The 138948-nt window shown below is 40.0% G+C and overlaps 6 protein-coding genes across 11 annotated transcripts in view; 3 read left to right on the forward strand and 3 right to left on the reverse strand.

The window, feature by feature from the left end:
• LOC146703353 (uncharacterized) overlaps position 1 on the forward strand; it is a 4649-nt gene extending 4648 nt beyond the window's left edge. The window contains exon 5 of the transcript XR_014921988.1: position 1. This exon is cut by the window's left edge and continues 517 nt beyond it. The gene's annotated coding sequence lies outside the window, so the exon portion shown is untranslated.
• Positions 2-6621: 6620 nt separating this feature from the next.
• On the forward strand, positions 6622-29037 carry entpd1 (ectonucleoside triphosphate diphosphohydrolase 1). 3 transcript variants are annotated; one of them, XM_085466553.1, is made up of 10 exons: positions 6622-6815; positions 17537-17664; positions 18054-18171; positions 21455-21605; positions 21940-22099; positions 22219-22422; positions 22586-22843; positions 24619-24732; positions 24871-25008; positions 27534-29037. In XM_085466553.1, exons 1-10 carry the CDS (start codon positions 6800-6802, stop codon positions 27741-27743), a joined length of 1497 nt encoding a protein of 498 aa, XP_085322679.1. In that variant the 5' UTR covers positions 6622-6799; the 3' UTR covers positions 27744-29037. The 3 variants fall into 3 exon arrangements, with proteins under 3 accessions (XP_085322679.1, XP_085322681.1, XP_085322680.1); XM_085466555.1 differs by lacking the exon at positions 6622-6815 and adding an exon at positions 11855-12296; XM_085466554.1 differs by lacking the exon at positions 6622-6815 and adding an exon at positions 16217-16489.
• LOC146703355 (potassium channel subfamily K member 1-like) lies at positions 28823-35332 on the reverse strand. The gene is made up of 3 exons (XM_085466556.1): positions 34820-35332; positions 32579-32983; positions 28823-30822 (listed from the first exon to the last, which is right to left on the reverse strand). The coding sequence occupies exons 1-3, from the start codon at positions 35169-35171 to the stop codon at positions 30518-30520; spliced, it is 1062 nt and encodes a 353-aa protein (XP_085322682.1). The 5' UTR covers positions 35172-35332; the 3' UTR covers positions 28823-30517.
• A 537-nt stretch (positions 35333-35869) lies between these two features.
• Positions 35870-50592, reverse strand: LOC146703356 (thrombospondin-2-like). Of its 4 annotated transcripts, XM_085466561.1 has the most exons (22): positions 50172-50590; positions 49802-49994; positions 49602-49667; positions 49357-49493; positions 48307-48822; positions 47601-47694; positions 47324-47488; positions 46907-47083; positions 46648-46821; positions 46208-46338; positions 45380-45514; positions 45079-45297; positions 44865-44972; positions 44611-44770; positions 44227-44345; positions 43029-43263; positions 42281-42508; positions 42062-42192; positions 41809-41949; positions 41530-41627; positions 38656-38795; positions 35870-36236 (listed from the first exon to the last, which is right to left on the reverse strand). In XM_085466561.1, the coding sequence occupies exons 3-22, from the start codon at positions 49663-49665 to the stop codon at positions 36229-36231; spliced, it is 3180 nt and encodes a 1059-aa protein (XP_085322687.1). In that variant the 5' UTR covers positions 49666-49667; positions 49802-49994; positions 50172-50590; the 3' UTR covers positions 35870-36228. The 4 variants fall into 4 exon arrangements, with proteins under 4 accessions (XP_085322687.1, XP_085322684.1, XP_085322686.1 ...); XM_085466558.1 differs by lacking the exon at positions 35870-36236 and having other exon boundaries at positions 38639-38795; positions 50172-50591; XM_085466560.1 differs by lacking the exons at positions 35870-36236; positions 50172-50590 and having other exon boundaries at positions 38639-38795; positions 49802-50075.
• Positions 50593-52199: 1607 nt separating this feature from the next.
• Positions 52200-102978, forward strand: LOC146703357 (proteasome activator complex subunit 4B-like). The gene is made up of 47 exons (XM_085466557.1): positions 52200-52435; positions 52973-53113; positions 55215-55331; positions 57828-57872; positions 58068-58217; positions 58867-58930; positions 59468-59542; positions 59663-59785; positions 59882-59974; positions 60187-60365; positions 61941-62027; positions 62918-63104; positions 63491-63580; positions 65596-65660; positions 65842-65992; positions 67633-67731; positions 68036-68105; positions 70019-70086; positions 70593-70796; positions 79996-80153; positions 80425-80520; positions 80687-80742; positions 80877-80933; positions 81015-81070; positions 81173-81271; positions 81364-81426; positions 81706-81801; positions 82233-82364; positions 84241-84450; positions 84545-84681; positions 85311-85364; positions 86159-86288; positions 88862-88943; positions 89226-89379; positions 89853-89919; positions 90012-90137; positions 90385-90537; positions 90699-90803; positions 91731-91822; positions 91994-92125; positions 92321-92523; positions 94310-94395; positions 94568-94696; positions 97866-98021; positions 98952-99090; positions 99247-99380; positions 102191-102978. Exons 1-47 carry the CDS (start codon positions 52230-52232, stop codon positions 102323-102325), a joined length of 5451 nt encoding a protein of 1816 aa, XP_085322683.1. The 5' UTR covers positions 52200-52229; the 3' UTR covers positions 102326-102978.
• Positions 102979-105291: 2313 nt separating this feature from the next.
• Positions 105292-110994, reverse strand: chac2 (ChaC, cation transport regulator homolog 2 (E. coli)). The gene is made up of 3 exons (XM_085466563.1): positions 110630-110994; positions 109304-109339; positions 105292-107176 (listed from the first exon to the last, which is right to left on the reverse strand). Exons 1-3 carry the CDS (start codon positions 110762-110764, stop codon positions 106778-106780), a joined length of 570 nt encoding a protein of 189 aa, XP_085322689.1. The 5' UTR covers positions 110765-110994; the 3' UTR covers positions 105292-106777.
• Between the last annotated feature and the right edge of the window lie 27954 nt (positions 110995-138948).

Consider the following 138948-nt stretch of genomic DNA (forward strand, 5'->3'; position numbering starts at 1 on the left):
AATTATCCATTGGTACTTTATGTAACTCCACGTAAGTGCTACATATTGCTATTTCTAATGTGTTTTATCACTTTCTGATGTTTTATTAATTAAACAATACATGTATTGTTGTGTTATCTGTAGCTATAGTATTTATATTTATTTATAGTATAGCAAATATATTTAATTATTACTGTTTAAAACACTAATATGTGACATGTATTAGTAGTGATGTTGTGCTGAGGGTTAAAATGCCTTTTTGTCTTTTGGTAACTACAAAATGACAAACCATTAATATATGTCTATGCTGTGCTCGTATTTATTTTACCCTGCTCAAATTCAATTTATGATGCATTTTATTTTGAAAGATTTAAAATGGTTTTTTAAAGAACCACTCAAAAAAGGTTCTTTAAAGAACCATTTTTAAAAAGGTCCTTTGAAAAACCATTAAAGGTGCCCCAAAGAACCATTTCTTGTTGGTTCTTTGGGGCACCTTTAATGGTTCTTCAATGAACCACTGAAAGAAATGGTTCTTCAATGAACCACTGAAAGAAATGGTTCTTCAAAGAACCATTGTTTGAAAGGTTCTTCAAAGAACCATTGTTTGAAAGGTTCTTCAAAGAACCATTGTTTGAAAGGTTCTTTGTGGCACCAAAAAAGGTTCCTCTATGGCAGGGGTGTCAAACTCAAATACACAGTGGGCCAAAATTCAAAACTGGAACAAAGTCGCGGGCTAACGTTAATATTTATTAAAAAAAAAAAAATCTTCCTCCAGATATAAGAATGAATCTTTTCTTATGGACTCAAACAAGTTTTGCTGAAAAACTGAATATGGAACAAGCAAAGCTTAATACTAAACAATATATATATTAGCTGTATAATACCAGTAGGCCAGCTCTAATAATAATTTGGTATGGCTTCGCGGCCAAATATAATTAGGCTGCGGGCCAAATTTGGCCCGCGGGCCAGAGTTTGACACCTGTGCTCTATGGCATCAGTCTAAAGAACCACTTTTGGTTCCAGTTGGCACCTTTATTTTTCTCAGTGTAGCTGGGCCTCCTGATACTGCCCTTGTGTGGGCGTGGTGTTTTTCTTCGCCTCTTCTCTTGCTCCACCCCTCTGTCTCTCTCTTGCTCTTTTCTCTCCCCAGGGCACAGCTGCTGCTCATCAGCCTCATTTACCACCTGGGCCCAGTCAGCAATCACCTCTCTGAGGTTATATAAGCTGGGGATGGGCTGGATGTGGGAGGGTGGTGTTCTCTGGTGTTGCTGTGTTGAGTGCCAGGTGTGTGAGTGGCCTGCCTACAGTGTGGAGTGGTAGGAGCAGTGGGGAGAGGTTTCTGGTGGTTTTCCTCTGTGCTGGTCAGTGTGTGATACTGGTCTAGGTGTGGAAAAGGCCTGCTGCGTGTGACCAGTCCCACCATGTGTGGCTCTTTGTGAGTAGCTCTTAACTGAGCAGTGGTTTTCCCTAAGTGTCTGTGGCCTCCATTATTTTGTTTGGCCTGCCTAGTTATTGCTAATAGCGGCGTTGCTGTCTTTTTCTGTTGAAGCCTTATATTTTTCTTTGTTGAAGTGGTCACCATCTCTTTGGGTTGGCCTGTCTGATTTATCATTAAAGCAGCATTGCTGTCTCTTTTTGTTGTTACTGTTTATATGAATATTGAGTTAATTGATTATAATAAAAATATATTTTGTGTTAAATACCTCTTCCTGGCGTTCTTTTCATTTCAACCTGGATCAAACTGTTACTGTCCCCCACCCTCTTCGCCTAGCTTTCATGTGGGGATGTAACACTATGTTAAATTACTTTCTACACCCAGTGTCAGAGGACATAAAGGAGTGGACTTACTGGCATTCCCAGAGAGTGCTTATATCTGGGTTCAATTTAACACATAATGAGGAATAGGTGTGACACTCTGAAATCAGAGGACCTTGATATTAAGATGTGTCAAAGGGAGGGCACGATGTTTTATGGGAAATTCATTCCAGCTCTTGCCTCACTGAAGTAAAATGACTTAGAATAACCAAGTTAAGACCTTTAACTGCTACAGATGTCCTTTTAAAATAAGTATGATCAAGTATGTTGAATCTGATGCTAAGAAACCACAACTGTTTTATATCAGTGAATTTAGACTGCCACTGTAATAAAAAATGCAAACCAGCCACAAAGAGAATAGCTCATTTCCTGTTGTATTATAATATTGACTGCAGTTTTGTTGTATCAAACAGGACAGACGATATATCTTGACTTAAAGCTGACATCACTAGAAGTGCTAGGAGTCATCTTTGATGGTTTTATTGAAGTGGGGCACTTTAACCATTTTTTTTAAAAAACTTTTTTGTAAACAAAAATGGTTAATGTGCCCCATTAACCTCCAAAATCCCCAACAAAATGATTCATGAACTAAAACATTACAGACTCCTATTGTGTGTAGAACATTAACTGCAGACAAGGACAGCTTGGTTCAACTTCCCCCACAGTAAAATACTGAAGCCAAAATTGTAATTTTAACTGTTTTTGCTGGTAGTTTTAAAATAAGGACTTGTTTAAAACCAGGTAATTACAACCAGGATGCTATATTTATAAAGTCATTCAATTAAACTCAAATTGTTTCTTCAATCTGAGAGTCTTGACTTTGATTTAGTACAGTTTCAAAAATGCACAGTACTGTTACCAAAAACTTCCAAAACAAAACTTCTACTCGGTGTCCTTTGTTTCCCGGACAGCAGCACTTCCTACCTCACATTTTCAACCAGTGTCTATACTCCATAAAGCAGATGGCAGGATGAGGTAGAAAGAATTTTACTCAGTGTGGAACGGGGGTCAGTCTTACTGCTAGCAACGGATGAGGTGGAGGAAGGTCAGACATCAGAGCAGAAAGTAAAAGGTCAGAGGAAGACACTGCAGCTTTTGAGGAGCCTAAGCAGGCACCTGCCATCCAGAGTAGAAAGAACTGAAACACACACACGGAGAGAGAGAGAAACATTCTTTAGCAAATCACAGATCCTTACTGGTTTCCTAGTTGGAGCCAGTTCAGTAGGTTTAGACAGATTCAAGATTAGGCAGTTCATTAAAGTAACAAATGACCTAGAGTTCTCTGATAAGGGGGGAAAAGAATAAAGTGAGAACTTAAACGGAATGAAACCAAATGAGATAACAAATCCCACAACTTCAGACCTAGGTTATTCAATAAATTTTGTCCACAACAGACATTGGGTGTCATTAACTTGCCCCTGCTCGGGCTATTTAATAGCTGGCATTTCCTCCTTGTGACCTTTAACCTTCAGGCTCTAACGTCTGGCCCCCGTCTACCTGATCTCCTGACTCCTGACTTGGCATGACTCCACTTCCACAGTTTTGAGTAAACTATCTTTTGGCCTCACTCAGCCAGTAGAGAAAATCAGAAACTGAATTTTTTTGGGGCATAACAGACAGAACAGACCAGACTTCACTTTAGCTTTTTAGACCAAACTAATTATAGGAGCTGCTCTTAGATTGGGACCCTCATTACATGTCAACTCTTAATGAATGCAATATATTCTGTTTTATTACTGTGCTGCTTCATTGACGGAAAAATTACAAAAGTGGGAGTCTATTTATTGATTGTCATGTTTCGGTGACTGCTAAACTAATGTGTGGACTAACAAATATTTTAAGCTCCTATTTCCCATCTCATCCTGTGGTCTGTCTCTGAATTATTGTTCTAAACTTTCAAGCAATTTGTAAAATTGGTAAACAATGTATTGTGAAAGACCTTACTACTTTGCGTGTACGGGTCAACAAGTTGACAGTATCTCAGGAAACGTATTCCCTTTTCTTTTAGTTTTCATGCTGTTGAAGATTATGGAATATGAGATAAAAAATATATATTTATTGCTCCCACGTTGAATGGAATACTTCAAACAGCAGTGATCATTCACTTCCAGCTGGTTTCACTTTAAGCAGGGAAGCTACACATTCTCAAACCATGAGACTCCTGAAATTAGAAGGTGAACATGAAGGTGTGGTCATTCTGATACAAGTCAATGTGTGTACTCTGCACAAGCTTGACGTACATGTTGGAATCAAATCATTACAGAGCACAGCTGCAAGTGGTCAGAGAAAACATTTTGGGAGGAATCTAAACAAAATAAAGACTGGACACAGTGCAGCTCTGCCAAAGCTATGCTACTCAAATTTAAACCTGGTGTGGTTTTGCCGATGTTTTCAATATAACTTTTCATTATGTTAAGATAACTAGCTGGTGGCTGGTGTTGAAATTCAACCATAATTTGACATACAGCCATTAATGAAATGTGGAATATTGTAGTATTTGAACTGTAATAACTTATAGAATTTTTGAATTCTCGCCAAAAAGATCAGCAGTCCAACACAATTGCACTAAACAGACATGTAGCTGGACTGAGCAGAGGACAAACAAGTGGGGTACACAATCAGTCAGTCAGTGAATCTGGGTCCTGTGACACAAATTCAACACACATAGAATATCGTTTCTTCCCTAACCTAAATACATCCTCAAAGTCACAGTAGTACTGCAGCCAAAGGAGCAGTGTGTGATAGGAAAATGCTTATCGTGCCAGGCAGTAAGACTGTAAAAGCCTTATATACATAAATGCCTTGAAACCAGGAGGGAAAGCCAATAAAAATGCAGCCTGTGCAAGTTAATATACCTATCAATCACTATCACAGCTCTAACATTAAGAAACAAGATGGTCTGATCCTTTTGCTGCAGATCTTAAAAACTAAGCTAGCTAAGACAGCTTATTTTCTTAGAGGGTCAGCATATAAATGTATTTGCCCAGTTGCATCCCATTGCTTGCAGTCAACATGAAAGAAGCTAGGAATTAACTTAATTATGTCCTTCTTAAAATCTGGATTTCTTCTAGGTAAAAGTTCAGTCCTGTTACCCATGCATGAAGACCATGGGGTTCTCTTTTTTGGAGAACTGCTCAGTAGCATATTCATTTGTGCACATATTCTCCAACACAACATGCCCTGGAGGAGCTTAGATAAGTTACTATAGCAAGGTACCCTGGTGAGTTTTGAACCACCAGCTGTAAAAAATGCAGGATGAAGTCGTAAGTTACCTTCCTAAATCCCCAGTCCTGGTACATGGTAAATGCCTCAGTTTCATCTGCTGGTCTATATTAGCTGAAAGATTTGAAATAGCATTCTGGCAAACACGGTCCTTGTTTTGCTATAAACTTGAATGATTACATGAATGCAATCAGAGCATGTTCAAATTTAACTGGCAAATGGAACTACAAAAACTACAAATGGAAACCATAAAGTACCAAAAATCTTGTCCTTTGCTTAAAGATTTCGTGTTTTTTTTTTTTCTTATCCAGAATCTGTTTATAGACATTAGTCTTGGGCTGAGGCACTTGGAGCATAAGTACAAACAGTTACCCCCTGCTCTCTCTCACTGCGCACATCACTGGATAGATAGATACTTACTGTTAATGATGATTTTCATATTTAGTGACAGACTGATGGAGCGTTCACAAATTCAAGCTGAACAATAGGACCATACCGCCATCTTGAAGGAAATGTTCAGCTTGTCATTTAGGATACAATTAAGTGAGAATTACTATTGCTGTAATAATGCATGTTTTTCTTTGATCACTGCACAAAATACTGGAAGAGCTCGAAGCAAAATAATACGTCTGCGGTTCCACCATAAAGAAAACAAACCATTTCCTCATTGCCACTTGTACTGATTGCACAAAGCATACATTAGTATGCATGCATATTACACTCATACATTTTCCGTTTTCTGTTGATGGGAGCAGGTTTTTTCTCACACAAGCAGCAGCACTGTGGTGTTGAACTGCTGCACTTAAAGTGTACCCTGGTGTGCAAATAGCTGGGACACAAAATCACCCAAGTGTTTGTTTTGTAACCTTGTTAAAAGTGTGGAAAAAGCAAACACAGCTTGCAGGCAGTGGTGTCCATGTCAAGACCCTGGGAGTTTAATCATCATCCTGTGCTGGATGACCAAGCCGCTTTATCTTTAAAAGGGTCTGTATCTGAGATTTCAGTAGAAGTATTAAGATGCTTTTTTTTTTTTTGGTTTGCTTTTTTTCCCCCAAGTCCCAAGTTAAGATTGCATCTTTAAAAAAGAAAAAGGAAAGAAAAGGGAGGGGGTTGCTGGTATCAACGATTAAAGCAGGAAATTGACTTTTTTCCTGCTTTTCCGCACTTCTCTCGAACATCCCTCCAGGTTTGGTTCCAGCTCTGGTTCCAACTCAAGATCTAACATTGCTTTCATGTTTGACCCACTTCTACAAGACAGAGACAATGACAAAGAATTAGAGGGAGAAGGAAAATGATTTAAAAAAGGCACAAGGGTAAGAGAGCAAGAGCGCTAGAGAAGTGGAAGAGATTAAAAAAGAGAGGCAGAATATAAGTAACCACACACACACACACACACACTGAGGGAAAATGACAAAGACAATAACATCGATGGAGAGGAAGACAGTAAAAGAAAGGGGACAAACAGAAGGCAAGCTGAAGGCGCCTGTGAAGGAGGGGAGTGGGTTAAGAGGGAGGAGAGAAGCTCTGCTTCTCCTAATAAAGCGAGTGTATGTGAAAGGAGGTGCTGAAAACAGACTGAGCTGAGAGCTGAGAGCTGTGCTACCACAGAGAGAGAGAGAGAGAGAGAGAGCGAGTGAGTGAGAGAGAGAGAGAGAGAGAGAGGGGGAAACAGTGTGTGGAAGACAGAGGGTTAGAGAGAAAGAGTGAGAGGAAGGGGGAGACAGAGAGGAAAGAGAGGGGCAAAGAATAGAAAGAGCATTGTGTGGCTGCTGAGAAAGAACCCATGTCTGCACAAAGAGGTAGGTGTACTGCTTTGACTGGTACACACACACAAATGCACGCACAAAAGTAGGAAATCCTTGCCAGTGTATCCAGCAGTAGGATGTTGCAGCAGTCTTTTCAATAGACGTTAAACGTCAAGTGAGTGCATGTTGTCTTCCAACTGTGTGACTTGTCTTACTAAATGTAGCAGCTGTGTAGCAGTGCATGGAGGCAGGTCGATCACTTTTCCACAGCATGTGTTAGACCGTGCGTACAGACGGCATAACCAGATGTCTCATGTGCGTTCAACATATGTGAGTCAGTGGGATACTGATGGGCCATGTGTAGCTGATGACAAACACAGTGGCACACGTACACAGAGTTACTCCCATGATTAAGAAAGGTTAATCACAGTTTATCAGACAAAGTCCTTTTTTATTAGCCCTATTTTTTATCATATTAACTGAATCCAGCTAATCATATCTAATCAGTTTGACTGTTAAACTATTATGGGTATTTGTACTGATATCTGCCTGATTATTCTATCACTGTGAAGGAGGGTAAGGGTACAGCTGAGTCAAAAGTAATCAATGAGTTTAGTTTAAGCTGTCTCTGAATTAGAGAACATTTTTCAGCTTATCTTCCGGTTTCTATTCTCCTTATTCTTTAGTCATTTAGAGATCATTTTCAATGATGTGAGCACTGCAAATTTAAAGAAGTACAACTACATTTGTGGTGGTGAGTTTTTCATTTTTAGTATTTGGGATAGCCTAGTCCTCTTTAAAAAAAAAAAAAAAAAAGTTACTATTGCAATAATTGAATTTTAAAATGTTTGAAAAATCCAGTTAAGTCAGTGTTGGTGTCAAATGCCTTCCACCTTCCTCAGATTCTCAGGAAATTGGTTCATGCACTGTCAGTGTTTCTGAATACTACAAATGAGTCACTTTTATATGCAGTTAAAAATAAAAACAATCTGAAAAGCTTAATATTACTAGATGTAAGGAAGAAAATTAGTTTATTCCTAATTTGGACGACTTGTCTCTTCAAAGTCCTTACAGCGTACCAGGGTTAGTGTCGGGCTGCTTGTGCATCAGGAATGTGTAGTCATTACCACAAATGTGTACAAATGTCACATATGTGCATGTTTGGTGACACGTAGCTTATCTTAAAGTGTAAAGACAAAGCAACAGAGCAATCATGAAAACACCATTGTGTTACTGGTTACTCATTGGGTTGTTTTGGACTGAAACAGCAATAGTTATTTTTACTGCTTAAGTTCATGTTGGTCCAGTTGAGCTCGAGGTCAGCACCAGTCTGTCCTGCAAGGTCAGACTGGACTAAGCACTAAGGACAGATCACTTCCCCATGGCAAGCAGGGATGGTTCCTCACATTTCTCATCATATGATGTTGCCAGAGGTTCCCCTTTACAGGAAGCAGCTGTTTCACAATTCACAAGTCTAAAATATATTTATAGATATGCCAAGTAGGCGATGTTGCCTCCCTCTTAACATAAACAACAAATGAGGACACAACATGTAGAAACAAAAATTCATAGAATAAGTCAAGGATGTTGTTTGGCAAGGCGTAGCTCACAGGTGTCGAACTCCAGGCCTCGAGGGCCGGTATCCTGCAGGTTTTAGATGTGTCCTTGATCCAACACAGCTGATTTAAATGGCTAAATTACCTCCTCAACATGTCTTGAAGTTCTCCAGAAGCCTGGCAATGAACTAATCATTTCATTTGGGTGTGTTGACCCACGGTGATATCTAAAACCTGCAGGACACCGGCCCTCGAGGCCTGGAGTTCGACACCCCTGGCGTAGCTGCTTGTGATGCGCGTGAGAAACTCTTCGCCATGTGCCTGTCCGTGAGGAGGAGAGGCACTCTATTGAAATCAATTTAATTTTATTTATATAGTGCAAATTCACAACAGTTGCCTCAAGGTGCTTTATTTTGTAAAGATCATGCAATAACAGAGAGAACCCCATGGTGACAGTGGGAAGGAAGAAAGAAATCTTAGGGAAGGCAGCCATCTGTTGTAGCTGGTTGGGAGTGAGGGGAGAGAGAAGAAGACAGAGCGAGGACAAAAACAAACTATGGGAAAAAGAACCTGGATTTAATAATTACCACTGATTAAATACAGTAGTGGTGTATGACCAAACAGGGAGTGCAAATACATGAATTTGTAGTTGACAAGATCTCACTGGGCCAAATAACAGGCCTGGGCAAATTCCCACAGTGGTTTCAACCTTAACCTCCACTGACTGTAATGACTAATGCCTTTTCTCATTAACAATCAATAATGTGTCAACCTCATTACCACCTGCAAAAAGAGGACAACCTCCACCCAAACTGTGTTTTTTAGAAGTGAAGAAGCCTCTTAAATGACAGCGGAAATATCTTCAAAAACGTAATTTTTTCCATTACCCCAACCTAGACGACTGAGAATCTATACAAGTTCTGTTTGCTCCTGTACAACATTAACATAATCCATTATTCTAAAAGTTTAATATTAAAAAACATTGTTTTCATCAGGTTGCAAGGATCAGGTTGCACTTACAAGCAGCTCGGTACAATTTACTGGTACTGAACTGGTTTAAATGGTTTTAAATGCTTCCTCCACAACACCTGAAAACAAAACATTCCAGCTGTTCCACTGCAGATATCTAGTATCATGAACCTGTAGTAATCTTTAGTTTGAATTATTCCATCTGACAGTTAGTGTTTATATACACCTTCCTCATTTGATGACTTCCTTTTATGGCTGTTCTTTTTAAACTGACCATGCTAATTCAAATTTTCAGACATTTTAAACTGGACGACTTTCCCACCACAGATCTATTTATTTATTTTTTGTTAAATAGAGGATACAAACACTTAGATTACTATGCTCTAAGGCATGTTCTGCTGAGTCTGTCTTTATGCAACACACACAGATGTACGTTCAGACAGTCTGCGTGTGTCCACATATGTTTATGAGTAATTAAAGCCAAACCACCAGAGCAGCACAACAATTTTAAGACCTGCCTCGAAGGCAGGTTGTTGTCTCGTCTTCCCGTCATTATAAAACCACATGAGCAAATCTCTAGCTGTGTCACCCATTGACTCATCACTAAATGTAAAGCAACAGCCCTCTCAGCATCTGCTGATGCAAAACAACCTCAATCATGTGCCTCTATCGTTCTTTCTCTTCCTCTCCATATCTTTATGACAGGTGTTTCATGAGTCCAAATTTTCCCATCAGCAGGGGTGGAGACTTTTTTTGTGTCACGCCATTCAGAAAACAAACAAACCTCAGTGCTCTTTAACATACTGACAGTAAAGAGGTATTTCAGTGGGGTTTTTTTTGCTTTTTTTGTGAATTTAAGTCAAATCTGTATCTGTTTTTTGTATGATGTTTAAATTCTTAAAGTCTTACACAAGTACATTTAGGACTACATAAAGTGCAGGGAGTGATCACTATGAGACAGAAAGATGAGTGTACGGATGGATTTGTGTTGTTAATGTTATTCTATGTGCCTCAGTTACTGAACATTGTTTCTATAGATAAAAGCTCCACATGTTGTCTATGTGAACAGCACTCATGCATACTTTAGGCAGCAGGGGTTCCTGTAAATGTTATTTTAAACCCTGTTCTTTCAACTGCCTGCATCCTGAAAGGTGAAAGTTCAAGCAAATTCAGGGCATGATAAAAAAAAAAAAAAAGGCTTTAATGTTAACAAAAAATAAATAAATTCTGCATATCAACTAAATGATAGCAGATGCTATGCTTTTCCAGTGGCCCCTTGTGGCATCTTTTTCCCACCACTCTGTCATGACTTCGAGGTTCGAACAATCCACCTCAGCAATACAATTGTGCTTACAAGGGATCGGAAATGAAAACACTGGCGGCGTGTGGGAAATGCTTGCCAAATCTGTATGCTTGGGAACAGGAGACTGTGTGTGTGTGTGTGTGTGTGTGTATCTGGCAGACAGTTGTGTGTAATGAGGGGAGTTTTGTTTGTTCACAGGAATGTTTGGAAATAATATTTGGTTTTAGACTAAGGATTAGACTATGCTTATATTTCTAATGATTCGAGAAGGCACAGTGCCATTATGTTGCAAGAGAATTCCTCTGATGTCATTTGCCAAATTTTCTGCTCAGGTAAACCCCCATTTTCTGTCTCAGCATGTTTCGGTATCCTTTTAGCCGACAGCTATATCATTCTTACGTGGTTACATATAAAGTCGCAGTCTTCCCCCACTTTAATCTCAAAGCAAATGAAAGGAGGACTTTGAGACAAATTGCTCCAAGCTGCTGCACACTCAGACTTGACAGTAACTTTAAGACAGGGTAAGGTTCAGTTCTGTCTGCCACCTTTATAACTCTTTGGTTACACGTCACTTCTAGACTTCGATATTGTACGATAATAAGTAGGAGTCTCTTGTAATTAACGGAGTGAGTCACTGATGCCAAGTTTTGTTCTTTTATTTATGTCACAGTCAGAATAGTTAAAGCAGTTGTTGGAGACTGCAGCAAAAGCACAGTTATTGTGACATTTGGAATGAAATTATGATCCATTTGCCTTTCAAGTGGTTGCTGTGAAAATGGGAACTGGGTCAGTCTGTCTGCTTATTATTTGCATACATTCAATAATCTGTCAACAGTATGTCTGAATTGGACCACTGTTACTTGGACAGAGGTTTGCTACAAGTTGACCTGTGCGATCGCCTTGTGATCGAAAGTGGTTACCCAGAGGTAAAAGACATTACACACTCAGTCGGGAAGTCAGTCAGCTCTTACTGGTTACAAAATGCCAGACAATTCAGAGAAATACCCAGGCAACCACCAATTTTTCCCATCACTGCAAGGAGGATGAGACCCTATATTTACTAGAGATGAACAAGATCCAATTCTAAAAATGTTTACTACATCAACATGTGGCTTCATTCTTGCACCTCTGCAGCTGCATGCCCTCAAGAAAAAGTTTGATTAAGTCCATATTTCTTCTGAAGCAAGTGAATAGCCTCAAATGATGTAGTTCAGACAGGAATGCTGAGTTAGTGGCATTATATAAGCTTTTGATGAGCTTAACTAATGTGGAAACTTCAGTATCGATGCTGTCTTTTTTTCCTTCTTCAGTGTGAAAATTTTAAGAAGGGTTCTGCCATATCATCTACAATAATACAGGTCAAAACTTTCGTATGATATAAAAGTGTCATATCCTTTCTAGCATACACAAACAAGACAAGGCCCAACATGTCCAACAGTGAGAACCGTGTCATGGAGCAATTTTGGGAACCCGTGGCAAAGCACACTGCTTTAAATACGCAGAAAAATGAAAACCAAAATGAACTACCCCCGATAAAGGTGGAAATAAATTTGTTTCATGATTTAAGGCAAAACACGCGCCATCAAGGCTACAAAGGCGGAGATACTAGCAGTTGATGATTCCACTGAAAACTGCTGGAGTTCCCACTAACTCCAAATGAGAGGAAGCACAATGGTGAATGGAAAGCATCTGGTGGCAACATCCCAGGTAGAAAATATTTTTTCAATTTCAGTTTTATTACGAGAGAATATAGTGCAGGTTCTCTAAAGAGGAACAAAGATATGTTACTTTATTTATTTTTAAACTAAGACATTAAGCAGTTATGCTATACATTTACTTACAATTTTAAAGGAGAACTCTACCTAGGCTATTTTTGTACTTACGTCTGACTTATGCTGTGTTACTAGATATTTTCCCATAAATAAAATGCAAAAATTCCAATTTCAGTTCTGGGTTAATTTCAGGCACTTTATCTCGCACCTACTTCAAAAGTCCGTAATTTTTCTATGTCAGATTTGGTCATCAGTTGCAACACTTGTCATTTTGACCCATTTCAGTTTGAGGGTCAGTCATGCATTTACCTCTGTGAGCAAATCACTTCTTGGTGTGTTCCCTTTCATTGAGCGTACTGTTATCAATTCTTTTGTAATCTCAAATTCTTTCATTTTCCCATGTGCAATAACTGGGAATGATTGAATAACTTGACTCACAAATGTCACAGCTGTTGTCCAGTGCCAAGAAGAAAAAGTCGAAATGTTTGCTTTGTTTTTCAACCAAAGCTCCAGATTCTTTGGAGTGTCTTCAATCCATCTTGTTGAGGGTCGCTTGATGGTGGCACGTTGTCAAATTCTTTTTTATTTTTACCCCTCAAGGCACATTAGCACGGCAGAGTCCACCAAGCACTTGTTCATAAAAATCCTGAAAAGATCATGGCTCACTGTTTTTTGCGATTTTGTGGGAAATCCAAAGCTGGTCTTGACTACTCGATCCCTGTGTAAAGCTTGGTAAAAAAATAAAAAAATTAAAAAAAAAGATCGTTGTTGCTTTTGCAGCTTTGCTGCCAAAGGTTCAGATGTCTGTTGCAGCTCTGCATCAGTCAACATCTTGAATTTCATGTGCATATGCTTGCACACACGTAAGTAAATAAAAGAAAAAAAATTCTGGGGCTATTTTAGCAGTCCTACAAAAAACACACACACACGAAAAACAAAAACAGTAAGCTGTTCTCTGATAGGTAATTTATTAAAGAGTGTCTGGTGACCAAAATGGGCAAAACTGTATAATGTTTAGGATTCAAATGTAAGTAGTTTATTTAAACCAAATGGCCAGACATGGTTTGCTGCCCATAAAATGCTATGAACCGCTGTATACATTGCTGTGTCGCTATTATTTCACTATAACCAGTGTTGGGAAAGTTACTTTTACTACAGATTACAGAATACATGTCCCAAAATGTAGTTTGTAATGTATTCTGTTAAGTTACTCAATGTTAGTAACATATTCTGAATACTTTGGATTACTTAATATATTGTCATGCTTTTTACAACTACATGAATGTAGCAATCACATCCTGCAAATTCTTGTTTTTCTCCACCAATTGGCTGTTAAGCCCAAATCTCCCTGAATAGACAATATATTTACTGTAGAGGAGCATCCTAATGGGTCCATTGTGTAACTGACGCCACCAATGCTTACATTAGAGCCTCTTATTGCGTGTTTTGTTTGGGTTTCTGGCAATGCATTTAATTACCAAAATTAGGGAGGGGATAGCCTAACATATGAAACAGGAAATGACTGCCTTGTAATCCATTTATTTCAACAAAATAACTATATTCTAATTATAACTTCATCACATCATTTAAATGGTAATTGTAATGAAATAAAGTTACTCATATTTTGTATTTTAAATACGTATATATGCCGTTATTCCCCAACACTGACTATAACACTGTTGTTGGTGGGACCTTGTAGCAACAGATAATAAACATTTTATTGTTTCATATTAAAAATAGTCACCTACATCTAATTCAAAATGAATGCTGAATATTCTGAAGTTTTTTTTCTGGATTATCCTCACACTGATCAAGGAAGACTCCTCGGGATACAAAGGAATGTCTGATTCCCTAGTTCTCACTTGATTCATTGGCTCAGTAAACATTTTCCTTATTAGTTTATGGTTACGACCACTAGCCATAACTCTTCTTTACTACAGGATGTTATACATTTTGTAAATCATGGTCCCCCGTTAGTGTCAAACAGACAATAAAGCTTGGTTTGCTTTATGGGATGACTTTTGATAGACAAGTCCCTAACATATGAGCTAGCAGTGTCCTCAGTTTCTGATTCAGATATACCCTTTGTTAATCACAAACTCACAAACTTCCTTAAAAGCAAGAGTTCAAAACTAAATTGAGATGTATATATTAAAATCCACATCGAAAGGAGCCAGCTGAGGTGGTTCGGGCATCTGACAAGGATGCCCCCTGGGCGCCTCCTGGGTGAGGTGTTCCAGGCATGTCCCACCGGGAGGAGGCCCCGGGGCAGACCCAGGACACGCTGGTCATTATATATTATATCTCTCAGCTGGCCTGGGAACGCCTTGGTATTCCCCCGGACAAGCTGGAGGAGGTGGCTGGGGAGAGGGAGGTCTGGGCCTCTTTGCTTAGGCTGCTGCCCCCGCGACCCGACCCCGGACAAAGCGGATGACGATGGATGGATGGATGGATGGATGGATGGATATTAAAATAGTGTAATTATGTGGAACTTTTTTAAAAGTACAGGCTTAAAAAAGTTCTTGCTCTTCCGACTCCTACCATGTAGCCTTTGTTAGAGAGGAAATATCCATCAAGCTGTATTAAAAGCTATAGGAAATAGGCTTTAAAACAATACTTATGCATTCATCTGTACACTTCCACTTCTCCAAATTCAGGCTCCTAGAGCCTATCCCAGCTGACCTTTCGTCAGTCTGTTGTGGTAATGTGTTATCACTGTTTTAACATAATGTACTTTTACAAGTCTACAGCTACTGTCATGTGCTGGGTTGTACTATGTACAGAGCTGAGAGTGAAAATACAAGGAACTTGCAAGCTTTGAAATATCTCCATTTGGACATTTATTTTTCAAGCATCTAAGTTGCTTATTTTAATTTAGTGGGCGTTTAATTTGTTTTATTGTTACCATTATTCCAGAGCAAGGATGCTTCAAGTTTTGACAATCAAGCGATGATTTAGGGAGCCAGCATATTTGGGAGACCCACAGGACAAATGTATTTTTATACTCTGTTACAGTATTTAAGTAACTCTAAAAGTTGGATTTCTTAAAATCACCTGTGTCAAATGTTAGAAAAGGATAGTCTGCTTCAATGGGTGTACAGGCAATGCTTTTAAACGCCATTTCTTGGAAGTGATGTTGAACCAATTGCAGGATATTTATTACAGGAGTGTGTACGTAATGTATTATTGTGGGAAGGCTTGAATTATACAGCTCTCTGAAGTTAGGAAGGTTGGCAATCATTCTCTAGTGTATGTTTGATTATGTATGTGCATGTGTGTTGCAAGAGAGGAAAACAAATGACAGAAACCATCTGTGAATGGATCAACAAATCTGCAGGCAGGTCATGTTCAGGGGCACACACACACACACACACACACACACACACACACACACACACACACACACACACACACACACACACACACACACAAACTTTTCAACAACCTCCATTCTTCTACACACACCCCACACGTAGACACACACACACACACACACACACACACACACACACACACACACACACACACACACACACACACACACACACACACACACAGCCTTACAGAAAAGAAGGGAATTCCGATCCGTCACTGAGATGACATCACAGTCTCCAATAATAAGAAACAGTCGAACAAGGGAGTCCCCACTTCCCTCCTCCCTCATACACATCCCACAGAATGAACAGAGGGTAGAAAGAGTAGTGCTGGGCAGAGTGACTCTCATTAGCTCCCAGAGAGAGAGTCCCTTTTAAGGGATTCACATGCACACACGGGAACGCGCCGACATACGCACAAACACGCTTTAGTTGCATCTCCATAGCGACCAGCTCTGCTGTCCCAGCTTGGGGAGGAAACTGAGTGCTTTAAAGCTGCTACAACGCAAACACACACACACGCACACACATACAGCTCTGTTCTAATCCGTGTCCGGCCACGACGGAAAAACCTCTCCTCATCTTATCACCCGGCTACCTCCCTCTGTCACTTCTCTCCTCTCCCCGTCCAGCCCATATTTTCTTTTTCTTCAACTTCCACCCTCTCTCCCTCTCTCACATACCCTCCCCCTCTCTTTTTTCTCCCTTTCACTATCTGTCTCTATCCCTTCCCCGTCTGAAGTACACAACAGAGGTAAGTGCTCTCGCTCGCTGTGCGCCTCTGGGTTTAATGTGCTTTAACTTTCAGTCTTTCAGTGCGTTTTCTCACAGTAGACTGAGGTGAGCTTAACTATCGGTGCTGCAGGTACTGTTAGTGAAGTAGGCAGAAAAACTGTTTTGTCCTGTACTCTGCCGGTAGGTCAGTTTCTGCTTTGCCAGCTGTCGTGCGCGCCTCGACAGTATCTGTCAGTTCGTTTGCCCTGGCAATAATCAAACAACCATGCGTGTGCTTGTATATGTGGGCTTGCTTTCATACTGGTATCTTATTCATCGATTTTCCATCACAGTAGCTTTGTGACTACAGACAGCCTTTTATACCCTTTTTTTTGTCTGTTTTTGAAACTGTGCACTTAAAAGTGCATATTATCTGCTATAGCATCTTGACTTTATCCCATTAGAGCAATTGTGATAGCTCTATACTTCAGAGTACTTCAAGAGGAATGAGAACCCAAAAAGTAATATTTGATATCAAAATAATAACTAGCACATGTTGAAATCTTTAATCACTGTTTTCATACACTCTTGTGGGAGTATAGCTATTGAATTAATAGGTCAGCCTTTCTTTGGTAGAGTTGTCTTTTTGATTATATCCAATTGTCCTCCTGTGTTGTATAAACAGTTCAAGTATTTCCACAATAATAGTTCTCTTTAAGTGCTTTTCATAGTGGATATCTGATCTTTCAGCCCATGTTAAATACACCAGTGAGATACCCTCTCTAATGTGCTGTGGCTGAAATAACAACTCCCCCTAAAATCAATGAACAGTCTGGCAACAATTTACACACCCCAAATCAGAAAGCCCTTGGTTACAAAACACAACAAAACAATTAAACGCTCTTTCCAACACAGTTTCTCTCCAACATCCAAGCACACACATTCTGTGACATATGCCACATCTGGAACCAAGAGTGGCTAAACACATACCTATTTAAAAGTGTGTCTCCATCTTCCCCTTTTTACCCTCTCGCCTCGCCTCTCCTCTCCTTCCTGTCTCTGTCTGTCTCTCCACCCACGCTCTCAGAGATGAAAGAGAAGAACCCCTGGCCTACGCCTGTGACCATCATCATCATTGTGATTGGTGTCATAGCGATTGTTGCCCTGGTGACGGTGGCGGTTTTGCAGAACAAACCTGTTCCCCAAAAGTACAAGGTAAAGTACTCAAATGTTGTGACCTGTTCCCTGTGTGGGAGTCAAATGTGTTACACAGGAATCTCAAGCCAAAGTCCACAAACCAAATAAGGCATCTTGTCAGTATATGACCTCAGCTTGTACAACCGGCTTTACAAATCCACCACCGAATATGGCCAGCGGATATCAACAATAACATTAAATCATCTCTTTAGTTACAGTTGCAGATCCAGGTTTGAGTCTCACAGCTGAAAGCATGGTCTAGTTTTTATAAAGTACTGTACTCCTAATTCACATGGATTGGTGCCACAGTTTTGGCAACATGTAGTTTATACAATCATTACCCTGATGTTAAATGTTTGCATGTAACTAATTAACTAGAATTTGTTATTTTTCTGCTCCTCCTCCAGTATGGGATTGTGCTGGATGCTGGATCTTCCCACACAGCTCTTTATATTTATCAGTGGCCAGCAGAGAAGGATAACAACACTGGCAGAGTTGAACAGACACACTCCTGCAAAGTCAAAGGTACAGTATATGTTGCACAAATACTCTCATATGACAGTGCAAACTTACATATATGCATTAATATGTAGGAAATTGCATATGAATCTGCATATTTACTGATATAGCTATTAGTGTTTGTGTATGTGCGTGTTTAAATTTGGTCATAAATGATACATTCCTGTTTAACAATGATTCCTTCTAAAAAGCTACAATTAAGTATAATTGTATTATACTATTTTCCTTAAGTCCAAGGTGATTCATTTTCTCTTCATTCAGTTTGAAATCTTATGCTCTTTTAAAGCGAACTGCAGGGCATCTGAAGCCAAAGACTGATCAAAATTTACATCTAGAGACTTGGTGGATTAGCATAGCCACTTACTAATTATTCATTAGCATTATTGGGTACACATCTGATGGTTCGTTAAAAAGCCTCCACATTAAATTTCATATTAAATGACAAATGGCACTGGGGAACACCTTACCGAGTCAGCCATTGTTTCAAATGTTGTGTTAAGTCTATATAATCGAATTTCCCAGAGGAACCCACCCGAGGGATTAATAAAGTTCTATCTTATCTTATCTTAAATGGATTTTGTTCAACTTCCCAGGACCACTATAGAAAAAAAAATGACAACAGATAACACACTAATCAATTCAGACACTGCCTGAAAATGAGAAGCTGGAGTGTAGGTGGGTTGCAAAGTGGCTTGGAGATACACACCAATTGTAGGCAGATTAAGCAACCTGAATGGCACACCGTTTATGATTTATGATTTGTCACATACAGTGGCTTGCAAAAGTATTCGGCCCCCTTGAACTTTCCCACATTTTGTCACAAATAAATAACTGCAAAGTGGGGTGTGCGTAATTATTCAGCCCCCTGAGTCAATACTTTGTAAAACCACCTTTTGCTGCAATTACAGCTGCCAGTCTTTTAGGGTTTGTCTCTACCAGCTTTGCACATCTAGAGACTGAAATCCTTGCCCATTCTTCTTTGCAAAACAGCTCCAGCTCAGTCAGATTAGATGGACAGCGTTTGTGAACAGCAGTTTTCAGATCTTGCCACAGATTCTCGATTGGATTTAGATCTGGACTTTCACTGGGCCATTCTAACACATGGATATGTTTTGTTTTAAATCATTCCATTGTTGCCCTGGCTTTATGTTTAGGGTCGTTGTCCTGCTGGAAGGTGAACCTCCGCCCCAGTCTCAGGTCTTTTGCAGACTCCAAGAGGTTTTCTTCAAAGATTGCCCTGTATTTGGCTCCATCCGTCTTCCCATCAACTCTGACCAGCTTCCCTGTCCCTGCTGAAGAGAAGCACCCCCAGAGCATGATGCTGCCACCACCATATTTGACAGTGGGGATGGTGTGTCCAGAGTGACGTGCAGTGTTAGTTTCCTGCCACACATACCGTTTTGCATTTTGGCCAAAAAGTTCCATTTTGGTCTCATCTGACCAGACCACCTTCTTCCACATGTTTGCTGTGTCCCCCACATGGCTTGTGGCAAACTGCAAACAGGACTTCTTGTGATTTTCTGTTAACAATGGCTTTCTTCTGGCCACTCTTCCGTAAAGGCCAACTTTGTGCAGTGCACGACTAATAGTTGTCCTATGGACAGATTCCCCCACCTGAGCTGTAGATCTCTGCAGCTTGTCCAGAGTCACCATGGGCCTCTTGGCTGCATTTCCGATCAGCGCTCCCCTTGTTGAGCCTTTAGGTGGACGGCCTTGTCTTGGTAGGTTTACAGTTATCCCATACTCCTTCCATTTCTGAATGATTGCTTGAACAGTGCCCCGTGGGATGTTCAAGGCTTGGGAAATCTTTTTGTAGCCTAAGCCTGCTTTAAATTTCTCAATAACTTTATTCCTGACCTGTCTGGTGTGTTCTTTGGACTTCATGGTGTTGTTGCTCCCAATATTCTCTTAGACAACCTCTGAGGCCATCACAGAGCTGCTGTATTTGTACTGACATTAGATTACACACAGGTGCACTCTATTTAGTCATTAGCGCTCATCAGGCAATGTTTATGGGCAACTGACTGCACTCAGACCAAAGGGGGCTGAATAATTAAGCACACCCCACTTTGCAGTTATTTATTTGTAAAAAATGTTTGGAATCATGTATGATTTTCGTTCCACTTCTCACGTTTACACCACTTTGTATTGGTCTTTCACGTGGAATTCCAATAAAATTGATTCATGGTTGTTGCTGTAATGTGACAAAATGTGGGAAAGTTCAAGGGGGCCGAATACTTTTGCAAGCCACTGTAGCTGTGTAGGAGGGTATTAGTTGAAGTGGGTTGGCATGAAGATCAGTTGAACTTAACTTTGGTGCCTGTCTGAACTAATGCTATGCCTGTTTTGTGAAAGCTTAAAATAGCCAGTTATGCGAGAGCAAAATAATATACTACTATACACAGAGCTAGATGTGTTTTTGGCTTAATGTTTTGTTGTATGTTGATAATATTGTGGTAGCTATGTATTCAGTAAGCCAATTAATCATTTTAACAGAATAAAAACAATTACACATGTATTCCAAATCCCTTCACATCCGATTAGTAACTGTACTCTCTGTTTTCTGAAAAATCTTTATCTGTGTTTTTGTTTTGGTTCCAGAGAATCTAGACGTGGTTATTTTGTAAAAGCAATGACAGACAAATGAAAAACAATAGCTTATTACCAACACAATCTCATGGTGATGACAAGACTGTAGGAATTCAATGCACAGGCAAAAAAGGCATGTCTGGCACCTGCAAAACTGCAGAATGGCATTTTTGTTTTTATGTGGACTAAACAAAGGAGCTATTGTATGTTTATTGGTAAGCCTTAAAAGTGCATTTAGAGACAGCCAAACTGGGTGTTTCCCTACAGCTTCCCGACTTTAAGTCAAATATAGATACTGTATCGTACCAAATAAACACAGAATAATTAAAAATTTAAGCATGGTATATATAATTTAATTAAACTGTTGTCATTTACAAAAAAGTCATTTATTACCAATAACGCTATTAATTACATACATGATATACATGTAAATACCCATAACTGTGTTATATTTTGAACTGAAACTAGTAAGGCACTCCTGGCTGCATCTTTGCCTAGTATTAGGCAATTTATTCTATAAGTTCATTTAACCTCAATAACATCTTTACCTGGCCCATCCCTTCTGAAATACAGAACAGTTCCTGAAATTTTACAGATGAGTGAATTTTTAAGAAGGGTCGCTGTAAAGACAAGGCTGTCACTGTGCTTTATTGTTACTAAATTTCTGCCCAGTAATCCTCCTGACTTTTTGTTTTAACAGGTAAAGGTATTTCCAGCTATGCGTCTGAACCATGGAAAGCAGGAGAGTCTCTGAAAGAGTGCATGGGGGAGGCTGAGGAGACTGTCCCCAAAGAAAGAGCTCACGAGACCCCACTCTATCTGGGAGCCACAGCAGGAATGAGGCTGCTGGAGTATGTTGCACAAGCTTAGACATTTTCATGATAAAACCTAGAAAAGAATGTTTTTTAAAAACACCCACAGTGAACAGCTTTTCATGCTGACACTGTTTAGCTTATCTCCTGTCTAAAAGCTGAAACTGTGTTTGCATTGGCAGTGCAAATATTGCTATTTTTTTGTAACCGTTCGTATTTGCACATTTATCTCCACAAGAACTGCCAGGACAGTGAATAGGTTACTGTCAAAGCCATTATGCACAATACAATGTATATATTATTTATGGGCTGCTGTATTGATCTGACTTGTGGACGTGACTCACACATACATTTGTGCCATGTGTGCCTGCAGTATTGTGAATAGCTCAGCATCAAAGAACGTATTTCAGGCTGTGGAGAACGCCTTGCGGAACTCCCCCTTCTCCTATCAGGGAGCAAGAATCCTCAGTGGGCAGGAAGAGGGTGCCTTCGGGTGGGTCACAGTCAACTACTTGGATGATCGTCTCAAACAGGTCAGTTTGTGCACATCAACATACAGGTCCGTGCACATTTGTCCACACTGAGACGTACTTTGTGTGTGCCAGTACTCCTGGTTCTGCACTGACCGAGTGTTATTTTACCTCTTCTGCAGGGCTTGAAAACAACAGGCGCTCTTGACCTTGGCGGGGCGTCTACTCAAATTAGCTTTATATCCGATGATTTTGACGGCTCAGAGTCACCCATCAACTCTGTCAACTTCCGACTCTATGGAAATGATTATAACCTGTATACTCACAGCTTCCTGTGCTACGGAAAAGACCAAGCGTTAAAAATGGTGGTGGCAAATCACACTCAGGTAAACTTCTGACCTTGGTTCCTGTGTTTTGTGAATGAACTGTTCAAACTAATCAAATATGGGATCTTATCTGAGAGAGCCATAATGTTCTTAAATGTGCAAAAGTACTTAGGCTTCATTGTTCTCCATCTGTTGCACCTCACTATCTCACTCTCTCTCCTAGTCAGGTGCAACAACAGTATTGGATCCTTGTTTCCACTCAGGCTACAATGAGACAAAGAACTACTCCGTCCTTTATGACAGCCCCTGTGTGTCAGGCAGGAAACCTCAGGAAGTTCCAGAAAAATTTGATCACATTGGGAAAGGAAACTTCCAAGAATGCCAAGAAGTTGTCAAAAGTGTATTTAACTTTACTTCCTGCAAATACAGCCGATGCTCTTTCAATGGGGTCTTCCAGCCTCTTTTGCAGGGGCCATTCGGGGTAAGTGAGTGTTTCTCCATGTGTAGATTTAACCTGGTTTATAAACAGTCATCCAAGTATATCTGGTGACTCATTTTAGCATTTAGCATTCATGCATTTATTCATTCATTTTTTGCCACATCTGTGAGAATGACCCCATTCAAGTTTAATTTACTGCCCGACTATCCTCACTTTTATTGACCCAAAAGGAGCGACTGAGGACATAAACTCATCAAGAGAGTATTTATTTAAGTCAAGACAGAAAGAATCCTACGGTGCCTAAAGTCTATTGCCTTCAGACAGAATAGAGCTTTAGGGCACTTTTTCATTTGCTTAATTTTTCGGTCCGAGAAGTTATGTCCATCTTTTATACTGCTCATGTCTGCTCTGAAGATCCCCTGTGAGCTCTAACCACTCTAACCACAACTCGCAGATTACAAGGCTGCACAACAAAACAGACTACTATCAGCAGATGCAGGCTATGATCATGGGGTTGGAGTTCATCCATAGTATGAGACTTGTTCGTGAACAGCCACATGTATGCACACAAGTGCACACATTTTGGGCACTCATTTTGCATCCAATATGGAAGAAATTTCATACAAAAATAATGCAGTTATATCATGTGGACTATCTATAACTGTACATGGCTTCCTAATTTGCTTTTATTCACTGTGTGTGCAAATTTTATAGAAAACAAAACAGAAGACCAGTAAGAAAACAAATGGAAATATTTCAGTAATGTTATAAAGCCTGAATGAAAATTAATCAGAAAAATTATGACCTGAATACACCCAACAGATGCTGATTCGAAGTTCCCTCTTTATGCTGTTTTCTACCCCACCCCTTGAGCAACCCCATCTGATTCCGATTCTGTGAGAAGTGTGCACTCGCTGTATCACAAAGTAGAGGATCAACTGGAATTATTGAGTCAGAATCTATCTGTGGGAAGCACAGAGCACTCGTGCCGTTTGGGCGTGCACAGGGGTTACAGAACATACAGTATAATCAATTCTGCAATCCTCGAAGTACCAGTTTATTGAGTTACTTCTGTTTTTAACATGACTGACATTAATTGTGGAACGCCTCAGCAAAAAGCGCTTGTGTTTCCTCATCTTCCTGATCTGAATAAGAAAATAAACCTTTGTAACATTAACTGATACAATAATCAGTCTGAAGAGACAGTATACTTAGGTTGTAGTGATAGAATAGAAAACGTGCATGTTTCCCTTCTAAAAACCCCCCGAAAAAATTAACTAAATCATTGCAATACTACTGAATATTGTATCTACCACAGACTATTTCTTTTAATTAGCAAAGACTAATTTGACGGTTGTTGCCACCTTAATCACACAGCTAGCCATATTTCTTATAGTATAACTGCAACAGACCCCAGCAACATGGTTAAGATGCCCAGACAGTGCAGTACATGTGGTAAACCTGCCATGTTGAAACCTGGCACACAGCTATTGGCTACTGCCACCGGTGTTAGGATCCACCTCTCAGTAATAAGCCACACCCCCAACAATCAAAACAACAAAATTGTAATTTATTTAAAAAAAAAATCATCCCCTTGCAGTTGTAATGAAGGGGGTACTTAGCCGATACCTTATTCTAAAATATTTAGGGGGAAAACGTTTTAGTGGTTTAAGTGGCAATTGTTATGATTATGATATAATGATTTCAATAAATGTCCGATAAATTTCCGTAGTATTTATAAATTGATTACTTCACTTTCTAGAGATATCCTGATTTCCTCCTGTCTCATCGCTTTCTCTTTTCATCTTTCATTTTAGGCGTTCTCTGCTTACTACTTTGTGATGAACTTCCTCAATTTGACGGATACATCCATGCCCCTTGAAACTGTGAAGGAAAAGCTAAGCCAGTACTGTGCTACCTCTTGGGATAAGGTCAGAGAAAATGTATACATTGGTTATATACATAAAAAATGTTCTGTCATAGTCACCCCCTTCTGTGTCTTATCTATGTCCTTCAGCCTGCCTGTAATGTACACTGATTGCATCCTTGCGTTTGAACTTCCTGCACAGATAAAGATTCAGCATCCTACAGTAAACGTAAAGTATCTGGCTGAATACTGCTTCTCGGGCACCTACATCCTCACCCTGTTGACAGAAGGATATGATTTCACTGCAGTGACTTACTCAAACATAAAATTCATCAAGAAGGTCAGTAGATCACTGTCCAGCTTTTTCCTGTCTCTTAAAGAGAGACATCCACACCTGATAGGTCATACTGACCTGACCTTGTACTTGTGTGTGTGAGTGCATATATAAACAAATACCTACTGTAACATCCATCTTTCTGGACACATTTAAGTCTCTGTTGGAAAGTGACAGGTGTGGAAAAACCTCAACTGTGTAAAAGGTGGTTTAAAAATTTAGGATTACATTTAACTTGGACTAACTGTAATCCTCTCTGCCAGTTTGGGCATTCAGCTGTCCTTTAGGAGGCCAGCTTTAACAAGCATTGGTATAAATACCGGGCACAAGTTTTATGCAAAGAGCTAACTAAGCTCTGAGTTATTTAAGAATTTCATAGCACCCTTATCAGACAACACTAATCTATTCCAGCTACATCTAATATGCTTGCAGTTTGCAGAAACAAAAAGCTAAGCACAGAGGACATAAAACCCCTCAAAACAACAGAACCACTCTCTACCACCACCTTAAAAGTGATTCAAAAAGTAGGTAGCAACAGCCCGTGAATTATACAGCAGCAAAGCTCTTCTCATCTGAGGTAAAGTGCAAAGTCAGCCTTCAGTTTAGGTTTCAGATTAAAACGAGACTCTCGCTTTTATCTCCTCACAGAACACACAAGGGAAATAGACTACGCAGAATATTGCACGTAACCTAATCAAGCAGCCAGAAAATAGATTGCAATTCCTTTTTCATATGAAACACGGCAAAGATTTTACACTTCAGAGGAATATTCAGCAACCACCTCCTCAGCCAGCTGCACACACACATGCTGTCATCAAGAAAGCCATACAAACAATGATCAGGATCAGGGATCAGGATTTCACGCCATGTTAAAAGATGCTGTAATATAGTATACAATCTAGAGGACTAAACTTTGCATTAATTCACACCTACTTCTTCTACCGCGCAGTGCTGTGAAAAAGCAGGCAGTAAACAACAACTTCTTGTTTTTGTTTTTTTGCATATTTGTCACAGTTAGGAAATGCTTGATTACAGTTTTTGCTGCAAAGGGCAGCAAAACCAGTTCTTACAGCAGGTTTAAGGGGCAATTACTTTTTTGGGGGGTTTGCAAGGATAGGTTTAGATGGCTTTTTTTCCATAAATAAATGAAATCATGATTTATTTAGTCAGGTATGTTGCTAATGGGTGTAGATCTAGATGTAAGCCACTCACCCTCCTTCTCTCACAGCCAAGTTGGTAAGATTTTAACATTATCAGTGGTTACATCCTCTGAGTAAAATGGTAAATGGCCTGTATTTGTATAGTGCTTTACTAGTCCCTAAGGCGCTTTACACATTCAGTCATCCACCCATTCACACACACCAGTGTGTATGTGAATGGGTGGGGCGCACTGACAGAGGCAAGGCTGCCGGACACTGGCGCCACCGGGCCCTCTGACCACCACCAGTAGGCAACGGGTGAAATGTCTTGCCCAAGGACACAACGACCGAGACTGTCCGAGCCAGGGCTCGAACAGCAACCTTCCGATTACAAGACTAACTCCCAACTCTTAAACCACAATTGCCCCTTTAAAAGTTAAATTATATTACACACAAGAATGTTTAACTCTTTCCAAGAAGCCTTGATTAGAAAAAAGCAGTGAGCAGATAAGGAATTCATTGCTCTGTTCTAGTGACTTAAAATGCAGTGATAAAAGGGACATAAATCACACCATAACAAGAAAAACTCAAACCAGTTCAACCTACATGCAATACAACAGGATTAGTTTGGGTGTTACTTCGTATTACTCCAGAAAGACTAGGTGGCAAAAAACAAAAAAACAAGAAAGCAGCCAGTCTGCTTCCTTGTTGTAAACTCTGACAATTATTACTCTGCTATAATTATACACAGACATGCACACAAATTGGATTCTGTGTAATCAAATATCATAATCATTTATTTAAAAAATGAATAAATAACACGGCTGAGTACTTGAAAAACAAAGGATTAACATCAAACGTTGATTCACAATAATGCTGATTGGAACTGCTGGTGTTCTTTGAACCCCTCAATGTGGGGCCTATTACAGGTACTGGATGATACTGTAGCTAGATGGGGGACCCAGTTAGCGAAGGGTAGACCAGCAGCTGTTTCAGACTGTGCAGTCACAGTTCTAATTAACATCTCGTGTAAGAATTTCAATGTTTACTTTTTGAATTTCTTTTTTTACAATTAGCAAGCATATGCTGTGCGAGTGAAATTACCCATAATACCCTAAGGAAGGCATTTCACTATAAGCCGCTACATCAGGTTAACCTCACTATACTGACTGGTGACAAATTAAAGGAAAAACCTGAACTCTTGATCCCTACTTGTGTGGGTTGAACACTTAAAGGAGAGTTTGGACTGGCACATTAATCAGTGCTTTGGCATACTGAAGATCTTCTAGTAGTAGCAAGGCTTTTTAAGACAACTGAATTTAAACGCTTTTTATTTGAATTTGTCAACAGTTTATGTTTATGGCGATCGCTTCCCTTCTTCTTTGTTTCCAGATAAAAGGCAGTGATGCAGGCTGGACTCTGGGTTACATGTTGAATCTCACCAACATGATCCCAGCTGAGGCTCCTGACTCACCCCCTCTCCCCCACGCTGGCTACGTCTCCATAGTAACCATCATGACAATACTACTCATTGGCCTCCTCTTACTTCTCGCCCTCCGCATATTCTGGCCCCGTTGCTCCAAGAAAACACAAATTGTATAAACACTCTGAAGCGTATGTATGCATGTACAGTTATGTGCAAAAATCTCGAGTCACTCCTCATCTATTTATATTTTCCTTTCAAGGAGCCACATGTACTTGTAGTCTAAGCAGCGAGAGGTGAACCGTCTTCAAGAAACTTAAAGGAGTCCAGGCTCTTGTCTTTCCAAGTTCCATAGACAACCATAACCTTGATGACTGAGAACCTACACAAACTATTATTTTTAACCTCTCTTGAGCAATAGTTCTCTAGACTTCCTGAAGGTCTTTCACAATTCTTCTTTAGACATTGGCTGCTTTTTCGCTTATTTTCAGTTCAGTCTTTGTACCTCGCCATTTAAGAGGATTTTTTTTTCTTAAGCCACTTAACGCTGACCTATGAGTCATTCAAGTATAAAAGAAGACACCTAGCTCAAGGGATGAACTAGTGTTCTGTCAGCACAAAACAGACAACTTAGCAATGAACTCATTTTAAATAGTATCTTTAAGCACTCTGTTATTAACAGCTGTTGCAAAAATGTATCATGTGTTCACATTTCTTTCATTGAATTCGTGAAAAATGCCAACGATAACACAGTTTAACAGACACAAAATGTATTTTTCACCAACAAAGAGCTATTATTTTTTAAACTTAATATCTCAGCATCATGTGCAATGTGTCCTTAAATAAATTGAGGAAACTGGACAAGGAAGAACTGGCAGGCCTGAAAAACTATCTACAGGAGATGAAAGGTATCTTTAAGTGATTTCCTTAAGCAATAGGAAAGAATCCAGCAAAGACTTGACAGATAATTGGAGAAATGCATCTGGCTCTGATTCTGTCAGAATTTTATCCACCATGCAACATCGTCTGGAACAAACTTTTAGCGTGATAATGATCCAAAACATACTGCTTACAGTAAAAGCATACCTGGATGGAAAAATACACAATGGAACACTATCAGTCATGGATTCACCTCCCCAGAGCCCAGATTTCAACATTACTGAAGCAGTGTGAGATCATCTTGTAAGAGAACAGGACAAAAGGCAGCCAACAGCCAAAGAAGAGCTTTGAATGTCCTTCAAGAAGTTTTGACAACTACTTTCTACTCAAAAATTACAAGAAATCTTGCCCAAGAGAGAAAAGGCTGGGTTAAAGAATAAAAGTAGTTCAACCTTCTGATTTGTTGCATTTGTAAAAACCGTTTTTTTGCTTGTGTTTTATTGTGTTTCCATGTATATTTGTATGTTTTATTAAATCACTACCCCATCCCCCATTTTCCAAGCAAGAAATAAAGACATGAAGGGTGGCTTAAGACTTTTGCACTGCACTGTGAGTATGTGTGAGTGGCAAATGAGATAGAGGACATTTGCAAATGTTTGTGTTTGTGTTGACTGTTTTACTAGGTAGTGGGGAGGTTAAAGGTCATACGGATTGAAGGATAACAGTGTCTCCCACAAAGGAGTAAGTTGTGCATCCCTGCTTGAAGGACATTTGCTGTATAAGAGTGTATGTGTGTGTGTGTGTGTGTGTGTGTGTGCATGTCTGAGTTTGAATGTGTGACACCTGAAAGTGTGCTTGTACCCATGTCAGTCTGCATGTAAGTGTCTTAAATAATGAACATGTGAATGTGAAGATACTACTGTATAAATAAAATAATTAAAGTTTATAAAAAAAAATCAGATTGGCACTTTTACACTTGTTAAAAACATAATCACTCATTCTCTTTAATGTTTCATGATGCATTTACATTTTATCCCAAAAAACAAATGATTTTTGATTAAAAACAACAACAAACCAACAATTTCAAAGTCCTGCTTTTCATTGAATCCCTTAACAAAAACCCTCCAAAAAACAATTCTTTCTGATTGTCAAGATTTGAGTCTGTTTTAAAGCTGCTTTGTGAGTAAAACAGAAATAACTGCAGGCATAAAACATCCAGTATTAATTGTATATTTGTTTTATTGCTACTAAAACGTCTTTCGGCATATTCCTTCATCTCCCACAGTGTTAAAAATGACATATTTTTGCACCTTGGTTACACTTTTAAAGAAATACATCCCTAAACAGCATGAGATAGCAATTTCAAGTAAAAGCTTCATGGAAATCCAACTGTAATATGAAAGTGCTGCCCTCTAGTGTCAAGAAGCGACACATTGCAGGGTTTTTACCACTTGATTTTCTACATTCCACCAAGAACTGAAGGCTAATCATAACTTGTAAGGAACCATGAACAAAAACATTTGTATTCTTTGCTATCACCTGATCTTCTTGTAATTCCTGTATATAATGTACACAGGGCTCACTGACGACACGCCTGATTCTTCTGGTACTGCTTTACTGTTTTCAAGAAGGCAAATTTCCTATGCAAATACCACCATAGATTATGAAACGTGCCAAGAGTGGATGTTAAATCCTCTGGAGCAGACTTAGCTGCTTTGGAATTTCAACATCAAAACTTGGCAGAAAATGGAAACTTGTGGGGGTTTCCCTCTGTTTGGGGGGCCCAGCCCTTCCTCTGTGCCAAGATCTCTATCGGCAGGGAATTGCACAGTAAGGGTGGAAACAATGCCATGCTGATAAACACTTCATTCTTGGCAATGGAAAAGAGCAATCGCTTTTTTAAATAACTTTGCTTAGATGGTGATATATATATAAATTTGTTCAGACTCCTTATAAACTCTAGACATAGAAAGAGGTCAAAGCCGGTACGTCCTGTGCAGCCATGCATGGAGAATATTACACAGCCCCTTAAGAACAGTTTGTACTAAAATACCCTGGAAGCCAACACAATCTGTCATCTCGGTTTTCCGTTAAGAGCACTTCCTGATGCCAGGGTGTAAGGCGCTGACTTCCCGTTCTGTCGTATGGATGCAGCCTGTTCTGACACAGAAGAGATGGTTGCTGGGTGATCTATCACATGATCTGCAGTATCGGCCAGCTGGTCGCTCAATTGATCACGGTCGATGATGTTGGTGGTCTCTGAGTCCAGTTCCCGAAGGTTTTCTTCATAAAATCGATGTCTAAGGCGTTTCATTTGGGGAAGCTCCCAACATGTCTCCAGCACAACCAGGACACACACCAAGCCCAGCAGCAAGTAGACTGGAAGAGCAATTTTATTGGTCAGTAAATAAAAGGTGCAGATAAAATAACAGGGACTGCTTTGTTTGATGAATTTGTAACATTACTACTGTTACAGGAACACCTAGAATTTTTTATACCAACAAACAAAACTGAAAAAAAAGGTGTCACGGTGAAAGGAGCCGCTGCAACATGGAGCCGACGGAAAATTATAACCTGACTCTGAAGAACCCCTTGGCTTAACGAGATTAATAGCATGTTTCGCCTCAGTAATTATCTGTCAGGCCCTCAACGCAAACAGTTCCCTTTGTTCATTCTTGGACGCAGCAGGCAATCATTTTCAGCCTACAAGCTTTAAAACACATCCCCAAAATGAACACCCACAGCAAAGTCATTATGCACTTATTGCCTTCAGAGTTGATAACAGAACTAACGAGCTGATGCTGGATCTACATTTGCCAGATGCTCAAAAATACAACTGCCCATCCCTCCATATAAGTTATGGAGGGATGCAAACATACTATCCCACACTGGCAAGCAAAGTAAATATCACACCTGGTGAACACTGGCATGTTAGTATTGTCAGTGTGATTATGTTAGCATGCTGACATTAGCATTAAACCTCATGAAAATCTTTAAAATCCAATGCACATGATGAAGAAAATATGAAGCATTCACCTTTATGGATTTGATTAAGTCATTCTCTTTTAAAACTCATCAGAGTATTTTTGTTATAAGAAATGAAGGCTGTTCTTTAAAGAAAATTGCCAAAAAGCTAAAGGTTTATTAAAACACTACGTATTACTAACTAAAGCATCTGGCTCTTACAGTTATCATTTAGGGAGCTTCCTAACTCTAGAAACAGAAACTGTGATGTTCTTGTTTACTTGCTTAGTTGCGCACTCCACCCCCCTTTGTACTCCTGTTAAAGCCACTTTGCACTGTTGTATGAAGAAAGTAGTGCACACCTGTGTATAAGTTGTTCAGGTTCTCTACAATGTCCAAACAGAGAGAAATGGCTGGTGGGAATTGGGAGTGAAAGCACTGCTACCCCATGCTAAAAAGACCCGGATGAGATGGTTCAGGCATTTTCTTACAATGCCTACTAGGTGTTTGGAGATTTTCTGGGCAGGTCCCATTGGGAGAAGACCCTGGGATAGACTCAAACACACTATATATCTCATCTGGCATGGGAAATCCTCGTAATCTGGCAGGAGGAACTGGGGAGAAGGATGTCTAGAATATCCTGCCTAGCCTGTTGACTGACTTTAGCAAAGGGGAAGATCATGAATGGGTGGCTCAATTCTTAGAAAAACTCTGATGAATATCAGAAGACGTTTACCTTATTTTCAGAGTCACTGAGCCTGATTCTCCATGTGTTTATTGACTTTTTAAATCAATAGAACAGCTTTTAGTTGTGAAAACATAATTATATTTGAATTGCTTCTTTTTATTTTCTAATGATCCAATAACCTTGTAGCATGATAGATGGCATTTTACACATTGTGTCTTTGGAACAAAGGGTGTATTTATATAGATATTTTATTAAAAGTCAGGAATTTCTAGGTGTCGGTTTAGCTCAGAGGTTGAGCAGGAGACACGAAGGCCTTTACTGTGCGTCTTCTCTGTTTTCACTAAAAACTATCTTATAGGCAAGAGAAAGCCCAAAAAATATTCCAGATTTTGATATTTAATTGTTTCTTTTTACAACATAAATGATCTATTTCATGATATATTAGATTAAAAAAATGTGACTGCCTTTTTAAATTCTACTCACCTGTAATGGCCAGCCGGTAGAGGTGTGGGTGTGGATTTACGTCTTTACTGGGAGTTTCTCCTGGTACATAATCTCCAAGGCCAATAGTTGTCAGAGAGATGAAGCAGAAATACAGAGCCTCTAGGAAGTTCCAGTCTTCCTCGAGAGCGACAAAGATCCATGCAGGGATAATTACAAAGATAAGGGTCGTGATGAAGGCAAGGAAGGCAGCATGGATGACTCCCAGGTGTGCCTTAGACATAGCCCATCGTCGATGGAAGTAGGACAGTGGACGACGTGTGACCACGGACATGATCCATTGAACCGCAGCAGAGAGGAAGAAGAGGGTAACAGGGATGCCAAGGAGGGAGTAGAAGATACAGAAAGCCTTCCCCCCATCAGAGAGAGGAACAGTGTGGCCATAACCTGAAGACACAACAAAACATGCAGCACTATGTAAATTACAGAGTTACAGTAATAAAAGGAGGAATTCTCCTCCAGGATTCACCCGGGATTTGTGAAAACTAACTGTAGTTAGCGTCAAACAAGACTCGTCAAGTCTTAAAATGAAGCAGGCTATAGAAATAAAGAAATAATTTATTTATTTTTAACATTTTTTAGGATATCCTCTGTAAACTTTGCATGATTTCATGCTGCCTATTAGTTTCCTTTTGGTTAATATAAGCTACCACTTGTGCCATGTCGTATGTGATGCAACAACTACTCTGTTAAAATGCTAATATAGCCATTATAAACTTATATCTCAAAGGTCCTCCTAGACCTCCAGAAAACTGAAAAATAAATAAATTCATGCATTCATATAAACATAAAAGTCTCACCCTCAAGAAGTGTTGGCGACAAATGCTGAAGGTTTGCACAAAAACTTATCGTTTTTTTTATTTATCTTAAAAAAACAAATGAGTTGAGATAAGGATTTATTCTTCTAGAGACGCATTTACTGATATGTCTGATAAAAATACTACTTTCCTGAGTGTATTACTTATACAAAGGCCCTGAAAGGCAGGACAAATACTGCTTTCATGGATTATTTATAGAATCTGGACCAAAATTCATACAATACAATAACAATACATGTAATAGAGACACCTTGAAACACACACTATTTATAAAAGGACATTTAAGCTAGACCTTGATCAATAAAATTAGGCAGAGGGATTTTTCTCATCTTGGTTAATCTTGACTTAAATACACAAAACATTATTACATGATATATTGAATTTCTCCATCATTTAACACGGCTTGCTTACTGTTAGTTCACTTACCGTACATGTCCAAATGACCAAGGGAGCTATTTTTATGTCATTTCTCTTTGCTCACATTAAACTGAGGTAACAGAAAAGTATATCAGTAACAAAGTAACAAATTCATTACTGTCTTTAGTAAACATTTCCAGCATCTGTGCTTTATTTGATTATTCATTTTTACTTTTATGAGTACTTTCTTCTCGTTGCAGTTTTAAAACAGGTTTGTTACTTTAGGCTTAACACGTTTGAGGGAAGTTTTTGTTTCACTTCACTGCGTGCCTTAAAACATCAAATCGATTTGAGGATAAATGGAGGGAACGGTAAAACAGAAAAGATATTCCTATTTGTGTATCCATCACTAGAGCGAACAGAAAGGAAGTATCCTTTGTAAGTGGCAGGTCATTTCAAATGCAATGTTTCTGTAAGTTCAACAAAGATCAGTAAAAACACAAACTGCTTGTGTGCAGTTTGTCACACAGTGTCTGCTAGCAAAAGGTACGGCTGCTGTATTTCCCAGGGAGAGAAAAGAGTTTGAGATAACTTCACTGAGAGATGGAGAATGATGTAAGAAACACAGGACAGGAGAGGAAGGAGACAGGTTATATTTAAAGGTAAGGACTGCTCAGTGACATGCGATAAACTGGATAAACTGAAATTTAAAGCTAGTCTATTGTAATTCTACATACTTGTCTGAACTTGAAGGTTATTTAAAGTCCAATGCAGTTAATAATTCATTCCCTTAACTACTATATTTTTTCTCCTTTGGAAAGAAAAAAATGAACATCCTAAACATTTATTATTCAAACCACATTATTTTCCAATGTGTTAAAAGTGGCTACAGGGGATCTTTAACCATAGACTTATTAGTTACAGCGAGGAAACCTGTTTATATAGCGTGCCACAAATTTACATTTATTCAGCTAAATGGGCCACTCACATTTTCGACTCTCGAAGCAAAGGCTTTTAAAGTCTGAACACCTGTATCCGTTGGACTCACCTGTTGTGGTCAGCACGGTGCTGGTGAAGAACAGGGAGGACACAAAGTCCCAGCTACGCTGGGTGTCGTTACCCAGGATGGACACTCCATAGTTACTGGCCTCGAGAGCGCGGGCCAGGAGCTCCTCTAGGCGAGCGTCAGACACACAGGAGTTGTTCCTCAGGAAGTCCCGTAGATCCGCTTTGAGCTTCTGCCGGAGCGCGTCTTCGTACGGCAGCTCGATGGCGGAGAAGATCCCGGCGCCGACGATGAGGTAAAGGATGTAAGCGACAACCAGCAGGCCGAAATTCAACGCTGACTGGTGTCTGTCTATAAACCGACGGCACGCGCCTCTTGTGCACCCGCGTACCATCCCACTTGCTTAAAGTTTGTTTATTAAAAAAAAAAAAAAGTACTCAGTTTAATTTAAATAAATAGAAATCCTGGAATCTTTTGGTAGAGACTTCTATGCTGTACTCGGTGGATGGACTCGTCTTCCTCATTCTTCATTCCTCAGTGGTAGGGCAGTGGTGACGTCACTTATTCACCTTACCAGGTGGAGTGCGTCTTTAACTGCACTTCCCTCTCAAGCCGGTCGAACGGGTTTTCTGTTTTGAGTCAATGGAAATTAATTAATAAATCATGAGCAAGGTCAGCTTTCTTCGGTGACCCAGATTTACTGCGACCAAACATACATTTTGCATTATTAAAACAGCAGAACATCATTTTAAACCAAAAGACCATCTTTTATAGGGGTTAGGATACACCCTATACTTTCCAAGCCCATTTTCTTCTTTATTATTCTAAAAAAAAAAAATTCAAACACTGTTTTTGAATAAACTTATGTGTTATCTAAACTTTGTGTGCTTCCATTTTCTTACACTTTTACTCCTCCATATCCCCGTGGACAGTTTTATCAGAGCGTTGAAAATCCTCGTTGTTTGTAATTAACACCTTTACCACTAGAAGACGCTAGAGACCATGTTTCTACAGTCGTGTGTGTGCGAGTGTGTGTGTGTGCATACTGTGAGCTACTGGCGTCATCAGAAAAGAAAAAAGGAACAGTTGATTAAAAAAAACATTTTATTGATAAGTAACCGCCAGACATGTGCTCCACTTACTCCATCATCAATTTATCTTTGCATCTTTCCCTCTCATGTCTGGCATCTAGCAATAAATAATTATTTACAGCCATTAGGGAAGCACAAAATGAAAAGCAACAAGAAGTTACAGTCATTAGAGATGCTGTCAGAGCAGTAATATACAGTGAATGAGACAGCCTGAAATCAATACTGCTGCATACAAAGCTGACAGATAGAGGATGGTCATTAATTGATAGTCTTGGCTGGATTAACGCCTGAGTCTGGTGTATCCTCTCTCTCTCTCTGGTGGATATTTGTGGAATTCCCAAATTATCCCGAGACAATAATTCAGTTATCTAAGAATCAAAAAGAAAAATAGCCACTTTTAGGAACTGCTGTGTGGAGACATGATCTGAAGCAGTGATAGTAGGTAAGGTAAGTTCAACACAGAAAACATTGCACTTTTTGACAGTTGTACAGTTGCTGATATGACAATACATTTCAGATGGTTCCACTATAAAAAAAAGTAGATAAATTAATTTAATAAAGTGTTTAAAGCACAAAAGGTACAATTATTTCGAAAAGTGTAAAAAAAAATGGCCACAGATTTGTGCTGCTGGACTCCGCCCCCCTTTTCTCTCCTATACTAATCTTGTGATCTTTAAGAGGTGCCTGATCGTCAGATAGGAAACTACTCTAGGTTTTACCTTAAAGGTGGTGTATTGTACCACCTTTAAGGTGTACAATACACCTTACAAGTTTTATACATCACCCACAGCAGCAGAGGGCAAAATTAACTGACTCAAAAGCTTGCTTAGTTACTAAAGAATGAGTGAGGAATGCTTCAGGAATGACCTTATAGCTAATGAAAAATTCATCAGTACCTACCTAATAACTCCTGGTCTAGGACTTTATAGTAAATAAAGAACAAGCTAGGATGTATTATATTAATAAGTTATTAAGTAATAATTACTTCATACACTCACTGCTTTGTTAGACACACCTGGTCAATTGCTTGCTAATGCAAATAGCTAATCAGCCAATTTCATGGCAGCAACTGAATGGATTCAGGCATGTAGATATGGTCACGAGGACACGCTGAAGTTCAAACCGAGCATCAGAATGGAGAAGAAAGGTGATTTAAGCGCATTTGAATGTGGCATGGCTGTTAGTGCCAGATGGGCTAGTCTGAGTATTTCAGAAACGACTGATCTACTGGGATTTTCCACACAACCATCTGTAGGGTTTACAGAGAATGGTCCAAAAAAGGAGAAAATATCCAGTTAGCAGCAGTTCTCTTGGAGAAAAATGGCTTGTCGATGCCAGAGGTCACAGGAGAATGGCAGACTGCTCTGAGCTGATAAAAAGGCAACAGTAAATCAAATAACCACTCGTTAAAACCGAGGTATCTAGAGGAGCAACACATAGAACCTTGAAGCAGATGGGCTACGGCAGCAGAAGACCACACTTGGTGTCCCTCCTGTGGTAACTGAGGCTACAGTTTGCATGGGCTCACCGCAATTAAACAACGTAAGATGAAATGTGTCCCAATTTCTGCTCTGACACTTGGATGGTATAATAAGAATTTGGTGTGAACAACATGAGAACATGAATCCATCATGCCTTACAATTACAGTTCACGTTGTTGTTGGTGTGATGGCGTAGGCGATATTTTCTTGGCAAACTTCGGGCCTCTTAGTACCAACTGAGTATCATTTAATCATCACATCTGACCTGAGTATTGTTGCTGACCATGTCCATTCCTTTATGACCACAGTGTTTCCCGAACACGAGTTCACTGTACTTAAATGACCTCCACAGACACAGGGTCTCTATCCAATAGACCATGTTTGTGAAGTGATGGAACGGGAGATTCACGTTGTAGATGTACAGTGAATAAAACTGCAGCAACTGCGTCTCATGTTCATGTCAAAATCTCTTAGGAATGTTTCCAGCGCATTGTTGAATCTGTGGCATGAAGAATTAGGGCAATTCTGAAGAGAAAAGATGGTCCAAACCAGTACAAGCAAATTGTACCTAATGAACTGACCAGTTAGTGCAGTTATCTGTATACGTACTGCTGCAAAACCTCATACAAAGTAGTTACTTAGTAGTTACAGATTTTTTCAGCATGACTCCTCCATTGCCTGTAGTCCATAATTACTTAATAAATTTTAAAAAGAGCAGGGTCCTCAAAAAGTATCTCAGTATTCAACATTCAAACGCACTTATATGAATAACTTAATTCTTTGTAACATAATAAAGGCAAACACCATAAAAATGTAATGTAGAAACTACTAGAGGAACAACTTATTTACGTTTCTTACACTAAAATTTGCCTTCACCATGCCAGTCATATAATAACATGTTAATAATCTGTGCATAATCACAGGAGGCAGGGGGTAATTAATGGTAAGGTAAACCTGAAATAATGAGAAACCACTGAAGTATGCTTTGGTCCTTGATGCCACATAAAAAGAGCAACAAGTAATCAGTGTAAGTAATTACTGTATTGAGTTATGAGGACAGTGGCAAGCTGTTAAGGCAAGGATAATTATGAACTCACCGGTACCTAATGATTCACTAACACAGGATCTCCCAGTTGATTCTTTAGTAAATAATATTTTTCACATGGAATGCCAAGAGCTGGATTTATTAGGGAACTATCAATGAGCGTTTACTATCAGGCCATTGCTGATCCATTCCTCACTTGCACTTTACTAAAAAGGCACATTTTTGTTTCACTTAATATAAAGTGTTAGCAGGATGTCTTACCTCTACACTCATATCTGAGGTCTGAGAAGATAACATGTTCCTGAGAGAACACAAACAGTCCCAGTCTGCCTCCAGCCAGGGTGTGGTCATACACGGCCCCCGAGTCGGACAAAATGTCCCTGCCCTCGTACACCACCACCCTGCAAAGGAAGCACAGTATAGCCAACCCAGTGCAAATCAGCCGTAGTACAACACTACCATGTTCACATTAAATTTAAGTTAAAATCATAAGTAAAATGCAAGATAACCTGCAGAAAGTAACTAAAGGCATTTCAATTTCAAATAGTATCATCAAGGACATTTTTGAGGTATCTTTTCTATTCTTCTTCTTTTTCTGCTTGTCCTTCGCAAAGTTACTATAAATTCACACTTTACGTTTTTCTTGACGTTGCATACTTAACTTTTTTTTCACGGACATCACAGAGGACGTGATGTCAGTTGGAGATATATTCATAGCAGTTACAATGGAGCTTTGGAGCAAGTATCCAAAATATCAATACATGTCCGTCCTTCACAGTCAAAGAGCAGGAGCTTCTTTTCAGCCTCACATTCACTTAGTGTACAGTTGTACATTCATTCTCCAGTACAGTCATTCAGTAACAGGAATGCAGCACTGCCACAGCATGTATCAAAAAAGAGTATTTTTTCAAATCTGTCACATAACAGCTTTTTTCTCTGACTTCTGTTTTTTCCAGATTGGAAATCTCACTATGGCAATGCTGTTGTTTTCCCCATCTGCACATAAACAGCACAGAGCACAGAGAACTCGTAGCCTGGGGTTGTTTTTATTTTGTTGTTGTTTTTTTTTTTTTTATCCAGGCTATTAGTGAGAAATACAACTAAACAGAAGTAGATGTGGCAGGTTGAGGAGAAGTGGGTTGGACTTGGAAAGTGAATTACACTGTTATCATAAAATAACTCTTAGAGATTGATGATGTCCTCGAGTGTAAGAACATTTCAGGCTGACACAAATGTGATTTCCACAGATTGAAGAAGTCATTCTGCAGATTGTTGTTGCACTAAAACCTACATGACCTGAACTGGGCCACAAAAATTTTATTTCAAAGAACATGCCCAGATTTTTCTATTTTTTACCTATAATAACATTAATTTTAATAGTTTGCCATACATGCAAATATACACAGGCATGTTCAGCGCTATCACAAATGTCTAAAATTCCTGCCTGCAAGTTGGATTTTGACTTAAAATTAAGAAGTTTCTTTGGAAATAATAGGCAATAATGTATTCCGTGGGTAGTAATTGGGTTAAAAAATACTGGTATGGTCCTATAAAAGCCAAGCCAATAATACCTGAATGTTCAGCTGTAAATGTTCAGTTGTTTCCACTAGAAAAGAGCTCGAGTTCTCCTGAGGAAACCTGCCAATCTAATTCTAAAAGTTTGGTGGATTCCAAGATCATAATCCAGCTGTGACAGCTGTTTATGACAGCTCAACCCCAAAAATATAAATTAAATCCAGGTTCCAAATACAAAAAACCAGCCGAGCGACAAATGTTTCATCTCAGTATATCTGGGGTTTTTTTTAAACTTAGGTTATTGTGTAAGTGTATCTAATGAAAGCATGTAAAAAATTTGCCTTAATACTATGAAAAAACCCATTACAGGCAATCAAAAGTCATGCAGTCATGATAAAACTTGAAAACTTTGCCATGAGTCCTGTGACAAACTAAGTACACCCTTAATGCTTCCATAGGACTTAAGTAATGCAAAAGACTTTACCTCAACCTAGCTGTCAAGCACAGTAGTGGAGGTGTGATGATTTGTATATGTTTTGCGGCCACAAGACCTGGGCACCGCACAGCCACTGAGTTAGCCATGAGCTTCCCTGTATACCAAAGTATTCTAGAGTCAAACTTGACACCATCTATATGACACCTACAGCTTGGCTAGCAAATCTATAGGAGAATGGCTGAAAAAGAAAAGAATCAAGGTGATGCAATGGCCCAATAAAAGTCCAGACGTCAACCTGATTGATATGCTGTGGCGAGACCTTAAGAGAGCTGTGCATAAACAAATGCTCGGAGACGTCAATGAGCCGATTCACCACTGTAAAGAAGATCGGGCCATAATCCTCCACAAGGACGTGAGAGACTGATCACGTCAAACAGAAAATGATAACATCAAGTTATTGTTGCTAAAGAAGGAATGCAAAGAGTCCTGTGAAAAACGTTCTTTTTCACATGACTGTCGGAGATAAGGACGCACTTTTTAATCATATTATTTTGCTCTAGCATATCTAAACCCTCATGACTTCCTGACTAGCCACAAGAAATTTTCAGGCCTGACATCTAAGCTCTGTTAAAAACAACAGCAAAATTCATTTTACACCCACTCCATGTGTCACAAGCTAAAGCCCAAATCTCATTTTTTGTCAGCATGATTTTCTCTGTAACCAACTTTGAGCATCAATCTCATGGGATATATCATAGTTTCAAAGCAACATTGGCCCAATTAAATGTTGATGATGTAGAGTAAGAGAAACATGTGTCAGAGAAAACTTCAAAAAATGCATTTGGGATAAACTTTTAATACTTAAATCATCATGTGGGATAGGTTGCTGGTCAAAACAAGTTACGGGATAACATATGAAAAGTCTCTTTTTCCTACATTTTGATACGAGGCTAATCTTCTAGCTGTATTTAATCATATTTTAAGTTGATTCTGAGTGGGTCAGGTGGGAGGATTCACTGATCTTTCATGGAAAAACCCAGAAGTATAACTACTTCACAGAGCAATATCTTCTGTCAGAAATGAATATATGCTGCATATTCTGGGGTCACTGCTTCTTTCAAGAATCAATAATCCATAATAAATCAAACCACAGTTGTGGTGACACTTTACATTATGGTTTGTACCTGATAAACCCAGTCTTGGGTCGGTGGATAAGGTGCATGCGGTAGGGTGTGTAGTCCTTCCAGGCAATTTTATTGGGGTCGTGCCACAAAGTTCTGACCTGAAACATATTCAGGCGCCACGGAGGACAATCATATTTACCAGAGTATCTAATGTTTACTGCGCCAAACAATTTAATATTCAGAAAGTGTTATCTTTTAAGATAAGATTTTCTTTGTATTTTTTATGATACTGAAAGCACAATAAAAAGGTGGCAGATTTATGAGTTTACTCATTCTAACCTGGTGTCTAGTGTTTCCTGTGTGCCACAGAGCATTGCGCAGATACTCCCCTGGTCCTGTGTTTGAGTTGACCAGTTTGATTGAGACTCCAGCAGTGCCGAAAGCTTTGGTTGGCTTTTTCTCCCAGTAGGCCTGAGACACCTGCGCTTACAGAAAAAAAATCAATGTGGTGGAGAGAAATGGTTACATGTTCTCTATTATGTATTTTAAGTTTATTGCTTGTGAGAATTAAGAGTCAGCGTTCAGCTCGCACCTGTTTCCACATGACAACGTAGAAGCGTTGACTGGACTGATAGGCAAACACAATCCCTGCGTAGTCGTCATCTCGGTTAGTATTTACATAAAATGTGACACTGAAGTCCACGGCGCTGAACTTGTCGTATCCTGTTCAGACACAGGAATATTATTCATGTTGACTAATCACTTTCATTATATGTCTTATATGTTTAGTGTTTTTTATGGTTAATCTCACCTAAAGCGATCCCGGGGTCAGAGTTGGCAATCTGCAGCAGCTCTGTACCCTGGCTGCGGATGACCCAGAGGGGGTCAGACTGCGTGGTGCCTTTAGGGTCCAACAAAACAACCTGAAACTTCCGGAAATCTGTAGACCCAATATCCTGGTTCAGGGGACAGGGATCCAACGCATCTGGAATACTGTCATTGTCAAAGTCATCAAAGCATGCGTCTCCACTGCCATCACCTGAAAGAATAAAGAAAAAAGAGAACAAGTGTAACTTGACTTTTCCTTATTATTTTTTGCCAAGATGGGGGAAAAGAACTGGACAAGATAACATGAAAATGTACTAAGAAAACCATGTATGATGGTGGATAGATCAACCTTTTAAGTATTATTAATTACACTACAGAGAGCCATTAAGTGTTTATGTTGATGTCCAAGATCAATATGACCTAAAGCAATGGAAACTGGACTGATAGTCACAAACTTTTATTTCATGACTGCAAAATCCATTAATCATAAATTGTACAAGTTATTTTCCCTGTGTGACAGCAAACTATTTGTTCATGTCTGTATTTTGATATTAGCTATGTAAAGCCTGACACACCTATGACTGGCTAGAATGGGAATCAGGTCTTATTTTATTTTTAAATGAAATCAAATTGCTCACTTTTTTTTATTGATTTGAAACATCCCTGTTTACTTTCTATTTTGCCTCCTTGGGTAGACTAGGATAGGATAGCTCAGCTGTAACAACACTGACCATCAGAGTCTACCTGGTCCCTGTTGGGTACCAGTCTGCAGTTGTCACGGTCATCAGGGATACCGTCATTGTCGTCGTCATGGTCACAAGCATCTCCCTTTCCATCTTTGTCGTGGTCAGCCTGATTGCTGTTGGCAATATAGGGGCAGTTGTCTAGAGTGTTTTGGTGGCCGTCCTCATCGATGTCCTCATTGTCGTCGCACATGTCTCCCACCAGGTCACTGTCAGAGTCAAGCTGCCAACACATGTGGATGTAGTGTATAATATGTTTTGGGTCACTACAAACAGCATTATTTATTTAGTGCAGGGAATACTTCTGTATTAGCCTGGGGGCTCGGATTAGATGAGAAATTAGCTAAAATATATAAATAAATAAAAAAGAGGTCACAATTAAATGAAATTAAATCTTACGGTTTCTCTTAAGGTCCTACCTCAGCATTTCAATCAAGTTGAGTTTTGGGACTATAGCACTACCTAGATACTTTCTTTTTCTGTTGTAGATTTACTGCTGTGCTTGGGATCATTATACTGTTGCATGGCCCAGTTCCAGCCAGGCTTTAACTGTTGGAGAGATAGGCTTACATTTGATAGAATACTTTGTTATGTTATGCATATTTGTTCATGGTTGACTCAATAAAGTGACCAGACCCTATGATTTGGGCAAAACAAGCCCAAATCATCATCATCCATCCAACCAAAAGCTGGAAATGATAAGCTAAAAATATGGCGACCAGTTACAAGCGTTAGCTAATTGTATGAATTATCAGTTAAAATTATTAATTAAACATAATAAGTAAATATTTCTCTAAAATCAAAAGTTGGAAATAATTAACTAAAACATGTCTCACAGTTGGAACTGCTAGCTCAAAGCATCAATAAACAAAATAGCTTTCTAAACATTGGCTAACCTGTGGCAGCAGCATTTAATGAAGAGTTTTTAAATATAATAGTGACTAAAAGTAGTTGATTAATGGGTGACGGAGTTTTCTTACTGTAACTAATGAATTGTAAGCAACATATAATCACAAAGAGTTTAAAATAAACTGGAGGCAGTCCGAATCTAACTTTAAAATGAGCTCAAATGCACTTATTTAAATATAAAAGGTATGTTCATAAACAGATTAGTAGATTCATCTGACAGGGTTTTGGGGGTAAGTCAGAAGAAAAAAATGTTTGAAAACTTGATTTTTTCAAGAACCTGGTCTGGGTTATGTAGAAGTGGACAGTTGTCACACTGGTCTCCGACACCATCCAGGTCTGTGTCCCTCTGGTCGGTGTTGTAGACTAGAGGACAGTTGTCCCGGTCATTCAGAACCTCTGAAAGAATAGACAGAAACACACACACATACACAGCCTTTAGACTGATTTTTAAAAAAAAAATTTTTTTGTGAACATAACCAGACAAATAATATACATCAAGGCTATGTTTCGGTAAATTCAATTTCATCTATATTTTCAAGTTCATATCTACTTTTTTTGAGTTATTATATTGCCAGCACTGTCACTTTATTACCACCAATTGATCCTGATTCCAAGCAGACTAGCTGCACATTCAAGGCCTGGTACAATGAGTTGTTCTTACCGTCTCCATCTATGTCGATGCTGCAGGCGTCTCCCTCTCCATTGTTATCAGTGTCTGTCTGCATAGGGTTGCTTTCAAATGGACAGTTGTCGCAGCTGTCCCCAACCCCGTCCCTGTCAGAATCAAACTGCCGAGGGTTGTACATCAGCGGGCAATTGTCCTGTGTCAAAAAAACACACATTCACATGGATGTTTGCATACGGCAAGACACGCCTGTTTTCAATCATGGCGACTTTAAAGTGGTTTTGTCTCACCCTTTCATCTGTGATGCCATCATTGTCATCATCAGGGTCACAGGCATCGCCCTGTCCGTCCGCATCCAGGTCTTCCTGTCCAGAGTTTGGCAGCATGGGGCAATTATCCTGCAGCCAGTCACAACAAAGATTAATGGTATCCAACCAGAATGCAGCTCGGGTATCTCTCAACAAGTCTGAATGATTTTAGCTCACGCTGAAGTAGATATCTTACCTTTTCACAGTGATAGGTGGCATTCTGCTTGCAGGGTAATCTATTATTGGGCCAGCCATCCAGATCAGAGTCCTCACCACACAGGGAGCCATCGCCAGCAAACCCCACCGCACACACACACTTGTACAAGACCTCAGACGCCAGGCCAAGGTATATACACTCAGCATACTTGTGGCAAGTGTGTGTGTTGTCTTTGCAAGGGTTATACGGTTCACACACCTACAAACAGAGCAGCTCTTTGAGAATCCAAAAGTCTCTACGGTTAATGACTGCAGGTCAAAGCAAAGAGAAAAACACCTGCCTGCCTGGTTTTCAGGGCTTCATCCAGACCGAGGCCATACGGTTGAGTGCCTTTATGGCGCGGCGGACAGGGCAGGCAGTAGAATCCAGGGTCTGTGTTTATGCACAGTGTAACACACACTCCCTCCACTTCACACTGAAGAGATGGAGGTTGAGAGATTATCCATGTTCAGCATATCAAACATGAACTGTACAAAGGTGTTACGCGTGTTGAAAGAAAATCTCTTTGTCAGGATCAGACTACAGAATATTTCAATGGTTACTAAGTCAGAGAAGTTAAAAATGAGTCCACTGACTTCTGGAAATGTCATTAGCGCTTCAGATAAGTATCGGAAAAATTAAAGTTTTGACAAAACGATTCCATCAGGCAAAAAGTTAATGACTGATGAAAGTTCTTAATCTCTGGAGGAATATGAATATCTGTACCAAAATTCTTGGTAGTTCATCTAGCTGTCTTGTCACTTAAATCAAAACCATAAATGTGATATTAGAGGAAAAATCTGGGTCACCAATGTTATTCGGATGCATCATCTGGGAGCCATAAGGTCTAAAAAATTCCCAATAATTAATTCCATAGTTATAGAGACACTTTAACATATGCAACCAACTGACAGGCAGGCATTATCATCACTGGAAACGGCCCTGCTGACCTTGTCAAGTTGGGCCACAATTCACTGCAAGGAAATAAAGATAACTCCCTAAAAATCAATGAAATGCAGCATTATGCTAAGGAATTTTGAGGAGGACCTTTCCTACGCCATGCATCAGCGAAGTTAGGCCATTGTTGCGCTCATATTGTGTAGTGTGATCCTGTGTCTAATCTCATTACCTCATTCTCATCTTCACAATGAGTGCCGTTACCACTGAAACCCAACGGGCAGCGTCCACATTCCCATGATCCATCGCGATGCGTTGTGCATTTAACCCCAGGAAAACAAGGATTAGAAAGCAAGCACATATCTGAAATGCATAAAAATTTACACATAAAAGTCTTTTACACTTAGTCACAAAGCAAATTGTTCAAGTGTGGGTCAATTGCACCATAATGATTCTGAAGGAATTCATATTCGAATCATTTCTCTTTTCTATCCTAAGCCTCTGTAATTGAATAAAGCAGAGCAAACAGTGAAGGATATTATTTCTTAATCCTCAATTGTTTGAAAACATGTTCTCTCCAATAAAATGGGATTAAGGTTCTCTATGTATGTGAGGCTTAGCCTGCATGTAGAATGACATTAGTTGGTACAGCTGCACAAGGTTAAGGTTTACCTAAAGGACATAGTTGTTTGTTACATCCTTCATAGTCCACAGCATCTCCAGCACAAGGCTTCCCGCCGTTCTGAGGGGCGGGGTTCACACACTCTCGCTGGCGACTCATGAGGCCCCCGTTACATGTCTCTGAACAGACTGACCATTCAGTCCAGGCCGTCCAGCCTCCAGCAACTACACCGAAATGCATCATTTACCTTTGAGCCACTTTTAATGCGTATGAGTGCTTTCAAATGTGCAGCTGTGCGCTCCTACTTACTCGGGCAGAGCGTGTTGTTGCAAGGTTGTGTCTCCATGGCGCTACCTGTGCACCCCTTGCCCCCCTTCTGTGGTGGAGGATTGTTGCACAGACGGACCCGTGTAATGTTTCCTTCTCCACATGTGGTTGTGCACGCAGACCAAGGAGACCAAAGGCCCCAGTTCCCGTCAGCACGCACTAGACAAATAAAGACAAAAGAAAGTCAGACCACCGCTACAGCTCAGCAGCGTACAGAGAACAAAACATGTTTCCAATTACGATTAGAATCTCTACGATCTCCATTTGTCTGAGGTTTCATATTTTCGCCGTCTGGGAATTGCCAGTTCACTGTTTTGAATAGGACTTGGCTCAGTCAGTCACTAAAAGAGCATTAAGCTGAAACAGGTGACAGATCCGATGTGCAGAGTGATGCCTTACCCTTGCGGTCACACTTCATCATCATGCAGCTGCGGGTTTGGACTGACGGGCCAGAGCAGGACGGCATGATGCCATTGCAGGATCGACCCCTTTGCTGCCCTCCACGTCCACAGGTGGCGGAGCAGTGGGTCCACTCAGACCATGGGGACCAGCCGTCTTCATCATCTTTATTACATACAGACAACAGACGTGTTGTTGTTGTTGTGTTTTTATTATATTTATTAATCTTGGCATCCATGTAAAGACAAAATCCCAGCTGCAGAAAAATGATACTCACTAAGACAGACAGGACAGCAACTTCCATCGACAAAAGACGGATTGATGCAGGACACAGGAGCACATGACACCTGTTGACAAACCACCTTTCCATCCTGGCAAGACAGTCCAGTGTTGATACATTTAGATTTTCTAACAATATCACATTATTGAATCCAGATGTTTTGCTGAATGCCAGTTCTTGCAAGGAATGGTATGTTTTCATGAGTCATAACAAGTCAGGCTAATCCTTCATCCCATCCTCAATAAAAATAATGGTTCTTATAAAAAGAAACAGACGTAGGGATGAGGATGAAGCATGCATAAAATATAGAACTTCTGGTAATAAATGAAACCACATTGCATACAAGTGAAACTTCCCCAATTGGTAAACATCGTTTAAAGGAACAGTTGGACATTTTTAAAATGCTGCATATTTGCTTTTTATTAAGTATTAGAGTGAAGCGAAGCAATAATAAGTTGCAGCAGTCAAGTCGTCAACCAAAGTCCTTGTGTATAAAAACATTGGTAAGCTACCTTGAAGATTAATTTAATGCTAAAGGTTGTCACTTATAATTTTCCATTTTACTTTGCTGGTGTAGATGATGATATTAATATCTGCTCTCTATCTCTTATATATCCTTAATTCAGTTAAATGCTTGCATGGTATTTCCCCAGGAAATTCTGCCAGTGTGTTATTGTAGTTAATAGATTTGTTCAGCACAAACCTGGCAAGTACAGGAGGTGCAGCTGTCAACCTCCCAGTCCTCCCCCTGCTCGTACACTCGTCCATCCTGCACGCACCATGCCTCACTGTCTCTGTCAAGATCATTGTCACTGCTGTCACCATCACCACCTCTGCGGCTGCTTCTGATGCTGCTGCTGATGCCACTGCCGTTGCCATTACCATTGCCACTGCCGCTGCTGTTGCCACTGCCATTGCTGCGGTCACGGCCGTGGCTGTTGCTGCTGCTGTTGCCGTTCCTGTTGCTGTTGCCATATCCTCTGCCACTACCGTTGCTGTGGCCACGGCCGTGGCTGCTGCTGCTGCTGCCGTTGCCGTTCCCATTGTCATTGCCCCTGCCATTGCCGTTGCTGTGGCCATGGCCGTGGCTGCTGCTGCTGCTGCTGTTGCCGTTCCCATTGCCTCTCCCATGGCCTTTCCCTTTGCCACTGCTGGTACCACTGCCATGTCTGTTACTGAGTTCATCCAAAGATATCCGTATCTCTTCATTTTCTTTGGACTGAAAATACTAAAATTAGCTAAATACATTTTTCAAATAAGAAAGTATTATTGTGTATTTATATTGAATGAGACCAGCCAAACTACTGTGGGCCATATCTGTGGGGAGATTTCCTCTTGGTTTTTTTTTTTTTTCCCCCAGAGGCATTTGCCACAGACCACAGTACTTCCTGACAGAAAATCCTTTATTTGTGCCATTTGCACTGGAAAAAGAATTACTCTCAGAATTTAAATTCAGTCAACTTTTCTGTGATGACACAGAATAAAAAGTGTATTACAACCTTGGTAAACACATAGTTATTGAAAATGGACTATTACTGGTTTAAATAATCTAAAAAGAATCTAAAAAAAAAGATTTAAAAATGTTCATGTTTAAAGTTACTTTTACCTTAAAAATGACACAACATTTTAACCTGTTTGCTAAAAAATATTTAAATTCTTGCTCATGCTGCTATAAAATAATGTACCATCAGGCAATAAGAAACACAATTTTAACAAATACCATGATAAATGTGCATGCTTTTATGCATCTTACTACTCTATCCAAGTCTTCGAGCAGGTTGTTGGTCACAACACGTAGGCCATGGATCTCAGTGAGCAAGCCAAACAGGTCCTCACACGGATGAAGACAGATTTGCGATGACAAGTTGCTGACCTTTGCGCCATCCACACCTGTGGAGGAGGCACGAGTATGTGTGGGCTTTTCAAGATTTAGATATGATTCTGCTTTAATGATAAAGAAACAGGCGGAGCAACTGTACTGATGCATATGTGTGGTACCTGCACACACTCCTGCTGCATAGAGGAATATCAAAAGCTGAAGGAGACCCCTCAGATAACCCATTCCTGCTTACACATAAATAACACATGCAGTCACCTTGAAATATAGAAAGTAACCTCCTATATAGAATCCAAGCAGATCTCAGGCATAGGAAATAAAAGAAAAAGAAGGACAAAAAGAGAGAAATAACCATGCATACCTGCGTTCTCCTTGCTCCTCTGCCTTTCCTGACTAGAAATCACAGCCAGTAGGCTCGTCCCTGCTGCAGCTCCGCAGGGGCTGTAGTGGAATGTCTCCTTTTCCTCTTCCTTGATTGCTTCCCTCCTTTATTATCTTCTCACCTTGGTATCCAGAGTGAAGATCACCAGCACAGTTCACTCAGTAATTTTTCACTGAATCATCCAAAGAAAAGAAAAAAGGGATGGGTTTGGTAAGAGAGTAATCTGAGTAAGAAACATGCAGACAGCTTTGTTAGTTCGGGAGAAATCTCAAACAGTGTTATTTGTTTGAGAGTGTGTGTGTCTGTGTATGTGTGTGTATGTGTGGCAGGAGCAGGGGCCATATTTTACCCGTGTGTCTGGCGATGAACTAGGCTGCATATCTCCCAGCGAGGAACCCAGCTGGATGGAAGGAACTGTGTCTGTGTGTGTGTTGACGTCTCGATGCAGGTTTCCCAGACACATCATTTACACTCTTCACTCTCCAAAATGAGACTTGCATGCACGAATGCACACACTCACACACCGAAACAGGCACACAGGCACAAACACACACTGTTACTGGCTGCACAAATTTTCCAATATTTTAGCAGCGAGAAAACTGGCATTACCATAAATCCTTTGCAAAAATTAGAGGCTCGATGCGTGTGTGTTTGCATGTGTGTGCTTTTGGAAGTGCTGTGTGCAGAAGATTGTGAGCTACGAGAAAACTGATGGAATACAAAAACATCTACTTCGGCTGGGATCTCTCTCTGTTTGGTCTTCTCCCTGCTGAGTCAAAAAGGCATCATCATCCCGAATCACATTTTCCATCTGTACACTCCACTTGTGGACTAATGAATCTCACAGATGTGTGTGCACACATGCATGCGCCTGTGCCCATACAAACACACTCACACAAAATCCCAACAAATTTTCTATTTCCAGATACCTAGAAACATCACAGCGGAGAACAAATAAGAACAGAGACCATGTTTCTTCCTGGAAGTGGTTCAGTGACGGAGACAGTGAAAGCAGGTGCTGTCACTGCTCTGGGAGTCAGAAAAAGCCCAAAAGTAATAAGATCTGAGGGGATAGAAAAAGGTAGAGTTGGGTGAGATTACTTGGCAGAGTCTAGCGTGACACGCTTGGAGTGATATGCTGTGCGGAAGGCACACTCTGTTCTGGGATCTGTCTCAAAGTCCTGACTCTGTTAGTCTTACACTGTGTTTATGGGGAGAAAATAGTTTTAAAGAGGGCATCCACTATGGTCTCAAAAAAACTGATTGAAGGCTACAGGGGCTATCGCCAGAAGGTAGTACTGAAAGCAACAAGAAGACCTTTAATAAGATTGAGGCAGGATGAGAAACAGGGCACTTTATGCAATCAGGCAGCTTAACAAAAGCGAGGTGGTGTTGCAGCAATTGCCCCATTTCTCCAACAGTAACTAGACCAGAGAACTGAAAGGGCTTCTGCATTATAGTCTAAGTCCTTGCTGTGAGCAGAAACTTCAGTGCCAGGCAAGCCAGACAATGACCTGCAATTGCCGCCCCACTCTAAGCATAGTGGTCAGAGAATTACATGGGCTTAAAGGAAAAGGATTTACATGGACGAGTGCACAGTGAAGCAAGAATGGAAAAGGTTGGGGATAAAGGTGTCATAAGACAGAAAAGGTAGGCATGAATGATATGATGAGACTTGTAAAAGACTGTCCTTTATTAATATATGATCTAAGCTCATTTCTGCTTAGTTAAATAAGTGTGTAGCATGCAGATAGATAGGTGCTGATTCATCTGACAGAGTGCAACCCTTTGTTTATCTCAGTAACAATCACTGCGAGGTCAGTAGCTCTACAGGTCAGTAAAACAGGACAGCATTAATCCATTTATCAGATATTCTGCAGATTAGCCTGCAACGCACACGCTTCTGGGATCTGTAGTCCAGAGTGACGATTTTCTGAATGAATCCGAGTAATTTACACAGTGCATGAAGGTCTTCATATATCAAAGGCCTCTGTTATTAGACTCGGTGGTGCTGAAATCAAAGCTTGACCTCAGAGTAATGCGCAATTGCTATCAACCGGTAGCACCTCATTTCTCTCAAACCCCTGCCGTGCGTCACGCTCAGCGCACGTACCCTACTGCTCCCCCACCCATGTGCCCAAGGCGACCGGGCAACCATGAGGTGTGAAGTGAGAGTTGACAAAGCGCCCGGCACTGCAAGCCTGAGCGAAACCGGCCCCCTCTGCGCTCAGGGCTTAGCCCGGCTCAATTAGCGTGACATACTTTCCTCTGTGATCGCCTGCCTTCCGCCCGGCTTCTGGACACAGCGGATTATGCCCACTAACTTTGGCTGCGCACTTCCCAGGAGGCACAACAAAAAGGTTTTCTTTACCATTTTACACACAGTTTCAACAGAAAAGTGACTTGTATGACAGCGGAAATGACTGTGGGCAGGGATATGGCTGAGTTTATTCCTCAGAAGGAGATTGTGTATAATGGCTTGCTGCCTTACTCTGACCGGTTGGACCAGGAGGCCACGGAACTGTTGGCGGAGATCAAAGCGAACCTGTGCAGAGCTGTCCTCCTCAGAGAGCTGTGGCCCGGGGTCGCTTTCTGGTCCAGGAAACTTTTCTCGTAAGTACTGAAGCAAGGTTGGCGTATGATTTAAGACTACCCAAAGGTAACTTAACCCATAGCCAAAGATTCATAACAGTGGGCTTAACAATTGCCTGCATCTTAAAATAAAATTGTGACAGAGTTAAGCAAAGTTCATCAGATAGTACATTTGATTGCTACATTTGAAATAGACTGCAATCTGTCTGTGGTTATAGGTGGAAAAACTTTAAAAGTGTCCTTTGCTGTATTCTTAAGTCTGGAGTTCCAGGAATATTAGTGCACAAAAGCATTTAAAGAAGCAGCTACTTGGTGTTATTGACCTGTCTGCCTTAAGAGGACATCAGGGCATAGTGTTCTGCCTTATAACTTTAATTAAAGGCCGAACCTTAATTCACTGTGTGACTTGGCATAAACTCAAGTTCAATAGATTAGGTTTAGTGTTGAGACAGTCGTACACTGTAGCTGTGTAAGCCTATTCACTGTTTCAGAATATAGGTTAAGTGTAGGAAGTAGGAAGTGATCACCTGTTCGCTCAGTGTCCTCTCTCACCCTTAGGTTTCTGAAGCTGTACGGCCGCAGGTTCAGTAAAGATGACCACATCCTCTTCATCAAGCTGCTGTATGAGTTGGTCACGCTCCCAAACCTGGAGCCACACATGATGCAGAGCTATGCCAGGCTGCTCATTCAGCTTCTCAAGTGGGTGTGAATGCAAATGTACACGAATTTAAACAGGGATGTTGGGGTGAGGGGGTCATGGTAAATCATAAAATCCTCTCAGAAAAAATACCAAACAGAACGAGCTGGATATTGGTTCGAAATTAAACGAGTTATGATAAATTTAACTGTCGACAGACCTTTTGCCTTCATGAACACGTATTAGGAGGGAACTCATGTGTGATGGCAATTACAAATTGCATCTCAGAAAAAAGATCATTTTTCAAAACTTAAAAATTAGTTATTTATTATTTAATTCATTTATATTTAACACTTTCTTGGAAAAACCTAAAGCCTGAATTATCCATGATGCAATGCATGGGAAGACGAATTTCAGGGCCTAGATGGAAAGAAGAATAGACGCAATGCTGCACAGTAAAATAAGTGATAAATAAAATAATAAATAAACCAGAAATACATATATAAGTATTGTACAGCATTTTTATGGCGATGAAAGCCACCATCACGCTGAGGAGAAAGCTTAACTCCTCTGCATGATCCTCTCTTTTCCTTCCTACTTGTATGCTATTTGTAACACAGTCATTTGATGAGTCAAATCATTTGCAGACCCGGGGGGAATCAAACCAAATCATTTTCAAAAATGCTGCATCTGTGTCTGAGCCTGAACCCGAATCACAAATCATTTATTTAAAAAAATAAATAATAATAAATAAGCTAAAAAATTTCACCCATTGGGTATAAAATCACACATTTAAACTGAAAATATAGAAGTTAAATCTGCCCTTTGTCAACAAATGGTATGAAACAAAACAAAGGATCTCTGCAAAATATCTCCTATGCTCTTATGTGTTTCCCAGATGCCAATAAATGCCAGATCATCCTCTGAAATGTCAAGTGGAAGTTTAAAGTAGCGTAAAATATTGATACTTGGTTGGTATATTGTGTTAATATCTTACAACCATAGAGCGGAAGTTTAAATTTCCTTACACGCACAAATGCACTCAAAGACACTCTGAAAGTAAGTACAAGGGACAATAAAGCATGCTGGCTTAACATTTATTACTCTTTAAGCGATGCTTTTGTCTCTCAGATCAAATTTGTCACTTCTCCAGCGACAGTAGGGTTTTCTCCAAGACGGTCACATTAATCACTTCCCATTTGTCACCAGTTGTTTTCAGGATTTTCACATCCATCACAAAACAACCTCTTAATGTAGACGTCATTTGTCTGAGTGTTTTCCATTAGATGAAAAGAGAAAGATCTGGGCTAAGCGTATATGAAGTGCCAGGTTTCAAAGCTGAGAGATGAGCATCAGGTCTCAAAAGGCTGCTTTTTTTTCTCATCTTTTGGATTTCGCCGTCATTTTCTCTTCTTTCCTTCATTTTTCACATCTCCCAACTGAGAGTTTGTTCCATCGTTGTTAGATGAATAAGTGGGGAGGATTTAGAGGTTGTGGAAATCATGCATATTCTCAACTGCACAGACTCTCAACCTATTTCTGAGGTTCAATCCCTTAAAAACTGTGATTTTACAAAGAGCAAAGTAATACAAAAGCACAAAGAGAGCAAAGTGGAAGTTCTCAGGAGGATTAAAAAAACTGCTCCTTTTTAAGCTTAGAGTTCTCGTAAGGGGCACACCATTACTGTGCAATCTAAAAGCTTAACAAGGTGTTTAAAAGAAAACAACAAAAAGTAAAGTCGATGCATGGTTAGCCTGCAGAAACCCAATTATGCCCACTGCTAGATCTTAAACATGTCTAATTTTTTTTTTCACAGTGGAGTGTTATGAATGTTGGATCATGACTATTTTATACCAAGTGAATCTACGTCTGCAAATTACTAATGCCTGCTGCTGTCAGTCCACTTATGCATTATTGAATACAAAGAATCACAGCGTTGTGTTTGCATACATGCCAATAAGATGGCAGTCATCATGCTGAGTGCAGCCTGTGAGGCAGTGACTCATTTTCTCCACGATTACAGACTCTTTCAGACGCCCTGTGGTCTTTCACTTCAATATGACATTATTATTAGAGGCTTAAATATCTAATAACCTACCAGGACCCTTGTAAAAGCATTATAAATAGGCCAGACAGCTGATAACGGACTTCTTTTTCAAACAGGAAGAAAGAACTTCTATCACGGGATGACCTCCAGCTGCCGTGGCGGCCGCTCTATGATCTCTACGAGAGGGTTTTCTACTCTAAAACCGAGCACCTTGGGCTCATCTGGTTCCCTAAGTATGAAGCTTTATATTTAATTGTAGCTGTTGTGACATATGGTAAAGTGCAGTATCAAGATATGTGTTTTGAATTAAAGAAGAATGCGTACACAGTAGGAAACCTGCTTTCTTTCCTGCCAAAAATGACATGAGAAGATTGATGCTACTTTCATGTCTGTGTGTTAAATATGAAGCTACTTACAACAGTAAACACAAAACCAGCAAACCGGCAAACTCAAAGGCTCAGTTTCTGAGACATGGATTATGCCTAATCCTAGAATAAATCCTTTTTTTCAAATGAGATCTTCATTGTATTTCTCCTTTAGTCTAGGACTAGGCCTAATCCATGACTGGGAAAAAGGGTGAGGGAGTAGAAACAATGAGAAACAGCTTGCTGGGCTCTCTGAACCGAAGGTATCAAACTCATTTTAGGCAACTGGCTTCTTCCAGCCCAAGATTATCCCACATTGGCCAGGCTCCTAAAACCTTTTCATAATCACCTATTAAAAAATATTTTTTCCCTTTCTAAAGAACTGCAAGTACACACTGAACAGTTTGTTGTAGTTACAAACAAAGACTACTGTAAGTTAAACCACTTGATTTAACCAGTGTAGTGTTGTAGGCAATGTGTAATTATTTATTTTTTTGGTAGTAAGCCTATAAAAGTCAACACACTTCGACCCTCCAGCTTTGACATTAACACTCCAGAGAACTATTCTCAAGATAAACATCCATACAGTGACAATTCTAAAATGATGTCTTCCATCTCTGTACTTTTTACTCTCTGCAAAGTCATCCAGTGGGCCAGATTAGACTCTTTGTGGTTTCTGGCCTACAGGTATATATTCTACATTAATAGACTACACTGATCATAACTACAGTACCTACCAGCATCACAGTTGTTTTACTGAGGTATTGTGCTGGACCAGTAACATCCTTGTGTAGTTGACATGAAGAAACTTTTCCTAAAGAACATAGACTGTAGCCACGGCTTTTCACTCCATTTGCACCAGTTACTAACCGGCCACTTTGATAGATACACATCTTCAACTGCTCTTTAACACCAATTATCTAATCAGGTAATCCAATGGCAGCAGCTCGATCTATTTAGGCATGTAGATATGACCAATACAGTCTGCTGAGGTTCAAACCAAGCATCAGAATGGGGAAGAAAGGTGATAAAAGTGACTTAGAAACTGGCATGGTTGGTGTTGCCAGATGGCCTGGTCTAAGTATTTCAGAAACTGCTGATCTACTGGGATTCTCCCACAAAATCATCTCTGAGCAACTCAAATTTACTCATCGCAAAGAAAGTACTGTATGCACAAGAGAATCTCAGAAGGCACACTGCATCAAACCGAAGCTATAGCAACAGAAGACCACACCCAATGCCACTCCTCTCAGCTCAGAACAGGAAAACTGAGGCTACATTTGCACAGGCTCACCAAAATTGGACAAGAGAAGATTGGGAAAACGTTGCCTAATCTGACGAGTAGCAGTTTCTGATGCAACATTCAGGTGGCATAAAAGCATGAATGCATGGATCCATTCTGCCCTGTGTCATATAGAGGGCAGAATGGTGATATAATGCTGTGGAGGATGTTTTCTTGGCACACTTTGGGCCCCTTAGTACCGACTGGGGATCGATGAGACACCACAGCCTGTTTGAGTATTGTTGCTGACCATGTTCTTCCCTTTGTGACCATAGTGTAGCCCATCTTGGCTGCTTCCAGCAGGACAACATGCCATACCACAAAGCTCAAATCCTCTTAAACTGGCTTCTTGAACGTGACAGTGAGATCATTGTACTCAAATGGCCTCCACAGTCCCTGAACTCAATCCAATAGAGCACCTTTGGGATGTGGAGCAAGAGATTCACATCACGGATGTGCAGTCGACAAATCCGCAGCGGCTGTGTGATTCTATCATGTTAATATGGACCAAAATCTCTGAAGAATGTTTCCAGCACCTTGTTAAATCTTTACCACAAAGAATTAAGTGTCTCAGGAGTGGATATTGCATTCCATTAAAAAGCAGTATCACTCCTTATAATTCACCCAGTGGCCGCACTGGAAACTTACAGCTGTGTGAATCTGTGTAATCACCATCAAAGGTCTTCCTGCTTTACTGTTTTAAATATTTTATATTTAGATTTGGGTTCTGTTTTAATGCTTTGAAAAAGTACTGACTTGTAATCAGACCGCACTATGACCACACCCATCACCAAAGCGAGGCTTTGTTCGGATGTTATGTACATACCTGTTATGTTTTGTTACCGTGTATTGCTTGGTTGCGATGCTGTTGTGTGTGTGACATAATCTGTTGCCAGACACACACAGTCACACACAAACTCATAAAGAGAAAACAATACCAGCCTTGCAGTCACAGCTGGTACAAATCTGAGTTGTGGTCTGAATGTTGAAGGTTTGTTTATTCCTGATGAGGACATGTGAATCTCACAGCATAGCTGAGACACACGCACACACTCACACCTCCTCTCTGTGCTTATTTGCAGCTCCGTGGACCACATTTTGAAAGCTTTGATCAAAAGCTGCAGACTGTAAGTCTCATCCTCTGTGATCATATAATTTGGGCAGCAGATAATGTGCTGCTTTGATCTTCAGTTGAGCTATGTACTGTAGATCATTGTGTCTATTTGCACCTTTAGCCATCTTTGCTTGTCTGCATCTATTGGTGCTCACGTCTATCTTTGTTATATGTGTGTTTCTGCGTATCTTTTAATGATTTTTCTTAGGTATTTCCCTGCATCATCCACCAAAGAGATGCTGGATGAGTGGCGCCCCCTGCTGTGTGTGTTTGATGTGGTTATGCAGAAGGCCATCAGCAACATGGAGCTGTTCCTGCCTACCATCATGCCCCCGGAGGGACACAGCCAGGGCTTCCAGTAAGTGGGCCAACTTGAATGGCTCTGGTTTGAAACAGTGTTATCCTCCAAGTACAGCTTGTCAGAGCCAGAGCTGACACAAAGGGTACACAAAGAGGTACAATATGTTTAACTTGTTAGTAAATCTCAGCATTTAAGGGATTTGGCTTTTTCTTGTAATGTTCAAAATGCATAGCCACATTTTCAGGCTCTGTAAGCATTTACACCTTTGCTCCTGGGAGCTTTAATGAATAGCGTTCCTCTTGCATCAGCAGTGCTTCCTTGCTCTCTTTGTTTTGCTAATATTTTGCTTTTTTTGGAAAATCTTTGCCCCTCTTTCTCTGCACTCTTCATGGCCATGTTCCAGCTACCAAGCCTCTTCAAAGCCTTCAGTGCATTCTTTAGTTCATTCACTCCTTTGCAAACTATTTGTCTGGATTTATTCTTGGATTCATAAGTACTTTCTGCACAGTTTCCACAATACATCATCTTTAATACTCTATTTTTCCACTTCAGTTTTTTTTTTCCTTTCTCATCCAGAATATACAGGGGAGGGAATGAGATCATATTTTGGGGAACTTGAGATTGATGAGGGGGATAAAGCCTCAGGTGTGTGTGTCATTGGGTGTGAATGTAATGGTCTGTTTTCTGCATGTGTGTGTGTTTTCAGGTTGTGGTTTGATGAATTAATGCATCTTTGGATGTCATTGCAAAATCAGCCAAGCTGGGAAGGGGTAAGACACAAACACACACACACACACACGTGCGTTCAATACTTCAGGCACTTTTTGCTCTTTCTGAAATCATTTGACACTTAGTTTTAAAAACTGTTCACTGGCTTGAAAGTGGAATTCTTTGAGCCACAGTGAAGTCAAAATTAATGAAAATTCCACCTCTCAAAATTCTTCTTAAATCTGTCACACCAAGCAGCAGATTTTTTAAAAAGTTTTAATTTATTGTGTGATGGATCATGCAGCTTTCCATTTTTCTAAAAGTGCAGAGTAATTTCAAATGACACAGATTTCTACATTTCCCGATGGCAATGATTGAAATGTTGTTAAAGGATTGTCAGTTTCCACTCAGCGCAGATAAGATTTTCCACTTTGGTTTCCATTCAGCCTCATGGGCCACAGTGGCCTGGCTTTGCACATTTCCTCCTCTCTTCTTCAGCATCTCGTCTCCTTTTTTCCCATTTTTTTTGGATGACACACTTCACTTGTGGAAACATCCTTTGTCCTCACAGTGAATGTTTGCCTAATGTTCTCTTACAGCACTTAGTGAACCTGTTTGCTCGCCTTGCCAATGATAACATAGGCTACGTGGACTGGACCCCTTATATTCCCACAGTGAGTCATTAGCAGAATTATGTTTGTATACAAGTGTTCCCGTAAATGTGGTTTACTGGGAACTCATGGGCTGTGTGAGAGCAGTGGAACTATTGTTTGTATATGTGCATGTCTGGATAGATCTTCACCAGGATCCTACGAAGTCTGAACCTTCCAGTTGGGGTCAGTCAGATGGTGTCACCTCGGTATCTTACCAACTCCTATGACATTGGATACATAGTGTTGTGGGTGACAGCACTTCTGGTACGCAGTCTTTAGATTTTTCTGGCGAAATGTGTAAGAAAAAACATTTACATTTCATTGCAACTGATTACTTTGCTCTTTTATATACCCCTGCAGGGTGGACCAGGAAACCCTGCACAGAAAGAGCTGACCTGCCTCTTCAACAGCATCGCGTCCTTCTACCATCCATCCAATCACGGTCGCTGGCAGGTAAGCCTCTTACTCTCACTCACATGCAAACATGCACACACTATGTGAAACTCCATCTTCGGTTCCTCATTTGATTTATCGCCTGTCATTCGGGACTTGGCTGGCTCTCTTTACGCAGCAGATTAATAACAGAAGGAAATCTCAGATCTGCTCACAGCAGACTGTGAATGTGGCTCTGGGTGATAATTCTTATGTCTAATGTGTGTCTGCAGTCTCGACTGATGAGGCTGCTTCAGCGTCTTCCAGCGAGCGTTGTGCGCCGTGTGCACCGGGAACGTCACGCTTCCCCTTGCTGGATCACACTGGTCCCTGAGCATCAACAGTTAACAGATGCGGATCTGCAGGAGTTCACCCGCAGCCTCACTGGAGCCTCCCTTCTGGCTATGTTCAGGTACTGCACTCTGATGGCTGTTAGCCCAAATGAAGGCTTTAAATAGGAGCTATTATTATCACTAGCGTTGTTTTATCAACTATTCAAAATGACCCCTATTTTCTTATACTGGAGCTTGGTTCTGCCCCTCAGTTCATCTACTGTCTGAAACAAGCTGTTTTGGCTTAAATGCCTTCTTCTGATTGGCTGCCCCTTACAACCAAAAGAACAGCAAGTAGGTGGGGCTTCAAAGAGAGACAAGAACTGAAAAAAGCTGTATCAAAGTGGATGTTTAGAGTAGGATGAAGTCCAAGCCACTGGCTCCCAGGGACTACATGTGCTTACCTCAGTTTTTGAAACTTTGACTATGTTAAATAGGAACATCTGTAATGATGTAGAAATGACAAAAAAAAGGAAAAGTGTAATGGGTCCACTTTAAACTGCTTTTCTACACAGTTCACTTGTGATACATACATATGTGCATGCATAGGGCTACAGTACAGATGTAAATACAGGCATACTCATACACACACTCACATGCTGTTCCTAATTTTGACTTGACTTGATAAGCTTATATAGTGACTTCTCCATAAATCTGGACATTTTTCTCTTAACAGCTGGATCACTACACTAACAAAATATTAACTCCCCACCATTAAGCAAGCGAGAAAATAATCAAGCTGTGCTAATTGCTATGAACATGAAACACAGCAAAACAACACGAGCGGCTTTTAAAGCCAAGCGTACGAAAAAAGCACCAAACAAATAGTACAGCAGGAAATTATGAGCAAAAAAAGTCAAAACAGCGGAAACAAACAAATGAGCATTAATGAAAAGCCCCCCCCACAAAGAATAAATAGTGATTATATTAGATGTTAGGTAGAGCCACTCTGTAAAAATAGTTTGTAACATGACATTTAAAACAAAGACTATGCAAGCGACCCTGTGTGGGAAGTCCGATAGAAATGATATCCACTCGTGCAGAAATAGTTACCATAGGTGTCATTGTGGGTGTTGGTGTGAGCAGTCTGTTGCATAGTTTGAGCCAATTAATGGTCTTGCTCACTGGACTTTAATGACGAGAATTTCTCCCGACTTTCTTTTATTTTTTGAGCCAAAATTCAGGTTCACAAATAGATTTGGTTCCATCTTCCAACTATCCTTTTTATCTCGATGATAACACTGCTGCTGTTTCGAGTATCACAGCTACCAAAAGTGTCCAGCTAATATGAAGATCGGCAGGTCAGCCTTTGGATCCCTAAAACCTCCAAACAGCAAGGTTAAAACTGGCTTAAGACAAAAGGTGTTACATATACATGAGTCATATTGTGTTTGCTTTGGTGTCTCAAGTCATCATATCAATGTTCCCTGGGTTGTAACTATGTAAACAGCCAACAAACACACCATCTGAATAATTGCCTGCCAGTTATCTAACTGCTGTGTCTCACTAATGAGTTCAGTCGCTTCGCCTCCTCGGCCTCTGCCTAATCTGGACAAAGACAGGTCATCTGTGATTAGTGTCTACGTGTGTCGTTGTTGTTGTCGCTGCATTGCATGTGCACGACTGTTCATCTGCCCTCTCCTGGTGATTTGCAGTAAAACTGACAGTACAGATGCAGCGTACGCTCTTCAGAACCTGGCTCTCCTCACACCAGAGCTTGTCATACCACCTGTTCTTGAGAAGTAAGTATATGGATATCAGCCATCAAGCCTTTTGATGTACTGTCAAAAACATGCTGGTGTAACATCATTAATATTAATGATTTTTTTTTGCTGCTTTTTTATCATTCTTTGCCTTACTTTGAAGTGCTGTCTAAGTTTTAGTGAATATAAAAAGAAAGCATAATGTTGGAAAAACAGTTATTTACATAGGAAACTGTTTGCAGTTATATTTGTTTTGATTTGGGAAATTAAGCAGTATTAGTTACAAGTACTGCTTGCTTGATGTATGCCTTTGGATGGACAGTTTCAAAGTGTTTGCCTTGATAATGTACAAAATCTTAAATCTGGATCATTATTCAATATTTAGATAGAAGTATCTTTTTCTGGGATTTCCAAATTGATGTGCGCAGTGGTGTTGAGCAGTCATTCTTTAGGCCTTCTGAAGGTCTTTCAAACTTGCTTTTTCACCCCTTTTTCAGTCCAGTTCTTTTACCTATTGTAACCATTTTTCAGTGGAATATTTTGTTTTTTAAAATTTTTTCAAATTTCTTTGTTTGATTCTTCAAAACATGATAAAAAGTAATAACAGAAATAATTTTGCACCAAAAATGTATTTGCAAAGTGCTGGTAGATGAATACGGCATATCCTAGTGTGGTGTGAAATAATGGGAAAAAATCCAGCAGTGGAGCTGATCCATTGATTAATGGTCTCAATGGAAGGGTGGAGATATATCTATCTCATATTTCATATTTTTTCTACTGATGTCCATTAACATGCACTGTCGCTTTACACAAAAATCAAAATTAATAATAATTAATGTACACTTTTATTTAGAAAATCAGCATGCACTGTCCCTTTTATCCAAACTGTTTTTGTCTTATTTATCATCCTTGTGTCTCACGTACAACAGAACCTATGCAGCAATGGAGACCCTGACTGAGCCGCACACCCTCACTGCCACCCTCAGCTGCATGATTGGGATGGCTCGCAGTCTTGTTTCCCCTAACAACCATTACCCAGAAGGCCGTGTGCACGTGCTCCCACTGCTTATGGGCTCTCTGCCAGGGGTGGACCCCAATGACTTTAGCAAGTGTATGGTGAGTAATTGATGCGTTGATGAGGAATAAAGAAGAATTGTTAGACAAGTAGACAATGCAGCTCTCACTGATTAAATTCCCATTTTTTGTTACATATTCAGGTCTTTCCAATTAATAATTCCTGAAAGTGGAATGAATAGCTCGGTTTGAAGAACTTTGCAATTAATGCGGTTCAGTCTTCAGTTTCTGCTTGAATTGTAAAATGGATTGGTTCCCTCTTCTAGTGTGCTCATTTTCTTCAGACTATATTAATCCATCACACCAGAATAAATTAGTGCGTTTGAAAAAGTTATTGCAGCGACATCTGGTGAGGTATTTAACATGCAGCGTGATCATGTCAGATGATGTAAATTGATAAGTTGCACCTGCTGTGTCTCTCTGTCCAGATAACGTTCCAGTTCATCACCACCTTCACCACTCTGGTGCCTTTAGTGGATTGTTCGTCTGCTCCCTCCCAGCGCAATGATCTCACAGAGGTATGCACATGATACATATTAACAAAGATTAACTAAACATAATGGAGAGTCTAAAATCACATATTGATGAGCCAAAAGTTTTTGTAACTCGGGGCTATCTTGTGCTTTTGGCATTTACTCTTAAAACTCTGGGATAAATTGGCATCCACTACAGCACTTAAACCGCCTACAATTAGAAGTTAAACCTTTGGGATTTTAACAAAATGAGACAACAATTATTTGGTAAGAGAAGAAGTAAAAGAAGAAGAAAAAACTTTCCCTTTCTACACCGAATTACAATATTTGGAGGATCCATATGACATATGTTTGTCGGTATGTTTCTGTTGTTTTTTTCTGTTGCAACATTGTAGCTTGATTTTGTCCAAAAGCAAAAATAGTCTACTGTTATTTTGCAAATACCTAAACCATGGGTTTGAGTATTATGTCCATGCCGTGATATTAAACATTCCATTACACTACTTAGCATAAAATTAGAAATACTGAATAAGTCAAGAGATACTCCCCAAACTCATCTTTAGGTACACCTCACTACTAACTGGAAATTGAGACTCATCAGTCCAATTTTAGTGACCCTATTCCTGGTTGTATCCTCGCTTGAAAGTTCACAGCTGACCTGAGTAGGACCTACTCTTCTGGTCTTCTGCTGCTGCAACTCATTTACTTCCCAGTTCGACATGCATTCAGAGATGCTTTTTTGAATATCTTGGCTGTAAGAACAGTCTTTAAAGTTACTTTTCCCTTCCTGTCTGCTCAAAATAGTGTGGCTATTTTCCTCGGACCTCTGGTATCAATAAGGTATTTTCACCCAGAGAACTGATGATCACTGGATATTTTATCTTTTTTGGACCATTTTCTCTAAACCCTTGCTTGGGAAAATCCCAGTAGAGCAGCAATTTCTCAAAATACTCAGAGCAGTCTGTCTTGCACCAACAGCCATGTCACCTTTCTTCCCCATTCTGATGCTCAGCTTGAACTTCCGCCGGTCATGTTGGTCATATCTACAAGCCTAAATATACTGAGTTGTAGCCATGTGATTGGCTAATAACTAGATAACTGCATTAAGGAGCAAATTAACTGGTGAGCTGTGAGTTTGCACCATTATTAGACCGGTTTACTGCAGTGCACTAAGCAGTCAGCCCATTGTTTAAATTGCGTATTAGCCAGAGCATACGTTTGGATGCTTCACCATCATTGCACGGCAATTATGAAATAAATGTTTATTAATAAAGTCATAATTAATAGCTGCTTAATGCCAGAAGGTGACACTGATACTATAAAAGTGACGTATACTCTTCTTGTGCTACTCATAATAACTGAAGAAAAAGAAACACTCACTTTATTTACACTATTTACAGTCCCTTTTCCTTTTTACATCTATTGTACAGTGGGTGTCAGCCTGTGTTATAAGACACAATATTGCCACCTACATACAATACTGAGGCGTCAATTAGTTACTAGCGCTGGATATTTTACAAAACTGTAGCATCGTATTAATATAACATTAATATAACAAATAACATCATTTCAATTGAGCGAATAATAACTATTATTATGATTAGCATTGTAATATCCCTCATTTGAATAATAGTAACCTTAAATGCTTAATTTACAGTTGTTGAAATATACTTATTTGCTACCTCAATGACAGTTTGATGAAAGCACTGAAATAATTTTCATATTTCATAGACCAAATGTACAAATGGTTGCATGGCATAAAACTGCCAATAGGGGAAATCACTTGCTAGGTCAACAGCAGCAACAAAATCTGCCTGCCAGAACCTTTAAAGGTCACTAATTGCAATATAGCGTGATGTTTTTAAACTTTACAGAAATCAAAGCGTAAAAACTGAGATGTGGATTTTCCTGGTAGCCAGCTGCTTAGTTAACCCTCCTCTTTCTGTGTCAGAGTTACACTTCAAAAGCTTTCTTCCGAGACAAGCACACATACAAAGAAATAAAATAACGCACTGTAGTATTCTACAAATACTAATCATCTCTTCCTTTCTTCCTCACAGATTGAAAAGGATCTGTGTTTCGCTTCGGCTGAGTTTGAAGACTTTGTTCTGCAGTTCCTGGACAGGTAGAGATACATTAACAAGTCTGTCATTTAGTAAAGCTTTGTTGTCAGTGTCTGAATGCGAATGCGTCTCTCTGTTTGAAATGCACCAGTTTGTTTTTTTTCTCCATGGCGCTGTTGACATTTTCATTACTGCGGAGTGTTTTAAGTGTGTGCTTGTGTATTTGTGCGTGTCTTTGTGCAGGTGCTTTGCTCTGATAGACAGCAGTACCCTGGAACAGACACGAGATGAGATGGAGACGGATACTCAGACTCATTTGGAAAGCCTGGTGGAGTTGGGCCTTTCCTCCACTGTGAGCACAATCTTAACACAGTGCTCGCTGGAAATATACAAGGTAGTGCATTAATACGCACCAACACTTTCAAAGCTTTCACTCTCTCTTTAATTAAGTTTATTAATTCAGTCCCCGCAGTACTCTGACCTTACCCAAACAATTCTTTATCACCTCCTAATTTAGACTGCTGACCTTAACATGGCACATATTTCCATAGCTATGCAAATGATATCCAGCTATATTTAGCAATGAAGCCACATCACACAGTTCAGCCAGTGAAAATTTAGTGGCTTGGCTTGTAATTTTCTGCTTCGAAATTCAGAGAAAACAGAACTTATTGTATTTGGCCCTAAAACCAGATTTACTCAGGGTGACATTACCTTGGCCTCCTCTACTGCTATGCAAAAGCTTGGACTTTTGAGTGCCTTCTCTTATCTGTGCATTGTTGTCAGAGATTGACGCATACAGTCTCTAAGTGCTGCTGGAAAACTAGTCCATGTATCTAATACATCAAGGCTTGACTATTATAATTCCTTATTATCAGGCTTTTCTAAAAGCTTTTTGAAAAGCCTCCCACTGATACAAAATGTAACAACGCAGCATGGAGAGTACTGACAGACAATGGAAAGAGATGATCCTATTTCTTCAATATCAGCTTCTTTTCACTGATTTCCTGTAAAGTCCTGACGCATTCCCATCTCAGGACGTCAAATGATGCCATTTTCAGATGCCACCTGCGTCTCACCATTACGCACAAGGTGACTTTTGGCATCGGTGCCTTGATGCATTGCCCCCGAGAGACGTTAACAGTCCTTTCTCAGAGACCTCAAAAGAGGGACGGCGGTGGGGCATAAGCCACAGGTTTATTAGCCAGGAGACCATTGTCTGCAGCTTGTTTGCACCTTTGTGTCACTTTAATTCCACTTGTTTCCACTTGCTTTTAACTTTCACTCACTGGTGAGGTTTAGATAACACTTCCTCACTACAGCAAACCTACCCACTGAAAAACATGAGTAACAGCCTCCATCTCTCTAATGCCATAACCTTGTGTCACCACAAGGACACCTTGTGTGTAACTGAGACACACCACCACAACTCCACTGAGAATGAGAGCAGGTTGAAAATCCAGGATTTAGTTTATATCCTTCCCCTCACATACAAAACCCACAGAGTGACCAAGCTCTGCTGTACTTAAAAGACCTCATAGTGCCGTGTTATCCCAGTAGAGCATTTCATTGTCAGACTGCAGGCTTACTTGTGATTCCTAGTTTCCAGGTCTCCTCTCTCCCATGGTACCAGATCCTTATTTGGACTGATAAGGTAGACTTTTATACTTAATAGCTAGGGCTTGATCATGTGACCCTGATCCATCCCTTAATTACACTGTAAGTGCAGACAGAGAATTGGATGTCTCAACAATGTTGGCAGAAGGCTGCCGCTCTATGAGCCTGGTTCTGTCAGAGGTCACTTCCTGTTAAAAGGTAGTCTTTTTATCTCACTGTTGCCAAGTGCTTGGTCAAAGGGGATGAATGGAGTTTCTATATTGTTTTAGTCTCTACTTTACCAAATAAAGTGTCTCATTTGATGGTTATTAATTGAGAAATGATATTTATTTCTAATATTTGTCCCTAAATAAATAAATGAAAATAGCATTAATAAAGTACATCACTCGATCTTCTTAAATCCTTCCTCTGCGTTAGGTTGCATTGCAGAAAGTGTTTAACTTTGCCACCTCAAACATCTTCGAGACATGCGTGTCAGGCAGGATGGTGGCTGACATGTGCAGAGCTGCAGCAAAGGTACGTATATGTTTAGCTCTTGTTCTCAATTTCCATTTTATACAATATGTGAAGGTTTTCATTCAAGATAATTAAAGAATGTCAAACAAAGATTTCATGTGCTTAAGATGTTGGAAAATGCAGTTTTTCTCCACTAACATGTTCAATTTAGCTACATGCATATTTACTATGTTATGGCCTCATTTTGATGGTTTACTGTTTGTGATCTTATGCATGTATTTGTGTTTGTGCTTGGGCATCTAAATGTATGTGTGCATATCTATGTGTGTACTTTCTGGATGTGCACATGTGTGTCTGTTTGCAGTGTCATCCTTCCGAGTCTCTCCGACTGTTTGTCCCTCACTGCTGCAGCATCATCTCCCACATTACTGACAGTCAGTATAACTGTGCAACAGTTCAGTGTGTGTGTGTAGTAATGTAACTCTGTTTGCATTAAGGCTGTTCCAATAAGCGTTAAACTAGTTAATTCAGAATTCATTCAGTGATAAATGAAACCTGCAGTTTGCAAAGTAAATAAAAATCTTCATTCTTTAATTTGTAGAACACTGTTAGTTCATTTATGATCTCAAAGCAATTAGGAGGTATTATAAGACACCGTATGAGGTCATAAGAGAATTTAAAGTGAAATTGTAAAAAGCAAGTGTTTTTCTCTAACAGTAGTATTCTTTAGCAACTGGTGGTGTCTAAGTGGGACAAATTTAAGGGAAATTAGAAAGAAATTAGAAACTGCGTGAATTAACTTTGAGACTTGGCTCATGTATGTGTTCAGCCCAGTTGTATGCAAAAGTTTGGGCAGTCCTGGAAAAAATATGTTGGCCAAAATTTCACATAATGAGGTCAGTGTATGTACAAGTAATCCCTGTGAGTCAAAAGCTCAGACTTCAGACTGCTCTAAATGCTTGGTTTCAGACAGTGGATGAACTCAGAGGTGGCGCCAAGGCCCAGCATAAGATAGACAAGGGGGGGAATTTGAACTGCGAATCATGCAAAATCACTTTAGTGGACTCTGGGAAATAAATGAAGATAGAAGTTTGACTTTAAAAGTGCCCGCTTCTTTAAATGCTAGTTGACAGCTTTCATTTCATGAACTTAAAATGAGAAAATGTTAATAGTATGTGTGACATGTGCAGATTGGAGGGAAAGTTTCCTTGTGATATACATCGGAACAGCTGTTTTACTTGAAAGTTTTATTGGTCTTCTGGCTCCTGTCTCCACGTTCATAGTTACCTTAACCTGCAACTTGAAGACATTTCAGTTTGCATATAACGCTTTACACTCCTTTACAAGGACCAAGTTGCATAATTTTCCATGCCTGTGGGGTGTTACAACATGAGATTGTAGATTTAGTGATGGCAGTAGTCTAATAAATTTGTTAAATAGTGCATACATCGGAGAAGCCAAACAACCACTCTGCAGATGCGTAACATAGGAGCCACTTCAACAATATAAGACTCAGGTGTGCACATTAAAGGAGAAAGGAGACTCTTTCGAGGATGCCAAAGTTCCATTTTATAAGGAGAAGTAGGCAAGCATGTTCCCTGTGAACGACTGTTATTGAATAGAAGTTTGAGACCAGCTATCAGCTTATCCAGGTGATGAAGCCCTCATTCAAATTCTGATTTGTCTCACCTCAACAACTTGCATGATGGCATGGTGGGGCAGTGCCTCACAAAGGAGCCTTAATGACTCACATGTTGTACCCTGATGACAGGGTGGCTCAGTTGACTATCACCATCACCTCCAAGGGGGCACCAATAATCTGAAGAAGTATATTCATTAACTTAAATTAAATGTAATAAAGTGTAACATAACATTTAAGAGATGGCTTTGACTGGCTATCATTGACAACAAAGTGTGTTATTTACTTGTTTTCACTCACGTGCCCACTTTTGCATAAAACTGGCTTGTGTTTTTTACATTTTGTGTCAAATACGTCAAAATTAGACCAACGCTTTAACAAGACTTGACATACTATGCTAGAGTAAGCAGCACTTTAAGCTGAGTTCTAAATTTTGGACCATAAGATCCTCAAAGTGGTAAAAATAATATTTTTGTCAAGCAGATTAATAAAAAAAAAACTATACTAGTGATTATTAATTAACATTAGTTAAGTTAGTTAAAACAGCTTTAGATGCATTTTATACAGGTAAACTAATAGGCTGCCAGCTATGCAGCTCACATGGCCAAACAAGTCAATTTTGATCCCAAAATTCGACAGTAGGAGCTTGATCTGTCTGGGGAGCAGTGAAGTACATAATCCAGCTTGTTTATGTGTGTGTGTCTGTAGATGAGGAGCTGCAGAGTGAAGATGAGCTGGATAAGGAGCTGCTGTGGAATCTCCAGCTGCTCTCTGAGGTGAGAGAAGGACACACACACTCCTAAAAACGTAATGCGTGTGACTGATTATAACAATACAAGGCTTTATTGTGAATCTAGAAATGGCTGTTTGCTTTAAGAGAAGTTAATTTTCCTCACTACTGCTTGAGTGATTTGCACATCGGGGATGCCTCAGTGGAAAACACTGAAAACGTACGAGACCGGCTGGTGTGTTTATCTGTTTTTAAATTTAAAAGGCTATAGTTGTGACATTGTGAGAACCAAAAAAAAAAAAAAAGAAATACAGCCAAAAGACTTTTTTTGCATCATACACCCTGCACAGTCATAAATTGCAAAGAGCTTTATTGGTAACCAGAAAATATTGATACTCTTTCAGGTTTGTTTTATTGCTCCTGAGAGCTTACCGTGAGTGGGAGCGCGCCAGACGCTACGATTTACTGGAGAACCTCAATATTTAAGACACAACTCTCCAGTGAATTGCCTGTGTGTTCATGTACTCCTGTGTGTGTGTGTTCTCTCATTAGGTAACCCGTGTGGATGGCAAACAGATGTTAAAATATCAAGGCGACCTGGAGCGGATCTTGTGTGTGTGTGTGCGTCTGCGCTGCAAACGGGCGTACACACTCGCCTGCAGTCTTCTGGAGCACACACTCCGATCGTTTTCCCTCATCTATCCCACTGAGTACCGCAGCACCTCTGGCAGCTTTGATACTGACCTCCCTATTTGGGTAAACACACACACACACGCACGCACACACACACACAATATGGCACAAAGAGATAGGAAAGAAAACATCGGCCGCCATTATTTAATCCTATAAAGTGATGCTGAAGTTAAAGTCAGCTCCTTGCCTCTAGTTCCACATGTTGTATGGTTATTGTTGAAATAATATAATATTAAATCTGTCGCTGGAAAACTTTGCCACTAGTTGGACTTTTCCAATTCTAACATGACAATCTGAAAGCCTTCATTAAATTTAAAGTAAATACACCGCTGGATTATACTGACTAATGCTGCTCCCTCTTCAGTCAGACAGCTGCTCACAGGTAGACATACGAGTGATGGAGGGGTTGAAACATCAGCCAAAAACCTAAAAAGCCAAAGAAATAGATGGGAAATTTTGCAGCATAAATAGACCACTAAATTGGGAAAGTATGTGACGTGAGGCGTGTATGATGTGAGCAGAGTGAGCCATTTTACCTGCCTATGCAGTTCCTTGACTCTAATTGCTTAGTTTCACCTTATGCCATATTCACTAACACCCGCGCAGGCGAACTGGCTGTTTTCACAGACATTAAAGTATTTAGTGAGTCACAGGAAATGATTAAATCTTCTAGGAAATGTAAAAGGCCGCAAGCTGAACCATTACAGCTGCTCTGTATTGTCCTTTAATTTATAATGCTATCTTACAGGTTTAATTATTGCAATGCAATTTCCTTTTGCATTTATAAAGCCTAGTTCACATTTAAATTAAATGGCTACACTTCTGGGCCATATTCTGGCCAATACTGCCCGTACTCTGGCATGAAAAATAACCACATCTGTGTTGTTCAAGGAAATTAAAAACATAGTTTCCCAAAGCTGGAAGTCACAAAAGCAAGAAATCCAAGGGGATCACGTAATTTTTCTTTCCACAATAACTTCTAATATTTGTTTTTTGTGCAGTATTGAAACGTTACCTATTTATTTATAAAACAAATCCCTCAATACCAACATTTTGTGATTGAAAAATCCACAGTGGATGAGCCACATACCTCTCACGGATAGATCTATATATTTTTAGAAAGGAATAAACAAAGAAAAAACAGTTCTTCATGAAATAGGAAGCTGTGGTTTTGTAAAGGTCAATGCAATTTTATGCAATTTTTTGCTCAACTCCTCAAATTAAAGCTCAGTGCCACAGTGGATCATGTGCATCCATCTCCCCCTGTCCCTAGCAGCCTCCTCTGTAACACCAACCTTAAATCCATAAATGAACTGTAACTTGAATATGTTCTGTTAGAAAACTAAAAATAACTAGAAAAATTTGCATTTCCTGCGAAAATGCAGTGTGGATGCCTTAACGGCTGAAGATATCTGCTGAAAAAAGCTGAAAAAGTTGAAACAAAAAAAAAAAAAAAAAAAAAAAATGCCCTGAGCAGGATTCGAACCTGGCCCACCTGGTCAAAGGGCAGCTATTTAGCTCACTGAGCCAAACACTTTCTCCCAAAGAAAAGGTGGAGAGATTGACAATTGTGCTAGCAGAATTTGGGCAAAAAAAAGGGGGTGAAAATTCTGCTGAAAAGAGTTCAATCAGCAGAATTTCTGCTGAAAAGAGGTGAATGAGCAGAATTCTGCTGAAAAGAGTTTTTTTCTGAAAACAGCAGAAAAAACTGAAAATTTTGCTGAAAAGAGTTGAATGAGCAGAATTCTGCTGAAAAGAGGTTTTTGCTGAAAAAGAGCTGAAAAAGTTTGGATTTGTGCTGAAAAGGTGTTAAAAAAACTGAAAATTTTGCTGAAAAGGGGTGAAAAAAATGAAATTTGTGTTGAAAAGAGTTTAAAAAAAGTTTAACTGTTAAGTGAAAGAAATGTTGCCATAAGCTGGATTTGAACCCAGGCCTCTCAGTCTGAGAACGGATGCTTATCTCACTGAGGTAAAACACAGCTCAGCCCATCATGCAAAATCAGTGACCACATTGATAATGTGTTCCATTCATTTCAATGGTCAAAAGTCATAACACACATCAGCAGAAATAGCAGAATTTTTTAAAGTTTAAACATAGCATTTCTCCTAAAACTTAGTATTTATACTAAATAATATTTTTTTCCTGCCAAATCATAGCATTTGTGCTGGAACACAGAAAGTTCCCCCAAATCATACAATTTGTACTAAAACATTATTTATGATTTAGCAGAAACATTGGGACTTGGTAGAAATACTATGATTTACATGAAATACTTTGACTTGGCAGAAGTACTACAATCTAGGAAAAAAGTACTAAAGCATAGCAGAAATTCTATCATTGAGCAGAATTACTAGGATTTAGAAGAAATACTAAGATTTGGCACAAACACTGATGTGGCTCAAGAACCTTTATTGTGCAGTTATACTATGATTTGGAAGAAATACTATACTTTGGCACAAATACTATGATTTGGAAGAAATACTATGTTTTAGCACAAATACTATGATTTGGCTCAAATACTATAACTATCCTCAGTCAGAAGGAGAGGCTGACATCCAGGGATTAGATTACCACAGGTGGAGTTTATTGCGGTCAGATGGATGGTACAGGGAGGTATGGCATACAGTAGGAGGATGTGGAGAGGTGATATGGTGTGGTTTCTATGATTAAGAACAGGGTATGCATAACATAACAGATTTCCTAAAAAAAACTATTAAATTGCAGTAATTCTATGACTTGGCAGAGATACTACGTTTTAGCACAAATACTATAACAACGCAGAAATACTATGACTTAGTAGTAATACTATAACATAACAGTTCAATGTTCTTGCACAAATACCACAATATGGCAGAAATACTATGTTTTAGCACAAATACTGTGATTTGGTATAAATACTATGATTTGGCACACATACTATATTCCGCAGATACACTATAACATAACAGATATTCTACAACTTAGTACTAATACTATAACATAACAGAATTATTATTTGGGCACAAATACCACGATTTGGCAAAAATACTATGATTGGGTACAAATACTATGATTTGGCAATAATACTGCATTTTAACACAACTACTGAGATTTAATTGAAATACTATGATTTAGAAGAAATACTATTACTCCATACAAATACGATACTTTGGGACAAATACTATGTTTTGGTTCTAATACTATGATGTGCAACAAATACTATGATTTGGCACAAGTACTATGATTTAGTACAAATACTATGATTTGGCAGAAATACTATGCCTTAGTAGTAATACTATGACATAAAAGATATACTATGGTTTTGCAGACATACTATGATTTTGCACAAATACCATGATTTGGCACAAATGCTATGATTTAGCAGAAATACTATGATTGGGTACAAATACTATGATTTGGCAATAATACTGCGTTTTAACAACAACTACTGAGATTTGATTGAAATACTATGATTTAGAAGAAATACTATGACTCCATACAAATACGATGCTTTGGCACAAATACTATGATTTGGCACAAGTACTATGATTTAGTACAAATACTATGATTTGGCAGGAATACTCTGATTTGGCAGAAATACTCTGATTTAGCAGAAGTACTATCTTTTGGTAGAAATTCCTGCTAAAAGATACTATTTCTGCGTTTTAGCAGAAATAATGTAATTTGGCATAAATACTATGATTTGGCATAAATACTATGCCTTAGTAGTAATACTATAACATAACAGAATTATTAATTGGGCACAAATACCACGATTTGGCAAAAATGCCATGATTCAGCACAAATATGATGACATGGCAAAAATACTATGATTGGGTACAAATACTATGATTTGGCAATAATACTGCATTTTAACACAACTACTGAGATTTGATTGAAATACTATGATTTTGAAGAAATACTATTACTCCATACAAATACGATGCTTTGGGACAAATACTATGTTTTGGTTCCAATACTATGATGTGCAACAAATACTATGATTTGGCACAAGTACTATGATTTAGTACAAATACTATGATTTGGCAGAAATACTATGCCTTAGTAGTAATACTATAACATAAGGGATATACTATGGTTTTGCAGACATACTATGTTTTTGCACAAATACCATGATTTGGCACAAATGCTATGATTTAGCAGAAATACTATGATTGGGTACAAATACTATGATTTGGCAATAATACTGCGTTTTAACAACAACTACTGAGATTTGATTGAAATACTATGATTTAGAAGAAATACTATGACTCCATACAAATACGATGCTTTGGCACAAATACTGTGATTTGGCAGAAATACTATGACTTAGTAGTAATACTATAACATAACAGATTTCCTAAAAAAAACTATGAAATTGCAGTAATTCTATGACTTGGCAGAGATACTACGTTTTAGTACAAATACTATAACAATGCAGAAATACTATGACTTAGTAGTAATACTATAACATAACAGTTCAATGTTCTTGCACAAATACCACAATATGGCAGAAATACTATGTTTTACCACAAATACTGTGATTTGGTATAAATACTGCGATTTGGCACACATACTATGATTTGGCAGAAATACTATGCCTTAGTAGTAATACTATAACATAAGAGATATACTATGGTTTTGCAGACATACTATGTTTTTGCACAAATACCATGATTTGGCACAAATGCTATGATTTAGCAGAAATACTATGATTGGGTATAAATACTATGATTGGGCAGAAGTACCATGTTTCAGTACAAATACTATGATTTGGCAGGAATACTCTGGTTTAGCAGAAATACTCTGATTTAGCAGAAGTACTATCTTTTGGTAGAAATTCCTGCTAAAAGGTACTATTTCTGCATTTTAGCAGAAATACTGTAATTTGGCATAAATACTATAATTTGGGATAAATACTATGATTTGGCACATATAATATATTCAGCACATATATTATAAAATAACAGAAATATTTGGCCCCAAAACCATGATTTTGCACAAATACCATGATTTTGCAAAAATACTATGAATTGGCAGAAATACTATGATTTAGCAGAAATACTATGATTTGGCAAAAGTACTTAGATGTAGTAGAAGTACTTTGCTTTAGCAGAAATACTATGATTGAGGAGTAATACCTAAACATAGGAGAAATATTGATACACAGACACACATACACAGACAGTAAAGGGAACAGGAGCTGTGGAGAGTCTGGGCTTGGTATATGTAGGTCAGTTAAATTAGCTGCACCTGCTGTAGTCAGCCCTTACACACACAGACACAGAGAGAGGTGTGAGTTTTCTTCAGTGTATTTCTGACATTCAGGATTCCCCTCGAACAAATGGCCATAATTTCCTAACCGTAGAGGCTAGAACGGTCATTCAGGCATCGTTTTATTCAGAAGAGATGGGGGAATCTTCAGGTCTTCATAATTCAGAGATAAAACATAAATTCTTAAAGATATATGACTTGTAATACACTGTAACTGAGTAGAGGCGAAGCAAAAACTGCCTTGACTTGCGCTCAAACAACCTTTGGTAACTCTAAATCTATATGGAGCATCAAAATCATTCTTTCACCGTAAGAAACAGCAGGCTTTGGTGAACAGTCATGGAAATTTTCAGGGCTCTGTGGAAATCCGTCAAAAAGATATGACGAGAGAAAAAAGTGGTTCATTTCCAGAGATTGAAATCTGATGAAATCTGAGCGAGGGACAAATTTCCTACCCTCAAACAAGTCCAACTCATTTCAGAACGGTAATAGGTGAGAAAGAAATTCTTGAATTGTGAGCGTCAGGAGTGTCTGAACATATACGGGGACAAGCCTCATGTCTTAACTTCGCTTCGTTAAGGAGATATGACAATTTGAAAATGCCTCTCATTAGAGAAATCCAGCGGTGATTTTGAACAAACTCTCCATTGAGTTTATATGGAGAGTTTTCTGACTTTGTGTTACTCTGAGGAGATTTGCAAAATATCTATGAGTCCCACAACAATGATAGTGACATTTTCTGAAAGCCAGCAAAAATACCTACGTTTTGGTGTATAATTTGTGGGGCTTGAGTGGAAATTGAGCGAGTAGCAAGAAGTTGTTTGGACATGAAGAGAAAATTCAAACAGTTTCACTGTCCCCTCTGAGTTAATTGCATAGCAACCATAGCAACGCATGTATTTTCTGAAAAATCACAATTTTGCAACTGAAAACTCAAAGAGGGATAAGATTAAAACGGTAGAAGATCTGAAAAAGCTGAATCATACAGGAATAGCCAAATCATTTGAGAACATTTTAAAGTTTGAATGAAGTTTCTAGGTGAAAGTATGAGGCAGTAGTTAAGTTTCAAAGACAAGAAAGTTTTAGCAGAATTGTGGAAGTTTCCCATTCATTTCAATGGGACAAATTAAAGGAAAAAAGTGTAATATTTTAAAAAGTATAATAGTAATAAACACCAAAAGTCATAGCTGGCATTAGCAGAAAGAGCAGAACAGTTTAGAGTTTGAACGGTGAAAATAGCACAAAAATTGTGGAAGTAGATCCACGGCAAAAAGTGTACGGAAACACCCGGAATAATAATAAAGAAGAAAGAGAAACAGGATCTCAATAGTGTGGATGCCTATTAAGGCATCCACACAATAAAATAACAGTGTCCAAAAATGTGAAAAAGTGGAATAAGTTCAGATTCCATGAGCCCAAAAAAGCTGCAGAGTACACACTATGAAGTGCTAACACTCACTAATTTAATTCAGCCTGTCACTGATGACAGTGGGTTTACATTTAGAGGAAGGATTGTGGATATATTGGACAAATTATGTTGAATGTGGAGCTGTCAGGCAGGAAGAAAAGAGGCAGACCACAGGGAAGATTCATGCATGCAGTGAGAGAGGACATGCAGAGTGTTGGTGTGACACAAGAGGATGCTGGGGATAAGGTGAGACGGAGGATGATGATCTGCTGTGGAGACTCCCTAAAGGGAGCAGCCAAAAGAATATTATGATGAATCTGCTAGGTAAAAATATTTATTTAGTGTTAATCTGGACTCTAGGTAATACAGATAAATATGACAGTGGTATTTAGATATTTTGACTTAGCAGCCAGTAGTTAGCAGTAGTACTAAATTTTCAGCCCTGTGTTGGGTTTTGCTTTTTGTAGTTTGTGGCAGATTATAAAATTATTTTATCAGTGGTAATCTTTTATTGTGAAGCTGCATAAGCTATGATAAAGTAAAAGGACAATGAGGAACACTAAATAAATAAAGAATCGTTTAAAAGTTGGCAAAGTGGCTCGGTTACACAGTTTAGCTCTGTATATACAATGTATCTGTGTTTGTTATTCAGTTTATGAACTGAACAATGCATTTCTAAATTCTGAACACATTATCAATGACTGCTAAATGACTGTGATTTTTCCTTTCCACAATTAGTTCATACAACAAATCACACATTTCAGTTTTTCAAGCGTTCGGGTCAACTTCTGTTCTTTGAATGTGCAATGGGCTATAAATAAAATAACAAAATGACATTCAAAATTAAAAAGGCTCAAACTATTTTGCAGTTTCCCAAATTATAATTTATTTAACAGTATTCAGTGGGTTACATACTGAACTGAGGATAGAAACAAAGCATCAGTCCTATAGCGCTGGTATCGATCCACTACCAATACCAGCGTTGGTATCAATACTATGGATATTTGGGTCAATCTGCTCACCTCTAGCAATCAGGCTGAGCTATCTCATGAAGGTGATTATAAATCTAAAAAGTGAATACAGGGTTAACACAAGGTTTTCCAAATAAGCCACAAGTGTTGGATCTGACTGATTTTACAAATAAGATATAACTATACGATTTGGAAATATAAGGAGCTTACACACATAGTACAGACTGAAAGCAACACAGCTGCTTCTGACAATTTAGTGGTATAAGTGTCTTTAAAAAGTGTCTTTAAAAGTTTTTCCAAGGGTGGAAAACATGCACTATACTCATAAAATCTGTCCTATTTGAGGCCAGGAAGGAAAATCGGCAAAAATGCTGAGTGTGTAAATTAACAGGGTATCAATGCTCCCTGTTAATACTCAGTTGTAATTCCATTAACATTTAGAGGTGCGTGAGACAGTTTTAGTTTTTATTTGTTCATCTGCAGTTCCAGTGTCTGAGAGTAAAGATTAAATATTAAAGATTTAATTGTAATTTGCGCATTCGATCAACAAGTCAATTGTCAACAGGTTTTAAGATCATATATTAATGCTTATAGAGTAATGAAATTGTTTGTAGCCAACAGGAAAATGCAGCACTAAAGTTGCATCTAAGAATCTATATTTATTACTGATGCTCATCTGGGAAATGCTTTAGACGCTATTATGAAAGCAGATCCTCTTACAGTCTGTACACAGAGGTCTGAGGCATCATCACAGATTGGTGATGCTATATTCCAGATTATTAAGTGGTTAGTAGGCAGTGACTTCATACCTGTTGATCTTAAATCTTAATCTTAATCTTTTAATCTTGAAGATGGCATGAAGTTGTTATGGTAATGTTACCAGCTAAGAAGTGAATCGCCTTCATAACACTGAAAACCCAGGGTTAAATATGACGATACCTGGATAAGTCCAAGTCCTCTTTTTGTGCTGAAGTTTTCTCTTTAAAAGTTACGGAAAATTCCTGTAAGGCAACAAAATTACTACATTTTAATGCAAGGTCTGAAATGTCCTTTATACCTTATGACAGCTGGAGATTTGCTGAGCTCCTTCTCCTTCACTGTTTATTTCATTCCCCGAGAGAAAAAAAAAAATGTCTGGATTACTCTTTTTTTCTTTAAAAAAAAAATCTTGATGATATTTTGGCGCAGGAGTGCTGGGCTCTTGTGTTTGTTTTGATGACTTGATGGCAGTAATTACAGCTATGTTCCTCTGTTGTTTTTCACTGCTTTACTTTCTTTTTTCATTTCTAATACCAACCTCTTTTCATTTGCAGTTCACAGTCACCGATTCTGTACTTTAAGATTCATTCTCCTTGAATTTCTTTTTAATTTCATTTCAGTGCTTCGCTAGTTGGATTCAGCTGCTTTCATATGATAGTAGACCAGTCTCTTGCGTCATTTTTTTCCTATTTTCCATTGAGTTTTGACCTTATGCTTAACGTGTTTAAGCATTTAAATACCAGTTGATGACACAAATTTGTGGTTTTGAGGCTGACTGGTTGTGCTGGTTTAACTGACAGTTCTTCCAGTGGAAAAACTGGCAGCCACCCTCTACAACTATCTGACAAAATGTTCTGCCTGACTTTCCAGGACTGGGGCAGACCAGGAGATGTGGCAGCGTTGGGTGTGTGTTGGCACGTGCCTGGACCGGAGGAGGAAAGCTTTGTTTTCCATCTTTTGTCCCACCTCCTGCACCCTGAGCTGCAACGAATCAAGGGCCACGTCTCTGGAGAGCAGCCAATGAGCAGGTGTACTGTCATTTCTCTCAGTTTTAAGTATTCAGACGCAATTAGGCAAACTCACAAAGATAACAAATAAAGGTGTAGCCTGTCATTAGTGATAAATGAGCTTTGCCTGCTTCCATAAATTACATGACTTCAGTCTTAAATATCTGTATTTTTTTAAGCCTAATTAGGGGTAAAGAAGGGGAATGTTAAATTCAGCTGCCAAGAAATTCAGAAATTCCTTGAACATATAAACACACGCGCTCAGTGAGCTCATGTGTTGCCTGATTCCCAGAGAGGAGTTGTTGCAGAGTCTCGCTATTGTGCAGCACTGCCTTCTTGGAGCTGGAAATCTGCTTCCCCCACTGGATGGACCACACGCATCCGACCTGTGAGCCCTATACCTGCATACACACATGGACACACACCCCCTACACACGCACACACACACACACACACACACATGCGCACACACACACATATATATATGTATATATGAAACAAAAACATCATGCAATCTTGTCACGTTTTGCTCCTTACACTTTGCTTCTTGTCAGAGTTTCTTCCATGGTGAATCTTGGGGAGGTCAAGCTGTATATAGGTGTTGACTACGGTATGAAAACAGCCACATAACACATATTTACAAACACTCAATCTCCCATTAGTTTCTGTTGGCAATGCGGCCACTCATCCTGTATTCTGTGCCCATACGGGGCTTCTGTATTTCTTCTATCCCTCCCCCTCCAGATGCTTCACGGGAGAACTACCGAGAGTCCATCTGCCAAACCATGAGACTGCTGCTACGTGAGTGAAGATTTTAACTTCACCACAATCCAGTTGAAATGTCTTTGCATAATTTACCTGTATCCACTTCTCTTAATCCAGATCACATCTTAGAGCACTCAGAGGATGATACAAAGTCACTGTTTGTCATTATTAAGGTATCCTTCTCTTTTTATTCTTTATATGAAATGTTGTTAGTTTATCCTGCAGCAGGCCTGCAAAGGTCTCACAGCACCCTTTGTCTGTCTGCCTGACTGCAGATCATCAGTGACCTCATGTTTTTCCGAGGCACTCAGAAGAAGGAGTTTGACTCACGCTGGAAAAGCTTCACTCTCGTCAAGAAGTCCATGGAAAACAGGGTGAGTTGGAAAAGTACACAAACTTACTGGTTGTTTGTTTCAATGAGTCATTTACAAGGTGATTTCAATACTTTGCTTTTTTACTTTTGCAGCTTCTCGGGAAGAAGCAGCACATTAGAGCTCTACTCATTGACCGGATTTTGCTCCAGCATGAGGTTTGTTTAATAAAAACACTGCCTGGTCATGAAAAAAATATTGGTGGGTTTTTGAAAGGGTACACATTACCGGTGTAAACATAACTTTCCACTCATGATTCACCAAAACAACACAGTAATAATTTGACTGAGAACACTATTTTCTTCACATTTTTTTAATAGATATTTCAGTATATTATCATATTTTTTTACTTAACCACTGAAAGTCTGATGTCAAAAAAAGTCATAATTGACATGCAATCTAGAATTTAAATGAAGATTGTATTTTTGTGTGAATAGATGAGAAAGATGGTTGTGGAGGGGAGTGAATATAAAGTGGTTCATCAGGATCTGCTCTGTGATCTGCTGCTGCTTTCTACCAGCACGTATAGCCAGGTAAAAAAATAATAAAGTAAAACACACATTAAAAAAATCATGTAACAATAACATCATACGTCCTTCCTTATACACCATGCAAGAACTGAGTCTCTGGATCTGGACTAGTGTGTGATTTTTTTTTATATTATATTTTAATATTTGTTAATATTAAAATGTCCCATCTAACAATGATGACAAAATCTTCCAAATCGTCCCAATTCAGTTTTGGATCACCTCCAAAATGTGTCTGTCTGTAACTGCTTGTGCAGGCCTGCTAACCACAAATAAACAAAACAAATCACGTAACTTGACAGAGTTAATTAAATAGTTAATGAAGAACTGATCTGCTGACTTCTATATTCATGATGGCACTTTTGATATAAGCGAAAAAGTGTGAGAATGCATGCATGTGCATCTGTAAAACTATGTGTGCGTGTTCGTCCTTGCAGGTACGCAGCAGGGCACAGAATGTGCTTATGGCTGCCTTGGGAACCTATAGTTTCTCTTACAGAGACCTCATTCCCCGAATCCTACAACTGTTGTCGCCACAACACACTGGTGTCACGCAGCAGCAGTTTAAGGTACTGTGCATGCAAACACATAGGAATGCATCACTTGTTTGTCATACTGGTCACTCTCCGTGGTGCTGAAATGTCATCTGTAGTGCTAAATTTTGTCCTCAGTAGGTGGCCTCATTGTCCTGCACTGGTCACTGCTTTGGAAGCTTTACTGCTTCCTTTTTGGCAAGTAGGCCTTGACCCATCCTACATCGTTGCCTCTTTCTTTCTGATATCTTCTTATATCTCAAAAAGAAAATGTTTCAGTATAGGAGTCATTATTAACCTTATACAGCCATTTTTTTAATGAAACAGTGGGTCCTCTGTGCAATGTACTTAGAAAATAGCAATGGCAATGCGAACAACTCCTAGACAAAAAGTCACTATTATCACCAGCTGTGGTTTGTATACACGGGAGAAGCTTTGCAGTTTCTGTATTACAGCACTGGCCTGTGTAAGCCTGGTATTCTAAGCAAAAAAATGTGATTTAAACCATTTTCACACATTCACTGCAGCCCTGAACTTTTCTTGAACTTACCCAACAGGGGTGCGTATGAAGATAAAAATTTGACACTGTCAGATCACAGATTAGCCGGTCTTTATCCTGCAAGCTCCCTCATACAAAACCTGTGACAGATTTCACTGTTGTACAATACGCTGGATGATTCACAGCTACCATATGTCATCCTGCGCACTTTTTCCACACTTTCACCACATGTATGAGTAATTCTAGTAATGTCACAAAGGACAAATGCAGCCTTATCCTGATATATTCATGTGTGAAAATGGTTTACGTTGCTGTTTCATTCTATTGTTTCCCATTCATTTGTGTAATTGGGCAAAAATAACTGTACTAGCAACATAATCATATTGTTTATAGTATTTGACAGAATATGTGGTTTTAAGCAAGATGCTTGACCTGAAATTCTGTCAAAATTGCATATATAAGGAAAAAAAACAAAACAAAAACAATTTAAAGACACTGTTCGAGGATTGAACAGTGCCCCTGGTTGCTCTGCTTCCACGTCTGCAATGTTGTTGTTTCGAATTGCTGTTTCTGTGGCTGTGATCAGATCCATCAGTGGGATTTGTCACAGTGCCACAGCAAAGTTCAACCGTTTTGCAAGGATGTTTTTCTCTGCTTGGGTGAGTTGTCTGTCAGACAAATTTTTCACCCACTTGTCCACATCAATGGTCATTAATCAGTGGTTGTTGATCAATGGTCATGACAATTTGCATATTAATGATCAAGAAACGGACCTCACGGCCCATTATTTGTCAGTGGTGCTAGTTTCAGTCATTGTGGAGATGCACTGTTTATATTACTGGGGAAACCTGCAGTCAGCAGTCTCAGATGTTTCTCCCACTACATCCAGATGATAAGAATGAACTTTTTGTCAATTATCTAAAAGATTAACGAATATAATTTAGTTTCAATAAATATGGGGTAACTATGTTACATGAAGCAGGTGACACACAGCAGCATTTTTTGGCTGAGGTAGTTTGTGATGCTGGTTTCTAGTGCCTTTAAAACACAATAAAATTAATAGTAATAATTCCACATGTTAATAACCCATACAGAGAATAACTGTTTAACCAAATAAAGATTTACATAGAGACGCCTTGAACCCAGAACTGTGAAGAACCACAAAATCACTCAGCACTTGCGGAGCCCAATGTAAACACGTAAATATTAGATTTAACATGTTTAGCTTCTTAAGCACATTGCAAAAGTGCACACTTACAGCTATCATCATCATAACTTATAGTATCATTACATAATATCACAAGAATGTTCTAAATATTTAAAAAACATGACCATCATTTGCAAATTTTTGAAGCTGCAAAGATACACCTAGTATCTCTTTTAATGTTTGTACACATGTGCATTTTTTCACAGGGTGCTCTGTACTGCCTTCTGGGTATGTACAGTGGTATTCCTATGGCCAGTGCAAGGGACTGGGAATGGGTTGGGCAGGTGTGGCCCGCTCTGGTCCGCTGCGGCTTATCACCCACAATGAGCCTGGAAAAACCCTCAATCGGTCGTCTGCTTGATGACATCACTGACAGGATCCTTCGCCAGCATGACACTATCGGAGTCAACTTCACTGTGAGCAAAGTGATCATTAACCATCAAAATGCTACCATCACCTGATACTTTTTGTAACTGTGTGCTGCTCCCCTTTGCCCACTTCTACCTCTAGGTGTCTGAGGGATGTGTAGAAGTAGCCATTCAGATTGCACAATCGAAAAATCCCACACCTTGTTTAGAAGCACCATCCAAAGAGGAGATAAAAGAAGGGCTTCAGCGTCAGCGAATTAGAAATGTGGTTGCTGCACGGTAGGGATAACAAGTAGATTTCTCTTGTTCATTGAAAGTCTTTTTGAAGTTTTTCGCATGATATCCCATGAAGATTCTATATTTTTGTCATATTGAACATGACACAGCCACCACTGGCTGCTAGGCCAAAATGTGTATTCCCTAACAGGTTGGCAGTGGCTTGTGGAGGTTGCTGGGAGAAATGGTTTGGTTTGCTGGTGGGTTGCCACATTTACCTGTAGTTTTTTTTTTTGTTTTTTTTTTTTTTTGGGGGGGGGGGGGGGGGGTAAATTTTTCTGCAAATACTTGCTAATTACTTGAAAATATATGAAGCAAACTGGAAATGCAGAGGGTTTGTGCCTCAGCGCCATAGCCAGTCTGGGAATACTTTCCCCCTCTACACCAGTGGTTCCAGGCTCTAAGTCTGTGTGACTGGGCCCTAATGCAGTTGATCACTTGATTGATGTTGGCACCATGATTGTCACATTTTGAAAATGGCAGACAAGTTAACATTACGTGATTAGTGGTCATGTGTCTGCAAAACCCGAATATTCCTATAATATATTATTAGGTTTGTAATATATAAAATTTTGGTAGTTTAGTAGCCGGGGGTGGTACTACTAACCAACACCTGTTTTTATTTTGTACAGGAAATATGAAAAGTTAGTCAATGACCTCTTGGACTGCCTTGAAGACAGAGACTTGTAGGTTTTCTCTCCAACTGTTTATGTGTTTTGAGATGTTAGAATACACTAAAGCTGTTTTCACACATAAACTTCCATTTCTGTTTACGCTACAGAGGTGCACAAAGAGCCAAATATCCAATACAGTCGGATTTGACATTGATCCGTCTTTGACCTGCCAAGTCCCTAGTACAAAGTCTAAGTGATGTTGAATTCCGCCATAAAAAATACATTGAATGTCATGTGTGCTACCTCCTGCAAGCTTTATCGAGCCATCTCTCTTGCCTAAACCAAGGAAGTATTTCCAGTAGTGCAAACATGTTTGAAACCGACTATTTCCTTCTGTGTGCTACATGTGAAACCTGGAAAATATCCAAACCAAGTCTCCAGAAAACTGTCCAAAGATTCTGTGTGAAAACAGCATGAGTAAGCTACATAGTACTGTAGGTCATCCAGAGTTGAGGGGACCAGAGTTGAGGGGACCTGCTGGTAAAAGCACAAGCACCTTTAGATTTAAGCTTTGAGTTTGGAGTAGCCCTAAGGGAACCACCTGAGGATCTAAAGCTGCAGACTGGCTTATACGGAGTCAACATTTCTGCTAGGGAGCTTGGGGCCAGGCCCAGACAAGCTTTAAAAGTGATTAGTAGAATCTTAAAATCAATTTGAAAATGTAGAGCCAATGGAAAGAAGCCAGGATGTGACGCTGTCTGCTTGTGCTGCTTGTAATGCTTGGCAGTAGAAAATAGAGCTGAGACATAGAACTGCATTTCTATTATTACCAACTCTTTATTTTTTTATATATGCCTGTGATTCAGACCCTGGAAGTTTGAGCACATGGCCACAGACTGGCTATCTCTCTTGTTGAGGGAAGATCACCCACTTCCCCCTGACGCTGTCCTCTACTTCACACAGAGCCTCGTGAATGATTCCATCAGCATACGCAAGGTCTGTGTGTATGTGTATATCTGTATGAGCTTTGGTTCATGTGAAGTTTCCAGTACACTGTATGTTCCAGACAAGCCAGGGTCAGATAGCAGGGAATCCGAGCATTTTATAGTAAAGCTGAACTATAATGAAAACCCAGATCATTATCAGAGTCATTATGGTTGAATTAATAGTAATTTTAGCTCATATGACTGAAGAACCAGTGAGCTCCTACCATTGCAAGGCATATTAGGCAGATTTTAGTAAGCTTGGAAGTAAATTTATTTATATAGTGCCTTTCACAAATCACATACAAACAAATATAAAATAAAATAAAATGAAATGCCACCTGATTGCTACTTTTAAAAAAATTAAGCTTAAGGTGTTTTTTGACATCTGCTCAGTTTATAGATGATAGAAAGGAAGTCAGTGTTCCAAAGAAGGGGGCTACAATTGCAAAGGCTCTGTCTCCTTTAGGTTTTAGTCTAGATTTGAGGATAACAAGGATAACAAGGCCTGATCATAAGACCTGAGAGTCCTGCTGGTGACATATGGCTACAAAAGTTCAGTTATGTTGGAGGGCACGTCACCATGCAAGGTCCTAAAGGTGGAAAACTGAATTTTGAATTGAATTCTGAATCTAATGGGGAGCCGTGGGGTCAGCAGAGGTGTGTTGTGAGAGCACTTGAAGGATCTGTTGCAGCATCGTTTTTGTGCAAGCTGTAGACCCAAGGAGGTTTTACTGAGGGAGACGAAGACTGAGTCGCAGTGGTTCAAACGAGATAAAACAAAAGTATGAGTTAGATATACATTTAGATATAATACGGGGAGGTTTACTGATATTTCTTAATTGATGAAAACAAAAACGAACCAGACCCTTAACCAGTTCTTTATCAGAACTTGCCCCCGGGTTGCTTATGTGTACTTTAACGTAGCAATCCTGGATTTCCAATAACCCGGGGAACCAGGCTGTCTGGGGCATAAATAATGATCTCTATATTTTTATTTTCATTCAGATGGAGTAAATAATCTAACATTCATGATTTTTTTTAACAGTTCAAAGATTTTTTAAAGATAAATAATAATAAAAAAAAACAGGTTTAAAAGTGATGTAAAGCTGAATATTACTGGCATAACATTGATAAGTGATGTGAGTAAATGATCACAAAAGCTGACATAAAGAGAGAAAATGGAATACAAGTGAAACAGGATCCGGAACAGAACCCTGTGGAACACCGTGTGTGATGATTTGGAAATAGATGTGGCTGTTCACCCAAACTCACGGTCAAGGTTTTCCATTTCCATTTTCACAGCATAAACTGCACAATACTTAAAATTGAATTGTTTTTTTATTATATTATCACTGAAATCTGAATAAGTGAAAAATATCTCTTGTTCTTTGTTCCTCTCTTAGCAGCTTGCAAATTAGTGCCACAAAGACTAAAAGCAACTACACAAAAACAAGAGGAATCAGATTTAATCCTAGACCAGACACTGTGTTTTTGGGCATGAGTCAAGAATCAATTTGCTCATCAATACTGACAAATACACATATAATGGGATAAAATGCTAGATCTTTATAAGGCTGTGAGATCAGCAGAGGATCACGAGCACAGAAGGTGGTCACACTGAGCCAGACAGCAGTTGCTACACAACGTGAGAGCTGCAGGTTTTGAAAAACGCACATTAGCGCTCTGGCTAAAATCCCCTTTTTTATTTAACTTCTCTTGTCCTGCTCATTAGCTTGTTGGATAACCGAACACTTGCTGTGTAAAAGCGCTGTGCTCACATCAATTTGCAGGATACATAATTAATTGCTCAGCTGCAGACCATTAAACAGCATGTAAACATACCTGCAAGTGTCACTGAAATCCAGTTAGAATCTGTTGTGCTTTCAAATCACAACTTGCAACACAGTTTGCAGTTACTGCTACTTACCCAAAATATAGACAAAATACTTCTTCCTTTTTAATAATGAAAAAAGAGAAAATTTAAAAATGTTACAATGACTGCAAAAAGAGGTAATGAATGATCTTATGATTATATATATTTTTGCACTGCAGTCTAGTCATCTGCACATTCAACAACCATTTCTTTTTATTTATTTATTTTTTTCTCGGTAAAAGCGGCTCATGCAAAGTGTAGAATTTATTGAAAACACAGCTAGAGTTTCACTTTTACAGTTATTTGTTTGTATTCAGGTGTGTGATTGAGCAAAATGTCATACCTCTCCAAAGCATAACTGAACAGCGCAGACAAAAGAAAAGAGTGTGAGCTAAGCAAAAAGAGACTTGTGCAAAAAGTGCAATTTAATGGAGCTAAGACACAAAAACTATCATAAAAAGCAGAAGCAATTCAAAGATTAGCTACAACACTGAGACCAGGCTGTTCTCCAGTTCGCTATCAAACGACTGCCGGTAGTGTCAGCATTTTTTAATACCCACAGCACTTTTACTGGCCCTAAAGGATCCCCTGTGACTGTGGCTAAAACTGTCTCCCTGTAGAGGTCAAGTAGGGTCACTACAGTTTGTGGCAACACTTACGATGATAAACTTGTTTCACTCTTGTTTTGGATAATATTTCCCACCTGTTAGGTTGCAATCTCGGCAATGGCTGGTATCCTGAAGCAGCTGAAACGACTGAGTAAGAAAGTGGCCGTAAAGCCATCAGATATCAGTGAGTTTATGTTCAAATGCACACAATCAACCACCAACTACATTATTCAGCTTTCATGTTTATTTCTAAAGCAGGATTTTTAGTTTCGAACTTTAATAAGATAATAGTTATAATCAGTTGAAATCAACCACTTTGAAACAATAACATCTAAATTTGCTTTAAAAATTGCTATAAACCACAAGAGCTTTCCACCGCAAACACACATTCCCCCACAAATAAGACTAATAGCACTCTTGTGTATGAGTGTAAAGGGTGCTTTCTGTTATTGCTTTGTATTTGTAGGTGGGATCGAGGAAACTGATGGGCTGTGCGTGGGGGATCGGGAGGGAAATCGCTGGCTGCAGTACGACAGCAACAACCTACCTCTGACTCAGGAAAAGTGGGACTCTCAGTGTTTTGTGGAGAAGACACACTGGGGATACTACTCGTGGCCGAGGTGAAGACCCTGACTGAGAGATGAGGCGTTGGATGTAGAAACTGAAAGGCTGATTAACTGCTTGCTTGCAAGGAGCTAAGTAGCTGATTGACTTAACTGCGTGGTTGATTTGATGCTTGGCTTTGTGGCGTTGTGACCACGTTTATGCGTGTATGGCTAAGTGCCGGATGACGCGGCTCTGAGTGGATGGATAACTAGCAGGGTGTTGAACTCGCCTTCTGTCACGGCCTGTCCCAGATAAGGCTGACGGAACGACTTACTGTCTGGCCTAGATAGAAGAATTGATGTATAAGTATAGCGCTGGGTGCCTGTCTTCTGTCTTGGTATTCAGACGCTTTGCTGACTACTGACTTTATAATCATTCATTTATCCTTGCTGCTTGTTTGAAGACAGTATGTGTCTATCCAGATTTTTCCTTTGTGTTGTTATCTATAAATCATCGCAGCCTCTTCTTTGTCTCCTGCTCCTTTCAGAGAAATGATGATCTATGCATCTTCGGAAAAGCCAAAAGATGACCTGCCATACGAGGAGATGAGTGAGGTGCGTGCTCATACAGGGCCACACACAGAATCATTCAGCGAAGCCTCTCTATACCTATTATTACATTTTGGCTGTGTTTGTGTGTCACACAGGGTGAAAAGATCATCTTTGAATACTTCTCGGACCCAGAATTTATTGATCAGCTGATCGAGTTTCTCTCTCTGGAGGATCGGAAAGGAAAGGACAGCTTCAACCCTCGACGTTTTCTCCTCTTCAAGGTGCAGTTGTCATCCTCAATCGATCTGACAGACCTTATACAAAGTAGTGACGCAGCATAATGACACTAGCCAAGGCTGAATCGAACTCCACAGTGCTGCATTTTCTATCATCAACTTTTGTGATTCATTTTTCTCCATCATGCAGCGGTTTACTTGCGTCAAACAAAACCCTGCTTTCCTTTTTTCTCCCTTTTTTCCTGGTAAAAATACACACACACAAACTCACATGTTCATGCTTGATTGGCAGGGGCTCTTTCGTAACTATGGTGACGCATTCCTGCCATTACTACGGCCTCACCTGGAGCAGCTTGCCAGTGACCCCCATGAGAGCTCCCAGCGCTGTGTGTGTGAGATTACTGCAGGGTTAATCAGAGGCAGTAAACACTGGAGCTTCGGCAAGGTACTGGACACACACACACACACACACACACACACACACACACACACACACACACACACACACACACAGTGAGAAACGTACACACTGCACCACTTTTTGATAAGAAGAGTCAATATTAATAAAAACTTCCATTATTGTGTATGTGTGTGCGTGTGCCTCAGGTGGAAAAGTTATGGCAGCTTTTGTGCCCTTTGATCAAGACGGCATTAACCAACATCACAGTGGAAACCTACACAGACTGGGGAACCTGCATCGCTACTGCTTGTGTGAGTTGCTCACATGCATACAAATCCACTATAGTGAAGATAACTGTTAAACAAAAAAAAACAAACATTTTTTTGTTTAATTGCTAAATAAGATGTTCAGAAGCTGATATTTTAAAAATCTACAGAGCATGTGAAAATTGTCAGATTTGCCTTGACGACACCCTTTAAAGCACAAACTCTTCCTTGCTATTCTATTATTGTTCCTTTATGGTAGTGCAGTGCTGGCTCACATTTGTACTATTGTATGCATTGTATGTGAAAACAACTGATTGACTATGTTTAGTGTTAATGCGAGTATGCTACCCTAACAAGTAAAACCAAGTTGAGATATTAGATATTAGGTCTGCTAAATCTGTGTTTATTAAGCATTTATACTCACCAGGCAGAGGACTGTACTCAGATAGGCTGCGGTATTTAAGCGATGCTTAGCTGGTACTAAGGGGCCCAGAGTGTAGAAAGAAATGCAGTCTGCCCGTTCTCCTGTGACATCAACAAAGCATTTTTTCCCAGAAGCTGCTGCTCACTGGATATTTTCTCTTTTTCAGACCATTCTCTGTAAACCCTAGAGATGGTTGAATCAGCTTTCTCCCCCATTCTGATCAAATTGCTCTCTAGGTCACCTTGATCATGTCTACATGCCTAAATGCACTGGATTGGCTGATTAGGTATTTGTATAAATGACAGTCCATTTAGCTGCATTATTGACTGTGTTATTCATTACACATTCCTTTGAATTAAACAGAACGGCTTTGCTTACCATAACCTGTTCTTGCCTTTTCTTATTGGAGCATAAAACGTGCTGTTTGGAACAATGAGGGCATAAGGCTATACCTGAGCTATCCAGTTTTTTTATTATGACTATGCAAAAACAAAACAATAAAAAGCCAATGAAAATTATTTTTGTTCGTATTGAATGCTGTCCAACAGGAGGGAAGAGAACCCAGGAAACTCCACTGGCTGTTTGAGTTGCTGATGGAGAGCCCCCTCAGCGGAGAGGGCAGCTCATTCAGAGATGCCAGGTAATGTATGTGTGTGCATGATAACTGCATACAAAGTATTTGCAGTATTTAAGAGGTTTCTGATTTCAGGCTGCAGTAGTAACCTGAGCTGACGTATGCTGAGCAGACATGCCCGCAATAACACAACGACCCCCCATTCTTCCATCTGCCCCCTCTCTTTGTCTCTGTCAGTTTGCTGTATGTGCTTCAGGGAGGTCTGGCTCAGCAGCAGTGGAGAGTTTCTGAACTGCTGCACAGGCTGCTAGCCTACCTGGAGCCCAAACTCACCCAGGTGTATAAAAATGTCAGGGAGCGCATTGGCAGGTGAAGAACTTATTCTGCATTACATAATTGTGTCTAAATGAGTTAATCTCATTAGCTTGTGTGTACTGTTTGGGTTGTTCAAATTAGAGGCTCGTTATTTATCTCTAACTCTGTCTCATCTGCTCCCGTACTGTATTTCCCTCTCATCTCTCCCCTTTCTGCTCCCTTACCCTTTTTGTGCTCTTTTCTCTCCAGTGTCCTGACCTATATCTTCATGATAGACGTGGCTCTGCCCCACACCCGGCCCACTACCTCCCCCCATGTGGCAGAATTCATCACACGGGTCCTAGAGCGACTCAAGCCCCTCACAGCGGAGCCGGAGATCCACAACCACGTACACGAGGAGAACACCCAGGAGACAGATGAGCGCACCCAGGCTGTCAAACTACTCAAGACGGGTCAGAATGTGGATGAAAAGAAGTAAACTGTGTGTCTTTTAGGCAGGAAGGCCAGGGACAGACAGTGGCTGCATGTCTCTCTCTCTCTCTCTCTCTCTCTCTCTCTCTCTCTCTCTCTCTCTCTCTCTCTCTCTCTCTCTTGCTATATAAGCTTGTTCTCTTGGTGAAATAGACAGTCATACTAAAACTAGATGGACCAAATTAAAAGCTGTGATTCTTCATTGATCTCACCTTTCAAATTTATTTTAAACGGTAGTGAGGTGTAGATCGATAGGAAATTTCGCCCGTGTGTGTTCAAGCATGTCAAAAAGGAATTATGGAAAGGAGTCCAACTCAATATTTGGATAGGTCTCTTTAGTATAATATGTAATTTGTCCAGGTCACATGAGGAAGTCATTTAAACTACATTTCATATTGATTTTGCTTTCGTCATAGAGGCTAGTCTAATTTAACCAATTGTATTCAGGCAAAATGAAATTTCAAGCATTCAGAAGCAAATTGTCTTTTCGATGAAGGAGTGTTCCTGCATAACATTTATAGTGGAAAGACAATGCAGCAAAGAGTCAGAAGTATGAATTTGCCATTTTTGAGTCTAGCTGTGTTGTGTTGGCACAACCTACATAAATATGAACTACAATTTGATTACAAAGATAGTAGCTTGCTGAAATGAAAAGAATAAAAATTCAAAATTTGAAGTGATGTAGGTGAGCAATTGAATTTATTAGTTAATTGTATGGCTGAGTAATGTATTATCCAGACAAAACAGATAAAGAGTTGCAATTGTTACCAGCATTGATTAAAAACATATATAAGGTGTTACTAATAAAAATGTAAATAGCTAGCTGAAATAGAAATACGTGAAACGATCTAAGGAAAGTATGAAAACCTTAAAAGTAGCAGTTTAATTGTTGTGAATTAATAATCAAAATAGTTAAAACCACTAATAGAATTACTGATTAAAAAATGAAAGTGGTATTTCAACATAAAGATAAAAATGAGCAGGCAGGTGGGCAGACGACATGAACACAGAGGTCAAAGGTCAATTATTTATATTATTGTGTATGAATTTTCTAATTTACTGAAAATCACATGTTAAGGGAGTAATACCTTCAAGTAGCAGATTAATCATTTAAATAGAAAAAAGTTAACAGTCACAGTCAGCTCAACTGTCTAACCCTAAATAGTAATTCACATTCAGTTATAATGAGGTAAAATACATGCTTTTGAACATGAGAGGTTTTTGTGATTAAATGATTCTTGAGACCATTATATAGATTACATTAGATGAAAGAGGATAGGCACCACTGGCAAAGTTTTATAATGTTAAATACTTTAAACTAATACCTATGCAGAATGTTTTTCCAGTGAAAGATAGAGAGACACATATGCAAACCTCTACATATAAAAATTACCTAGCGATTGAGGATAGAATGTTATTTGAACTTAAAGATTTTGTAACTATTTTTGCAGATTTTATTGTATTACAGTAGTCACGCCTGCTTCGTTTTTTTTTTTTGTAGCTTGCCACAGACTGAATTTAGATCTCATTTTTTTGCCTCAGTATTTGTGCATTGCTGCTCTTTCGGTTTCTGTTATTACTGTAATCTCCATTATACAGACAAATATCTGGCTGTGGAATTATACAAGTCATTAGATACTAAATAATGATAGATTGTGTTTTATTACCAGAGCCACGCAGCTCCAGTTCTGTGGGGGTTTTTTATCATTTGCCAGCAATTCAAACTCTCCTTGTGTGTTTATGTGTGTATATATGTGCTATTTGCAGTCTTAAAATGGCTGATGACGAGTGCAGGGCGAACCTTTACCACTCCTGTTCAACAGCAGCTACAGCTCCTGCCTCTACTCTTCAAGGTAAGAACAAACACGCACACACACACAGGTTCTAGCACAGCATTATTACCCACTCAATCTTACTTGCCCATTAAACTCAATTTCTCTCTTCATTTACTCAAAATGGTGCGTTGCTCCTTGTCTTTCTACCTCTCTCCCTCTCTCTCTCTGTGTTTTCTCTCTCCCCCTGCAGATTGCCCCGGTGGAGATTGATGAGAGCTATGATGAGATGAAGCAGGATGCACGCACGTGTCTCTCTCTCATGTCTCAGGGCCTGCTGTATCCTGAGCACATCCCTCTGGTTTTGGCTGCACTGGAAGAGGTAATATGTACACACAAATCCAGAAATACTCGCAAAAGCACACACTCACAACTGCCTCACCTGCCTGCTGTCAATGTTCCAAGCCTAATCTCCCAAGGTATTGTGTTAGACTAAAAACAACCTATGCTATTTTAATTAGCTCGCAGATTTTCTGCGGTGAGTTTTTATGTGAGTGGTACCCCTGTTGTGAAATAGCGGTTCTAAAACTACCTTCACATCAAAGGGATGAGGAAGCATTGCAACATTTTTTTAGTTTCACCTTCACCTAAACATAAATCTTTTATGTTCTGGGAAGTCCTGGGTGTAAACAGTTTTTTAAAGGAATAGTTTCATTTGGTGGGAAATCCTTACTTTATTGCTTTGTTTTATTTTTGATCGAACACCAAAAGGTTATCATGTGGATCTGGTGCTGTGCACAATTTTATTTATTTATTAACCTTTATTTAACCAGGAAGATCCCATTGAGATTGAAAACCTCTTTTTCGAGGGAGACCTGGCCAAGATAGGCAGCAGCAGATGTCTCACAGTTACAGAAATTACTCAAACACAGGCAGCAACAACACACATGCAACAATAAGTGAAAGAATACGAATAAAATAAAAAATAAAATTCAATAAAATTCAAATAAAAATAAAAAAGTCAGTTAAAATGACAATCAATCTAATTGAAACAGTTACATGTTATGGACTTGGCCTCAAGGATTCGTAGTTTAGATTTAAAAGCACTTAATGAAATGAATTCAGTCATTTTCCATTCCTTCTGCAGTTTGTTCCAGGCCAAGGGTGCTAAATGGACAAAAGCTCTTTTACCAAGTTCAGTTCGGGCAAATGGAACAGAAAGCAATAAGTAACCATGCAGACGAAGAGAATACCGACCAGCATGTTTCATTACAAGCAGGGAACATATATAAGAAGGCAGCAACCCAAGTATTGCCTTAAATATAAAACTGTATAAATGAGAGTTCCTCCGACTTACCAAAGCAGGCCATCCTACCTGAGAGTATAACTCACAGTGGTGAGTCTGAAATTTACAGTTAGTGATGAACCTCAGAGAAGCATGATACACAGAATCAACCATTCGAAGACATTGAGCAGAAGCATTCATATATACTGTAGAATATCACCATAATCCAGCACAGGCAAGAATGTTGCAGCAACAAGCCGCTTCTTTGTATTAAAAGAGAAACACAACTTATTTTGAAAATAAAATCTCAGTTTTAACTTCAGGTTTTTCACAAGATTCTCTACATGTGGTTTGAAGGTAAGCGAGTCATCAATTAAGATTCCCAGATATTTATAGGTGTGAACCAACTCTATTTTATTACCTTCAAGAGTGGTTACTGATGGGATTGTTTGGGCTCGTCTCCTTGATTTAGAAAACAACATGAGCTTTGTTTTGTCTGCGTTGAGAAAAAGTTTAAGCTGAAGTAATGAATGCTGGACAGCAGAAAAGGCTTTCTGCAAGGAGTCAATGGCTTGGACAAGAGTTGAACCACAGCTGTAAATAACTGTATCATCAGCATAGAAGTGCAAGTTTGCATCTGGCACATGTAGACTAAGATTGTTTACGTAAATGATAAATAGAAGGGGACCTAATACTGTGGCACTCCGTTGTGCACTGTAACAAAGTCAGAACATAGACCGTCAGATTTAATGCACTGAGTCCTGTTACTGAGGTAGTTTGAGAACCATGCCACTGCTCTCCCAGAGAGTCCTGACTGGAAGAGTCTAAGTTTTAAAATACAGTAATCAACAGTGTCAAACAATGAAAAGTTGCAGATCAACAACTGTTTATGGTAATTTGTAGGCAGCAGAAATTTGATACAGACTTTCAGAATCGATTGTAGCAGGTTTTGTAACCTAACCCTAATACTGACTTTTCATGCAGTCATCATCAGGTCTGAGCTTTAATTTATTAAGGTTTATAAGCACATACACTACACTGAGAAAAGTACTGTTCTGCCTACAGTGCCATGAAAAAGGTTTATTTACCTTTAATAAATGAAATAATTTATTCGATATTAATGCCATTCACTCCTACATAGTTTACTGAAGCATGTCTTACCATCTTGGCTACCCCTCTGGAGTATTTATTTGTACATGCTGACAACTCTCAAATCTGATTTGTAAAACAAAAAGCTCAGCACGGTAAACTAGCCCTGAGATGAGGCTTTAAACCTTTTTTCTTAGCTGCTTCATGTTTGGCTGCACATCCATCACTGATAAAAGCAGCTGAAATGAGCTTCCTTAAAGGGGAGGCTAGCCTTAGCCTTAGTGATAGGATGATGGCCTTGGTCATTTAGAAGGTACTTGGAGTAGAGCCACAACTCCTCCACATCGAAAGGAGTCAGTGTTCTGGATATGCCTCACCGACAGGAGGCAGAACAAGGATGCCTTGAGGACATTATGTCACTTTACTGGTTACTAGGAATTAATTGGTATCCCCCAGAAGACCTGGATCAGGTGGCTACGGGGAGGGAGGTGTGGCTGTCTCAGGTAACCTGAACCCAGATGGATGGACAGATGGATGAAAATTTTTCCTCATTAAGTTATATTTTAGTTTATGGATACAGATGGTCAAGAGTCATGATAAGAATGCCTGTTTACATATTTATTATGATAACCATTGATTTGGATGATAACGAGTAGATATTTGTGAAATCTTGTAAACCCCAGCTGAGAAGCATCAGGAAACAACATAAATATGATATATATTAGCCCGTTTGTTTGTTTATTAGGTCTTTGCTGGTATGGCCAGCACCAGATTCCAAAATGTCTTTCTTCTGTTGCAATCTGTGTTTTTATTTTGCATTAAAATGTAGACAGTGTAACCAAAGTGGTGTAGAATCTGGTATAGAATATGGTAGGTGTATACGGTATACCCTTATTTATACACATTCTGTGTATATTTATACTTAGTGAAATAGATGTGCGATTATGAATATGTTGGCATACTTATATTGCGCAGGCACAGCCTCACAGAGTCATCCAGATGCTTCTTGAAAGATTTTAATTGCATGAAAAGAGAAAGTATTACATATAGATGTTGTGTACTCGAGTTTATATATCTTTTATGAGCAATATATCACCTTCAGGGCCTTTCGGGCATCAGTACAAACTCCAACTTGTCTCTCATTATCTCATCCCTTCTTTCTCTCCTCTCTCCTTAGATGGCAGGCAGCAGGTCATGGCATGCACGCTTCTCAGTGCTGACCTACCTCCAGATCATGGTTTTCTACAATTTGTTTACTCTGCTCAGTGTGCCCGCTGAGGTTCTCCGCATTCGAAAACTGGTGATGCAGCTGCTGCTAGATGAGCAGCTTGAGGTAACGTATTCACAAGCGCTGGTTTAACACAGCCCCTGGGATCTCTGTCAGGAGATAATAAAGGGCTGCTTTTCTAACCTAAACCTTAATCCATCTTTTCCATTCACAGTTATTGCTTAAAAATAACAGTCTGTCTCAGTGCTCACTGTAGTTACAGGGATGTTGATTGAGTACTGTGGCTGCCTGAAATCTCTTTGTCTGTGGCAGCTTGGACGATCTAAAAATAAGATTCAAGCTAAACCCAAAATAATTGTTTATTTGTCTTGACTTTAAATCCTCTAAATTACTTACTAATGTTTATTTATTGAATCGAATAAAAAAAAGCTTTACAACTGGTTCTCGGAGAACAGAAGTCTCTTGAAATATTGAGTAATGTCAGCTTTTGAGCAATCAATGTCCCACTTGTCTTGCTTTTAAACCCTTTAAACTGTCTACGTTTATTGATCTGGATGTACAGCACAGGTGAAAATCAATAACCCCTGCACTCCAATTGAATTGTCTAAATTACCAACACAGGTCCTTCTCTTAATATTTTGTTAACTGTGTGAGTGTAGAGTTGATTAATGCTTTGTCCTCGTATCACTGTCTGTTACAGTGCCTCAACCATCACTCAGAGCTTATTCATAATTTATGCAAAGTGATGCAGGAAGGCAGTGATGTTCTGCAACTGAATTTTACATCAGCTCAGCTCAGCATCTATCCCTCCTCCTCCTCCTCCCCTTCCTTTGCTTATATCTGTCCCGTGTACCTTGCTGTTCACCGATCTCCTTGGGCTCGCCTCCCTTAATAAATTGCACATGCATTCCTTGCCTCTAAAAATGCCTCGTGTTCTCCACAGCACTCTTTATTTGTCAGTTCTGATCTTCAAGGACCTGTTTTTTCCTCCCTCTTTCTCTCCTTCCTGTCCCGCTTTTCTCCTTCTCATTGTAGGTGAGGGACATGGCATGCACCACCCTCAGTGGTTTACTGCAGTGCCAGTTCTTCCCTCTGGACTCCAGTCTGCAGACACAGCTCCAGACGCTGAGTCAGACTTCCCTCCCCAAGGCCCGAGGGGAGCTGGCCTCTACAGGTACACACACACATATTTCCGTGCACGTCACAATTGCACAGTGAGGCAATCACAATAATACTTGCCCTATTACCCTTTCTTATCCCAGGGGAAATGTGAACCTTGAGATTCGAAGAGCTATTTCAACTCTCCCTTTGTGTGTGTGTGTGTGTGTAGATTTAGTGCGGCGCCATGCTGGAGTGCTCGGCCTCAGTGCGTGCATCCTGTCGAGCCCCTATGATGTCCCAGACTGGATGCCTCAGATATTGATGGACCTGAGCAGCCATCTCAATGACCCACAGCCTATAGAGGTGCGCGCACGCATTAGCCCCACCACACACACTCATATATAAACATCTAGCTCAAAACAGTGTGAGCTGAAAGAATACAATTTCATTGTCCAATTGAGGAGAAAATTGTGTCTTTGGTCTTACTTCAGGCATGAAGAATACATACAATGTAATCCGTAGAGCAGAGTTTGAATAATACATTATAGTGGTGTGGAGCCAATGATGACGATGGTTTAGTGCCTCTCCCATAGGAAAGTGAAAAAGATGAGAAAGAAAATCCAATAAAATACAGTTAAAATATTGTATTTGTAAAAATATTGATTAACATGTCTGTTACCGGAAAGATTAGTCGGAAAAAAATAGAATCTGGTAGAAATATTATATTTTGCCCATTATAGTAAAGGACACATATGTTGGTTACTGTAAATCATAGGCTGTATTTAAAAGGTGGAGATATCCATAATGATGATATCCGTATCCATGAGCTCCTGGTGTTCATATTTTCACGTGTCAAAGTAGGATCGTGGCCCCACATTTGGGGTTATTTGGAGTCAGAGATGTCAGTGTTTGGCAAGTCAACGGAGTGCTAACTTATCAGTCTATACTAGCAAACTTGGCTACCAACTTTCCGCACAGTGTCATCCTCACAATCATGCTGCCAATTAGCACGATTGCTGCAGAATCACTAAACTACTGTGAACCACATCCATATACATAGGTAATCACAGATACAAGTAAAATACACGTTAAAAAAAAAAAAAAGTCAGGAAGGTGTTCTTATCATCTCATCATCATCAGATTAATTACTGACTTTCCTTCTTTGGCCAAATAACTTTATACTTCATTCTTAGCTAACTAGAAACAACAGTTTCTAACAGTGTGCAATGAATAAATTATTTTTCCAAATTAGTTTTTAATTATTGTAAACAGTTTAGATCGTTGCTGCAAATATTTTCAGCTGCTAATCTGCATTTTACATTATGTGTCTCTAGATAGAGGATTTACCAGCCAAAACAGGAACTTTTGAATTTGCAGTTCATGTACTTAAACTTAAGTGTAGGCTTCATTGTAATAGATAGTGGCTGTAATCAAGGGTGGGTATGAGCGTTCACTGTTCAAAACAAATGAAGCAAGAAAAACAGTTGCTATCAACATTCTTTTTATTGCAGGACTTTACTACAGACTATAATGGAATTGTTCCACTACCGAGAAACAGCACATCACTTTGGGCTCATGTATATTAGTTTACATAAAAGTTTGGCCTTGAATCATGCATTACATCTTGTTTATCTAGAAGCCAAATATCTTTACATTCACACTTGAGAAATAACAATCCTATTTTCCCTGCTGTGGTTGCCAGATTAAAAATTATTCTGTTACCTTTTTATTATACATACCAGTGTATGGAAAAAGACAAACGCGGACAAACTCTCAGGCCTCTGGTACAGAGCAGTTAACAGTTATATAGACTGCATATACCACATAGAGCTATATACTGCATATTTTTTAATAAAAAATACTTGTTTGCATTGAAAAGGGGAAGATTATTAACTACTCATAAAGTAACTGTTTGTTAATACACTTGGATGTATGCTCTGTTGCATGTGTTGTGTGAAGGCACCATTTCTATATGATCCCAGGCATGTTTTTCTGCATTGTGTTCTATAAAAATCTAGGATGCTTTCACACTTGGTCCCTTTCAGCCCTCTTAACAACTCAGAGCTATTAGTCAGCATTTTTTGCGCATATGTAAACACTTCAACTGAACTCAGATGAAGGCATGAGAACACCAGGTATTTCTCTTTCTCCCACATGCACACAGCAGTGGAGGAAACATTGGCTCCCTTTAAGTCATTTTAGTCATACCAAACCTGTAAAAGCACTCTGCTGAAAATGCTGTTAAATTAAATATGATACAAACGCCTAACTAGTGGACTGCAGCTAATGATTATTATTCATGATGGATTGATCTGCGTCGTTTTTCTACTTTAGTCAATTTTTTTGTTTTATAGAAATTCTGAAAATAATAAGTACCATCAGACTGCCCTCGTTGGTCTTTTTTTAATTATGAAGACTGAGCTGTGTCCTTTTAAAAAGACTAATAAGTGATCGTGTCCCTAATTTCATGATACCTTCATTGGTCAACAAAAAGCAGATACCAGTTTATCTGTGATTGGTCGATATCAGCCAGCTGATGTATCACCAGGGCTTTAGCAATGAGGCAGATAATTGTATTTTTTCATGAATGGGATGTTGAGCTTTGTTAGCGTGTAGAGGACCAAATGTGCAGTGATGAATCATGCTCTAAAAATGATACTTAAGATGTATGTTTATTTTTATTCTCGGATGCTAAAAAAGTAGCTTTGCATAATTCATAGTTCAGATCATTACTTATTTACCAAATATTTACCATATATGTGGCCTTGTTGCCGCATCTCAGTTCATATTCTGTGTAAAACAAACTCTTTTAGGTCCCTTCCTCCCTCCTTTAAGCCATTTTTGTTCTGATTGGCTGCCCTTCACATGAAAACAGCAGTTTGAACAGGTCTCATGTGTTCACAGCCAAAGCGCCAGCCACTAGAGCTCTGTAGGATATCATACAGAGCTAAGATTGGAAAAAAATATTGCATCATAGAGATTTCAGTCTTCATACAGGTTTAATATGAGCATCCACCATGTTTTCGATGAAAGACAGCAGGAAAAAACCCAATAAAGTAAATACAGTAAAGCTGATAAACTCACTTGTGTTTTGTGGTGTTGTTTCTAAATGTGCACACTGCATTCACCTAGATTATGTTTATGTATGATGATTTTGATTTTCTTACCCAAAGATGACGGTGAAGAAGACCTTGTCAGAATTTCGGCGTACTCACCACGACAACTGGCAGGAGCATCGACAGTGCTTCACTGACGATCAGCTGCTCGTGCTCACAGACCTGCTGGTGTCACCCTGTTATTACGCCTAGACAGAAATTTCCTGCCTTCCCAGGTCTTCGTAAGCCATGTAGGACCACTACCAGAGAAATTAATTACACAACGGCTGGGAACTCCAGTCTTGTGCAGCCTGTAAAATAATATCTGATAATGCTAGCAGGGCGCTCTCCCGCTGGAACCTCACTTGCCACCGTTGGCCTTCACTAAACCCAGCAAGTAAGCAATCCTGGGCAAAATGGTTTCAAATTTTAACTAGCATGGTATTTTTAGTCAAAGGTGGCCACTTTAGAGGGAAAGGTTTGGTTTATATTGAGAAAGTCTTTTTATTGCTAATCATCATTGTTCCGGTATGTACTTTTAAAAGAGTTCTAACTTGTGCACGTTATTAAATACAGGGAAGACATTCCTTCATGATAATGTTCATGTGTGAAATTATAAATATATATAAATGTACGCAATATAGGCAGCACGGTGGCACAGTGGTTAGCACTGTTGCCGCACAGCAAGAAGGTCCTGAGTTCAATTCCACCATCAGGCCGGGGTCTTTCTGTGTGGAGTTTGCATGTTCTCCCCGTGTTTGCGTGGGTTCTCTCCGGGTACTCCGGCTTCCTCCCACCGTCCAAAGACATGCAGCTTGTGGGGATAGGTTAATTGGATAATCCAAATTGCCACTAGGTGTGAATGGTTGTCTGTCCTTGTGTGTTAGCCCTGCGACAGACTGGCGACCTGTCCAGGGTGTACCCTGCCTCTTCCCCTATGACAGCTGGGATAGGCTCCAGCGACCCTGAAAAGGATAAGCGAATGGATGGATGTATGCAATATATTCAGAAAATATTTGTGAAATTGTAATCTAAAAATTATCGTTGTTGTATTTCTACAGCTATATTGTATCCAACACTTATAAAGCTATCTTAAAGCACTCATGATATATAATACCTCATATTGACATTAATTATATCATTTATATAAATAAAAAGAAGAAATAAAAATTGTATATATCATATTAGATCATAAAAATCTGTGACCTGCAGTAACAATGGTGTCATATTTCTATAGGCCACATTTTGTCATGTTCTGCATTAGTTCTGCACTGAGAATTTACCGTGTCCTGTGAAATAAATGCATTATTTGTAAAGTGTGGTGCTTCTTTTTGAGTGTTGCATGTTTGCAGGGTTGGCTGACTGTATAAAGCACCAGCTGTTTATCTCTGTACAGCAATGTCACATAGCAGTACACTTCATTCTGTGCAGAGCTCAAACATAAAAGCTTCTTCTTGCGAGGATAGTTTTGTGCCACTGCGCCCTGTTACTAGAGCCTGTGCACATTAGCACCAGCGTAGCTAGACCCCTTTTACTGCTGCAGCCTAGTAAAATCTCAGGTCTGAGTTTTAACAAGTTCCTGTATGTCGCACAGGAGTCATTTAGATTTAGATTAAGACATGAAAAGAGCAGGGTTTTTGTTTTTTTGAATGCACAATGTCAAAAAGCTTTTAGTGCTAAAACTTGAAATATATTCTACAGTTGAATGCTCGAAAAACTTAAGTGTCTAAACTTTGTGTTTTGACTTATTTTCATAGATTATATATTAATAATTATCCATCTGTTTTCTTAACCCCTCATCTATGTCAGGGTTGTGAGGGACTAGAGCCTATTCTAGCTTTAAATTGGGTGAGAAGGAGGGTAAACAGTGGACAGATCACCAGTCCATCAGGATATATTTACTCACTGGCTACTTCATTAGGTTCGCTTGTTCAATAGCTTATTAACATAAATATCTAATCAGCCAGTCACATGGCAGCAACTGAGTTTAGCATGCAGACATGGTCAAGAAGGACTGCTGAATTTCAAACTGAGAACCAGCATGGGGGGAAAATGGTTATTTTAGTGACTCTGAACATAGTTGTATGTCTTAGTATTTCAGAAACTGCTGATCTACTGGGAATCCCTACACAGCCATCTGTAGGGTTTACAGAGACAGGTACAAAAACAAAATATCCAGTGAGCAGCAGATCTCTCAGTGAAAATGCTTTGTTGATGCTAGAGGTCAGAGGAGACAGCTTTGAGCTGGTAGGAAGACATAGTAACTCAAATAACAACTCAGTACAACCACAGTAAGGAGGAGAGCATCTCTGAACACACAACACGTCGGACCTTGAAGTCCATAGGTTACAGGACCAGAAGACCACACCAGGTGCCACTCCTGTCATCTAAGAAGAGGAAATTGAGGCCACAATTTGCATGGGCTCTCCAAAATTGGACAGCAGAAGTTTGGAAATATTGCCTGATCTGATGAGTCTTTTTCTGCTTTTTTGGATAGTAGGGTCTAATGTAAACTACATGAAAGCTTGGATCTATTCTGCCTTATATCAGGGGTTCAGGTGGTGGTGCAATGGTTTGAGGGATATTTTCATGGCACACTTTGGGCCCCTTAGTGCCAACTGAGCATTGTTTGAAACCTGCAGCCTACCTCAGTATTGCTTCTGATGATACTCATTTTTTTATGTCCACAGTACGCTAAAGACTGTAACATTATGACTGTAAAGTAAGCAAAGGTAGGTTGATGTAGCAGAAGAAATAGCCACTTGTGTCCCACTGAGTGTGTGTGTGTGTGTTAAAGATGGAATCACAGTTCGAGCTGTCACTCTTTTATTCTGCTTGTTGATGTTTTTCTGATGCAGTCGTGTTGAATTTGATGTGTTTACTGTGCTGAGACGGAGGCAGGCAGAATGAGAAGCAGCCGATGCCGGCTCCCCTGTGCTAGAACTACTAATCTTGACACAGAGTAAGTAAAGGTTAGACTAAACAATGTGTGTTTGCTTAAAGTGATTTTCATGACAACTACTTCATCATAGCAGGAAGAGAGATAGGCTGTATTTAGAAAAGCTGCATTACCAGATTGGACAATTTTTTTAGCTGTATTTATTACAGCGTTTCAACCGATTTGTCAAGTTTTAGATTTATTTTATTAAAGTTACTAAAAAAAAACAAGGAAAAATAACTGGGGCGTCATTATATTTTAATTGCAATAAGGTTTTATTTTTTAATAAACGGTTCAGTAGAATACTTCAGGAACACATTAGACTAACCATAGCAAGACAGAAAAGAAAAGCCTACACTGACAATGAAAGGCTGTCATTTGTCACAGCAGTGCATTGAGCTGAACACTAACATTAACATGCTCACGGTGACAGTACTAACGGTGCTGATGTTTCTAAAGTTCTAAAGTGAAATGTTTACAGTGTTTACCATGCTAACAAAGGTTAATTAGCACTTAATTTGCAGCTGCATCTGTCATTGTTTTTGTGTCTGATTATGAAACCAACTTAGAGCTAGAGTGTGCAAAAAACATGTGCCAACCCTAATTTCTTTACATTTTACTTCCAAGGAGCCAGATTTCCTTCAAATTCTTTAAAGTGAGCTTGAGCAGTAGTTCTCTAAAAGCCTTGTTCTTTGGACATGGGCTGCTCTTTCACTCACTTTAAGTCCAGTCCTTGTACCTGACCATTTTTAGAGGAATAAAAGAGCACCAGCAAGGTGATTTCCAAAGCGCTATTAGCTGAAAACTTGGCATAGCTTGTCATGAATGTGCAGTGTGTCCTATCATTTGAGGGAAACTGGACAACTTGAGGAGAAAAGACAAAATATCTACAGCAGATAAACAGTATCTGAAAGTCATGTCTTAAGATATAGGAAAAAAATCTGATATATTCTCATATCCATCATGCGGTAATAGCTTCATTTTAATGATCTCACACTGCTAGACTGGCCTCTAGCAGTGTGAGATCAGCTTGACACAGAATAAAACAAAAGGCAGCCAACATCCAGAGAAGAGCTTTAAATGTCCTTCAACAAGCTCAGAGAACTATTCCTGAAGAATGCTTAAAGAAATGACGAGCTTGCCTAAGAGTTCAGTCATGTTGAATATTGACTTTCAAGCTTTATAGAATTATACTCTGCTTTTACATCCCATAGTATATTTCCATATTTCAATAAATCGCTGTACCCATTTCCCCATTTTCTTAACAAAATATAAAGAAATGAGGGTTGGCTCAAGACTTTTAGCTCTATATTTAATAAACGTTAAACCAGACATGAAGCAGCTCAGGTTTGAGTGTTAAATGTTTAATAACTAATATGCAATAACATTAGCAATTCTTTCTCATCTTGGCTAGTCAACGCCAGATATTAAATACCTATATTTAAACCATATATATTGAAACTGTTCTGTAGGGATTTATATTGAAACTTAACTTGCGATCTGTACATTTTTGGTAATTTATGTTTTCTATACCAGTTTATGTGTTATTACTTTGAAGCAGCTTTCAGTGGATATTTATTTGCACTGAAATCCTGAACAAAATAACATTATTTAGTCAACTAATGAGGTCAACATGTCCCATCCTACATGTAACAAACATCTTTATTGGACAAGTTTACCTTAAACCCTGAGATCATGTGACGAACCCAGCCCAATATAGACATTTTTTAAAAATCAACTGCTGTTACTGAATTTTTCTGTCCGTTTTCTAGCCTCTCTCTTACTAAAGTTTCAAGAGAAAACAGATGTGTGTCTGAGTCCTCAGGCAGAAAAGTCCTCACGGCGTCAGCCAGCTGAAACAGGTACTCTGTATTTTTCCCGCTTGGACCGGTAGAGTTGATGATCTGAATGGCGATCTCCTCCAGGGGTGCGGGGCCGAGGTAGTTGGGATTGTCCTTGGAGCCGATGTAGATCAGCGTCTGGCTTGGCGAGCAAGTGAGTGATGGATGGGGGTGAAAGGTCACCGTGACGACCTGATAACCACCTTTTTCTCGGTAGTCGAGGTAGCGCTTCACTTCTTCCTCCCGGCCAGTCGGCAGTTTGTAGGCAACACCCCAAACACACCCCTGAGGAAAGCAAAATGGCTTAGAGGTCCATAACCTGATGACATTTTCTTAGGTACACCTGTTCAACTGCTTCTTCACACAAATCTAATTGGTGGCAGCATCTCAGTGCATTTAAGAATGTAGACATGGTAGACAAGAATACCTACTGAATTTCAAACTTACTGGTCTGAGTATTTCAGAAACTGCTGATCTACTGGGATTTTCTCACACAACGACCTCTAGGGTTTATAGACAATAGTTCAAAACAGAGAAAATATGTCAGTGTGGACCAAAATGTTAGAGGAATGTTTCCAGAGCCCTTTTGAATGTATGCCTTGAAGAATTAAGGCAGTGCAAAAAGGGTTCCAACCACTACCAATGCCCATGTCCTTAATAAAGTGTCCGGTAAATGTATTAGTATTTACATTTGATAAATGATGATATATAATCACCTTGTCTAAAGTCACAATAAAAGTCAAAATAAAAATAACTGACATAACCAATGTTATGTTCAAAAACACTAACCATACTCACACCCAGAAAATTATTATAATCAATTACTCTCTTGCTTCTACGCTGTGAGTATTTCTTATTGTATTTTATGTTTGCAAACATCCAAGGACTTTACCTTGGACTTCAAGAAACTATAATTGATAGTTTTCAGCATTTATTTCAAACTTATCACACTTATCAGTCAATTCTAAAAACGGATTCCTGCCATGCTTTACTACATCACAACTCATACTACAGTACTGTGCAAAATCCTCAAGCCACTCCTCATTTTTAGACATTTTGCTTTTAAGAAGTCAGACTTTCAAGTTCTTTTTTAAAGACATCTTGAGCAACAGTTCTTCAGGCTTTCTGAAGTCTTTCAAACTTTTTCCTTCTAGACATTGGCTGCTTTTTCACTCATTTTCATTCCAGTCGTTGATCATTTTCAGAGATTGTTGTTTTATTTTATTTGTTTGGTTGTCGCACCGAAACTGGATTGTTCAAATTGCCTTTAGTAAGTACAGACATGGTCAGGAGAGAGGTACAACATTGAGTATCTGTTGGCATCTGTGAAACACAGCTTAGTTGTGGTTTGGGGCTGCATTTCAGCCAGTGGTACTGGGTATCTTATCAAAATTATGTAATAATAAGCATTGAAAAGTACAGTCAGACTTTGATCCAACATAAAAACACTATCTGGGAAGCATTTGGCAACAGACTGCCACTGGAACACTATTAGACATGGATTGGCCTCCCCAGAGCCTAGACCTCAAGATTATTAAAGCAGAGTGGGATCACCTTGACAGAGAACAGAACAAAAGGCAGCCAACATCCAAAAAAAAGACTTCTGAAACATCTTTAGACATCTGGAGAACTATTCCAGAAGTCTCTTTCCCATTTTCCTAGCAACATAAAAAAATGAGGGGTCACTCAAGACTTTTGTACAGTACTGTCTATAAGAGGTTTATAGACAGTCTTCTTTCCTGCGCCGTTTTCACTCCTGTCTGCCTTGTAAAAGCACGAAACTCTGCAAAACTGTTTATAATTAAAGTATAGCACTTTCTATGTATGTAAGTGAACACAAAAAGTTCTCTCTGAAGTGGAATCCAATTTGTGCAGCTTTGTACACTGATCGCCTTCACACTCCAACTCTTGTCTTAATTATAGCCAATAAAACAAGAATACATAACAAGGTAGGTGGATTATGACCTTCAGGTAGTAATAATCTCTCATTACTGTGTAAATAACATGTAATTTTGTTTGCTTCCTGCAATGCAAACATCAAAGTGATGACAATAAAGGCATACGTCTTGTACCTATTATGTAATGAAGTTACCAGTCAATGAAGGAAAGAACAAACAAATGGGGGCTATTTTGAGTATGTAGTCCGTATTTATGGAAAAACATCAAGAATATGACCAATATAATTTCTTCTTTTCTATTATCGTTTCTTTCGTTTCCATTAATTTTTGATAATGAATGGTTCTGCTCATCTGTCAAGCTATTAATTGAATTTGTGGTTGGAATCACAAATTATTTCTTTCTGACATCATAAAGACTTTTTAATACTGACTGATTAATAAAGGAATACGTCATGGGCACACTACAAAGAAATTGTTATTGCACCCTGATGTTAAGAAAGGGGGTATAACTCACCTCAGGATTCTCCACGAGTGTCACAACCCGGCCAGGCTGCAAAGAACACACAAACACACATAATAAATGGCTTTGTCATTAAATTGCAAGTTGGTTAGCACACATATTGCAGGAAATGGGATCTTTCTGAAAGGTTACAGGCACGGTGGGGGAAATAATTATTTGATCCCCTGTTGAATTTGTAATGTTGCTCACTTACAGAGAAATTGGTTAAATTTTCATTAATTGGTTTTTATGGTAGTTTCATTTTAATGGAGAGAGACAGAATATCAACCAAAAGTCCAGGAAAAAAGCATATTACATAAACACTATAAATTGATTTGCATGTCACTGAGTTAAATAAGTATTTGATCTCCTATAATCTAGCCAGAATTCTGTGTTCATGTGGTACACAGATTACAATCAATCGATTACAGATGCGCTTGATTTCAAGTTATATTTGTAAAGCATGCTTGTCCATAAAATCGGGTTTTTCCATCCCAACCTCTCTACCTCCATAGGCAAGACCTAAGAGCTGGATAAGAATGTAAACCTCCACAAAGCTGTAATGGACTGCAAGTCAATCAACAGTAGGTTTGGTGAGAAGGTGACAACTTTTGGTGACATTATTTGGAAATGAAGGAAATAAAAAGATTATCAATCACCCTATAGAAAATCTGTGGGGGGAACTGAAGTTTCAAGTTGCCAAGTACTAAGGCATGTTTTGCTTGGCGATGAAATACTTCTTTCAATCAATGACATGCAAATGAATTTATAGCTTTTACTTCTGAATTTCTGGTTGATATTCTGCATCTCACCGTAAACAGTTCGAGACTGTTTATTCCGTTGTGTGTGATCAAAATTACAAATTCAGCAGAAAAACAAACAATTATTTCTTCCACTGTATAATATCACCTGTACACTTTATAATGCAGTGGTTGCCAGACTGTGAGGTGGACACGTATTGATTGGCAGCGCTTGGCAGACCAGGAGAAAAAGAGTGGATAAAATTAGAATTACATTAGAAAATGAATACGTTTTCTAAAGCTGGGCAAACAAAGAAAAGTTGTGGTTTTAATCCGATATAAGATTACAGGAGTCTATAAATCGCCATATTAGGGGGAATATTGCTAACATGGATTTAAATATTAAAGGGCAACATCTAGCCCATTTATAAGGAATAAAGGTTAGGACATAAAGGCGTTAACTTTGTAATAATATAAGCCGAAGTGAAGTGTCTTCAGTAATGTCTGCCGTGCACTAAAACACACTGTAGCAACATTAGGTAGTACTTTTTTCATTCTGGCCGCTATGAATCAGTTCCCAAAGCCAGCAAGGTATACTCACCTTACCCGGTACACCTCGATGGTCGGTACTGCCTTGCCAAAACCGGCGACTGAAGCCTTTTATGTACCCAATTCTCTTTTCCTCGTAAGGAAAATCTACTTTCCATATCAGTGAGCCGTAACCGAACACCCACATGATGAGAGGTTAGGCTAACAGAAAAGGACGGGTGAGCTGGACGAAATAGTCACCTGTAATCGCGACGCCTACGACTTATAACAAGAGCTACAGCATTATAAAAGCTGACGTGTTCACCTGTATGAGTAAAGGTGATATCTAAAAACAGGAAAACGTGCTTGAAGCACCGGTTCCGTGTTCAGCGGACAAACTGTCAAGTAATACGGATTACGTAAGTTCCTTCACTTCCACTAAATACCTTTCAGTTTAAATGACAATTCTGGAGAATCTGCACATTTTTGGCCAAGAAAGCTAAATTATGACTTTTCGGTTGTTGAATCAAATGATACCCATTCTTTTCGCACCGTGTTGTGCTTACAGCATATGCCGTATCACTTTCTTGCAAATGCTTTCGGGCCACCTGCTTTTAATTTGAAGGTGAAGCCACAATTCCGGATGTTTGTAGCTATTTCTGTGCTGGTTTTAGTTAGGCCAAACGGTACAGATAAACAAGAAACGCTGTCATCGTGATGTATGTCTAAATAGCAAGAGATTATAATTTTGTAATAAGTAGTTTGAATATGTCCATGACTTCCTTGTTACCGTTCAGTACAGTGGGATAAATTTAGTTTAGGTTCACATCAATTTATTTCAACAAACTTTATTTTTTTAACTAAAAAATAAAACAAACAAGACAGAAATATTATTAGATTAGTCTACTATTGTATGATATTAATCGTGGACGTTAACGATTAATGGATGTGTTAATGTGACCTTTTCTTGTCAAAAAAAAGTCACAATTAACTCTTAATAACATACAAAACTTTTGTTTCCTTCTTTATTTTTATTTTTTTTAAATCTCGTCTTTTCTCGAATGTTGGGTTCACCTATTACCCGATGTACCCTAAACCCCTACAAGATTATTTTATTTTAGGCTATGGCTCTCATGATTTCTTTTCAGCTCATTTCTTCTTTTGTGTGGCCTTTTTTCAAACATGAGCTGGGACAGATAACACAGGGCTTTCATCCTGACACCAGGGGGTGCTGAGTTTCTATTTCCCACAGTGTGTCATGGCACGCTTCTTTCATGTATGCCGTGAGAGCACTGATTCAGAACCAAATTAAGTGGACAGCAGCAATATGGTCTCTAATGCCATGCTCATTCCCCTGCCTCTGAGAACAGCTAGTCAGCAAATCTTTTATCTGAGACTCCAGTTTGGAGATGCAGCTCAATAGCTGAAATCCCCAGCTGTGGTAGCTGAGGAAATATCCACCATTTAGATACCCTTATTCAAGAAACCAAAGCCAAACTTGGGGTAGCTGAGCTGATCGCTGAGTGACAGAAGATCAGAAGTCAGCTCTAAACTGGAAAAAAAAAATGGAAACAGTAACTGTGTTGGTCATAAAACCTGTTGCCATCTACTCAAAAACATATTCTTTTTGCTTTTTAGCCCCCCGCATGTTATCTTTTACTTTTATAATTAAAGTATGTTGTTTTGTAAATGCACCATGTGAATTGAGGTATTTACACTCATCTGCGATTTAAGCACTCCTTGGAAGTATTGAATGGACTCCTCTTTGACTTCAAAAATGCCTCTAATTCTTTGTGGCACAGATTCAGCAAGGTGCTGGAAATATCTCTCAGTGAGTCCATAATGACATGATAGCTTCACACAGCTGCTGCAGATTTGTTAGCTCATATCCCTGACATGGTCAAGAAATCAGTTTGAGATGACTGGACTGGATTGTCACATGGTGTGTTATCAAGATGGAAGCGGCTATCGGACGATGGGTACATTGTGATTATAAAGAGATGGGTATAGTTAGCTACAATACTTAGGCAGGCTGTGGGGTTTAAACAATGCTTGATTGGTACTAAGGGGTCCAAATTTTGTCAAGAAAATATCCTCCACACCGTTACACCACCGGATTGATCTATGCTTTCATGTTACTTACAGAAAGTTCAGACCCTACTATCCAAATGTTGCAGAGAAATGGAGATTCATCACAACAGCAAACATATATTTGGGGCGATTGTGGCTCAAGAGTTGGGAGTTCGCCTTGTAATCGGAAGGTTGCCGGTTCGAGCCCCGGCTTGGACAGTCTTATGTCCTTGGGCAAGACACTTCACCCGTTTCCTACTGGTGGTGGTCAGAGGGCCTGGTGGCGCCAGTGTCCGGCAGCCTCGCCTCTGTCAGTGTGCCCCAGGGTGGCTGTGGCTACAATGTAGCTTGCCATCACCAGTGTGTGAATGGGTGGATGACTGGTTGCAAAAAGTGCTTTGGGGTCCTTAGGGACTAGTAAAGCGCTATACAAATACAGGCCATTTACCATATTTTCAGTGTTCTTTTATCCAGTTTTGGTGAGCACCCATGTGGTTTTCTGCTGTTGATGTAGTCCACTTGCTTCGAGGTTCAGAGGTGCTCTTCTGCTTTCCTCAGTTAAAACAAGTGGCTATTTAAGATATTTAAGATATTTAAGATTCTTCTTAGTTCTTAGTTCAAAGTAGTCTAGCTAATCTCCTCTAATATTTGACATCAACAAGGCGACTGTGAATCAATGCCACAAATAACTTGCAAACTGTATCTCTATGCTGTATCTATCTTTGACACTTTTATTAGTGTGGCGAGGTGTGGTTTGTGGCACAGCAGCAGGGGAGGGGTGGAGCAGTGGGTTCGGGGTTTGGTGTCAGCGGAAGACCAACACAGCTGATTTCCATCGTATAATCACGCCTTCCCTATTAGAGTTAGATGCCAGGACCTGACGGGAGAGCTGCGTGTGCTGCACTGGAGATAGACAGCTGTAAAGATGCCCAACCGAAGTCACTGGAAAAATTATAAATAAACATTCAATTACCTGCAAAGCTACGTGCCGTAGAAAATATTTACTTGTGTTAGTTCTCGTTGTTTGTTACCTTTGTATTCCAGTGACAAACAACATAGACATTTAGGCAAGTCTAAACAGTTTGTTCTGCATCGTGTTTGTGTTCTAAGAAAAGAAGCTAATTCTTTTTTCATAATGAAGAACATGTTTTATTTACTCGACTAAAGAAAACACATGCATTTCCTCTCTAGGTGAATTTGTTGTGTCCTGTTTGGTAGATGGTAAACAAAGATGTTGTAGCGAATGTGAAGATAACGCATGAGAAATGACTGGAAATAGCGTTTAGTGTAAACGTTCTGTTCCTCTATCTAATCAGTACCAATCTGAAACCCATTTTCCCCTTTAACACATTCTAGTACAGAGCATAAACATTACATATCTTATAAATTAAATCTACAGTAATCCACCCTTTATTCCAGATTTAATCAAAAGACTCATTATGTCAACAAGATAATCAAAGCAAATATGTCATCATTGCAGAACAATCATTCTGTGCTGGTATGTAGGTGGCTATGCATGCACAGCTTCACTCTGTGTTATTTCTTCTCCCAGTTTCTCCATACACGTTACATCAATTTGATTCTCTTAGGCTTTCTTCTTCTCTGACAAGCATTTCCTCTCAGTCTCCTTCTCCCCGTGCTCCTCCTCTCTTTGTGTTCCCTCTCCAAATGCAGAGCTGCTCCTAAACCTTCCTGTTCTCCTCCTGCAGAGTATTCTGTTTATTCGACAGGGAGGTGGCCAAGATAGTTCTTTGCTCGATCATTTCCCTCTGAATTTTGTTCATTTTTGCAAGCCCACTTTCACGTTGGAAGACTGCATTTGAATCAGAATTGTGTTATTTGATCGGTTTTTTGCTCTCAAAATTGTGCTCGCTCGCAAAAATTCAACCTGCCTGGGTCAGTTTCCTTGACATGATGAACCCTACTGAAAAACATGTAGCAAACACACCAAGGGGTAAATCAGATAATGCCACATCAGGTTGAATCTATGTGGATGGATCAGACTGTATCATGCTTGACAACTGACAGAGAGCACTGGTTTCCTTTAACCTCATAACCACCAGTTTTTCCCTGACCTCACATTTGATGTTGTAGTCGTGTAAAAGAGGTTCAATACACTGTGAATCCTAATTTACTGATGTTATCCTTTCCTTGGAAATATCAGAACAAAGAGCTTTTCTTTGCTGTAGGTTATGAACTGATGATGTAGTTTGACATTTAATTCGAAGGACTTGTTGACTAGAAAGCTTGCGTTAGAAATCATAAAAGCATGGCAGTTGAAATTTTGGGGCATTTGTATTCATTTCTCATGGTGAATTGGGGACTGAAATTTAGAATATTGTATATGAGGCTCTGTTTTACTTACTTTTAAAAAAATCTGTGACTTGTGAGTGTCTCAGCTTTAGGGGGGCACATCACCAAATTACAGGAGTGCTCCTTTAAGACGAGTTACGCTCCCCATGGTCTATTTACTCGTACTGTCTTTCCAGCTCTGAGTGGGTTTTCTTGTTCAGACGAAAAATCCAGGAAAATGTGTCTGTTGCCATCTTAGTCCTTTGTATTTTGTGCCAAGGCCTCTTTCTATTTAAGAGGCCTCTTTCACTGCTGTTCTTTGTTAAATGGAGCTCTCAGCATTCAGGACTTCTTTTGATTTTGTGTGTTCTAGCAAAGAGATTTTAATACTGTGTGAGAGATTCTGGCCAGCTTTATTATTTGCACTCAAGAGTTTTTATTTTTTTTACAATAAATATACCATCCAGTTACCAACAGTTTTTTTCTAACTAGGGAGAGAGAATTACTTACATAAACAATGTTGTAAGAGAGAGATGAAGATTTCTGAACTGGAATTTAAGAGCAAATTCCAAAACAGCACGTTGTGGTAGGACTGTATCTTCCATGGGATACAAAGCTCTTTAAACTTTACTTCAGGGCAAAGTTTTTATGTGGCATTCGCTCACATTTGTCTGTTTTTTCTATAGGTGCTCTGAAATGAAATAAATCCTTCAAAACTACTGCCCAAATAAGTGCCGAGAGGCGTTTTTAAGATGCCTGACAACTGTCTAGTCTTTCTTCTAGAAAAAAAAATATTTTTAATCATTCTTTGGTGTCAAATTGAAGAAATCCAACATGTGAATTTCATTGGTCATTTGTTCTTATCATTTTCTTAAATGTAGAGGTAATGTGATTTTACTACCCACTTTATTAGATACACTAGTTCAGCTCCTGACTCTCGTGACAGTAACACCATGCATTTAGGTATGTAGACATGATCAAGACGACCTCCTGAAGTTCAAACCGAGTATTAGAATTGGGAAGAAAGGTTATTTGAGTGACTTTGAATGGGGCATAGTTGATGGTCTGATCTACTGGGATTTCCCCACACAACCATCTCTAAGGTTCACAAAGAATAGTCCGAAAAAGAGAAAATATGTTGTTCTCTGGATGAAAGCGAGAATGGCACGACTACTTCAACCTTATAGAAAGGCAAAAGTAATTCAAACAATTGTTATAACTTTGGGCTTTGCACTTTGGACCTCTTAGTAGAAACTCCTGCTGACCATCTTAATCTCTTTGTGACCACACTGAACCCATCTTCCAATGGCTACTTCCAGAAGGATAATGCGCCATGTCACAAAGATCAAGTCATCTCACACTAGTTTTTTTGAACATAACAATGAGTTCACTGGATTCAAATTGCCTTCACAGTCACCAACACTCTCCTAGCACCTTGTTGAATCTATGCCAAAGGTGGAATTAAGACACTTCTTAAGACACGAGGGGACAAATCTAGTTAACACTGGAATTCCCAGCTTCTACCGTTCTACCTTTAAAAGCCGGAGAGCAGTCAAGTCAAGAAGGCTTCTACCTGAGACCCCCGCGGAGTCATCATTTTGCGTTTCTACCTTTAAAAGCCGGAGAGCAGTCAAATGCTGGAAGTGGAAGCTAAATTGGCTAGTCATTCATATGTATATTGGGTCGTTACCTAGGAATTCTGGAGGGAGGGGATTGGGGGAGAAATCAACACACATGAGTCTAGGTCCTTTGTTGCTGACATTTATTGATAAAAACAGTAGTTTCATTTCATGTTATTTCCTTTTTCATTTCAAGCAAGGAAGTGGATGTAGTTAGTAAGTAAGATATTTCAGACATTATTCTGACACAGAGGAGGAGATACTGGAATTATAATTAGTATCTATGCATGCATTTGTGATTTTGTTTGACCTTCCCATTGCTCACAATTTGAATTTGTTCACACTGCAGATGAGTGTCTCAGTCCCCAAACAAGCTCTCTTTTTCGGTGGAGAAGCAGTCTCCTCATCCGCAGTGAGTGTGGAGAAATCAACACACATGAGTCTAGGTCCTTTGTTGCTGACATTTATTGATAAAAACAGTAGTTTCATTTCATGTTATTTCCTTTTTCATTTCAAGCAAGGAAGTGGATGTAGTTAGTAAGTAAGATATTTCAGACATTATTCTGACACAGAGGAGGAGATACTGGAATTATAATTAGTATCTATGCATGCATTTGTGATTTTGTTTGACCTTCCCATTGCTTACAGTACAAAAAACCAACCATTTGTACACATATGTACTAATAATAATAAAAAGTGAGTGCAACACTGCAACCCATCACCCCGTCGTTCAGTGGTCGTTGATCAGTGGTCCATTGTGGCACCATTCAGAGCACTGGTACAATAGTACCAGCAAGATATGGGAAGACATTGCAAATGTACTTGGATTTTAGGTTGCAAGCCACCCAAAACTTGATCCCAAACTTGTCAGGTTTACTTGCAATATACTGCAGGAAACCCGTCACCCCGTCGTTCTGTGGTCCATTGTGGCACCACTGATCAACGACCACTGAACGACGGGGTGACGGGTTGCATTGTTATGTGGTCACACCCCCGTCGTTGATCAGTGGTCCATTGTGGCACCATTCAGAGCACTGGTACAATAGTACCAGCAAGATATGGGAAGACATTGCAAATGTACTTGGATTTTAGGTTGCAAGCCACCCAAAACTTGATCCCAAACTTGTCAGGTTTACTTGCAATATACTGCAGGAAACCCGTCACCCCGTCGTTCTGTGGTCCATTGTGGCACCACTGATCAACGACCACTGAACGACGGGGTGACGGGTTGCATTGTTATGTGGTCACACCCCCGTCGTTGATCAGTGGTCCATTGTGGCACCATTCAGAGCACTGGTACAATAGTACCAGCAAGATATGGGAAGACATTGCAAATGTACTTGGATTTTAGGTTGCAAGCCACCCAAAACTTGATCCCAAACTTGTCAGGTTTACTTGCAATATACTGCAGGAAACCCGTCACCCCGTCGTTCTGTGGTCCATTGTGGCACCACTGATCAACGACCACTGAACGACGGGGGTGTGACCCCGCTGATCAGTGTGACCTGACCCCACTGATCAATTGTGATCAAGGGTATATATATGATACAATCTCACTGCACTTAGCCTAACCCTTCATTGCCCTGAAGAATCCTGTGGTGTACGGACCTCCTCTCCAAGGAAAGAAAATGCAGAGAAGACTCACCACCCAGCAGGCGTTGGAAATGATCCTGGCGGAAGTCGACCCTTGTGACTCGGATGGAGAAGACCTAGAAGTTCAGCCGGATTCGGACTCAGAGCTGTCTGATCAGTCTTCCGGTTAGTTTCATTTCATGTTATTTCCTTTTTCATTTCAAGCAAGGAAGTGGATGTAGTTAGTAAGTAAGATATTTCAGACATTATTCTGACACAGAGGAGGAGATACTGGAATTATAATTAGTATCTATGCATGCATTTGTGATTTTGTTTGACCTTCCCATTGCTCACAATTTGAATTTGTTCACACTGCAGATGAGGAGACTGCTTCTCCACCGAAAAAGAGAGCTTGTTTGGGGACTGAGACAGCGAAAGATGGCACAGTGTGGCGTGAAGAACATGTGGGGACCCGTCTCCCTTTCACCCCTATAGAACCGTACGCTGCAGATGGAGAGCCAACGGCTAAGGCCAGGAGAAGTATCTTGAGTCGCCTTCAGAGCTTCCTGTGTTTCATCACTCTTGACATGCTTCGTAGCATTCAAGAATGGACTATTCAACATGCACAGCAAACGGAGCATGTTTGTTGGTTCATGGACCTCCCTGAACTAATGGCATTTATTGCTATTGTCATCTTGCGGGGGGTTTACAGGGTTCCATCTGTAAATGACTGCTGGTCAGCAAACCTGGGAAACCCACAGATAATTGGAACTATGGCACGAAACCGCTTCCAAGACATCATGCAACACCTACGCTTTGATGACAAGTCCACCCGCTGTGATCGAGCAAAGACTGATAAGTTCGCAGCAATTTCCAGTGTGTGGGGATCATTTGTCACCAACTGCATCACGTGCTACAACCCTGGTCTACATATCACCGTTGATGAACAGCTTTTCCCATCAAAAACTCGGTGCAGTTTCCTGCAGTATATTGCCAGTAAACCGGACAAGTTTGGGATCAAGTTTTGGGTGGCTTGCGACCTAAAATCCAAGTACATTTGCAATGTCTTCCCATATCTTGGCAAGGACCCCAATCGTCCCACTGGGGAGAGACTTTCCGAAAATGTAGTTATGAGGCTGATGGAACCATTCCTGGACAAGGGCAGAAATGTTACCACTGACAATTTTTTCACATCGCTTTCACTTGCGCAAAAACTTCTTAGACGGAAAACCACCATCCTCGGCACAGTCAACAAGATTCGCAGGGAAATTCCTCAATCCACTAGACAGACAGATCGCAATGAATTCACCACTCAGGTATGTTGCAGGTCTTTTGTGGTTCTATGTTTATGTGTTTCATTGTGTGTAAAAGGGCTATGGAATTAACAATTTATCTTATTTCTTAGGTGTTTTCAACCTCTGCTGCCACGCTGACGGCGTATGCGGCCAAACGGAAGAAGACAGTATATATTCTTAGCAGCATGCACAGCGTGGTTCAGACCGAAAACACTACCAAAAGGAAGCCAAACACTGTCACCCTTTACAACAAGACAAAGTGTGGCGTGGATGTGATGGACCAGATGGTTCGGGAGTACACTGTCCGCAAAGGAACACGGCGCTGGCCAGTTGCCGTGTTTTATAACATGATTGACATGGCAGCACTGAATGCACATGTGCTGTATCAAGAATGCACCGGGACGAAGGAAAGACGGGTGGACTTCCTGGTAGCCCTTGCAACCGAATTGGCTCACTCTCATGTAGCTGCGAAGAAGGAAAGAAAAGAACAGTTGCTTCGGACACAACCCTCCACACCGAGCCCTGGAAAAAGGGCCACGTGTCAGGTCAAACACAGATGCAAAAAAAATCAGGCCACTGTGCGATGTGTTCACTGCTACAGGTACACATGTGGTAAATGCAGGCGACAGATACCGTGGCAGTGCCAGGATTGTGAGTGATTGCTGAAAATGTTGTAATGTACTCACTCAATTTTTGTTATTATTTGTAAACATGTGTACAAACGGTTGGTTTTTTTTCTATTTTCATCAATAAATGTCAGCAACAAAGGACCTACATGTGTGTTGAGTTCTCCCTAAGATGGCATACTGAAACACTCCAAGTGTTTGCAAGTAAACCTGACAAGTTTGGGATCAAGTTTTGGGTGGCTTGCAACCTAAAATCCAAGTACATTTGCAATGTCTTCCCATATCTTGCTGGTACTATTGTACCAGTGCTCTGAATGGTGCCACAATGGACCACTGATCAACGACGGGGGTGTGACCACATAACAATGCAACCCGTCACCCCGTCGTTCAGTGGTCGTTGATCAGTGGTGCCACAATGGACCACAGAACGACGGGGTGACGGGTTTCCTGCAGTATATTGCAAGTAAACCTGACAAGTTTGGGATCAAGTTTTGGGTGGCTTGCAACCTAAAATCCAAGTACATTTGCAATGTCTTCCCATATCTTGCTGGTACTATTGTACCAGTGCTCTGAATGGTGCCACAATGGACCACTGATCAACGACCACTGAACGACGGGGTGATGGGTTGCAGTGTTGCACTCACTTTTTATTATTATTAGTACATATGTGTACAAATGGTTGGTTTTTTGTACTGTAAGCAATGGGAAGGTCAAACAAAATCACAAATGCATGCATAGATACTAATTATAATTCCAGTATCTCCTCCTCTGTGTCAGAATAATGTCTGAAATATCTTACTTACTAACTACATCCACTTCCTTGCTTGAAATGAAAAAGGAAATAACATGAAATGAAACTACTGTTTTTATCAATAAATGTCAGCAACAAAGGACCTAGACTCATGTGTGTTGATTTCTCCACACTCACTGCGGATGAGGAGACTGCTTCTCCACCGAAAAAGAGAGCTTGTTTGGGGACTGAGACACTCATCTGCAGTGTGAACAAATTCAAATTGTGAGCAATGGGAAGGTCAAACAAAATCACAAATGCATGCATAGATACTAATTATAATTCCAGTATCTCCTCCTCTGTGTCAGAATAATGTCTGAAATATCTTACTTACTAACTACATCCACTTCCTTGCTTGAAATGAAAAAGGAAATAACATGAAATGAAACTACTGTTTTTATCAATAAATGTCAGCAACAAAGGACCTAGACTCATGTGTGTTGATTTCTCCCCCAATCCCCTCCCTCCAGAATTCCTAGGTAACGACCCAATATACATATGAATGACTAGCCAATTTAGCTTCCACTTCCAGCATTTGACTGCTCTCCGGCTTTTAAAGGTAGAAACGCAAAATGATGACTCCGCGGGGGTCTAAGGTACTACCCCGAAATGACTGCTCTCCGGGGGTGTAAGTGTTAATATATCCTTATATCCTTACTGTGTTTACAAGCTTCTTTCAAGGAAAGCCAAAATTTACATCTTTCATGCTAGTCAAATATCATTCCCAGATCTAAAAAGAGTCTTTCTGTTAGCTCTTAACAATATTTGGATGGTGGGGTGGGTGCAGTTTTCTCTGTGGTGGGGTTGGGTGGACTGTCCCGGGCTCTGTGGGGCCGGGAGGCGCTGCTGCACTGGGCCCCGGTCTGGATGGGCCTGGGCCCCCTTTCCCTGGCGGGTCGCGGAGTATGGGGGTGCCTACTGGGGTCAGCGGGGGAGCTGGCCCCAGGGAGGGGTCACTTGCCCCTCCCTTCCTTCCCTCCCCATCTCCAGCTGCCTCCCCCTTCCCGCTCCACCGCAACCACCCACACATGCAGGACCTTGGAGTAGGGGTATGTCACCAGGGTGCAGAGGAGGCTACCCCCCCCCCTGTCCCCTTCTGGCTGCCTCTGCCTCAATTTTATCCCACAACTTAGACATTCACATTACTCACACTCTCATTACACATACATATAGGATCTTGGGGGTGGGCACGATACACGGAATCCAAATTACCATCAGGCTGTGTTCTGGGGGCCTCTGGATGTCTGGAGTTTTGATCTCCTCCATACCTGCTTCATGCCCTGGAGGACGGGGCTGTGGCCCCCCCACACCCTCTAGCAGATCATTACATGAAGGAACCTTTTAAAAAAACAAAACAAAAAAAAAAACAAGCGCGTCCATGCTCACAGGTGTACACACGGGTGATCACACCCACAAACTACACCCTTTTTGGCTCCTACCTCAAAGCACACTGTGTTCTGTTGCTCTTATGTGCTGCACAATAATGTTTAATATTTAGTATTTACTGTCATATTCCCATATATCATTGTGATGTTGTTTACTCTATTACTCTTGTTCTCTTCTGCTTGTTTTCTTTTTTCTTTCTCAGCAGGTGATCCAGGTGATTGATATATGTATTTCTTTGTCTTTTTTTTTTCTGCCCGTTCCGTTGGTTTTTGTTTTTTGCCCTTCTCCCCCGTCCCTCTTCTCAGCTGTTTCTCTTTCCCTCTTTCTTTCTCCCCTTCTTTCCCCCAGTCCAAAAAATAAATAAATATTTGCCCAGTCTTAAGTTTCCACATTTATATAAAACCCTTTGGATATATTCCAAGCACACATAGCTTGACATTTAAATGAACTTACGGGGACAATATTGATGACAACCTCTGGACACTAAAGTATAATTTTGTCATGCGAGTATTTAGTGCAAACATCCATGTTATACACAGGTATATGATAAAAGCAATGTGTCTGCTAGCTGTTTCACTGTTTTAGACCCATTTTTCCCTCAAATCCTGGAGAAGACAGAATAATTGAGCAGCTCAACTTAAATTGCTGTTTCCAACTCAAACAATCAGCCAGAAAAGATCCCTTCTGAATTTCCTATCTACAGAGACTATTTCTTTTATTGCTCATAATGAGCAGACATGCACTACCACTGTTGCTTTTTTTAAAGTGTCGTTTTCTCGCTTGTTGAGATTTGAAAAGAGATTTCTTCAGATAGTTGAACCTTTTCTTCCTACCATCCACCTGCAGGATCATCTAACTAACCTGCAATATTTAGTTGCTCTCCTGCAGCGATTGAGGTCTACAAAACGCATCCAAAAGGTCTCCTCCATATTGACTCACTCTGGCATCAGTGGTTTTCCACACACAAAAAAAGCTCTTGAACCCCTGACTCCATCTCAGCAGCCAAAGTGAAGAATTGGCTTGCTGAGCCATGAAAAGTCCACTATATGTAGAGAGCAGAGTTGAATGGGCCGTTTTGGGCTCCGAGATCTCGAGACAGTTTGATCCTGAACTGCTCATATGACTCGTCAGAGTTCTCTCACACGCTCATGCTGAAATGAATGCAGCCACATCTATCACAGCTGTTGTTCTTGCCCGAGAATGTGAATCTATTCTGGGTATAACAGCTAATAATGATGATATGAAGGACTGTTAGATAAGGAAGTCATTATTACCGAGTCAATATTATCTATTTTGACTCACTTTTTGCACTGAGACTGCAAAGACCTAATTTATGAAAGTGTTGGACCAGCACAAGCATTGATTAATTAAAGCAACAGAATGAGAGAATCATGTTCGCATTGGCATTACTGATATTCTCCCTCTGTCTTCAAACGTTGTAGATGTAATAATAGAAACGATTATAGGCCTATAAAGAAAAAGTTTTATGGGTGATGAGCGCTGTTTTCTCCTTTGTCTTATCAGTAACAAAAGGCAAGTATTTGGGGTCCATGTGATGATAGAGGCGCCTGTTAACACATGTTCTCAAAAAATTAATGTAAAGTTCTTTCCAACTCCGAGTAGTTCTATTAAGAGAAAAAAAACCCTAAATGCTGATCATGAAAAGAGAGAAGCAGAGGTGATATCACCTTACCTCTATATCAGTGTCAGCAAAGGTTGTGTCATTATGTTAAAAAAAATTACTAGGATGGATGGACATGGTCCGCAACAATACCGCAACCAGGATGGAGCCATACTTTCATGTTTTTTACACCAGATTCTGACCCTACCGTCCAAATATCACGGCAGAATTCGAGACTCACCAGACCAGGCGACTTTTCTTCAGTCTTGTATTGTCTAATTTTGGTGAAATCATGTGAACTGTAGCTTCAGTTTGCTCTTCATAACTGACAGGAGTGGACTGCTGTAAGAATCAGTGTCGTGTGTGTTGAGAGATGCTCTTCTACATACTTTGGTTGTGAATAAAGATTATTTGAGTTACTGTTGCCTTTCTGTATGTCAGGTCTGTGGTAGCAGACGATGGGAAGTGAAGAGTGCAAACAAAAGGCAAAGGGAGACTAAGATTAAATTAACATTACTAAACTAGGAAAAACTAAACACTAGATCCATGGAACATGAAAACCTGAAACATGAAACCCAATACCTCAGGACAAAAATACAAAACACTTGTTCACATGTTCACGGGCCTAGTGCCATGACACTATCTGCTCCAAGCAGTTTGTCCTCTCATCTCTGGCTTCTGACATTTTCTTCCAGAGAAAGGTTCCTCAATGGATATTTTACCCTTTTTGTGTGGGGAAATTCCCAGCAAGTCTTCAGTTTATGAAATAGACCAGCCCATCTGGCACTGACAACCATGTCACCTTCAGTCATTCAAATCAAAGTTCTTCTCCATTCTGGAACATCTTACCAGTTGGTGCCATGTTGCAGTTTGGCTGATTAAATATTTGCCTTAACAAGTGGTTGAATAGTGTTAAATCCTCCCAATTCTTTTAATCTTTGGGCTGAAGGAAGGACAATACTCGGTGTATAAATGCTCAATCAACAATCTTTTATTCCATACAATTCAACACTTTATGAGCATAAACCATCCAGATGGGGAGACATGCATGAAGAGGGTCACAGCAAATCTCAAAAATGGTGGCGGGTTACTCAACCTCTTATAGCCTCTGTTGGCCCCCACCTAGTCGTAAAAACCTAAACATTCACATTCTTTCTCTCTTACGGCGCCTAAGTTGTGACCTTGGCTTCCTGTGCAGTATGTTCTGTTCTTTTCTAATCAGACAAGTAAGGCGATGACTCTCTGAAAACAGTATTTCTTATACCTCAGCAGTATAATTCATCATAAAACAATATCATTCATTCACAATAAATCAGCAGTCTAATTCAATACAAATCAATTTAACAAATGTAATAGTTATCACCTTCTTCTAATTCAGGAGAATAATGCAAACTAAAACTACATAATGATTTCACAATCTTTAATTAAGGGCTAACATGGCATAAGATAATATAATGATCTCACAATAGATGTACCTAAAGAAGTGGCCATTGAGTCTACTTTTGATTTAGTGCAAAAAAAATATTACAGATTTTGCTATAACTTCCGAGCATTTACCATGACACTGAAAACCCTTCTGGGTTAAGGGTTAACACTGATTCTAAGAGCATTTTAAAATGATAATACACAGCCTACTTTTTCTCCTTGACTGATGGTAACACATAATACAGCAGCACAGTTAAACATTTTCTTCATTTACATTTTAAACTGTGCACATTTGTAGCAAGTAGCAACAAAAAACAGCTCTGCACTCATCCCATTTGTGTTTTTATACTCCCTGCATATGATGATGGACTACTGTCATACACAAATTGTTTGTTTTAACAACATCTTAGTGTTCATCATGCTTGTGTTGACTTTTTATTAGATTGTGTTTATTGTCTAAAGATATTTTTTGATAGGGGACATCTGTAAGAAATGTTCTGCGCCGATGTTGCAAAGTCTTGGCAGGCATTAGATCTCTTGGCAGGTGACGTGATATTAAACAATCTGTTAATGTTGCATGGCCAGTGGTTTCGTGGAAAACAGGATGTTCCAGTCAGAAACAGCTGGCTCGGAAATCTATTTACATGTCTGGGCTAGGATGATGGGAAAGGGAGCAAAGTGTTCTAAAGCAAATTATGTGAAGGAGTAAGATACGGATGAACTAAGCTATTTTGAGCTGATTCGTTTCTCTTTTTATTAACAAGGAATTTCCTTCACACTACAAAGAAGCATATCCGATACATGTAAATGACGTTGCTGAACAGATCCAAGATGTTTTCTGCCAAAGATGATGTAAATAAAACTTCAGTCCAGTCATCTTGATGCATTCTCAATCATCCAGGAAAGTAAATCTCCAAAAGTTGATTCTGTTCATCTGGACGTAGCGTTTTGTGGGAGAAACGTTTCGTCACTCATCCAAGTGACTGAAGACCGAAGGAGTCACTTGGATGAGTGACGAAACGTTTCTCCCATAAAACGCTACGTCCAGATGAACAGAATCAACTTTTGGAGATTCAGTCCAGTCAGTCTAGTGATATTCTTAAAGTACCTTGAGTTGCACTCAAAGCTATAGCTTAATCTCTAAGTTCGAGTGAGACCTGTGCCGTGCCACAGTGCGGAAAACCTTTGTTTTTTGGGGCTGGATAAAATTACTTATTTATTATACAGTTGATTTCATACACAGTCCCCTTTTGTCAGAGGCTCACAGTTAATTGGAGAACTGTCTGACAAGTGGTTTCATGGCCAGCTGAGGCCTGTTCACTTGTTATTTAATAAATGAAGCAGACATAAGATCTGAAGTTGTTTCAAAGTGTTGAATTTGCTTTTCGTAGCGTTTCACTGTACATTATAATATGAGGCCAATAGAGAGGGGCAAGTGAGGGAATCCATCATTAGACTGAAAATTAAACATATCAAGGAGGTAACAAAAGCTTTAGGTGTGGCTACATTAACACTATGGCCTGTATTTGTATAGCGCTTTACTAGTCCCTAAGGACCCCAAAGCGCTTTATACATCCACCCATTCACACACTGGTGATGGCAAGCTACATTGTAGCCACAGCCACCCTGGGGCGCACTGACAGCCAAGTCGAGAACACTCTCAATGAGGTTGGTGTATCATTGACAAGGTATACAAGAGTGATCTTCATATGTAATGGCAAGGGGATGTATGGCAGCCAGGGGAACCTGTGGCCACTGGTATTTACTGCCGATGTGACTGCTGATAGAAAAAGCATGATGGCTTTTTATAGTCCAAATGGAAAACGACCCAAGAGTTTCTCAAGGTAAAGAAATGGGATTTTCTTCAGTGGCAAAGTCAGTCACCTGATCTCAACCGAACAGAGCATGCTTTCCAGTTATTAAATAGAAAACTGAATGCAGAGAGACCCACAAATAAGCAGGAGCTGAGGAAAGAGAGCATTTGATGACCCTGGGTTGTAGACATCAGCCTTTTATACAAGTATTAAAAACTGCCATTATATTTAATATTATATTGTTTTGTCCAATAAGTTTTGAGCCTATAAAAGCAGATGACTGTGTATGTAAATGGTTATAATTCTCAGCATTTCCTAACTTTTTCTTTTATTAAACCTCTTGAATTAAAGCTAAAAGGCTGCGCTTTGATCACATAATGACTGTTTTAAGAGCCACTGTGGAGGTGCACAGAGGTGAAACTACAAAAAATATGGCTTTGTCTAAAAAAGTAACACATACAGAATCTAAAATGGTGTGAATTACTCAGATGTCGTGATTTAAATTGGAAAAAAAAATGCAACCATTCAGAGCACGTTTTTAAAGTAATCCAAAATTTAAAAAGCACTCACTATACATTGCCAACATTTTAAAATAGATGAAGAGCCACTTGATTGAATGAGAATATTAAAAGATAGAGGGATATGATAGCTTTACAAGCTGTTAAAAAATGTTTTTGTGACCTCATCGTGATGGAGTTAGAGACACCATTCAACATTTTGTTTTCTTTTTTCCCTAGTCTGAAAATAAGAGTAAGCACCAAGGCCCTTGTTTCCAAACCACTGACACTCAGGTTCGTGTTTTTGGAGTGATCCTCAAGCAGAAATGAAAAGTATTCTCTCACACAGAATTAGTGCTATTGTAGTAAAGCGCTGGATAAATGCAGATAAAATTTGACCCAAGGGTCAGCCTTGCTGTTGACTATTCACACTGAACTCTGAGTAGAACAAATACCTCCATTCCAGGAGCTCTGTGCCCTTGTGTGTACATTACTGTGCAAAAGTGTTGAGTCACCCTTTCTTTCTTTATAATTTGCTGGGAAATAGAAAATGTTCAAACATAAATGGAAACAGAGTATTACTTAATGTAAAATGGAATTTGTACAATTCTAACTATCTTGAAAGGGGAATATTTGATATTAACATCTTTATTGTTATTCTATAGTTCCATCAAATCATCTGCTAAAACCTTGGTAACATTTTCATCAACAATGGAATTTTGATTTTAACATCTCAAAGCTCATCCAATCTTGTTTATTTCACTTTATGATATAAAGTTATTATTAATATTACTATTGTTATTATCAATATTGCAGCATTTCTTGTTATTTCTTTAAGTACTCGTCAGGAATATTTCTTCAAGCTTCTGGAAGGACATTCAGAGCTCAGTTCTTGAATTGTTCAATTCTTTGTCAAGATGATCCCACATTGCCTTGATAGCGTTGATGTCGGGCTCTGGGGAGGCCAATCCATGACTGAAAGGATTCCATTCTGTGTTTTTTACGGGTATCTCTGCTTGATCCAATTCATGTGCCCCAGGTGGCAGACTTCAAGCCGACTTCAAAAAAAAAGTCGGCTTGATGTCTGTCCAGTCTCCAGCTGTCTGTGTCCATTTTTCACAATAGAAAAAAATCAAGGTCTAACAGGAATGACTATTCTGCCGTGACGTGTCCAGCTGTGTCTGTGCTTACAAAAGAGTATAATGTCCAAGTTAAGTATACTTTTTTTGTAGATGCAGACACATCTCCACAGTTACGAAAATTTGTTGACACACAGACATTAAAGGTAAATGCTAATTGTAGCAACTAGCTTCATGCTTAGGTTTCTCCTCCTCTAATTTAACCACTGAACTCAACCTCTTGATTTGTTTTTGTGTCTTTGATGCCTTTTGGGTTTTGGAACTATTAATTAATCTAACAAATAACAATAATAAATTATAAAAAAAAATTGTCCCATCCATCCATCCATTTTCATCCGCTTTGTCCGGGGCCGGGTCGCGGGGGCAGCAGCCTAAGCAAAGAGGCCCAGACCTCCCTCTCCCCAGCCACCTCCTCCAGCTTATCCGGGGGAATACCAAGGCGTTCCCAGGCCAGCCGAGAGATATAATCTCTCCAGCGTGTCCTGGGTCTGCCCCGGGGCCTCCTCCCGGTGGGACATGCCTGGAACACCTCACCCAGGAGGCGCCCAGGGGGCATCCTTGTCAGATGCCCGAACCACCTCAGCTGGCTCCTTTCGATGTGGAGCAGCAGCTGCTCTACTCTGAGCCCCTCCCGGATGGCCGAACTTCTCACCCTGTCTCTAAGGGAGAGGCCAGCCACCCTTCAGAGGAAGCTCATTTCTGCCGCTTGTATCCGCGATCTCGTTCTTTCGGTCACTACCCACAGCTCGTGGCCATAGGTGAGGGTAGGGACGTAGATCGACCGGTAAATTGAGAGCTTCGCTTTTACACTCAGCTCCCTCTTCACCACGACGGACCGGTGCAGCGTCCGCATTACTGCAGCTGCAGCCCCAATCCGTCTGTCGATCTCCGGCTCCCTTCTCCCATCACTCGCGAACAAGACCCCGAGATACTTGAACTCCACTTGGGGCAGGAACTCATCCCCGACCCGGAGTGGGCACGCCACCCTTTTCCGGCTGAGAACCATGGCCTCAGATTTGGAGGTGCTGATCCTCATTCCCGCTGCTTCACACTCGGCTGCGAACCGCTCCAGTGCGAGCTGGAGGCCCTCACCCGATGAAGCCAACAGAACCACATCATCTGCAAAAATCAGAGATGAGATTCTGAGGCCACAAAAGCGAAAGCCCTCCGCCACTTGGCTGCGCCTAGAAATCCTGTCCATAAAAATTATGAACAGAACCGGAGACAAAGGGCAGCCCTGGCGGAGCCCATCACCCACCGGGAACGAGTCCGACTTATTGCCGGCAATGCGAACCAAGCTCTTGCAACGGTTGTATAGGGATCGAATGGCCCGTAGCAATGGGCCAGACACCCCATATTCCCGCAACACCTCCCACAGGACACCCCGAGGGACACGGTCGAATGCCTTCTCCAAGTCCACAAAACACATGTAGACTGGTTGGGCAAACTCCCATGCACCCTCAAGTATCCTGGAGAGGATAAAGAGCTGGTCCAGTGTTCCGCGACCAGGACGAAAACCGCATTGTTCCTCCTGTATCCGAGGTTCGACTAACGGACGAACTCTCCTTTCCAGCACCCTGGCATAGACTTTCCCAGGGAGGCTGAGGAGTGTGATCCCCCTGTAGTTGGAACACACCCTCCGGTCTCCTTTCTTGAAGATGGGGACCACCACCCCGGTCTGCCAGTCCACAGGTACTGCCCCTGATCTCCACGCAACATTGCAGAGTTGTTTAACTGCCTCAGTGACCTCGCCCCCGGAAATTGGCGGGTCATTCCCCTCATCCCCAGACTCTGCTTCCTCCTCGGAAGACGTGTCAGTGGGATTAAGGAGGTCCTCGAAGTATTCCTTCCACCGCCTGACAATTTTCTCAGTCGACGTCAGCAGCGCTCCGCCAGCACTATACACAGTGCAGGTAGAGCACCGCTTTCCCCTCCTGAGACGTCTGACGGTTTGCCAGAATCTCTTCGAGGCAGCCCGAAAGTCTTTTTCCATGGCCTCTCCGAACTCCTCCCACACCCGAGTTTTTGCTTCAGCCACTGCCCGAGCCGCATTCCGCTTGGCCTGTCGATACCTGTCGGCTGCCTCCGGAGTCCCACAGGCTAACCAAGCCCGATAGGACTCCTTCTTCAGCCTGGTGGCTCCCTTCACCCCTGGTGTCCACCATTTGGTTCGGGGATTACCACCACGGCAGGCACCAACCACCTTGCGGCCGCAGCTCAATGCAGCAGCTTCGGCAATGGAGACGCTGAACATGGTCCATTCGGACTCAATGTCCCCAGTCTCCCTCGGAATGCTGTTGAAGCTCTGCCGGAGGTGTGCGTTGAAGATCTCGCGGACTGGGGCCTCTGCTAGACGTTCCCAGCACACCCTCACTACGCGTTTAGGTGCACCAGGTCTGTCCAGCGTCTTCCCCCGCCACCTGATCCAACTCACCACCAGGTGGTGATCAGTTGACAGCTCAGCCCCTCTCTTTACCCGAGTGTCCAGAACATATGGTCGCAGGTCTGCTGATACGATTACAAAATCGATCATCGACCTACGGCCTAGAGCATCCTGGTGCCACGTGCACTTATGGACACTCTTATGTTCGAACAGGGTGTTCGTTATGGCCAAACTGTGATTAGCACAGAAGTCCAATAACAGAGCACCGCTCGGGTTCAGATCAGGGAGGCCGTTCCTCCCAATCACGCCCCTCCAGGTCTCGCTGTCGTTACCCACGTGAGCATTGTCATTTAGCATTAATTAGCATGTATCCGTGCCTGTGCAAGGCATCCATACAAATGGATACATCTTACAGATGGTAAATTAGCGTATACCGTCCTCTAGGTAAATATGGCCACTTCTTGCTCCAAATAAAAAACAAAAAGGATTTTAATGGCCAGAAATCAAAGTTTTTAAATCAACGAGTGACTTTACAGTACTACTTTCAACTTGTAGCTTCAACATTAAATATTTTCTTTCTTAGCTTATTTGTAAAACTTTGGCCTTTTTGTGGTAGGATTCATTATATGAAACTTCCTGATTATAAAATAGTTCATGGGTGTCCTACTGTTAATTTTGTTATTTGAGTCTGTATTAAAGTGGTGGACTGGACAAATAACAATCCAAGATTTTCACCCATCCCATTGTTAATTATTCAGGCAGAACTTTGGGTGGGAGAAGAGAGCCTTAATACTGTACTGTCAACTTTTTGATTGGAAAGCGGAAACGCTTGTGCTTGAGGTTTAAGAGCAGAGATGAGTCAAAGCCAAAGCTGGTGGACAGCTGGCATGGAGTCAGGGCCAAAGTGGAGTTATGGCCATATTTGAGCACAGCCGCAGCACAGGGCTGTCAATCTGGTTGAGGATCCACAGAGGAGATGGAGATGAGATTTAGTCAATGCCAAAGAAAAATTTGAGCAGAGATAGAGCTGATGCCCATTCTGGTGATGAGTGGGAGTTTATGTCAGTGAGGGAGTCTCGCTTTTACTGAGGAAGCAGGAGTTGATGACGAAGAAGAGGATGAGTGGAGTCTGAATTGCGTCAGAGTGGAACCAACCAGATAATTGCTGGAGACGAGCCAGCATAAAGCTACTGGAGTCTGTAGTGAAGTCAGAGAAAGAGCTGGAGAGGGGGAGGAGAAGCGAGATGAAGAGGTGTTAGAGACTGGGGATTCATAAAGGCTTTTTTCCCTCACTATTTTATTCCTTTCCGATCGTTAACTGTGTTTATTTTAGAAGCACACGACAGTGTGAAGCTGATGCAGAAAAATCTCTCTGTCAATGAATTCCTTGAGCTTGGCAGATAAAGAGGACTAACTTGATATGATGAAAGAGAGACTATCACTCTGGCTGGACTCGGAACATTTTGCTCTGGACGCTTGACAGACCGACAGCTGGTGGCCACAGAAAAGAACGTTTGCTATAAATATTGTCATCTACAGTTGTTATGCTGACCATAAATGAAGCAACCATTTCAAAGCACGAAATCATAACAGGCCTTTTTTTGAACTTCTCTGTTGGCAAGATAGTCTATGCTGCCTTCTCTAAATTAAAAAAAGAATCGCAGCAAAGAAATGATATGTAGATAAAACAGTTTGTAGGTTGATAATTAATTAAACCAATAGTTAGTTCCCTTTAACAAACCATAAAATGATAATTATTAAAGTTAAATAACTGAAAGTCGGAAATTGATTTCGTTAAAGTTTGTTTTAAAGCGCTCATAAGGTGCAAGCTGAAGTGGTATCAGCCTCCTGGACGTCTCCCCCTTTACTGGGCATATCCAACTGGGAGGAGAACCCAGGGCAAATCCAGGATACACGGGAAGGATTATTTACTCATCTGGCTTGGGAATGTCTCAGTGTACTCCCAGAGGAACTGAGGTGGCTCAGGAGAGGGATGTCTGGGTATCTCTGCACGGACTGCTCCCCCTGCGACCTGGACCTGGATAAGCAGCAGAGGATGGTTGGAATACCCAAGTTGGCAAGAGGTGTGGCGGTGATATAAATCAGGATTATAAACCTGGAGGCATATGGTTTGTGTCCTGTTTAACTCACTCTTTAATTACACAGAACTGGAGCCTATCTCAGCTGACACCGGGTGAAAGGCGGGATACACTCTGGACAGTTCATCAGTCCATCACAGGGCTAACACACAGAGACAGATAACAACTGATCCACACCTACTGCCAATTTAGAATCACCAATTAAGCTAACAGGCAGGCTTTTACACTGTGAGAGGAAACCAGATCATCTGCAGGCACGGGGACAACATTCAAACACCATACAGAAAGGCCTCAGTTGGCCAACAAACGGTTAGAAAATTCCCAGAAAATTATTGCTGAGGCAAAACTGCTAAGGAATAAATCACCGCGCTGCCCTATAGTCTGTCGAAAAGATTGGAGTTTTGTACAGACATTGCAAGTCTCCAGAGGATAAATCCTAATGACTTCAGTGATCCACAACTACTTCTTTTCAAGCCATGTGCATCAAACTATACAATTTCCATTCACATCTTACACCATCTTCATTTTTCACCTTGGTGGCCTTGCTGAGGTGAATGTCTAAAGCGCTTTACTGATAGTCTTTTAAACATATTTATTTCTTACTTTATTTTATTTCATAGCAATGAAGTCATTTTCATCTCAGAATCTGCTTTTAGAATTTTTACTGATGCATCTCAAGGTCTCTATCTCAATAAACCATTCTTTTCTCCCTGCCTCATTCCAAGCAGCTGCATTCAAGACTGTTTCTTTCAGTGTTCACTCTGTAGGACTGACTGATCAGTGCAAAGCATGAAAGAGCTCGGTACAATGTGCTCTGTATAGGTATCATACAGTTACAAGACCTTCTGAAAATGCATTATGACAACTTCCTTTGGTAGCAGTGCTTTACTATAATATAATATTTGTAATTCATAGCTGTCATTAAAATGAAACCTGTACTTCAGTGCCTTCTGAGCTGCAGTGCTGACTCTTGCTCAGAAGGTAGACGGGGCCCACAAAATAGAAAATCAGTAATTTGATCATCGCTCCTTTATTCCCCCATCAAAGTGTCCTTGGGAAAAATGCAGAAATGGTAATCAGTGTATGATACGAAAAGCAATTTCTAGTATACAACAGGGATGTGAATGCGAATGGGCGAACGTGACTGTGTATGCTATATAAATGCTTTCCATTAGCTACTTAAAATTAGCCTGAGACCAGACAGAAATGCCCACTTGAAACTTCATTTTCATCTTCAACCACTTTCCATGGAGAGCATGGTTCATTTTTTCCCTAACAATCTTATCCACCGGAATCTAATGTCATTTCAACTCAACACTGATGCATAGCCATGGCAACATACAGGTTTTGCCGGGGTCTTAAGAGCCAAGCAAAGCAAATTAAAAACAGTTCTGCTTGTTCCTCCATTTCAGTCAGCACCAATATAATCAAAAGAAGATTATTGTCTTTTTAATATGTGGCAGTTTGGCTTTGTTCTGGGACCTCTTATTCCTTTCACACGCATTATGAGGAAAGCTTAAGGTTGAAAGAGCAACAACAGCAGTCCTCAGCACAGGTCAGAACAAGCTTCTGTTCTGTCTCATATTTGCTGTCATTACATGTTGTGATGGCGTCTCATGTTGCAATGACAGTAAATATGATACTTACTTAGATTTGACATGAGAGGAGAAGCTGGGGCAGAGGCGGGTTACAAAGCAGCTTGCAGATGTGTGGCTTTTGAAAGATTTCAAATTGGGAGCAAGGAAGGCTAAACCATCAGCTGATGTGGGCTCCTGTTGTGCCAGGACTGGAGGCTGAGCTTGACCTAATGGTCTTCGTGAACTAATGCTATGTTTGATATATTTTGTACTGTGGCCATGCTTCAAGGGTGCCAGAAAGAAGCAAGCACAGGCCATTTAAAATATATGTGTGCCAGCATTACAGTACATGACATTAATTTGGCAATGATGTTAGTCCTAGCAGGGCATAGATTGGGTGATTTTCCTGCCCTCTGTTGTTACATGTTGTGATGCCTTACAAGTCAGACCACTGTTTACATGTGAAGATTCAAATTCTGCACCCAGGTAAATTTAAAAGTTTCTTCTTAAAAGATTCTGTGTATCAAATGTTTGGTATTTTATTGATCTTTCATCAATTAATGAACACTATGTTTCAAGAAAAATGAGTGTAATTTCACCAATCTTCTCTATGTCATCAGTCTTTTGCAAATAAATTGAAATGTTAGACGTGTGCAGTTCCTTGGCTTAACCACCGTCCTTCAGTGTGGTATGGTGGGTCATGGTTAATGACTTTGCCAGCAGAAAAGGCTTTAAAGCTAATGATGATTCACACCTCGGGCTCAGATGACATTTACAGCTTTCAAGGTGGGATATAATCTTAAGTAAAAAAGCAGCATTTATTTATGAAGTCCTTTTTCAAAGAGCAGAAGACAAAATCACAAGAAAAACCCAGGACACAGCAGATAATACTAGAATTAAAGGAAAGTAAGTTGTGGCCAAAGGTTTTTGTGGGGGCACTGCTGCCCAAAATGAAATTTTGATTTATTTCCCATAAAAAATACTTATGCAATGCTATTGATTGTCATTATATCATTTGCAAAATCTGAATAAAAACTGAAGTGCAAATGTGTACTACTGGCAAAACACTTCGCCCTGTCTGTGCACAATTAAATAAAAGACACAAGAATAAAAAGAATGTGAAATTTAAAGGACCACTCCCCAAAGCAACAGGTCCCTACAGCTTCCTGGACAGTTGGTGGGCCTTAAGGAGGACGAACCTATGTAACTCACTTGGGCTTTGACCACTCAGTCTCCATGGAAAGGCCTGGCCATCAGGAACTCAAATGAACCCCTCCCCAAGGCGTTTCTGGAATACTAGTTGTCATCTTTACAAGGCTCTCTTGAATCACACTTACTCTGGCCCCTCATGAAAGATCAGTTTTCCTTGGATGACCCTACCAGGACCAGAACATTAACATAGTTCCTTGGATTACTGGGACACAAAGCCCCTCCACAATGACAAGGTAGCAATGGAGAGGAAGTCAGTCATTCAAGAAGATCTCAGAGTAGAGCTGCTTCATCTGCTTCCTCTACATCAAAAGGAACCAGCTGAGTCCATATGAACACCTGACCGGGATACCTCCCTCCTGCACACCTACTAGGTGAGGTTTGCAGAAAGCAGAAAATGGACGGACGGACGGATGGAGGGATGGATGGAATTTATAGAATTATATAAAAATTAAAGGAGAAACACAGGTATTAAAAGCAGTACATACTTGAATCTCAAGCAGACTTGCTGTAATTTTCACTTTTCCTTTCAACCAGATTTGGACCCTTTAAGAGGTTGATTCTCTTCCACAGTCTGTATGTTTGACAGAAAGTCGGCTGTACCACCTCTACAGCTCAGAAATTACTATATAAGATCTTGTTTGTTTAATCTCTACAAATATGAAAGCATAAAAAATGTAAATTGCTTCACAGGAATAGCATTGCTCATGAAGAAAACACACATCCAGATGTTTGATCATATTCCTTGTTTGTTGTTTGTTTTTAATGAATAACAGAAAAATCAGTGTAATCATGCAAATGCCAGGAAATCCTTTTTGCTTATCTTATTATGATCACGCTCAAAATATTCCAACTAGAAGTTTCAAGCAGTCTTTTTAGACAAATATTTGATATGGTAACATCAAAAGTATTCAGCTACATGATGGCATTTGTATGTGTTAATAAAAATTCACTTCCACATTACGCCACAATCTCAGACCTTTTGGTATTTATAATATTTGATGCCTCTATCCCTCAGACCACCATCTTCTCCTTTGTTTCATTTCATTGTGTGAGCGCAAGTAATAAGTGGAGGCACAAATGGAACAGAGCCAGTTTCTACCTCGCGATGATGAGGTGCCTATGACTGTGTTATGGGTCAGATTGGAAATTTGGCCTGGCCGCCAGGGAAGGTAATTGTTTTCCATGGATGGCAAGGGTTAAATGGGAAAAGGAAAAGGAGGAAATGTGGAATGAGAATGGGAACAGTAAAGGGAGGGTATGAGTAGGTAAGCAAGATAAAGAGCCATTCCCTCCTCCTCTTCCTCTTCTTCTGTCATTTGTATCAGCGTGTCCCTCCTCCTTTTTTATCCCGATCCTTGTCCTTATCAGATAAGCGGACGCCTTCTTGCTAAAGGTGCTACTAGCCATCTCTAATAACTATGTGTGCATTTATGTGTGTGCCTGAGTGTGTGTTTTCATGGCAGTTATGGGAGCTTGTCATCGCGCTCCCCTAGATCAATGGAGCACAGTTGCCTAGCAACCTGCTGATCGGGAGGAAGGAGGCGGAGGGGAGCAAGAGAGGGAGAGAGAGAAAAGTGAGAGCAGCATAAGATTAGAAATGAGGGAGATGGAGCAGTCTGGAGAGAAAGAAGGAAGAGAAGTGGGTGAGATCAACAGTAAAGAACACTGTGGTTGGATGACAAGAATTAAAACTTAAGACAGTAGCGCTTAGCGTGTCAAATCCTTCTTTGTGTGTACAGTAAGAATAGAAGGAGGAGGAGGTGGGATGGAGTTAGTGGAATGTGTTGTGTGGATGCAAGAATTGTGCATATGTGTGTGACTGTGCGTGAGCAACAGTAGTTTGGGACTGATGAGTTGATGTTGATAATATAGTGCTGAAATAGAACATCAAAGTGGTGACGCCAGCAGCGCAGTCTCTCTCATTTAGTTGCTGATTTAATTATCTTTATCTTAAAGGGGAACAAAGTGGTTAAACGCAGTGCATGGGGAGGGAGCGGTGGTGGAGATAAACAGCAGGAGCGGTGAGAGGGAGGAGGGAGAAAAAATGGAGTGGGGAACTTGGAAGGAGATGAATTTGGACAGGAGGAAATTGAGGAGAGGGGGGAAGAGAGCAAGGACGAGGCGAATGAAACGAGAGTCTGATGATCAGGTGTTGGTTGGCCTCATGAGAGATGCACACATATGCTCCAGATCCTCTGTGATATTTACATAGTCTCCCTCTCTCTGCCTGTGATGGCAGAAGAAAGCAGGAAGGAGATGAAAGAGTGTGAAGGGAGGATGGGGGTGTCATTATAAATGAAAAGAGAGAGGGAGAGTGGAATAGCTGTACATCCCAGAGGTATACTCTGTGAATGAGTTAGAATAACATGTGGAGGCAGAGTGGCTGTTAAAGTTTATGGAGGATTGAAAATGGACAATTAGCATCTCAACGATCTCCGTGTCACCTGGAACTTCTCCCCTGTTGTCATAGTAACCCTCCTCTCTCTGCTCACACTTCCTAATTCATGCCCCTCTCTAACATGGCCTGAGTGTTCACACTTGCACCTGCATGCTTGCACACACACACACACACACACACACACACACACACACACACATACAGAGCACATAAATGGGGCACTTCATGTGTGTAATCAATACAAACTACATTTTGTGTGCTTCTGGTCTGGGGTGGTTTTTCATTACAGGAAATGTTAATGCTACACCACACGATGATCTTGAATGATGAGACAATTGCAAAGTCCCTCTCAAGCAATCATATACAAAGCACGGTCTGGTCAACGTGACTGGCCTGCACAAAGCCTTCACCTCAACCCCATCTGTAACCTTTGCAACAAACAGTGAGTCAGACCACGTCAACCAACATCCATACTCGACCCTGATTCCCCTCCTTTGGCTGAATCAGGGCAAATCCCGTCAACCAGTTCTTAAAATCGTGCGCAAATTCTTCTTACAGTACTATTCAAAAGTCTTGA

This window comes from Copadichromis virginalis, linkage group LG8 (genome assembly GCF_057382275.1).
Source record: "Copadichromis virginalis isolate Kocher_CV1m ecotype Utaka linkage group LG8, C_Virginalis_male_GT1.1, whole genome shotgun sequence".
NCBI classification, from domain to species: domain Eukaryota; kingdom Metazoa; phylum Chordata; class Actinopteri; order Cichliformes; family Cichlidae; genus Copadichromis; species Copadichromis virginalis.

Bases quoted from the DNA above. Each gene is read 5' to 3' on its own strand.
- chac2 (XM_085466563.1), bottom strand. From the start codon at position 110,764: ATGTGGGTGTTCGGTTACGGCTCACTGATATGGAAAGTAGATTTTCCT. The intron at 109,340-110,629 runs GTGAGTATACCT...TGTTCTTTGCAG, and splicing joins ATCGAGGTGTACCGGGTAAG to CCTGGCCGGGTTGTGACACT. The intron at 107,177-109,303 runs GTGAGTTATACC...TGCTTTCCTCAG, and splicing joins CACTCGTGGAGAATCCTGAG to GGGTGTGTTTGGGGTGTTGC.
- entpd1 (XM_085466553.1), top strand. The intron at 18,172-21,454 runs GTACAGTATATG...TTGTTTTAACAG, and splicing joins ACACTCCTGCAAAGTCAAAG to GTAAAGGTATTTCCAGCTAT. The intron at 21,606-21,939 runs GTATGTTGCACA...GTGTGCCTGCAG, and splicing joins GCAGGAATGAGGCTGCTGGA to TATTGTGAATAGCTCAGCAT.
- LOC146703356 (XM_085466558.1), bottom strand. From the start codon at position 49,665: ATGGGTTATCTGAGGGGTCTCCTTCAGCTTTTGATATTCCTCTATGCA. The intron at 45,515-46,207 runs GTAATGAGATTA...CCATCTCTTCAG, and splicing joins ATTGTGAAGATGAGAATGAG to TGTGAAGTGGAGGGAGTGTG. The intron at 41,950-42,061 runs GTGCGAGCTGAA...CTGTAAGCGCAG, and splicing joins ACGTTGTCATGTGGAAACAG to GTGTCTCAGGCCTACTGGGA.
- LOC146703355 (XM_085466556.1), bottom strand. From the start codon at position 35,171: ATGGTACGCGGGTGCACAAGAGGCGCGTGCCGTCGGTTTATAGACAGA. The intron at 32,984-34,819 runs GTGAGTCCAACG...TTGTGTCTTCAG, and splicing joins CACCGTGCTGACCACAACAG to GTTATGGCCACACTGTTCCT. The intron at 30,823-32,578 runs GTGAGTAGAATT...TTGCTCTTCCAG, and splicing joins CTACCGGCTGGCCATTACAG to TCTACTTGCTGCTGGGCTTG.
- LOC146703357 (XM_085466557.1), top strand. From the start codon at position 52,230: ATGACAGCGGAAATGACTGTGGGCAGGGATATGGCTGAGTTTATTCCT. The intron at 65,993-67,632 runs GTAGTGCATTAA...CCTCTGCGTTAG, and splicing joins GCTCGCTGGAAATATACAAG to GTTGCATTGCAGAAAGTGTT. The intron at 91,823-91,993 runs GTAATGTATGTG...TGTCTCTGTCAG, and splicing joins AGCTCATTCAGAGATGCCAG to TTTGCTGTATGTGCTTCAGG.